The sequence below is a fragment of the Panthera tigris genome, chromosome A2, assembly GCF_018350195.1.
Source record: "Panthera tigris isolate Pti1 chromosome A2, P.tigris_Pti1_mat1.1, whole genome shotgun sequence".
NCBI lineage: Eukaryota > Metazoa > Chordata > Mammalia > Carnivora > Felidae > Panthera > Panthera tigris.
In genome coordinates, this window is record NC_056661.1 from 152,638,371 (window position 1) to 152,782,549 (window position 144,179).

A 144,179-nucleotide genomic window follows, 5' to 3' on the forward strand; every position below is an offset into this window, starting at 1 on the left:
CCCTCTTTGGAAACCACTTATTTTTTTAAGTATGTCACTGAGTCAATCTATTCTTAATTGAAATCTCTTACTACTTGGAGTTTCTATTTTATTTTCAGCCTCAACTATCGTTTAATAACAGGGCAAGCATAGAAAGCCTCCTACCCAGAGTCTAGACTTCTAATAAAGCTTCACGCATAATTTATTTAACCAAATGTTTATACACAGAACCATGACAGTAATGGTTGTTTCCCATATGATCCTGTGCATTTGACCTTCTGGTTCTTATAGATCCTAAACATTTTTCTATTTGTATATTGTATTTGACTTCTTTAATACCAAGCATTTTCTCTTGCCAATGCTAAGGGCATAGTTTTCCACATTTCATTGTTTCTGAACTTGCAGTGTATCTTCTAAGTGATGGATATATTTGATAGGCAGGGTTTCTTCCCCAAAAGCTGTTAACTGAATCTATTTATGAGAATTATTTATTAAATCTATCTATACGTTGTCCTATCATAGAATGTGATGATTTGGATGTAGTTTGTTGCCAAGAGCTCCAGTTAAGTCTTGGCCTTCAAATTAGTATCTGTTCCTATCTTCCTACAATAGCAGCTGCCAGATTTAGTGTCTTCCATCTTGGGAGAAACCTCCGTTATTTCTTGGTAGACTTGTCCAGCTGGGAATATGGTGGCTGTTAAAACTCTTTTCCTTTTTTTTTTTTTTTCCCCCCCTTCTTTAAATAACTATTAGGCTAAATACCCATTTAACAATTTATTTTTGATCTAAAAAACTAATTTATAAATGGAAACAGGAACTGAAGAATTGGAATAAATTGAGCCAACTATTAAGTATCTAATTTGTGCAAGGCAGGCATAATAAGGGAGACAAATGGATAAAACAGTCTGTATGTGTAGCCAGAAGAGCTTTACCTCTTCTGGATCTGCAATTTTTTCAGACACCTCTAAGGAAAAAATATTCTAAGTACTCATTGAAACTATGTGACTCTCTAGCTTAGCAGTTGTGGTTGGGGGAGAGGGGATGTGAATATCTATCTCTTTGAGGAAATGGGGTTTTGGTTAATAATGGAGTTCCTATGCTTTACCCAAAAATGTAGGTTTTGTCCCTGTTCATCAAAAAATTAGTCACCAGACTACTTATGTTTATATAAATTCTCTGTATATTTTTTTCCTTGAAAAATACTGTCTAGGAAATCGTGGAAAGATAAAACGAGAGAAGAGTCATTGCTTTTACCTCCTTGCTTATGTATTAGTACCTAAAAGAAATTCTGTACTATTTATTTGTTGTTGTTTTTGTTCAGCATTGAGTTACAGCTACAGGAACTAGGCCCTGTCATTCGTAGTGGTGTCTACTCCCATCTTGAAGCTTTTGTGCCATGCAATAAAGAAACACTGGTGAAACGTCTAAAGAAGTTACATCTCAACGTCCAGGTAAGAAGAGGATCAATAATATCCGTATCTGGAGTTTTATAACCTATAAAGAGACTAGTTTCTATTTGGGACTTTTGCATATTAGTTTTTTTATACTCTTAATTGTATGTATTGAATAACCATAGGAGGTTATTAAAGGCATAGAGAATCTCTTGAAAAAAATTACTTTTCAACAGTTGAAAAGGCTAGACGAGAATGTTTCCTAAGGCGTAGATTCCTGGACTGGTAAATTAATGTCAGTTCCACAGGTGATACAACTTTGCCCTCAACAAATATCTGACAGATTTATAACTCGGTTTTCTTATTACTGAAATGGATCTGTACAGATTTGTTCATGCCTACGTTACAAAAACTGAGAAAGAATCACAGGGTTACGTGTAAACTTGGAGATTTTTTTGTGTGTAATCATCCATATTTTGCTAGATTCTTCTCCCCTAAAACACCACCAAGTAATTATCTAAGTTTGAATGCTTCCAGGGTCAGAAACTTATTTCATTATATCAGAAAGTTCTTCTGTGCACTGAGACATATCCAGGTGCTTTCCACCCTATTGGTCCTGATTCTGCCTTTGAGTCCATTCATAAACCTAATTATTTGTCACCTTCATGGCTTTCATGTTTTTGAAAGCTTGTATTATGTCCCCTCCTTCACTTCCATATAAGGTGGTTTTCAGTACCTTCACTGCCTGATGATTTTTCCCTTATGATTTATTTGATTATTTATTTTTTAAATATTTATAACTTGCAAGTAATAGGAAATAATGCAGTTTAAGACAAGAAAGGACATTTTTTTTCTATTAATAAAGGTATTTGATGGAATTAAAAGTACATACAAGGGGCACGTGGGTCGCTCAGTCAGTTGAACATCTGACTTCGGCTCAGGCCACGATATCACAGTTCGTGAGTTTGAACCCCACATCGGGCTCTCTGCTGTCAGCACGGAGCCTGCTTTGGATCCTATATCCTCCTCTCTCTTTCCCCCTCCTCTGCTCATGTGCACACGCACTCTCTCTTTCTCTCTCTCTCAAAAACAAAACAAAAGCAAACAAAAAAACAACCAGAAAGGGATGGGAACTGATAATTTGGATTAGCTCTTGTTTTTCTCTCCCTGTGTCTTATTTTTATCCTTTTATGTGCATCTGAAAATAAGATTACTTCATTCTCAAGGTTTTATATTATAGAAAGGCCACACACAGAGACTGACTCAACCCTCTCATCCCAATCCAAGTTTTTGGATCAGGAAATCTGATTATACTATGTTGGGTCAACCTAAACTTTTCTGGCCAGAGGTTGGGAGTCACACAGCACAACATGGCTAGCCAAGGGCCTCCATAGCTGGTGGGGGAATGAACATGGTGCCCAGGGCCACTAGTGTTAAGAGCTGATTGGCATAGAATTCTTTATTGTAGGTATTATACTTCTGTTAATAAAATAACTCTTTTGAATTCAGAAACTTTAAGTTCTTCCTCAACGTAAAGCGGAGTAATCAACAAATGAAATTTACTCGAGGTCACAGATTTTGTGTGACCTGGCTCCTTTTTTTTTTGCCTGGCTCCTTCAGACATTGACTGCTAGAGCTCACTGCCATACATTCAGGTGACAGACATGGGTACCAGTAAAAAAAGGAATTAGAGGCAGGAGAACAACTTTTCATACATTATAAAATATTTTCTAAGGGGCATTTCAGATTTGATGTTTGAAGTTATTTAATATTGCTGTTCTTCCTGTGGAAGAAGACATCTATCTTAACCTTTGATTTTCTTCATGTGGTTTTATCATGTATACTTTATTTATTTATTTATTTTAATGTTAATTTTTTGAGAGAGAGAGACAGAGCATGAGCGGGGAAGGGGCAGAGAGAGAGGGAGACACAGAATCGGAAGCAGGCTCAAGGCTCCGAGCTGTCGGCGCAGAGCCCGATGCGGAGCTTGAACCCACTGTCTGTGAGATCATGACCTGAGCTGAAGTTGGACACTCACCTGACTGAGTCACCCAGGCTCCCCGTCATGTATACTTTTAATCCGTAAATACTATATTATTTGATTTTGCATGTTTTTGAGCTCCGTATGAATGGAGTCATCCTGTCTCCATACTTTTCCTCTGCAGCTTGCTTTTTTACACTGAACATTATGTACCTCAGATTTAGCTATGTCTTTACCTGTGGAGGACTCCAGTTGTACTGCTCTACAGTGTGTACACCGCTCCATTCTGTTAATACATCCCAGTTATTGTGTCTGTTTTACTGCTGATGGATAGGTGGGTTGTTCCCAGGCAGATAGTCGCAGCTACAGAATTAGGAAGTGATCACCTAGGAACCCTGATACCGGACGTTCACATTTCTTTTGATAGGATTTTGTAGCAGGCACTGTAATGTGTGCAGTAATGTTTGTTAACTGGTATGCATGAAAACAGTAAGAGTCTTCCAGTTCCCTCTTTCTCTCTGACCTTGATCGTGTAACTTTGCTTGCAGCGTAAGTCACAATTGGTAACAATAAACGAAAGAACAGGATGCCAACATCCAGTCGGTTGTCACCCAAACCAAATTATGTGTTCTAGTGTTGCAAAGCAGTATCTCCTCTCATGGTACCCCATCAAAATGGGGATCAACCGGTAGTAGTCTGCATAGTGTAGATTTTGTTCTTTACTTAATTTTTTATGACATTTGAAGTGTCCATATAATTTCTTGGCCAAACGTGGGGCATTTTTAAGAATGTAAAGGAATACGTTATGTGTCAACTCTACTCGAATAAAACATTTTTTTAAAAGAAACAAGTGTAAGGAACACTATTAATTATGCTGGGGTAATTACCAGGCACAAACTAGGATTCTCGTTGGCTGCCTGGGAAGTATGGTCATTCTAATTTTATATCCAGTGTGCCTCCTGAAGACTGAGTGTTGTAGAAGAAATGTCCATATTTAAATATGCTTACATTTTAAATCTATAATTATTGTCTTTTGAGAATCTGCTTGCAAAATAATTTTTTGTAAATGTATTTAAAAAAACTTGTAGTATTTTTTTTTCCCCTCAGGATGATCGTTTAAGAGAACCTCTGCAAAAACTGAAACTGGCTGTTAGCAATGTCATGCCTGAACAGCTATTTAAATACCAGGAGGACTGCCAAGCTCGCAGTCAAGCTAAGTGTGCCAAGTATGTACCTCTTCTGTTTGGACTGGCTTTTGCATTTGAGAAATATTTTTAGCTCTTAGGGATTGGTCTTATGTGGACTTTATCACCAAATAGAAATCCACATATGCCACTGAAACAGTATAATTGAATATTTTCTAAATGACACAACACTTCCCATTCAGTTGCTTTGATGTCAAAAGCAAAAGTTCTGTTGATTTAGTGGATGGGTGTGATGAAAGCAAGAGCTGGCACTGGTCAGGTATTTCCCATGTCACCCAATTTAACTGGCTGAAGTCAGTATTTTCTGAACTCAAAGATAAGTAATCATGCCCTTAAATGACACAGCTTGAAGACCTAATTTACCAAACTACTTTATGATGCTCTTCAAAATATTATGTATAAAGGTAGATTATTTACTCTGCCTTTTGAGTTAACATTCAGTTAAGCAATTTAACAGGTGTCTCTGGAGCATATCATAGGCACTGTTGGGTTAGAACTTGGCTTCATAAAATCTTTTTCATTTTTAGGTTGCAGACAGACGAAGAACGAGAGAAAAATGGATCCGAGGAAGATGATGATGAGAAACCGGGGAAGCGTGTCATAGGACCAAGAAAGAAATTCCACTGGAATGACACCATCAGGTAAAATTTAACCAAAGCCTTCACTTTTAACCAAATGGACAATGCGGAACTAAGGTTTCTAATAAGAAGAATATATAGTAAATGGAAGAGTAGATTGGCAGCAACCAAAAATTGGTGTGTAGGAAAAATTTATTCAAGAGAAGTTTGATTTGGTCCTGGTATCTTTAGAGTGCTCTCACTTTTATTTTCATACGCTACTTTCTATAAACTAATCTTCTAATTATTAAGTCAGTCATATTGGCTTCAGAAGGTGAAGTACTCTGTGTACATCTGTAATCAGTCATCTTTTTTGACCAATATTTCTGTACCCCAAATAGAGGGTTTGGTTGCAGGACTATCCCTTTCAGTCTTTGGTGCCTAGATGAAAGGTATCAAAGGAAATTGTTTCATATTGGGGATTTGGCTGTAGTGCAATGAGTGATGTGTGTTAGAAATTATTTATCTTCATGTCATCTGAATTCTTGAGATAATATTCTTTATTATTGCTGTCAGATTTATGTGCTTAAAAAAAATCTGTTTCAAACTTACTTTTCCACAATTTTGCAGTCAGATTTATATATAAATATATATTTTTAATCTGTTTAGAACTTTGTTATGTAACCTTGTTGAGATCAAATTGGGATGCTATGAGTTAGAGCCAAATAAAAGCCAGTCCGCTGAGGATTATCTTAAATCCTTTATGGAGACAGAGGTGAAACCATTGTGGCCTAAGGGCTGGATGCAGGCAAGGTAAGAAATATGACATCCTAGATTTCATTTTACTTTCTTATTGTTGCTGTGTTTAAAGATACATGTATAGAGACAGATATGTGACATTCATTTTGTTAAGAACCTAGTGTGTTTAGCGTTCTCTATAGTCCTCTCAGATGATCTCTGCTTTGAAAACTTCAGGCACTGAAAAGACAAAATGGTTAGTCACAGGGACGTAGAGATACAGAGATACACATAAAGGTGACTTTTTTGCCAACCACTTTCTCTTTTTTTGCACCTGACTTTGCTAATAGAGAAAATGGGTGGAGAGGTAGATGGCTATAAACTTTGGGAGGGGACTTCACATAGGTATCATGAAGATAAGCCTAGAGCTGAATACAAAATTGAGAGTGTAGAAATAGAGACACACAACCTTGGGTTCTGTTGTCAATAGTCAATGTAGAGTGGTGTCTCAAAAATGCATAGTCGTCCAATTTAAACCATAAAGCGTTAAGAATGTTAAGATAGGCAGCTGTCGCAACCAGTTAAATCAACAGAAAACATCTTTTGATCTGTTAAAAGATTTAAATAGATAAATCTTCTGTAAAACTCCCTGTAAGACAGATTACTGAATTTCCATTTGATAAATAAGCAAGTAATAGACTGTTGAAAACCATGTGAGTAAAATGAGAAAGTGGTTATCATTATCTGTTACACAAAAATAATTGTGTCCTTTTAACTTTTGCAGAATGCTTTTTAAGGAAAGTCGGAGTGTACATAATCATCTTACTTCTGCTCCGTGAGTAAAACAGACTCCATAGTTCTTCATTTGTTTTTACTCACATTATGTGCTTTAGTAAACAAAAGTACTATTTATTAAATGCTAGGCAACATAGTACTTAAATGTACATTTAGACGATCTCCATTTTACTACTGCCTTTTTTTCAAAAAGAATCATTTTTCTGTTGACCTGAGACCACGTTTATCTGTTTAATAGTTCTCAGGCTAGTCTCTAAACACCTGAATCTATGCTGGCCTGAGATCTGGCGGCTAGGAGCCGTGTAGACAGGAAGCCTCTGATGGTTTCCTTTGTTCCTGGGCCTTCTTCCCTCCAGTTATTTTGTGTCTTTTTTCTTTCCCTCTTAATGATGATCAGCATAGCTAACCTGTAGCTTTGTGCCTTCGAAGACAGTTTCTTACACATACCTACCCTGCCTTGCCTTGCAGAGTGCTTCATTCTACAAAATTAATCTATTTTTCATGCCCTTCCCTTCTGTTCAAAACTGGGTATTTCCCTAGTGGTATGATTACTAAAGAAAAGTCTCTGATCCTAGTAGGCAGTAGTAAAAAGCTGGGTTTTTTGTGGTTATATTTTTGGGTGAATACTGGTTGACTCAACAAGAATTTTATATTTACCTACAACTTAGGGCTATTTCTCTGCACCATAGAAGTGTAATAGTAAGAGTTAATAAAATATACAATTAGCAAGTCACTGAGAATTTACAGACCACTGTAATTCAATATTCTAAGAGGTCTGGTTAACAACCGGGTAACATTACAAAGCTCCCCATCTCCTTGTGTACAATTATAATGGAATTTTTTACAACTCTTAGGAAGGACACTTTGTTAGTATACTATCAGAGTTATGTTGGGTTGATTGTGGTTTTTGGTTCTTGCTATTCTTGTTTATGGAGTATAAATTTGGGATAAGTTTGGTTTCATACACATAGGTTTACTTTGTTACTGGTGGTTTAATTATCCTGGGGTGGGGGGTATATATATATGTGTGTGTATGTATTGGTGTCAATAATATTTCTGGCCTTTAATTTCCCTATAGTTCTAAAATCACAAATGTGTTACAATTCAGGTATAAATAATTCATCCCTTTAAATCTAAAGCATATATTTACATAGACCCTCTCTTCAGTTTTTTAGGTGGCTTTATTATTATGACTAACTTGTGTTTTGTTTTGTCTTGTTTTGCTTTGTATCAGAAAGTACAAATCTATGGGATGCATGGGCCTGATATCTTTTGCCCCAATGGTCTTTATCAAAAAAACTTGGAAAATTACTGTCGCCTTAATGAAGTTGTAGATTGTCAGTTTTAATCAAGATATTGGTTAATTTAATGGATGACATTTCAATTTAGTGAAGTAGAAATACTCAGTGTGAGGTATTTTAGCTTGTTAACCCTTTAGTTATTCAACAGACATTTGGGTACTTTCTCCTCTTATGGAACACATGAGATTTTTGTCTTCAAACTTTTTCACACTGGTTCCCAAAGTTTCCAGGGTTGCATGGTATTTTACTTGCCTTTTGTCCTCATGTCATTTTGACATTTTTTATTTGAATTCTCATATTAAAATAATTTTCTTTAAAAGAATTTTATTTTTTTAAATAATACCTTATTTACAAGTTCTTGGCATTGGTTCTTCTCAAATTATGGTTTAATTTGAGCTTGAGGTTTCTTGAAGATCTGTTTTCTTATAAATAATTATTAATTCTTACCAGTTCTTTGAAGTGGGTCTTCTCAGGCAGCTTTGTTACCCTATCTTCAGTTATTTTTTTAATTTTATTTTGATTATTTACATTTAATTTTTAAAACCTTTTATCATCTACTGTTCATATTTTGCTAATGGTTCAGCCTTTCTTCCAGTTAATTGAAATTGGAGGAAATGTTACTGTATATTCATATATAAACTGAGTGTGTGTGTGTGTGTGTGTGTGTGTGTGTGTGTGTGTGTATACACATATATAAATACACACATATGTATAGTTCCTTCATAGAATTTTCCAAATAGCATAAGAAATTATTTACCCATGTAATGGCAAGATTAGAATTTCATAATGAGTGACCTAATTGCTACTGAAATGACCTCCTTTTTAATCTGTTGTCTTAGGGCAAAGAAAAAGGTGATTCCTGCACCTAAACCCAAAGTGAAGGTAAGTATTGAACCAAATCTTTAATTGGTCATAATTGAGGAATGTTGAAATACATTCATAAGATGAAAAGGATATATGGTATTTATCATAGATTAATAGGTAGTGTACTCTTAAGAAGAGTGTTTTTAAACTTTGTAAAAATCCTAGAACCCCTGTATTTCCAAGAATAGATGACTGTGTGGTAGTGGGAAATTTGCACACATTAATTAAATTGTAAGATTTAACCTCATACAAGTTAGAAACACTATAAAATATAACAAATATCCTGTAAAAGCACAGCTGAGATTGCAGATGTATAAGAGAAATCCCAAGGGCCCAACGCAAAGAAGCTACCAGCGTGTTAATATGACTTTGAAACTTTGGTTGCCTGTAGGGGTACTTGCTGATTTTCATCTAACACTTTATGATTTATTTTCAAATTTCTTCTCAGAGCACAGGAGATAGGGTTTTCTTGGGCTTATATAGATTGAGAATTAGACTCAAACTCTGCATGAACCCGGACCTTCAAAGGGTAACACCTTTGGTAAAAGAAAGAACTAGAAAAATTCACTCGCCAGCAGAAAGTAAGAAACTTGTGTGTCTTGGCCTGAGTCCTAGATTAGGGGAAGGAAGTCCTCCCTGAGAATTTAAGGAGTTCAGGAGTTTAATTTATACTACCTGCAAGATCTGGGAAATCCTCAAACTTTGAAAATAAAGGAATTAGTATTAACCCAAGGCAATTGGCAAATCAAATTTTCCTTGAAATAGTGCAGTCTCATAGCAGGCTTCAAAGGCTTGCCACATATATACTGTGTCAAACATGAGCTTACAGTCTGAAAATACAGATTACACAAGGAAATGAATTACTATGAGTGAGAGTCAGCAGAAACATCTGACAGAATTAGATCCCTGAGAGGGCCAAGTGACGGACTTACTGGGTTTCGAACATAAAGGAATTTAACTTGTTTAATATTCAAAGAAGGAGAAGACAGGATAAAAAATATCACAACAGACAAAGCAGTTGAAAAAGAACCAGGTATAATCTCTAGGAGTGAAAACTGTAATCATTTGAAAAGTAAAATTATAGAGAAATCCCACACGCTTTATTTAGCTTTTGGACTTTCCCTATAGACTTCATCTCTTTGAATAGATGAGTTTCTTTGCTTATGAGGTATGGCCAGAAGGCCATCCTTCTCTGTGGCCTTCTTAACTTTTAATATTAGAGGCTTTGTAAGTACGAATAGTCTTCTTTTTCTTACATACCTCATTTGTCTTCTAATCTAAATAATGGTGACCCAGTATTCCATCACATCTGTTGAGTTCATGCTTTGTTTTGACACATTATTTTTAAACTCCTAATGCCCTTCATAAAGTGTTTGTTAAATTTTACATCTATTCAAACATATGACTAATTTATCAGAATTCTGATGTTGACAAGGATGGTATAGGGAATTCCCTGTTTTTGCTTGTTTGTGTCTTTGTGATTAAATTATTTTTTCCTTTTCCCCAAATGGAAAAACTATATTGCCGATTTGTGTTTCTCCTACCCTTCCACCCCTCAAATACCTGTTTTAATTACAAAGGTAATACAAGGAAATGCATTAGAAAATGCAGGGGTGCCTGGCTGGCTTAGTTGGTGAAGCATGTGACTCTTGATCTCAAGGTTGTGAGTTCAAGCCCCACATTGGGCATGAAGCCTACTTTAAAAAAAAAAAAAAGAAAGAAAATGCTAACAATACAGAAAAATAAGAAGGCAAAAAGTATAAGTATCCAGGAAAAAAAAAGCTCCTACTTTCTGGTACAAACCCACTCTCCCTTCCCTCTGTCCAAACACCTGTTCATTTATTCATATGACTTAACATTTTATAAATGGGATAGTTTGCTTTTTTGACTCAAGTGTATACCCTGAACAATTATCTCTGCCACTATAAATTTACACAGTACTCTGCTGGGTGGATTTAATGTTATTTTTATAAAGAAAAAATTAATTTGGGGGCACCTGGCTGGCTCAGAAGAGCATGCAACTCTTGATCTCAGGGCTACGTGTTCAAGCTCCACATTGGCCCTAGAGCTTACTTTCAAAATAAATAAATAGGGGCACCTGGGTGGCTCAATTAAGCCTCTGACTCTTTAATTTTGGCTCAGGTCATGATCTCATGGCTCATGAGATCAAGCCCCACTTAGGATTCTCTCTTCCTCTTCTCCTCTCCCAGCGGTGTGTGCACTCTATCTCTCTCTCACATGTGCATGGTCTCAAAATAAATAAAAACTTAAAAGATAAATCAGTAAAAATAAAGCCAGTTTATTCATTAAAAAATAAAAAGTTACTTCAAAAAGCAGTTTTATATTGGTAACACTACCAATATTATTCTGATACATTCTCCCATCATCAGTTTCTATACTTTTTTATAAAATGAAATTTTCACTAACCACAATTAGAGGGATGGCATGTCACAGCAGACATGTTTTATGTGCATTACCCCTTCATATCTTAACAATTTTGACCTTAATGCAGTTATACTACAGAATTCTGAGAGGCAGTGGGGTTTTCAATCAGGGCTTTGGAGTAGCAGCTTAGAAAAATTGCTGAAGAAGTTAGAGTTTAAAGCATTTTTAACAGCTGATTTACTGTAATACAGTAGAAGGTGATAGTAGAGACACTTCCTCTCCATTCTTTCCCCACTGTGGTTAAGGTAAGTGTTGTGGTGATATAAATTGATACACAATTTAAGACTTTGGGTTTAGGTTTATTTGGGTTTGTTTTTAAGAAACCAATCAAAGAAACTTTGAAATGATTTTTATGTAATAGTTTTATTTCTTCTTAATTTTAAAAATGACATGAGTCAGATACTTTATATTTCTCTTTTAAGGGAAACAGTTACTTTTTCATTCTTTTGCTTTTTGAATATTTTAAGCTGTGCTTTATGGGGTGCTTGGGTGGCTCAGACGGTTAAGTGATGAAGTGTCTGACTCTTGATTTCGGCTCGGTCATGATCTCACGGTTCGTGAGGTTGAGCCCCAAGTCGAACTCCGCGCTATTAGCACGGAGCCTGCTTTGGATTCTCTCTCTCCCTCTCTCTCTGCCCTTCCCCTGTATGCGCGTGCTCTCTCTCTCTCTCTCAAAATAAATATATAAACTTAAAAAAGAATAAACTGTGCTCTAATTCTCTTTTCTCTTACTTGAATTTTAAGAAGGTTAATTTTTTGAAGAAACAGACAATATTCTCTTAGGTATTCAGAATTTTAATTCCTAATAACCCTGTTTTCTTAGTATATGGGCTTGCTCATAGTACACATTTAGTAAATATATGTTGAATACATTACAAACGATTTCTACCATGATAAATAGAAGACATAATTTCATATGCTCGGACGAATCCCAGTTTGATGGACTACTTTCTCTACGTATGGCTGTGGGTGGCTCTAGCACAGGGCGTACAGAGGGCAGAAATACAAGGAAGCAGAAAGCAAGGGTCAGTATCCTAGCAAACCATTCTATAGAAGAAGGGTGGAGTCTTAGGATAAATGCAGAATTTCTTCTAGGTGCAAGGAGAATAAAAAGAGAATAGCCTCTGAACAGATGGATTTGGAATAGCACGTGAAGATCTGATGTAGGTGGTCGGGTGAACGGGGTTTCACCAATATTGTAACTAGTATGTGAACGTTCCTTTGGCTTGGTTTTAATTTTAAGTCTTCTCAGAAGAGCTTACTGAGGTATGGCAGCTGTTTGCAATGTATCAGATGCTTTGGCTTATGAGCACAGTTCAGTCAGGAGCTCTGTCCTCAGAAACGTTTTGGTTTTTACAGTCTATAAAGATTTCCAGTGGAATTTGAATCATCGTGAGAATTTCTTAGTCCTTTAAAAACTGATACTTAATAATTCATTTAATTTTTTCCACTATAATGCTGTTTATGGTAGGAGTGTAGTCCAAAAAAGGACCAGAAAACTCCTGCATCCTTGGTGGCTTCAGTTGGTGGTCCTTCAACGAGCTCTAGCACATCTGCCGTGGCCTCTACCAGTTCTAGCTCTACACCAGCCCAGGAGACCATCTGCCTTGATGACTCACTAGACGAAGACCTTTCTTTCCATCCACCTGCACTGGATCTTGTTTCTGAAGCTTTAGCTGTTATCAACAATGGGAACAAGGGCCCTCCGGCTGGCTCAAGGATAAGCGTGCCAACTGCAAAGCCTCGTCCAGGACTGAGAGAAGAAAAGTTAGCAAGTATCATGAGTAAGCTGCCATTGGCTGCTCCTAAAAAACTAGATTCTTCTCAGACTGCACATTCATCAAGTCTTATTGCTGGTCACACAGGGCCGGTACCAAAGAAACCCCAGGATTTAGCTCATACTGGCATCTCTTCAGGCCTTATTGCTGGTTCTTCAATTCAGAACCCTAAAGTTTCCTTGGAACCTTTGCCAGCCAGGCTGCTTCAACAAGGACTACAGAGGTCGAGTCAGATTCATGCTTCTTCCTCTTCACAGACCCATGTTTCCTCTTCTTCCCAAGCCCAAGTTGCTGCCTCCTCTCACGCTCTGGGAACATCAGAGGCCCAAGACGCTTCTTCGTTAACACAAGTAACAAAGGTGCACCAGCATTCAGCTGTCCAACAAAACTATGTGTCTCCATTACAAGCAACCATTAGTAAATCACAGACCAACCCAGTGGTGAAATTAAGTAATAATCCCCAACTTTCCTGTTCATCCCCGCTTATTAAGACTTCGGATAAGCCACTTATGTACCGCCTTCCCTTATCTACTCCCTCACCCGGAAATGGTTCTCAAGGGTCCCACCCCCTGGTTTCTAGGACAGTACCTAGCACCACTACCTCCAGTAACTATTTAGCCAAGGCTATGGTGTCACAGATGTCCACGCAGGGTTTCAAATCTCCCTTCTCAATGGCTGCATCCCCCAAACTTGCCGCATCTCCAAAACCTGCCACATCTCCTAAACCCTTGCCCTCACCTAAGCCTTCTGCCTCACCCAAGCCCTCTGTGTCCACTAAGCCTTCAGTATCAACTAAACTTATTTCTAAATCCAACCCAACTCCCAAGCCTCCTGTACCCCCAAGCTCTTCCAGTCCAAATGCACTAGTAGCCCAGAGCAGCCACTCCAGCAGTAACAACCCAGTCCATAAACAGCCCAGTGGAATAAACCTCAGCAGACAGTCTCCCACCTTGAATTTGCTGCCCTCCAGTCGTACTTCGGGCCTTCCATCCACAAAAAATCTTCAGGCCCCTTCAAAGCTAACAAATTCCTCACCCACTGGAACTGTTGGGAAGAATAGCTTGAGTGGAATTGCAGTGAATGTACCTGCCAGCAGAGGTAGCAACCTTAACTCAAGCGGAGCCAATAGGACTAGTCTCTCTGGGGGAACAGGAAGTGGAACACAGGGTGCTACTAAACCGTTGTCTACTCCACATAGACCATCCTCTGCCTCAGGGTCTTCAGTGGTAACCGCCAGTGTGCAGGTATGTATGTTCTGTGTGTTCGCGTGATAAAACGTAAGCTCGTTTGATTGTTCTCTTCAGTCAGTTTAATAACCATATACATACAGAAGTTGTTTGTAATAGTTTCTTACAGCTTATGGCCAAGGCATGTTCCTGATGTTGACATCACAGTAATGGGGATACTTGGTGGATGAGGTTTCTGTTGGGATGTGGATTCCCCCCTCCCCCCCACCCCCCCTCCTCCCGCAAAGTAGCACATACATACTTTCACAGTTGTTGAAAAACACATAGAATGAATATTTAAAACTGTATGTTGTCAAAGTCCAGAACAAAGCCGTAACTTAGGAGTTTAATATACTCTCACTTGTCTCCTTTCTCCCCTGTTCTAGTTCCTCCTCTCCTGCTAACTTTGATTTTTTTATTTAGACAGATTTATACATTTGTCAGGGTCTTTTCCTTTAACCATTTGTCTTTTCAAGTAAAATTTTTATTTTGCTTTAAACTTACAGTTATTCATACATAATTCTCTCTGTCAAATTACTGTCAATAACCCTTTTATATACCAGTTTCCCCTTTTGTGAGTTTTTACTTTACATTTATCTTGCAGTTAGCAGAGTGCCTCACTCAAGAAAGGAGTCTTTTCAAGAAGGCTAACATAAAACCTAGTTTCCCTTAGCTCTAGCGTACCTGATAATTTCTGTGCCATCACGCTTGAGTATGTATAGACTTCTTGGGTCACTGTCTCCCTCTTAGTGTTATAAATACTGTTCCACTGACCTTTGCTTAGTATTTAGGATTATGGAGAAGTCAGAGGCCATTCTGATTTTTTGTTCCCTTATGTGTGTTTACTCTGCCTAAATGCTAGTAAGATTTTGTCTTTTTACTTGAAATTCAGGTATTCTCGGATTATGACTAGATTTATGTATAAGGTTTTGTTAACTGTACCTAAAACATGGTGACCTCTTTCAGTCTTATACCTGGTGGCTTTTTCAGCTCAGGAATATTTTGTTCTATGCGTTTCATTGTCTTTTCTGATCCATTTGGCCTAGGTTTTGTGAGAACTCTTTATCACTCATATATTTCATCTCTCTCCTTTCCATATCATCTTCTCTGTCATTGTTTTCGTCTTGCTGCCACTCCTTGTATTCTGAGACTTTGTCAGATTTGTCCTTCATGTGACCAGTTTGATTTCTTTAATATTCTTTCTCCCTGTTCCCTGTCCCCAGAAGTAATACATATTCACTGTAGGCAAATTCAGAAAAAAGAAAAATCACCATCCTCCCACCGCTGTTTATATTTTCTGGGTACTGTTTGAGATTCTTGTCAAGAAAATGGGTTTTACATAATCTGTTTCATAACAAGCTTTTAAAAAATACATAACATTTTATGATGTGTTCTTCAGTTCTTAAATGTTTTTTGAAAACAAGACTTTTATTGATTTGTAGAATTCTGTTGTCTAAAAAAGTACTGCTTCCTGTTTATGTGGAATAGGAACATCTAATGAAAGAATGTTTACCTTAGTGTTTGTAAATATTTCTGCTATTCAGTACAAGTTAGCATCGGTATGCATAAACAAATGAAACCCAGATCATCACTCTGCCATCGCTGTAGGCCTAGGAATGAATTCATTGTAGAATTCTAATGAAAATAAAATTCAGTTAACTGATACTTCATTAGTTGAAATCTTGGACTCTCTGATGTTTTATCTATTAATTTTATTTTTATCAGAAATAAACTAGCAAACACTGATTAGGGATGGCATGTTAAAATTCAAGTTATAAACTAAGGTCTGAAGAGTTAGTTCACATTCTTATTACTTTTTGATGTTAATCTTTAATTTGAGTAAAGGAGAGATTTATAACAGAAATACCAGTTCCCTGCCAAATGGGTCCTCCTTCCTAGTGTCAGTTACTTTTAATTCCCCTAGGTTTTTGTGTGTTTTTAAGTATGAAAAATGGATGAAGACAATTTATTCATTTTAGTATTAACTTTTAACTTCTTGTCATGATAAGGCTTTTAGCTCGCTTTATACCTTTGCCATTCTCCTGAAAGAGTAAAATTACAGCCTTTGACCATGTAAACTATTGTCTCTGTTGAGCCTACTCATAAACTATGGTTTCATTTGCTTTCTTATTACAAGTTTTTGGCTTTTTTTCTGAAGTTAAAAATTCGCTTTTTCCCCCCTTCACTTAGGAATTTAAAGCTAAATCTTTCTCCATTCTTTGTCATCTCCAGTGTCTATCAGTTCTCTTTCCCACCCCCACCCCCATCCTTCTTGTATTTGATCATTTATCCCGAGAGAAGCTAGATACTTGGCATAACAGTTGGTTTGTCATCAGGGAACCTATATGGCAGAATTTGTGTTTCCAAAAAAGAACTGCTTCCTTCTGGTTTTCTTCCTTTCTGAAATGACTTTATGATGTGAAGGCCTTAGCGTTCCTGCCTTCAGACTGACCCTTTTTGTTCTGTCTTACTGGTTTGACTGAAGAAAAGGTCAATAATTGAATAAGGTTGTTGGTAAGTTGGAGAGAACCGATGGCTTTTTGTTTTTAATGTAGCCTCTCATTGAAACCTGGCGGCCTCTAGATAACCTGTTTCTCTAGCGCTCTGATACTAAAAAGAGATTCCCTATCCGTGCTTGCAAAACATTCAGTTCCTGTCTGAAAGACATCTCCAGCTATCTGTTCGTTTGCAGAGTGAAAAGGACAGGTCCTGAGTTTAACAGAAGTTAAAATCTTTCTGGGTTCAGATTATCACCGCTACCTTCTTTCTATTTAATAACTTTCTGCTCAAGTCTTTCCTCTTCTTTCTTACCTTTCAGCCTGTCGATTTTCTATGAATTCTGTCTTTGCCACTTTATAATTCCCAAAATAATTCATTCCTTAAGCAAATGTTTATGAGATGTTTAATATGTGCCAGGCACTCTTCTAGGTGCTGGGGAAATAGAGTGAACATCATACTCAAGATTTCTCTTCTCATGGAACATATATTCCAGGTAGAGAGAGAAACAAAACACAAATTTTTAAAAAATATTTTAAGTGTAATGAAAAATTAAAACAATAATATGATAAAGTGTGATTGCTGCTAACATAGATAAGGGATTTGGGAAAAGCCTCTTTCAGGAGGCAACATTTGAGTGGGGAATTGAATAAGCAGGCCAGTCATTTGGAGATAGGGGGGAATGAACAGTCCAAACTAGAGTGAAGACACTGAGATAGGAAAGAGCCTGACATGTAGGCATGCACGTCTAGACTAGGGAGAGATGGAGAGGTGATGAGATCTGAGATCAAGCAGAACCATGTGATGGAGGACCTTGTAGGCCACGATGAGAACTTGGGGTGTTAATGTGTTCAGTGGGAAGCTTTTAGAGGGTCTTCAACAGGGGAGTGGTATGGTTTGATTTATATTCCAAAAGATTACACTGGGTGTCGTGGAGAATGGGGGTGGGGGGGGGCACTGGTGCACTCACCAAAATAAAACATGTGGTTAAAAAATTTTATATATATATATATATATATATAATTCCCACCACGGGAAGAGCAAGGTTTTCTTTTATATTTTCTCCTGGAAATAAAATGTAGAGGTCACGGAAGTATTTTTGATTATGGAGTATCATCCTGAACTTTGCCTATTTACATTTGCCTGTTTTATGTTGACAACTTCTCCTATATGCTTCCGAATCATAACGATAGGATACCCAACTTTTGAAAGGTCTCCATCTCATAAGAGAGAGAAATTTATAAATGCCATGTAACATTCAGATAATCTGATGTTTCATTTTAATTTTAGAAACAAAAGTGGATATCAAAGTTTTTTGAAAGCACAAAATGTTAGTTATGGCATGGTATCATTTTCAATTGCTCAGTTACTTAATTTTGGAAGTTGCTCTAATTTACACTTTCCAGCTATTTTAATACTTCAGTTAGCCTCCTCTAGAAAAGCTTGAGTTCTCCTTATTAGCAGTATCTAATGTTCCTTACTACGGGGTTTACTTGGGGCAAACGGTATTGGAGCGTGTGCACCATATTATGCTGGGATTACAATAGAATTATGATTGAAAAAGAACTCTTATTCTTAAATTGATGCAGGATCCCTTCAATCCAAATTGCTTCCAAGCGTTATTTCTAACTTAGTAATTCTTTCAAATTGTATCTGTTTTGTATATCATGGTTGGCTCAGTAAGGGAAAGACCTGAAAATAAGAAAAATAGCCAAGTCCAAGCAAAAGTGATGGAGATTTGTACTTAAGTGTTGGAGGAACTGGTGGTTTAAAAAAAAAGTTTTTTTTAAGAAAATGAATGAGTATGTTGACAATGAATTCATCTTGTCTTGCTATTTTATGATGCCTAAAAACTAAGGTTTCAAGCCTGAGTGTTAAGAAAGAATGAGACTATTAATGATAGCCGTTGACAAATAGGGCGGGGTTGCATGATTGCAGGAGCTGATGAGTTCAGTTGTGGTTGATGAGTGTTCCATATCCAAGTGACATTCCTCACTGAGCTTTTAGACTTACAAGATTGAAACTGTGACGAAGTCAGAACTATGGATGTAAATTTGAGAGCTAACAAAGAAGAGAAGGGAAGGCTGTTGGAGAAAGAGTTGTAGAACTAGAATTGAAGCCTTCTTGAGGATATCCTTCATTTTTTGTTTAGCACTGGCATGGAACATTTGGTGTATCAATATATGTTATTGGCATATAAGTATGGGGAGATCATTTACATGGATTTTTCATGGATTAATTAAAAAATAGATCAGCCCCTTTATTAATTAGTAATGTTTACTGCAAGAGTAGTTAACACAGAGATAGACCTGATAATAGTTGACATTGATTACTGACTAAAAAATATTCAAAGAATTCAGTTTTGTTGACTAAATTTAGAACCGTAAAATTTTTGGCCAGGGAAACTTAGAATCGGTAAAGATAAGACTACAAAAGAAAATTCACAGTTGCAGAAACTATAATAATATCTGATACTGAAAAAATTTTACTGTAATTTTTGTTAATAAGTACATATAGAAAAGAAAGTCAAAATGGGGACAGATTATTGCTGAATAGAAAATTGTTCAAAGAATTAAATTAGCTTAATGAAGTATATTTAAGTAATTTCTCAGTGAAAGCTAATTACTGCTTGCATATTTCAGATTTAAATGTGTTTTTCATAAACATGGCATCAAAGCCCAGGCAGAGGAGTATTAAAACACCTTTTTACCTTAAGGAGTCTTAAGTTGAGAAAAGTAGTGAAAATGGAAACCAGCTTTCAGGGGTTAAGGAGAAACTAAATAATATGGAAATGGAGGGTATCATTTAGTAAATTTGATAACAAAAGGAGTACAAATAAGTCAGGTTTTTTCTAGGGGTTGAGGAAGAGCCAGGGATAGCTGTTGTTATAAACAAAACTGAACAAAAACAAAAAAACAAAAACATGAGGACTCTGTATGTGACAAAGCAGAGGAAACATGGGGAAAGGTGTAATACTAGATATTTGTACCAGAAAGTTCTGCATAGGTGGGATTCATGGCATGGTCAGATGGTTAGTCTTGGAGAAGAGACAGGTAAGGCTAATGATGAGGAAGAACATCTGGGATGGCCTCATTTCTTTAAGGCTTTATGATGAAAGCAGAGGGTATTGCATTAGGGGCTCTGAGAGAATGCTAGTCTGGAACAATAACCATGGGGATTGTGTCAGGAAGGTGGTAAAACAATGAAATTACATTCTGAAATTACATTATGATCATTTTCAAAGATCATATTGAAATTAAATGAAATTAATGGCTAGTGAGTGGCTCAGATCTAGGGTTTAGAAGCAAAAGTAGAAGTCTGAGGTGAGAAAGACGTGTTAATATAGACATTAAAATAAGTCAAGGAGTCTAAACTGGTGATGAAGAGCTGAGTAGAGAATTAGTTCCAAAACCAATATGGTAGCTCTTAGAAATACACTTTTCACCTCGGTCTTTATTTTCTGTCTCATGAAGTTTCTGTTAGAGTAGAGTTAGGACACAGTCTTGCGCCCATGAGGATATTAAATACAATAAATCAATTCAGGTTAAAGATTTGATTTCTTATGTATTTTGACCCCTGGTTTCTGCAGTCCACAGCAGGAGCATCATTATTGGCTAATGCCTCACCTCTGACTCTCATGACATCACCTTTGTCTGTAACAAATCAAAATGTGACTCCTTTTGGGATGCTGGGTGGCCTTGTTCCAGTGACCATGCCCTTCCAGTTTCCCTTGGAGCTACTTGGCTTTGGAACGGACACAGCTGGAGTGACAACCACCTCGGGATCTACCTCAGCCGCTTTCCACCATAGCCTAACTCAGAGTAAGTGGGGCTCTTTTAGTTACTTGCCTACCTAGTTTGACAGAACGGGAAAACTCATGAATTTATACTGATTGAGAGTAGTCCATTTGGAGTTAGTGAAGATTACAGAATTTTCTTTAAGAAATGCAGTTTAATTTCATTTATATAGAATAAATCAAATTGGTGGATTCAGAATTTATTTACAGTCCTTAAATGAACCATCTATACCACATTGCTATCTTAATGAAATTTATAATAAGAGGCAGTCAAATTTGCTGGGTTATTTGCATATACGTATTTATATATGTACATTTTTTCAATGTATGTACTCTAAGGAGGACTTTGAAATCAGGGGCTGTGCTTAACATTATATAAATTAAACTATTTCCATTTTTTATCTAAGAGCAATTAAGTGTTAGATTGAAGAAGATCACTGACAGTTCTGTTTTTCTCTCAGATTTACTAAAGGGTTTACAGCCAGGAGCTCAGCATGCAGCAACACTTTCCCACTCACCTCTGCCTACACATTTACAGCAAACATTCAATGGTAAGAAAGCCACCTATTTTTTTCATCTCATAATATTTATATAGATTTATAGATTGGATTAAACATCTCTGGAAACTAAATGGGATGACAAAAGTTGGAAAAAACAGATTTTCACATGACTGAATCCTCATTAGCAACAAACTCCTTGTAAGGAGAGGAAATAGGTAAAGAGACCTTTTGTTACATGTGGAGAAAAAAAAAAATTTTTTGAGAGCAGAATAGCACGAGTGGAAGAGGGGCAGAGAGAGGGGAACAGAGAGAATCTTAAGCAAGGTCCACACCCAGCACGGTGCCCAGCATGGGGCTTGATCTCAGGAACGTGAGATCATGACCTGAGCCGAAACCAAGAGTAGGACATTGAACCTACCGAGCCACCCATACGCCCCTGAAGAAAACATTTTGAAGGTATTTGTTATATTGAAACGATAACGAAGAAGAGGATTCGTAAAACAGTGTACAAAAGTCATGTCCAGTAGTTGCAATAGTTCACATTTTGAAGGTTTACTAAGTGCCAGTTAGTCTTGTGACTACTGACGTGTATTAGCTAATTTAATCCTTACAACACCTGTGAGTGTGCTGATAACAATCCCCATTGTTATAGATCAGGAAACTGAATTAGAGATAAGCAACTTGCCCAAGATGATACAGTAGTAAGTGATCTGAGATACAAATCTGGGAAGTCTGACTTGGTACCTTTTCTGCCTTTTAGCAGTAATTCAGTTAATACCCTCCAAACTGTATGCGTTACACACTTGCAGCCCAGCTAGATCACTCTGAAATTAGATAGTGGACATTGGACATAACATATTGACCTCTAGGTTATTGCTTTCAACAGCAGTCGACCTCAGTAGACTGCTGATACTATTCTTGAAGGCCATTTTCAGGATCTTTTGAACAGAAATAAGTGTTCAACTGGCCTCTTAACTTTGCAGGTGGACTGGGATCTCACTATTCTTTTTGGCCACTGCATTTAAAATGATCTTTGAAGGGGCACCTGGGTGGTTCAGTCAGTTAAGCATCCGACTTCAGCTCAGGTCGTGATCTCACAGTTTGTGAGTTTGAGCCCTGTGTTGGGCTGTCTGCTGTCAGCACAGAGCCTGCTTCAGATCCTCTCTCCCCATCTCTTTCTGCCCCTTCCCTGCTCATTTTCTCTGTCCCTCTCTTTCTTCCTCTCTCTCTCTCAATAAAGAAATAAATAAATAAACTTAAAAAAATAAATAAAATGATCTTTGAGGGACACCTGCATGGCTCAGTTGGTTAAGTGTCTAGCTCTTGGTTTCAGCTCAGGTCATGATCTCATGCTTCATAAGATCAAGCTCCTTGAGAGAATGAATATAACTTCTCTATATTCATTTTATATATAATACAAACTTTTTCTGTAAAGGCCTCAACAGTAAATATCTTCAGCTTTGCAGGCCATATAGTCTCTATCACAACTACTCAACTCTGCCATTCTATTGCGAAAACAGCCATAGATAAATATGTAGCATGAGTGTGGCTGGGTTCCTATACAACTTTTTAAAGTAGTGGTGGGCCACATTTGGCCCTTGGGCCAAACCTTGGTCTAGACAATCTCACAGTCCAGTTAATATGAGTATTTTATTTTGTAGTTTCCCAAAGCTGCTTTGAGCACAATCCTTCCTTGCCATTTTATGAATTTAATCATACCTTAGGTCACATCATTCTCCCTGCAAACACTAGTACATAAGATCTCATTATGAATGGAAAAACCAATTCCTTAGATGTTGTCACCAAAGTTATTTTAATAGTGTCCTATTTATACAGCTTTTGAAACAATCATCCTCTCTCATTGATACAACAGAGGCAATTTCTTCAATAGAGGCAGTTTTTTGTTTTATGTTTTACCAGAGTAATTTAGATACCATGTGAATGAACCTAGCAGTGTGACACATGGTCTCCTCCAGCCTTGAGGTTGATCTTGTAATACGGCAATTTGTTCCTTTTCACCTGTGTGTCTCTGCCATTCATGCCTCCCCCTGCCTTTTTCTCTCAGGCTTAGGAGTGGGAGGCTTCATTGTCCTTGCTAAGGCAGTACCTTGTTAAACTTTCTCTATATTTTGTTGGCTCTTAAGGTCACTGGGTTCTAGTCTTGCCCATTTTAAATAGAGTAATCAACTAACTAAAATTTAAGAAATAAGTCAGCATATAAATAAATACATACAATAATCAACATTTTCCCAGTTAAAAGCTAAAAACCATATGTAAGGAGCACCTGGGTGGCTCAGTCGGTTGAGCGTCCGACTTTGACTCCGGTCATGATCTCATGGTCTTGAGTTCGAGCCCCGCGTCAGGTTCTGTGCTGACAGCTCAGAGCCTACAGCCTGCTTCGGATTCTGTATCTCCCTCTCTCTCTGCCCTTCCCCTGCTCACGCGCTCTCTCTCTCTCCCTCTCTCTCTGAAAAATAAATGAACATTAAAAGAAAAAAAAAAAAACACACACATGTAAAACTAGAAACCGTTGTTCCCAGTTAGCAGACTTTCCTATCACTTACAACTTTTGCCAGGTTAGGACCAAAACAAAGACTCAGCTGGAATTTTCACTACCAGTGTATCCCATTTATTTACATAAATAATCGAGAATTAATTATCAAATGCTATGTCATGGCAAGGAATTTAATTTCACTTGCAAGAAAATGAAATTGACTTTGTCTTCTAAAGGGATCAAAAGATGTGGTAGGTTCCTTGAAGGTGGGGATTATGTCTTTTTTATGTTCCTTTGTGATCCTCATAGCATTTGACACAGTGGGTTCTGAGATGGATAATAATAGTATTTCAACTGAAAACCAATCGAACCACAGCCATTTGACTTAAGAGGATCTTTTTTGTTGAGTTCTCTTATGTTTCTCAACCTCTGTAATGCCATACATAGCATGTAAATTATTAAAGGTTATCTTTTTTAGCAGTGTCATTTCACGTGGAAATTAAACGTTAATTGTTCTCATTGCTCTGTTTGCTTTTAATATGTATTTTTATAACACACCGACACAGCCCAATTAAACATCTCTTTTCTCAGATGGAGGCCAAAGTAAAGGGGACACTAAATTACCACGGAAATCTCAGTGACTTCCCAGCGAGCAATGGAGATGAGACACTCAGCTGGCTGATGGAATCTACCTGATGGGAAAGTACTCATGTGGTCATAGGGCTGCTGTTCTGTCGATGTTTACATTCTCTCGTCCCAAGCACTGTGGTGAGGAGGAAAAAAGAAAAGAGAACATTACTTGAGTCAAGCCAGGTGCAGGAGGAAGAAATGCTTTCGTGCAAAGTTAGTGACCTGTGGTCTCCTCTAAAGAAAGACAAAGTGACCATATTAACTGACTTGAAAGAGACTCAGTTGTCAAACCCACAGAAGTACAAATTTGATTTTTTTCCCCGGGGGAGAAAGAAGGAATCTGAGGATTTGGGTAAACTCCATCCATCCTGGGGGTTGGATCTGAACACTTGTAGACATAATCGCATAATAAAAGGCAGTCTATCTGGAATTAGGCCAGTTTGTCAGGAGTAACAATCATGTTTATCTGAGTGGACTATGCAGCAAATTTGCCACACAGCAAAATTAACGACCCTGTGTTTGGTCCAGACAGTAGCTGAGGAAATCCTGTACTCTCACAAGTCCTGAACAAACTTGAATCTTCTCCAGTGTGTAGCAACCCCCCATGTAAATCAGTGGACTAAAGATGTTTCAGGAAAGTTATTTTAGCACAGTGATACATATTATTAAATCATCAAGATTTTTAAAAGTGAAGAAATTGAGCCTGTTGCTCTTAACAGACAAACTTAGATGTCCCCTTTTTGTAAAAGGGTCAATTTCATCTTCCATTCAGAAGCAGGTACTTAACTCTCCTTCAGGTGATTTGTGCATCTGGTATTGACTGGTTAATTCTTACTTCCATTCTTGATGTTAAAATGTGACTCTTCAGAAATGGGGATCTTTGACGTAGGGCTGCGACTTCGGTGCTCCTAGCCCCTGCAGGCCCAACACCCTGAACTGTAAACTTCCCCAGCCGCACCTCGGTTCACAACTTCTCCTGGTCTTGTAGCTAGTGGTACTTCAGGTGATTCTTAATTGTTGATAGAGACAGGCGTGAGTGTGTACTACACATGCCTCTTCGTTGGTCATTCAAATGGCATATATCTATTTTTGGAATTTTTAAGATAGTATTTTAAAGGGAGGAATTACATTAGGATCATTATGTGTATAAGGGATTATTTTTTATAACAATCACAGTGTATTTTTACTCCCTGTATCCAGTGTAGTGAAATTGATTTGGAGCATTTGGGATCTTCAAGCTTTATTAATATTTACTGAGAATATTGATATGTGAGTAAAGCTGCAGATAACGGGATAACAAAACTGCTCAGTTCTTAAAGCTTTCTTATGCAAATACATACTCAACAAAGGATGTTAAGGGAGAAATTTATGGTTCTTTTTGAATATATTGGATTTGATTTTTTTTTTTCCCTCACCTTTGGTCTTGTCTCCTTTTCTCCCTATTTAGGCTTCTGAATGTTTTCAAACTATACCCATGATTGGTGTAAGCTTGATCCATTTATAACAATAGACTAACCTAAAAAACAGCATGAAATTGATAGTAGCAAGATTTGCATCTTTTTTCATTACAAGTCACCCTATACCCTTACATTTCTTCAAATAAGTGTATTAACCTGGCCCTTTTTTCCTTTTACAAGCACAAGTCCCAAATAGCCTATAGGACTGTGAATAAATTACCACAGATCTGTTCAGATCTGTATACCTATATTTTGACTTCAAAGTCACATTGGCTTGCTTCATAGCAACAAGTTAATAAGTAACTGAAAGCTTTAGTTCCAAGAACTTTTTACAGTAAGGGGAAAGGATTATTTCAAAGGAATCACTGATATAATTACTTGCCCCTAAGAATTTAGTTTACCAGTAAAACATAAGAATGTTGTATCAACCCCAGTTGGAAGGATATTGGGATGTTGCAGCGAGGCTTGACTTGAATCGAATATGTTTAATTAAAGGTTGTTTGGTTTTTTAAATTAGGGAAGCTTACCCACTTCTTGAGTTATTCGAGTGTAGTATACCTGTTGCTTTTATCTAATTTGGAAAAAGAAGTCTTTGCTAATACTCTATGGGAGTTTTCCTTTGGGAAGCAATAGCCTTTGTTTTACTTCCCACACCAGGAGAGAAGTCACAGTGCATACTAATCTCTCTTCCTGCTGATAATTGTGTATGTGTTCATCTGTGTGCATATGAAGATTTATTTATATATAAATTCATTACTAATGTAAGTCAGGGAATAATTTCGGTTTCTTAAATCCATCAGTTCTGAATCATGCTACGTGAAGATCCCTGACAATTCTTGGTTGTCATTAGAGAAGAACAGGATTATCAATTCTTCACCCAAGTATTATTTTATAACTAACCATTAAAATTATCTGAAGGCTCTTGGCTCTGAAAAGTCCATATATATGGAGATGATATTCTATTCTCTTCACTCTTGATTCCTTGAGGACTGCTACCTGGTCCCCCCCCTCAGCCCCCCACCACATTTTCACTAACTTTCGTCCATTTCAATCAAGACGACCCTTTTATGTTGTACAAATGAAACAAACATCTTTATATTTCTTAATAGATAAGTATGACCAGAGAGCTCCTAGATGTAAATACAGAACTGTTTCTTTTCTAGATCATAACATTGAAAATGGTGTCCATACTTTATGGGTGCCTGTCTTTACAGTTTTTCTTACTAAATACAACCATATAAATTGGTTATTTTTTAGCACAGAGACTTGTGACTCATACTGTATTTTTGCACTTAAAAGTCAAATCGTGTTATTTTTTAAAACGGTGAGTAATTGGAAAGGATATAGAGCAATGTGTATTTCTGAAGAGCATTAGCAACATCCCAATGCAAAAATAATCAGCACACTTAATTATGTCCCAGTCAGCGGGATTCTTGATTCAGGAAAATTAAGCTGTTTTGTTTTCAACTGTCGTGTATTTTAAATTGCCTTCACTGATGTATAAGCTGTTACTGTACATACAAGTTAATCCTCAGTATTCACAAGCAATAACGGTCAGCAGAGTTGTCTTCAGAGATAGCAGTGCTGAGCCTCAGTTGGAGACTGTTTGGGAGCAAAGTGTCAAGCTCATTCAGAGCCTCCAAAGTCAATGCAAGCAATAATTCCACTATAACTCAATTCTAATTCTTTCTCACATGCTTCTCAAATCCAAGTGTAAAAGAAATCATGGTTTTAAAACAGCCTGAAGAAAAACGTTTTGGGAAAAGAAGTGAAGTTAATCTGAAGTCACAAAATCCCGATATTCTGAGGAAATCAGAGGATTGTGTTAGTACATTCTGTCATGCCTGCCACCCCTTTGATGGATGTTGTTACCCCAAATTACATTTTTTTCATATCCTAGAAGTTGAATAGGGTGTATTGCATCACCGAGGTAGGAGGAAGAACCGGGCACATACATGTTTGGATACTGTGGGTTTGACACCTGTTTGAAAACAACGTATTGGGAAAGATTTTTAACCCAGGATCCCCAACCACCCACCCCACCCCACCCCACCCCACCCCCTCCAAAGCAGATCTAAATTGTTTACTACCCAGGGTTGGAAAGGGCAGACACGTCTAGTCTGTTCCGGTTGCCCTTACCACTCCCCTTTCCACCTCTACTTGGTTCAAGACGTTTTCTGAAATGGAAATTCTGCTGTTAATCAAACTGCCATTGATTGTGAGAACTCTATGTCCCTTGGGATCATCTCTTAGAACTCCAGTTATCTATCATATTTGCTGCTACATTTGTAACATGAACTTTGCCTGTATTGGTCGATTTTAATCTAATTTACAGTTCTTCATTTCTAGGAGGTTTTGTCATATAACTTGACCCATGTATAGAGTTAGGATACTTTATTTTAGGAGTGTACCGTAAAAGCACACTGGTTGGTCCCTGTATTCTTTTTATTATCACTTAGGTTTTGAATTTATGTTTGCCTTTTTGGTTCGTTGATGTTTTGTTTTGCTTTGTTTTAAATTAGAAATAGAAGAGTGAGAAAAATCTATAATCAGGCCAAACTTGAGAACTTTCCCTTGTGCTTCAGCACTATAGTTTCTGCTGACCATATGTTCTCAAAAGGGGCACTTTTACTTTCTCTTGTGCATGTATGATTGTTTTGTTATGTTTTTTGCTTTTGTAATAAGCAGAAGAAAAATGCAGTAGTAGGTAAATGATTACAAACATGTTCTGCAATTTTATTTTATAAAATTTAAGGGGAAAAGTTTAACTCTCTGTAAATCATTTCTTAGCTCTGGTAAAATGCTTATTCCTCTAAAACACGCTCAATTCAGGCCTTTGTCTTCGTTAAGTGCCTTTTTTTTCTTTCTTTTTCCCCCTCTTGAAAGTGTTCTCAGATATCCTAAAGTACAGGCTAATAAGTCAGGGGATTCAGGAGGAAGAATCTCATACTTGCCAACATCATGTCATGCTGTAATATTATTCTTCCTTTTTTTGTTTTATAAGTATAAGGATATATGTATAAGATACATACATACATATATATGTATACATATGTAATATACATATCCATATATATACATATATATACATATACATATATATACATATACATATGTGTGTGTGTGTGTGTGTGTGTGTGTGTGTGTGTGTGTGTGTGTATAACTAGTAGCTGCTGTACCATCGCATCCTTTCCAAACACACTCCTTTCAGTGTTTGCAAAACTTCTGGCTTGTTTATTCCATTGTTTTAGTCAATTCAAATGGGTAGATTGGGAAACTGTCTTTATACAAGATGCTATCTTCCCCCTTTGAGTATCTGTTTGTAGAAGTTAACAAAAATACCTAAATATAATAAGTCACTTATTTCAAGTAAAATAAATTTAGTGGACTCATTGACCATCCTGGATGTAACCCACTGCTCTGTGCCCTTCAAACTTGGCATGAGTACTATTGGAGAAAGCATTGGAGTAACAGTCTTTTGTGGGTCAAGTTGATAAGGAGCACTTATCAAGTTATGGCAGGCAAGACTAAAGACATGGGCAGCTAGAGTCAGAAGCTCGGTGTTGTATCTGAATAAGTTTTGAACAAAGATGGCAACTTTGTCAACATTAAACGTGCATCAGATTTTTCTCTGGGAAATTATTTTTGAAGAATTCATGTAGCTGCATATCTGTGAAAAGGTTGATAAACTCAGAAAGACTTCAGATACTCCTGTAAACACTCATATAACCTATAGCATTCTTGAGAGATCTTCAGTTTTCTTTTTATTTGCCAGATAATTACATCTGGCTTACTCTGATTTTATGGTTATTTAGATTTCTCCCTTGAACAAACTGGCCTAATTTTCGGTATCTAAGATTCATCTGTTTCTTGTTAAAAACAGGTATGATACATTAAGGGAGACTAAGTTGAACCAATCCTCAAAGCCCAGTACAAATATATCTAATAAGTGCCCCCTTTTAAAGACATTTTAATTGGGAAGAGGAGACGGGTGGCGAACAAGAAAGCAGCGGCTCCTGGTAGCGCTACCTGAGAGCACAGCGCTTATCTGGCAGCCTCAGTTCGGGCGAGTCATTCTTGAATTACTATATTTAACGGGGAATATCATTTAACCTTCGTGCCTCAGACTACCCATTCGAAAATTGGGTATAATAATATTCACCTACCTCCCAGGGATATCAGAGACTTTACTATTTCAAAAATACTTTGAGTTTTTCTAAATGTCCTATAGATTTAAAAAGTATCACCATCTTCCCGCAGAGGCTAAAAAAATGTGTCCCCATGATGGGTATAAAAAGCACCATATGATTTTTAAGTTTAAAGAAGAATCACTGGAATTCTAATTCAGATGCATATTATTTAAACATATTTGTGGTGGGATGAAAATGGTTAGTTTCAGGTTAACAAGTGGGGAGGGGGAATAACACTAAGTTGCTTAATTGTAAGTAGATTTTCTTTTTTAGCCTTTTATGGTGTTAATACATGTGTGATTTTTGCCAAGGCCGTGGAGCTGCAGCTAGGTAAAGGTTGGGTGATTGGCTACTGAAGTTGATAAATGATCCTGAAAGTTTTTTCCGTCTCACTTTTCCATCTTCTCAGTCTGCTTTCCTTAGAGCACTTGTTTGGTGATGGAAAGCTAAGCTTTTAGCTTCTAAGCAGGAATGGACAACTCCTCATTCTTGTAAATCAGAGACTGTGTACTATTCATGTCACTACTGGCTTCTCTGGCTTTGCCCTGAAGGAGCAGGCGCTACACGCCGTCAGCTGGGTGTACCGTTAGCCCGGCCACCTCTGTGTAATTCAGGCTCCTTCCACCCACAACGGAGGCGGAGTCATCTGCCACTCAGGTTACAGAAGAATGGGGAGAGGGGAGGCAGGATTCACTTCTTAGCTGGGACACGGGTGGGAAGGGTGGGGGTAGAAGGAAACCGGTTTTTGCTCATCTCTAAGGAAGAAACGAAGATCATTTTATCCCACTTTCCATCCTGGCATATTAAGTAGTGATGCTTACAATTTTCCTTTATCGTTTCAAACAACAGCAACAGCGGGAAAAAATGGATGCTGCATTTTTAGTTAGGGCTAAATGCTAAGCAACAATTATTAGAGAGTGTGTGCAGAATTAAATTACAGCACAGATTCAGGGTCAGGAAAGAGAATGTAGACCGTAAGGAAGAAATTATCCAGCTCAAGTGAGTCAAGAGAAAGCACCATGCCCAAGCAGACCGAGCATCTGGGTTAATTCCCACAACTGGCCAAGGCCCATTTAATATCTAGTGATAGGATGTTTTTCCTTACAAATCACTTTTTGGTTGTTTACTGCTTTTTCCAGATAAGGCCTTAGTTAGTAACCTCTAAATATCAGCTATGCAGATAAACGTACTCTTTATTTTCCACATTTCCCTCTTTTTCCATGCTTCAGATAATAGATGTTAAATGACTTCTACCCAAAGAAATAAGGCATAAGGGTTTTGTTGAATGTGTGTTTGTTCCTCTAGGGAAAATTAACAGAAGCATAACACAGAGATATTTTGTGTGTTCCTCTATCCTAAAATGTGAACTTTATATTCAAAAACTTAAGTACAGATCCTTTTACTGGTGCAAAACTGTAGTTAGAATCATGGAGTGTCTTTGGGTTGTTAAGATAAAATAGTCCCAGTGTTCAGTTATGAGAACGTTTTAGATTCTGTGGCACAGTGTTCAGGTTTATAGAGCTGAACAGTTGGTCAGACTCTAATTAAAAATAGCTTTGAATGTTTAATGTTGAATTCCTTCTTTCCTCATTCTTCTTACCTCTAGTTTGAGCTCTTAAGTTAACCATTTCATCAGCTAGTTGCTACACTAGAATATCACTTGCATGTTGTCAAGAGTCTGGGGCAGAAAGGTTAGACTTTCACCTCCTTTTCTCACTCACCTGGCCCATCTTTCCTGTGTCTCCACTGAATTCAGAAGGGAAGACTACGGTACAGGCATCGTCCAGGAGACTGTTTATATCCTAGCACAGACTCAGACAGGAACTCAGAGGAGTTTAATGAGACTGTCTTTGAACAACTTGACAGTAAATGACATTTTTCTCAGATACTCCCAAAGTACTGTTTGCTTGAAAGTAGCTATTTGTGACCTTTATTTAATTTCCTCATACTGTAATTCTTGAACTTCTCAGTCTTTCTTACCTATTTCTATTTAGAATAGGTTAGCAGTTTTCTGAACTGTTTCCCAAACAGGTCAAGAATACTTCCAGAAATCTCAGTAGTATAGTTAAGGGGGTCTGTATTTCCAGGATTTGGAATCATCACTGGTGACTGGAATTTTTTTTTCTCTTCTCCCTTGTATTAAAAACTAGATTACTCTCCTGCTACACAGTGTGGTAGCTGTAATTCATGGCCTCCTCTTGATACTTTTCAAGGCTATTCAAAAAAGATGCAGACTTTTATCAAGGGCTCTTATTTCTCCTAATACTCTTCCTTGCTTATTTTCATACCACCCCTGGAATAAACCTACTTTTGCAAAGGCCTGAGTCACACAGGCCATATAAATTCTTGCCAGTTTTAATGTTCCTCAGAAGACTCTGCCCATTATTTTCTCCCATTTTGCTAAGAATAATATAATTCTATTTTACCTTAAATCTAGTTTTAAAATATTTTGTAATAGAGCACTAATGGAAACCTAATTGAAATACAAAAAAGATAACTATTCCTCAAGATAACTTGGAAATACTTTTGTTTTTGAAGTTAACAGCTCCACCTACCCCCAAGCACATTTCAGAGTCAGCAGTGACGAAGACCAGCCATTTGGCATCTTTTTCTGTGTGACAACCTGCCTTTAATTTGTCAGATCTTACCTACCTTGTATTTTCTGTCCTCGCAACCATAAACTTTTCTCATTTTTGGCTGTCGTGTGCTGTTTGCAGGGTTGACGTGCCCTGTGGCAGCACATAGGATTTTTCTTTCCCAAACCTGCAAATTTACCAAGGATGACCCCGGTTTGGGCAAGGGGCATTAAAAGACAAAGAAGTTATTCTCAGCTGATAAAAGTATTGCTGTTTTTATATAGTGAGTTTAGAAAATTGGCCAAAGATGGCCAACTTTTTAAATCCTGGCTATGCCTACATAATTAATTACATATCCCGTCTGAGACCTTCTGATAAGTAAGGGGCCCTTCCACCAGTAGAGGCAGGTTTGCAACCTACAGATAATTTCCTCTGGCCAGCCATAGAAAAGATTCAAACTTTGTACTGTCCTTTTGTTGGCTGTCGTTGAAAAATTATATTATAGAAAGTATCAAAAATATCAAACTGTTCTTAAGAAGAGTATATAATGTGGGGCTTGCCTTTGTGTTTTGCTCACTAAACGTTGTCAAGCTTAAAAGAAAAGGAAATGAAATCTCTGGCTGGTGAAAATTTTGTGCCCCAAACAATACGTTAATCAAAGTCTACCAAGGTAACTAAGTGATGGGTGTTTTCTCTCTTTCATTACAAGCAAGAAAGTTTATTTGCAGTTGTAAAATTATAGCGGAACTGCAGACCTATTTGCTATAACTGGAAATAAAGATTCTGATTTTTAGTCTGGGTAAGCACATATTTCCAACACTTGTGGTATGCATTTTGATAAGGGAGAGACTTTTGTTTGGTAACAGAAGGAAAAAACAGGACTTATTTATACAGTGAACGTTCACTCTGTAGAGGAACTTCCCTCCAGGTACACATCTTCCTCTTACCTTAGCCGCCTCCGCACTTGGTAGAGATGCCAACATGTTTCACAACCGATCTTGAAGGAAGGAGCCTAAAGAATTGCTGCTCCTCTGGGTGAAAGGCACTGATTACTGTATCGCGTTTGTTTGTAGGGAGGTGCGTTTTTGCTCACTTGAAGGGATATACTGTATTTTAAATAAGTGTGTGACTTAATATTTGGGGATTTTTTTTTTCCTCCTTTAAAACTGGACCTGAACACAGCTTTGAGTTGATATTTGTAATAATCTCAGGACCTGAAAGATTGTAGCATTTAGTGTGTCTTAAAAATTATGTACTGTACCAGCCATGGATTTTTGTAAATATACCTGTCTCCCTTTTTTGTATTATTTTAGTAAAAAAAATAATAAATTTAAATAAAAGGGGGTGGTGATGACATGTGAATGGGTGTGGGTATGTATGTGTGTGTGTTTGTATAAGGCTCTTTTGAGACGAACTGGTGCTTGTTTAATTTCCGGCTCTGAGGAGAGCAGGAATATGGCCAAACTGCTGCTACCGACCCTGCACTGAGCCCAGGTGTTTCCATTTTGTCTTTCCCAGTGCTTGATTGGACGCGGGCCACCAGGAAATGACTCAGAAGCTAAACTCTTCTTCCCACTGCCACCTTGCCTTTGCATTCTCGGTTCTGCACACCCTTTGAACTTCCGTGGCAAAGCTTTCCAAACTCTGGGTGGCTTGTCGGTCTGTAGTTTTCAGAGAGCTCTTGTCACTATTTTCTAAGAAGAAAGAAGGACAGGTAAATTTCGTAACCAAAAAATGATCACACATTTCAGAAAACCCTGATGAATTCTGGACATGTGAGAGGGCTTAAACATTCCTAAATGTGGATCTGTGAATTGAGAAAATCAGCCCCGTGGATATACGCCTTCAGTGCAGGGAAAAAAAATTTTTTTTTGTTTTTTTTTTTTTTTTTTTGTTGCAACAGCCTTGCTCATATTCCAGGTATAGTTAGCAAATCCCTGTTTTAACGCAGGAGCCTTATTTGATTCCGTGTAGATGTTTCCTGTCTATCCTTTGTGACAGGACCTTTTACATGAGTGTTTTTTCTTTTTGTATGTGTTATGTGTTGTATTAAATAAAGAGGAATGTACATATTACTCTTGTGTCTGTTGTATTATTGGGCTAACTTGGATTTTAATACCTCATTCTTTTAGTAGTGGTTGAGTATATGTTGTCTGTATTGTACTGTGCTGAGCGCTATCGGATACAGAAGTAAAGGGCAGGGGCCCCACCTTCAGGGTATTGACAAACACTTTGCAGTCTCATGACAAGTTAAAAGGTAACAATTCGAAATTCGTCACAAGGGTGTGGTCCATTGCTGCCTGACATGTGAGTTCAGAACAGGGAAGAAATTGGACTGTAGCGATCTGGGAAGATTTTGTCAATTGGATGGCACTGAGCTGGGTCTCAGGATACTGGGATTTGGCTAGGAAGAAGGAAAGGGGAATGTCCCGAGCAGAGTCAGGAAATAGACGAGGCTGGTGTGAGGTGTATACTGGGATTGGTAGAAGCCAGACTGTGGAAGTCCTGGAATGTAGGCTTGCTAGGTTCTTCCTCCGGGTTATAGGGTGTGTGTGTGTGTGTGTGTGTGTGTGTGTGTGTGTGTGTGACAGAAAGCAAGGAATACTACTACTAGGGTCAAAGTTTGAAATGTAGATATGGGAATTCGGCAGAACTGATCATCTTTGGGGTGTCTGGCTGGCTCAGTTGCTGGTAGAATGTGCAACTTGATCTCAGGGTCATGGGCTCAAGGCTCATGTTGGGAATAGAGATTACTTTAAAAAAAAAAAAAAAAAAAAAAAGACCCCCAAACAAGAAGTGATCACCTTTTCAATCCTTACTTGTAGAAGACCTCTGGAGAAAATATTATTAAGATAAAGAGTAGAAAAAGAATTCAATCTTAGAACTCTGGTGAAAGAGTGGGGAAAAGATGACATAGAAAGCAACATGTGAGAGAAATTGAACAGTTTGTCATTTTTAAGCGAATATGTATATATGCATAGAAAATACAGAAAAGACATATACCCCAAAGTATAGAGTGATTATATGAGTGTTTTTTTCCTTTTACTTATGCATATTTTTGGTGCGTTATCATTAAGAGGAAGAATTTTTAAAAGGGATGGTCCTCATGCATGGGGGAGAGCGTAGGCTGCAAATGCCCTCACTAAAAAACAATATTTAAAGACAGATACGCCAAAGCAGATTCTTGGTAGTAATAGCCCCTAAAGGTATCTATCGTTATTCAACTACATTCACCTATGTTGTCACCATCTTGTATATTAACATATTTAAAGGTGTTATCGTAAGCAAGATATTTTTAAATCTGTAATTTCCCCGAGTTTCTTTGACCATGGAATTTTTTCCGTGTAACTCCAATTAACATTAGGCATGTAAAGCACTTATCACGGTGACGCGTAGTAAGTACTAGGTAAATGTTAGCTTTTATCATCAGTCAACCTAGTTCTGTTTTATTATTATTTCTGTAGTTTGGAAAAGTTTCTAAGAAGATACTTGGCCCAAGGAGTTAAGGATTTCAGAATAACCTTTAGAGAGCCAACAAGTAATCCAGAAATGCTCCCAGCCTTCCAGAGTTGAACGAGGGCCAGGTGTCCAGAAGGGGTTCTTCAAAGGAGTATAGTGGAATATATGCAGCTGGAAGCACTTCTGACACTGTCCGTGGAGGCAAGAAATTGTCTCAGGCCTGAGCTCTGCCACAGGAGAGTGGTTGGTTAGGAAACGGGTGCATGGAACAGTTCCTAGTGATGGAGTTCAAAGGCAAAGTGAACCAATTGGTGCTGGAGTTAGTTACTTTGCTTTTATAAGTTTATTCAAAGGGAGAAAAGGATGGTACAAGGATTTCTGTACAGTGGTAAACGATTGAAACAGCCTAATGCCATGTTAGGATTTGGTTCAGTAAACAAAAATAATACTAAGTAAAAAAAATTTTTTAATAAGAAATGACCAAGATATCCAGGCATTAAGAAAGAGCAGACATAAATATAAATGCACACTGGCGCAGAAAAATAGAAAAACCAACACTCCCAAGTCCAGAGGCGTGGTGTGAGTGCTTGTTCTGTATCCTTTTACTTAAATGTATTTTCAACAAACGTGGATGATGTGAGAAAGGGCTTTTGTTGGTTTGTTTTTAAGAAACAGGTGGGCTTGGTGGAAGACAGAAAAATGGGAAAGAGGCTCTTCCCTGTCTCATCACTGGGAAAAGGGAAAAGACCTTATTTCTTCTACTCAGATCCTGCTAGAGCCCCAAATTGGCTCTGTTTTGGAGGGAAGGCACAATGAACTGCTTGATTTAAAATCAAAATTTTCTTTGGAAAAGATTATCCTTGTACTTGGTTAAAAAAAAAAAAAAAGTACCAAGTACATGGGCATACAGAGTGCAAAGCGTGTCTTTCCTGGCTATAGTCCCTGTTTTCTTTGCTCAGAGCAACCACTGCTACGAATTTCTCCAGCTCTAAGTATAAATATGTACCTGACTCTTTAACATAAATTCAGCATACACACTTTGGTGCACAGTACCTAGCATTTTTTCCAGTTGTCTCAGAGATCATTCCACATCAGTACATAGGGGTCTGTTCTGTTCTTTTTGACAGTTCACAGTCTTCCATACTTACGGTATCATCACGGTTTATTGTATTTATTTTTATTGATGAGCACTTAGATTACTATCACAAGGCAAACTGTAACATCCCGTGTATGTACATCACACGGAAGTTCGTTTTGGCGTGGGTAGTAATGACCTAACACCCTAGATTTCAAAGTCAGGGTCTGGAATCTCTGACGTTGCTTCTCATCCAAGTAAAGCTTTGAGAAATGCCTGGGAAAATCAATCCTTGTTTAAAGGAATTTGGAAAATTGGAAATAAAAGCAGAAGACGTGACTCTGGGTACACCAAGGGTGGAGTCACACGCGAGGGAGATCATGAGTTTCTTCAAAGGACAGCCCCCTCTGATGTGTCATGCGTGTCCTTGCCTCAAAAACGATGGCCCTTCCTCGTCAGTGTGTGCCTTGACATGGCTTGTTTTTTTCTGTCTGTATATTTACCTCTTCTGTGCCCTGTGTCTGTCCCTTTACCATTTCCCCACTATCTTTTTTCTAGTAGGTGGCATAGCATGAAGGAAAACAGGCTGACATTAGATGGGTTCACGAGTCCCCGCTCTGAAGCTGTGACACTAATTTAGACAAGATGCTTACCTTTTAGCCTGTTAACTTATTTCTACAGTGATGATAGCAACGATGGGGTGTGTGGTTGAATTAAGAGACTGGATATGGAAAGCACCTAGCATCGTGCCTAGCACATAAGAGCTAATTAATGGTGGCTACATTATTCTCTCTCTCTCTTCTGCCTTTTTTCTTCTTAAATTCATACTTCCTCTTGCTCTCCTAACTTCCCAAACTATAGAGGTGAAACCATAGTGGTTTTTTTTTTTTTAATCTTTCTTAAAAAAAAAAAAAAAAGCTTACAGTACAGGAGTGGATAAATATCAGAATTCTTTCATTGCAGATGTCAAACCCCTGGCTTAAAAAGTAACCAAAGTAAAGTCTGTTAAACACAACAGTAAAGAGAATCTTTTGGTTCGTAGAACTGAGTAGTGTAGAGGTGAGCCTCGAGTAGGGGAAGCTTTATCCAGTGATTCGGTGTCCTCACCGTCTAGCCGTGTCTCTGCCCTGGCATTCGAAGTGCCAAGATTTCACAGATAGCCCTCTGACAGCCTCAGCCTCTCCCTTCGTGGCCAAGTGGCCGCTGCACTTCCAAACTCCGTGTGTGTGTCGTGTGTCAGTTTCTTTTTGCCTTATGATACCTCATGTGCAAAGCAGTGCGTTAATCACGTGCCTCCAATCATAGTACGTGGTTCACCATCACGCAGTACAGCAACTCATTCCCTCATTTTATTATACATTCAGCTCCTCCTTCCTTCCTTAGTCCCCAGCGCCCTGTGTCTCATAGGTGCCCTCTTGATATGTGCCCCTTGTTATGCATGTTCACGTCTAAAATAGTGCTATTTAGTGCGTGTACAAATTTCATTTGTACGAACGGTCTGGGCCTATAAATCTTGCTCTTTCCTACTTTTCTCACTTTTCTTAAATTTGTCCATGTTGCTATGTGTACATCCTGTGTGTTGCTGCTTATCACCGTGTAGTATTCCATACTATGTATCCACCACGTTCTAGATACCCGTTTCTCTGGAGGTGGATACCTAGGTTGCCTCTAATCCCCTGTTATTGCAAGAAAGGCTATAGGCCGTCTTCTGCCGATTGCCTGTTCATCTCCGCTTATTATTCGATCGCGTTGTATCCTTTTGTTATAGATAATACTCTCTTACCAGTTGTAGGTGTGCTTGATATTTTAGTCTGAAACCCCCCTTTCAACTTTGTGGAGGACATCCTGAATTGAACAGAAAATGTTAACTTTTAATAGTCAAATTGATCTATTTGTCTACATGTATGTTGAGGCGCTTGTTAGGAGATATGTCCCTATCCCTGTGCCACAAATATATCTTCCTGCTCTTTCTTCTATTAACTTTATAGTTTTAAATTTTCTCCGTAAAGGTATTGTTCGTGTATTGATTTCTAGGTACTTTATAGTTGTCGCTTTTATGGGTGGTATATTCTTCTCCATTCGATACTCTCATGGTTTTTGTGGGTAACGAGGAACGCTGTTGATTTCTGAAAGTTGAGTTTGTGTCCAGCAACTTTGCTGAACTCTCCTATTCCAGTAACTCATCTGATTATTTTATTAGCTTTTCAATGAAGATGATCATATCATCTACAAAAAATGACAGGGCGCCTGGCTGGTTCACTTGAAGAGCATGCGACTCTTGATCTTGGGGTTGTGAATTCAAGCCCATGTCGGGTGTCGAAATTACTGAAATCAATACATAACCTTTTCAAAATGACAGTTTAATCTCCCTTCCCAATTCTTTCACTTTCGTCTTATCTTAGAGCATTAGACTGGTCCTTTAATACTATTTAAACAGTAGTGGTGAAAGTGACATCTTTGTTCCTTGTCTCAATTTTCTCAAGTGTGCTGTTTATTCTAGGTTGTTGGTATATAGATTTTAAGAAGTTAAGAAAGTTCTATTCCTAATTTTCTGGGAATGCTGATCATAAGTGTGAACTGGATTATAGCAAGTACATTCCCCCTAACCCTGATACATGGTCAGCACTTCCAGAAAATTTCTGAGAAATGTATTCATAATTTTTTCATTCTTATAATCTTCATTTTCTTTGTTTTCCTCTTGCATTCTGTTTCATTTATACACATCTTCTCCCTTGTCCTCCTTCAGTCTTGCCAGTTTTCTTCAGTCTTACTAATTTTTCAAGGAATCATGAATTTTATTGGGTGCACATATGTTCGTTATGGTGATATCTCTTTAATCTATTTTTTCCACCAATATAGAATGTCCCTCATTTTTCTTTATGATGTGTTTTGCCCTGATATCGCAGTTATCTATATTCTGAATAATATCCCATTGTATGAATATATCACATTTTTAATTTATCCATTTATCAGTTGATAGACACGTAGGCTGTTTGTACATTTTGGATATTGCGAATAATGCTGCTATGAACATTTAGGTACCATACTCCCCCACCCCACCCCTGATCCAAGTGGCACACATTCCGAGACCCCCAGGGGATGCCTGAAACCGTGGATACTACTGAACCCTCTAGATCCTATGTGTTTTCCTATGCATACGTACCGATGATAACGTTTAATTTGTAAATTAGGCACAGTAAGAGATTGTCAATAATAACTAAAAATAGAACAATTATAACAATATACTGTAATAAAAGTTATGTGAAGATGCTCTCTCTCAAAATATCTTATTGCCCAGCCCTCACCCTTCTTGTGGTGACGGGAGATGACCAAATGCCTGCATGATGAGATGAAGTGAGGTGAATGACGTAGGCAGTGTAGCATAGCATTCGACTACCCCTCACCTTCTGACTCTGTGTCCGAAGGCAGATCATCTGCTTCCAGCCCATGGTTGACCGTGGGTGACTGAAATTGCAGATAAGGGGGACCACTGGACAGGTTTTTGTGTGGATGGATGTTTTCACTTCTCTCAGGTGTGTACCTAAGAGGCCATATGGTAACTCTGCGTAACTTTTTGAGCAACCACAAAACTGTTTCCCACAGTAGCTGAAACATTTTGCACCCTACTAGCAATATGTGAGAGCTTAAATTACTCTGCATCCTTGCCAGCACTTGATATTTTCCGTTTGTTTGATGATAGCCATCCTGGTAGGTATGAAGTGGTACCTCATTCTTTTGATTTGCATCTCCCTAATGACTCACGGTGTTGAGTATCTTTTCATGTGCTTATTAAGTGGTTAGTATATTAGTATAATTAATAGTATGTAGCTTAGTACATTAAGTATAAAAGTACTTTTTCGAGGCGAGTTCCCAAAGAGACCGTGTGCTGTAAACTCTCTGAGGCCTTGCGTGTCTGAACATATTATCTTTGCATTCTCACATTTCAATAAGAGTTTAGCTGGATATAATATTCCAGGTTATTTTCCTTCATCACTTAGAAAACATAACTTGATTGCGTTTTGTCTCCAGTGTTTGTTAGAAACATCGATGTCAATCTAATTCTTACTTTTTTGTGGACTAGCTGCTCCTTCTCTCTAGCTTTTAGAATTTCATTTTTGTCTTTAATGGTCTTAAATTTCACTAGAACATGTCAAAGTTTTAGTTTTTCCATATTTACCCTGTGTGGTGCACCATGAGATCATTGTATTGGAATCTTTTTTATGTTTAATTTTTGAAAGTTCTGGGGCGCCTGGGTGGCTCAGTCGGTTGAGTGACCGACTCTTGATTTCAGCTCAGGTCGTGATCTCATGGTTTGAGTTTGAGCCCTACATCGGGCTCTGTGCTGACAGTGTGGAGCCTGCTTGGGATTCTCTCTCTCTCCCCCCCACTGTCTCTGTTCCTCCCCCACTTGTGATCTGTGCTCTCTCTCTCTCTCAAAATAAATAGACTTTAAAAATTTTTTTAAGAAGTTCTTAGGATTTCTGTAAATATTCCCTTTCCTAAATCTATTTCCTCTCTTCCTGGGACACATATCATACATATAGTTACATCATATCACCATCATCATCATCATCATCATCATCATCTCTCTAATGTTCTCTCATATTTTCCATCTCCTTCCAGTACCTTCTGAGAAAATTCCTTGAGCTGATCTGGATCATTATTCATTTTCCAGCTATGTAGTCATTCTTGTTTTTATCCAATCTTTTGGCTTTATTCACCTATCACGTATTTCATACCCACTATTTCCATTTGGTTCTTATAGCTGCTTGTTTGTTATTATTGTTCTCCTATCTTAGTAAGGCTCTTTCCCGTGCTTCTTTTAAGTTCTTGTTTTGTCTTGTTCCATTCTGGCTTGTCTAGCACGATTCGTCCCAGTTATCGTCTCTTTTGTTGTGACTCTACTCCTCAAATATCTGATGATTTTCACTTGGGAGCTTGTTTTGTCCTGGGCTTATAAACAGCTTTTTTAGCTGGTGATGTACACACCAAGGGGAGAGGCCAAGGACCCTAGCATGTGCTTTTAAGAAGTGGGTTGGGAGCCTCAGGAGCATTTCCCAGAGCAAAGTCCCAGGTACCAGAGTCAGATTTTGACCCACTGTGGGTCCAGTCACATGGGTCATTATTTTCTGCAAACTTGCTCACGGTGGCTTATTTCTGTATATTTGGTGATTTTTTAGTATCTATCCCTGCACTTTATAACTTCAGCTATGGGCATTCTTCGAGGCCTAGATTTTTATAAAGTATGTTCCTCTAAAGGGCATTTGAGTTTGCTTCTTCCCAGCTCCTAGGAACATTACCAAGCCAGGACCACTTCAAACTAAATGTTAGCTTAGGGATTTCAGGGCCTCAGAGATAGGATGAATTTCAGCCACAAATGCATGTGAATGGTTATTGCTAGTAGTTAGGAACTTTAGAAGAAGGCTCTCCACCCTGCTACCCTACCCTGAGCTGAGATTAAAACAGAAGGGTCTCAGGGCTCCTGGCTGGCTCAGTCAGTAGAGCATGCTACTCTCTGACTTAGGGTTGTGAGTTTGAGTCCCACATTGGATGTAGAGATTATTTAAACAATAAAATCTTACACACACACACACACACACACACGCAGAAAAGTCTCTTCTTGGTGAAGTCAGGGATATTTTTTTCATTCCCACCAATGAGGCCAATGTTAGGGGTTCCATCATTCTGTAAGACTTTTTGATCTGACTCCCACCATGCTAGTCTGAGGCTTTTTTTCCCTTCTGACTGTCTACAGTAAATTGAAATCCCGACTGTAGGCCACCAGGGATCAACAGATAGATATCTTCAGGGCAAATCAGTGCTCATTTTCCTATTCCTCCTCCTTCCTCACCTCTGGCTACTCTGGCTCCCTTGGCTGTCAGCTCTGTCATGCTCTGAAAAAGTGTTTTTATGTGTTTGTTCAAATTTCACTCAGTGCTTAAGGCGTTTTATATTGAGAGATTTCTCTGCACGTCTAATCTTTCATAATGTCAAAAACAAAAGTCCTGTATGTATTTTGTGTAAGCTCATTATCTCTCTATGTAAATATATAATATGCAAACATTAGTATTGAATATGAAATTATAATATATATGCTACTTAGTATTTAATTCTATATGAACTGTACATTCACATAAGCTAATTATCTCTCTATGTAAATATATAGTATGCAAACATTAATATTGAATATGAAATTATAATATATAGGCTACTTAGTACTTAATTCTATATGAACTGTACATTCACAGTCCATTTCATAAGTCAGACTCTTGCAGATCACCTACAGCGCATCAGGTGTCCTGATGTAAGAACAGGAGTTCCATAAGGAGGAGGGGTTGACAGTGGTGACTTCATTTACTAAAACGGGACTCTTTCTGTGTCAGTTTCACCAGAAACCCCAAAGGCTGAGAACAAAACCATAGGCGCCAATCTGTCCACATTCTAAAGGGAGGAGGAGCCAGATCACCTATGCACCCACCCTAAGAGGTTGTGAAATGGACCCCGGGAAGCACTAGCTCAATACTGGGAAGGATTAGCTCGGCACCCACCTCAGGCTATGGAAGAGAATGTGAGAGGATTTCTTTGGAAGTAGCTGTCTGTATGCTGGACGTTTCCCCTTCTCCCCAAGCAGGGGAGGGTGGGGGGTGCTCCCTCTTTGCTTCATGCCAAATGAGGGGGCGCTTCAAGAGGACCACCTGGGGAGTTTGGTACAGCTTGCGGAGTTTCAGGGACAAAGGGACTGGTGTCTGACTTCTTCCCAAAGTCTGAAGACAAACTGTCGGTGGCTAGGTCCTTGAGAAGACAGAAGAGGAGAGAAGACTGCGCTCCAAATGGCTTGCACGCCCCAAGTTCCTGGGTTCCCGAAGGCTTGCTGTGCTTCTTGAGAGAGGGAGGCAGGTTTGGCCATTTCAAGAAGGAGTCCAGCCAAAGGGAACACCTGGAGGGAGGAGATGACATCAGTGGCAGGGAGGCTGCTGGAGACCGAGGGGCTGGGGCAGGCACCCTAAGGAACTAGAGACGGCATGGCCCACAGGGGGACGACAGGTGCGAGATCCCCAGTGATGGACGGAGACTCGAGAACCCGTGAGGAAGCGCCTGTGGGACAAGCAGCCATGGCTTCTCCTACTCCCAGGGGACACCGGCGCCAGCTTACAACTCAGCCACTCACGTGAGACTTACCCCTTCTCCTTCCCCTGCGGCCACACGAGAGCAGGCCCGCAACAGCCACGAGTGGGAAGAGGTCCTGTGTGAGAAATCAAAATGACGCTGACCGTGACCCCCGTTCTCCCTCAGATTTCCGGGCCGGGGAAGGGAAGAAGTTTTAAAATTAACTGACATTTGAAGTTTTGATCGATCACTCGATGAGACCTGTTGATAGCCAGAACAAGAGACTATTTCTGAAATGATGATGATGACAACTCTTCGGCCTGTTTGTTACTTTGCAGAGACTGGGAAAGCTGTAAATTTCATCCAGGCTCACGGGAGACCAAACCATGACCTCAGGTTTGTCCGGGCATTCACGAGAAAGCAAAGTTACTTTCTTTTTATACAAGTCTGGCTTGTTCCAGGAACAGGTTGCCTTTGAAGAGGTGACCAGCCGATCGGGGGATGGAGAGGTTGGCCAGGTCCTCCAGCCCTCGCGGCTCATTTTCCAGCTGACGGCAGTCTCACCTTGTCAGTGAGGAGTCTTATTGGGTAAAGTCTGGGGTTTTAATGTTTTACAGACTGGACTTTTATTTTTTTTTTTCCAAACCAAAGAAAAACCGCCAATTGTCCTGTTTTTCTCTTGGAAGAGCTGCGTGAACTGCCGCCGATCTCATGCTGGAAAGGAAGCCTTCGGCCAGGAGGTCCGCAAGCAGCAGGGGTTGAGAGGGATACATCGAGGCTCTCTCTGCCTGCATCTACGGGTCAGCTCGCCTGTTAACAGCCACATTTGCTCCTGAGTATTATAATGTACTGAGCTGATATGCTACAGGATGTCATCAGTTAGGTTAATTTGATGAAAAGTGATACCTTTACATGGAAGAAACTATTACGTAATGCAGAGTAGTCATGAAAATCCCGTACACCACAAAGAGACCGAGTGATTCGCTTGCTGCAAAGTATCTACCAGAGTGGCCAAACTTAAAAATGGCTATTTTTCGTTTACAGAAGTGTTTCTCAATTGCTCTCCTTTTCTGTGACGACAGGAGGCTATCAGGAGTGTGCTGCCCGTGAGGTCTGCAGTCTGTTTTTGACAGCCCGCACTCATTCCCATATCCCTCTGTGTCATGCTCTCTCTGTGTCACAGGGACTGGACTTATGGGAACTACATCTCCCAAACTCCTTTGCCTTCCAGGTTCTGGATGTCATTTCTTTCTGCCAGGGTATTCATGTGAGATTTTTGTAGGTGGGAGGAGAAAGTGGTGTTATTTTTTTTCTCTGGCAGCACCTTGCAAAGTGGGTAGGTCCCGGGAGACCCGAAGCTCCGCCCCAGCCTCTAGGTGACCTGTCAGCCGGCGCGTCAGTACTCGGCTCGGCTCTGATGAGCAAAGGGGGCGCCCTGCATTCTTCTGCCCTGGGTGACGGCAGCGACCTTCTAGTGACTGCTTAGAACTGCTGAACATTAGTGGCAACTTCCCCAAACTCCGGCAGTCCTTCCCATAGTGCCGCAAGCATCCCAGTGCCCTGCACTCAGTTCCTGTTTGCTTGAACAGCCTGCAGTGGGTTCTCTCTTGGTGACTGACCCCTGATGGTCACAGCGCCTACCTAGCTGATATTGTGAAAGAAACGAACATGCCTAGTGGGTCTCGTTGAGTTAAAAGTAAGTTTTTAAAGTGATGAACGAGGCCCTGGCTGCCTCTTTAAAAGAAATTCATGCTATGAAGAGAGAAATTTAAGAATCGATCTTGAGAAATATTTATCACTATGTGATTCTGTGGCCCCAAATAATGTGTTAAACCAACATTTTCAAAATATTGAAACGTATTGAATTGCATTGTTTTCAATAAAGGAAACAATAATCTTTCTTTACTGAGAGAAGTTAGGACTTTTTTTACTGTTAATAAATAAAACAAAAATATTTTCCAAATATTGTATATTTCATTTTTTAAAAGCATCCTTTTAATTCTGTTTTGTGCATAGTTTTAATGTACGTGCTACATTCATGCAGTAGTGCATGTGTATGGTTTAAAAGTAAATACAAAGACTTACGGGGGAGGCACAAGATTTTTACCACTATGGATACACCATCAAAAAAGTTTAGAGGGGTTGCCTGGCTGGCTCAGTCAGTAGAGCATGCGACTCTTGATCTCACAGTCGTGAGTTCAAGCCCCATGTTGGGTATAGGGTTTACTTACTTACATAAATGAATGAATGAATGAATAAATAATAAAGTACTATCATTAAAAAATTAGAAATCAGTGCTTGGGACACACATCTAAAGTATCACAACTGATGGAAGCCAGCAGCTACACATATATATTCTCTCAGATATACCCTCTTTCATTGGTCCTGGCTCTTTCCCACCAATAATTTCCCCGGATTCCCGTGTGGCTGACTGGCTTGGCTACCCAGCTACAGTTGCAAAGTTAAGACTGAACGCTCTGGGTCTGTTCCCACAGTTTCACTGGCCACAGAAAACATCCTAGAATCCCTTCCTCCTTCACAGAGCTTGAAGGACCAGAATGGTATCCTCACAATGGTTGGGGAATGGAGGTTGGGTCTGTACTTAAAAGCATGGGCACTAGGGTGCCTGTGTGGCCCAGGTGGTTAAGTGGCTGACTCTTGATTTCACCTCAGGTCCCCATCTTGGGGTCATGAGTTCAAGCCCCATGTTGGGCTCCATGCTTAGCATGGAGCCGACTTTAAAAAAAGTATGGGCACTGTCCCACCCCAACACGTGCACACACACAAGCTGACTATGCTTACACCATTTGTGTTTCTGCTCAAATGTCACCAAGTCAGTCAAGACATCCCTGAACACATTATAAAGCAGCAGGTCCCAATCCTCTGCCCCAGTTTTACTTTTCTCCATAGCACTCATCACCATTTGGTAAGTTTTGCTTTACCGGATTATTGTCTGTCTTCCCCTTTCTAGAACGGAAACTTCACTGAGTATCAAAGCTTTACCTACTCCGCTTGCTTTTGCTTCCTCAGCATTTGGAAGAGTGACTGACTCATGGCAGATGCTCACTAAAAATTCAAAGAATGATAAAATACTCGCTTTTCCCAGCCACCCTTGACCAAAACAGGGGGACATGACCCAGGCCATGCTCATCAGAAGTACTCACCCCAGAACGGGACTCTTAGCAAAATACTTCATCCATTCCGGCACAAGTGAGAGCAGAGAAACCAGCCAAAACCAGTGTCCCGGAGCAGCGGCTTTGGTGCTGGCACCCAGTCCCTGTCCATGGTCATTGTGTCTGCATTGTGAAGCTGTGGCAATTATGCCTGCTGGTGTTTTCACTGGATCAGATCTGGGGCAGGATAGTGGGTGAGGTTTCTGAGCCTGGTCTCTGGCCTTACTAGGAAATTCTGAAAATTATCCAGCATCTTTTTTTGTTTGTTTGTTTATTTATTGCTGAGACAGAGACAGAGCATGAGAGGGGGAGCGGCAGAGAGAGAGAGAGGGAGACACAAAATCAGAAGCAGGTTCCGGGCTCTGAGCTCTCAGCACAGAGCCCGACGCAGGGCTCAAACTCGCAAACCGTGAGATCATGACCTGAGCCGAAGTCGGTCACTCAACCGACTGAGCCACCCAGGCGCCCCACCCAGCATCTTTTTAATAAAAATCCTTTTTCTGCTGTAACTTTAAAAATGATTTAATATGCTTTGGAGTCAGATTGCCCGAGGCCGAATACCGGTTTTCCACAGACCAGTTAATAATGTTGACTAACCCATGGAGCTATTCTGAGATTATTCCCACATTTCTAAGTGGGAAAAATCAGTACTACCTCATAGGATTGTGGCGAAGGTCAAATGGGACATTGCCCGCGAAGTCCTCCGGGACGCAGTTCATACATTCGCAACCCTAAGCTGTGTAAGGCCAACGGAAGTGTTCTGTTTGGTAATTTATTGTTTTTAACTTGATTGCTAACGTTGAAGAGTCAGGGCACTGCATAAAAATGCTGGATTTACAACTATTGAAAAATCAGAAGCTCTGGCAACACTGGGTCCACGTGCCGACTTCACACCAATGAGACGGAGCTGAAAGCGTCCAGCTCCTTTGCGGGAAGTAGCCGCCCACCCGGCCTGATTTATTCTTGTGTTACCTGCCTGGTCTCTGCTGTAGGGTTTCGGGGTTGTAGCCCTGTAACTAGGAATAGAAAGATTTTCTAAAGCTGCAAAACTGAGAAATTTGGCTAAATCGGCTCTACAAACTTTTCCAGACTGATTCGGTGTTTTGTTGCTGCACAGTAATCCCAAAACTTGGTGGAATTATTCCCACACAACAGCCATCTTATCATCTTCCATGATTCTTCGGGTTGACTGGGTTTAGCAGGGCAAATCTCTGCTTCAGCTGACACTGGCAGAAACTGTGGACATCTGGACATTCGAGATGGTTTATTCACATAGTCGGCAATCGGTGCTATCAGACCGATAGCAGAGCTCACCTGGGTCTATCCCAGTACCCCTCCTTGTGCCATGGGGTTTTCATAGCACGGTAGCTAGACAAGAAGCAGGAAGTGAAAGTTGCCGGTTTTAAGACCTGGTGTTCTACAGAAGTTCCAGAATGTCACTTCTGCTACATTCTATTGGTCCAAGGTAGTCACAAAGCCAGCTCAGATTCAAGAGAGGGAAGGGTACATGGGACAGGAAATAAGCTTCACCTCTTGATGTAGGGAGCAACATATGTATAAAAAGAGAAGACTGCTGGAGGGCCATCTTTGGAGACTAATGGCTACATATACATATACATAAACATTTCATGAGTATTCACCCTTTCCTAGTGTAAGAATGGCCTAGAGAAGAAGAGTCTCTTGGCCATGCAGTAAAAAGGAATTCACAATTAGTTATTGCCCGTATCACAACATATCAAGTTATTGAAGACCTACTTCCAAAACATTCTCCCAATTCCTCAGAGCTGGTTTAAACTTGCTACATTTTAGAAAGCTGGTTAAACAAATTTATATTGGTAAATAACAAAAATTCAGCCGAGTAAATTTGAAAGATCTAATCAACTTAGGAATCAGGCAGCATCCCCTCTAGCAAGTATAGGGGAGTTCCAAAGGGCTGCAGAAAAGGAAAGGTTTTTAAAGGTAGAGAGTTTGGTGCTGGCAAAGGAAATTATTAGCTAAGAATCCATTGTTTTAGGCAAGGTTGCCCTCCTAAGGGGAACGGATGGGGTCTATCAGTAAATGTCTCAATGCTGACCAGGAAATTTCTGCATTGACTGGCTATAGGTTCCATTTGGAGGGGGGGGGGGGGAGGGGCTAGGTGTTAATTCTTGGTTTACTGACTTGCGGGCTTAACTAAACGACACCATTTTTGGCCTGTGGTTTTTCTCTTTAACAATGTTCAGAGAAGAATAACTGATAGCATTCTCCCCAGCCCCTACTGCAGATGAGATGTGCCTTTTATTTTTATTTATTTATTTATTTATTTATTTAAATGAAATTTATTGTCAAATTGGTTTCCATACAACACCCAGTGCTCATCCCAAAAAATGCCCTCTTCAATACCCATCACCCACCCTCCCCTCTCTCCCATCCCCCATCAGATGTGCCTTTTAAAATCAGATACTTGTGAATTATAGGTTGATAAATATTTTATGAATGCCACAGGGAGAAATTAATTCACTCATATGAAGTCATTCTAGTCTGGTTTCCTCTAAGGTCGATTCTGGAGGTGTCAGGATTCCAGCCAGAGTATGAACCTTAAAGTTACCTTAAAGTTGGCCACTGTTCTCCAGACAGGGACCTAGGAGGAGGGACCTATTAAGAGTGGGAAGTTGGAGTCTGCGCGGTTGCATACTGATTCACGGGAAAGATAATGCAACGGAGACACAGGTAATCCACACGTAAAAGGAAAGATTAACATGTCATCTAGAGAATCTAGAGGAATGCAGAGGTGAAATAAATCATTTTCGCTTAACCATACTGACCACAAAGGCCGAAAGCAGTGTCTGACCTAGACTTCTCAAGGAAACTGGAAGCCCGAAAGGTAAATATTAATACAAATGGCTAAACTTCAGGCGGAGAAAATAAGACAAAGGGAGGCGAGGAAGACAGAGAAGTTGAGATACCTGGCGCAGAAAGAGTGTGAGGAAACGACTAGTGAGAGATGACAGTTACGATACAGGCAAGTCTCCGGGGCAATGGAGAGCCACTGCGACATTTTAAGGAATTAAAATCTTAATTTTAAGGAATTAAGAGGAATTTAAGAGGAATTAAGGTTGCTGATAACTCAAGAAACCCAAGTTATACAATTAGAAACAGAATCAGAAAAAGAACTACTAATTATTTCTAATTAACTAATTCCTAGCGAATTAAATAATAAATTCCCGCTGTCCTACATTTATCTCTGACGGGGCAATTCAGAAGGTAAGCTACACATTCACAACTCGCCAATGCCTCTGCGGAAACGGCCTCACCCCTACAACCGGAAACAGAAAGTGACCGCTGCGGACGCCACCTAACGGCGTGTTGGAGCCAAGCTAAGTGGGAAAGCCGCACCACCGGAAGGGGCCGGCTGTTTCCGGTAAAAATCCGACTCAGCCGCAACTCAGAGGGCGAGTCTCCGAGATTCGGCCAATGTGCCCCGAGCGCTCGGCTCCGCGACATCGTATGCCCGCTTTTGCGCAGGCGCGGGGTTACCGGGCAGGCAAACGCGTACGCAAAACCGTGCGCGCGCCCGTCCTCCGTCCGGCGCATCGGTGCTGATTCGAGGGTAAAGCCTTTGGAGCTGGAACGCGGACTCTTGTTCTCTGAACTACAACTCCCAGCATGCCTCACAACTCATAGTGGTACTAGGTGTGGTTTCTCAGGATAGGTTAAAAGGAGACCTAAGTGACGATGACGTACCAAAGAGGAAAAAAAATTGAATACGTTGCTGCAGCGCCTCGCTCACAGAAGCCCCAGTGGCCTAATGGATAAGGCATTGGCCTCCTAAGCCAGGGATTGTGGGTTCGAGTCCCATCTGGGGTGGTGAGACTTTTGCCTTGAAAAGGATTTTTGCTATTCTTAAAGAACTATACCGAAATATGCTAACTTAATTTTACCTTTTAAAATGGGAAGTATACGTGTCGTTTTCCTAAGTGTTGGGCTACTGCTTGAGAGAATAAGCATATTCCATTTCCTTCTTCTGAGCCACCACAGTGCCGTAAGATTTCTGGAAAGTCAGTGCTCTGAATTCTGATATCCCCTCTGGGTATCTTTCGTGTTGTATTTCAAATCAACATCCATTCCCACCAGGCCCACTTATTCTCGAGACTCCGCGGTCAGTTAATGACGTCTTACATGACGCGGTCACCAAAGACCCTCCTTTCCCCTAGCCCGGCCTTTCTCGGTGTTTCTTAAGGACCTGCGAGTCAGTTACACTCGGCTTTCGTTTGCTTCTGTCTTAACTCCTTGAGGGCGCCTCTCGGCGTTTGATTAGTAAAGCTGTGCGGAGAAGGGAAGTGAGACATTCCACTACTCGGCGATCGAAGGGGGGACCCGGCAGTGTGGGTCCGACCGTACCATTAAGCAGCTGGGCGGGGGTGAGGGAGTTAGAGGGGCGTAGGGCGCCATTGGGCACCACGCTCCGAGGACATGAAAATGGCGGCCTTAGGGTCGCCGGCACGCACTTTACGAGGCCTTCTACGGGAGTTGCGCTACATGAACGCGGCCACTGGCCGACCCTATCGCGACACTGCAGCCTATAGGTACCTCGTGAAGGCTTTCCGTGCGCATCGGGTACGGAAGCCCGTGTCCGGGTGCTCCAGCGGCCGTTCCCTGAGGAAGGAAGGGGGAAGGGGGGGAGATCTAGCTGGGGGGTAGGGAGCGTCTGGCCTCAGCCCCTGCGTTTCTGAAACCGGCCCTCCCACCCAGCCCTGGTTCTGGCCAAGCTTACCCAGGCCCTAGTCCTTGGTCTATGGCCTAAGCCCGGGGACTAACCAAGGAGCGGGGATTTCATTGGCTGGTCTTTTGCAGGTGCAGAGGACAAAGTCAGAGCCATGGGAAGTGGAGGGGATGGGGCGGGGGTTGGTAAAGGAGAGATGCACTTGATGGAGAGTGTAGGGTCACTAGCTGCAGCATCTATCAACCACTCTCCTCATCCTTCCCATGGTAGTTATTCTAAAAACCATTTTTTGAGGCGGAAAGTAACTGTAATAAGATGAGGAATATTAAGAATTTGGCGGGAACCGTGTTTCACTTATGTTGTATTTCATTCCCCATTTAAAGGAAATGGTGCCTGTGGAGCTGAACTAGAGATCTGTAATGACATTGCGCTATCACAACATTAATGTGATATCTGACCAGATATATTTTTTCCTTCTGTAGCAGATAAATATGAACATATGGGAAGCCATCCTTGGGAAATTCCTTTGTGAACTCCACACTCCATATTCCCGTTAGGCAAGATCGGGTGGAAGATGTTTTATTTTTCAAATGGGGCAACTGAGGCTCAGGGACCCCGTGCAAGGACTTGTATAGAACTAGAAGCTAGGTTCCCAAATAATCGGTCTTCCATTTAATAGCTGTCTTTAGAGTTACGGATTGGGCTTTGAAGGAAGTTGCAAGCTATCTCCAAAATGGTACGTTGGAGAGTCATCTTGGGCTTTAGGGTAGGAAACTGTCTTTTGAGCAATGTGGGAAAAAGGAGAACCAGGATCCTGTTGAATCTTTAAGCTATGGAAGTTAGAATGCATTATGTTGGAACTAAAATTCAAACATTTTTATCTTTTTATCAAGATATATATATATATATATATCAAGAGATATATATATCAAGAGATATATATATATCAAGAGATATATATATATCAAGAGATATATATATCAAGAGATATATATATATATCAAGAGATATATATATATATCAAGAGATATATATATATATCAAGAGATATATATATATATCAAGAGATATATATATATCTCAAGAGATATATATATATCAAGAGATATATATATATCAAGAGATATATATATATATATCAAGAGATATATATATATATCAAGAGATATATATATATCAAGAGATATATACATATAAAATTTTATCAAGTAAGCTCTATACCCAACGTGGGGCTAAAATTCAAAAACTTTTTAAAGGCCACAGTGTTAGGGACTTCTAGGAACTTGGCTAAAATGATGAATCAGATGCACACGGGTCCTGTCTTTTAAGAAGTTTACGAAGAACCCTACAACAAAGCACTTGGAATAAGAAAGTGCTAAGAGCATAAACAGGAGGTCCTTGTATAAAGAAGGATTTCAGGAGGAAATTAAGCAGGATTTCAGGAGGAAACTAAGCAGGGACCTGATGTGTGAATTGGAGTTTGCAAGCAAATGGGGGTTGGGGAAGATGAGGTCCAGGTTGAGAAGCTGCACAACTGAAAAGCCCAGAGGTGAGAACAGACATTTGACACTGGTTGAGGCTTAAGGTGTGGTAGGTGAAGTAGAAGTTGTGGTAGGCAGGAACTTATTAAACTTCATTGTAAATGTAATGGAAGGTCATTCTAAGATTTTTAAGATGACATGATTATAGCTGTACCACCTTATGGGGGCATTATTGCTCTTAAGAGAGGCTCTCAAATTTTGTGTAAATTCATGTTACAAGTTTCAGAAACACAGCAAGGATATGGGGAATGGTTTGTTTCCTGCTGGCTCAGAGCTAGCTCAATAACCATCTATGCCCATTTTCTTAACTGAAGGGGTTCAGTTAGGGAGGAACCTCTGCCTTCCCCTTAGAGAAAAAAAAAATTTTTTTTTCATTTGATTTCATTTGGTCTCTTGTGATTCATATACTGTTTATATATTGCTGACCCTTCTGTCCTGACTCATGATTCAGGCTTAGCTGAATCATGGCCTACACTAACAGAATTCTTGTTTCCAATCTATCAGTTTTGGTGTTTATTATAGAAATGGATGTTAACCTTTTTTAAAAGTTTGACATTGGTGTTAGTCATTCACAAATTTTTACTTATAAAAAGTTAACTGATTAAAGCAGATAGTTCTTTTTTTGAGCAGCTTATGAGTGTTATTTTCACATATGTGATCTGCAGATCTTTTTTTGTATGTGTGATGTGCAGATCTTAAACCACACTTTCTAGTTTTCAGATTCCAACTCTACATATTCAAGTAAAGAAAGGTCAAAGGGGTTGACATAGGCATTGGTACACAGAGGTTAATATACATTTAGAGAAACACGGGGCTCCTTAAGTATTTTAAGCTATGTACACATCTCTGTCTCACCTTTTCTTCCTTTTCTCACAACTTCAGAACGCAAAGTTAGTCAAATAAAGGACAGTGTACTAAATCTGGGAATTAATTGTGATGAAGAAAAAACAAGTTTGGAATTATTGGCGACTTGTGAATGGATATCATTTCTAGCTACTTAACAGTTATCAGAATATGGGTTTTTCAGATGGATAAGTAAATTATAATGAATAGATGCATATTAATTTTATATATAAAGGCTTCATTTTGTTACGTTGAGGACAAAGCTATTATTTTTCAGACAAAATGGTTTTACTTTTCATTGAAATGATAATCATATACCACCTTGACCAAAGTCAGAAATATAAAAATCAGACTCATTTGTTTGAAGGGGAGAAAGTTCTATACACCTTAGGCGACATTAATGATTATAGTTTCCTATCTCTGCCAGTAACCAACTATTGAGCCCCTCTGGGCTTTAGTTTCCTCATTTGTAAAACAAGAGTGTTGAAATGACTTTTTCAGTTATTAAAATATGAGGACACTCAATGAAACTCCTCTGTGAAACTCCTTGTAAACTTCCTCTTCAGTTAATTAGAGGTCAGGTTCCCTAATCAACAATTAGAGTGTCTCTACATATGTAATTAGTATACACATACGCATGTTTATATTTCCTCTGTGCAGTTTACTTCCATTCTAGAGAATGCTTATTAGATCTCTCTGGCTCTGTATCTGTAGCTGGGCTGTTTAATAAAGTATGTGACCTTGCTGCTTCTCCAGGTTACCAGTGAGAAGTTGTGCAGAGCCCAACATGAGCTTCATTTCCAAGCTGCCACCTATCTCTGCCTCCTACGCAGCATTCGAGAACATGTGACCCTTCATCAGGAATTTCATGGCAAGGGTGAGCGCTCAGTGGAGGAGTCTGCTGGCTTGGTGGGTCTCAAGTTGCCCCAGCAACCTGGAGGGAAGGGCTGGGAGCCATGAGAATGGAGAGATTCCTTGGATGCTGCCTTCATACAAGAACTTAATCATTTCTATGTATTTATCATTAAATTTGTTTCTAAGTGTAGGGTTTTTCTCTGTAATTTTGTCAACTGAGTGTTTCTTAGGTTTTATTCTTACTCAGTGAATTTACTGAACTTCTTACATTAGGCTGATTGATGCTCTTCATTTTTTAAAAACTTTATTATTTTTATTTTTAAAGTATACAAACCTATTGTGTTAAGTAATTCAAATGGTATAGAATATAAAATAAAAGCCTCCTTTTCTTTTCCCTTGTCCCTCCCCTCTCCCATCCCTGTTAACTGGTGAGAAATGTTGCTAACAGTTTGGTGTGTGTCTTTCCAGCTATTTCCTGTCCTTATACAAGCATACAGTTATATTTATGCATGCCCGCACACGCGCACACACACGCATACTTTAGTACAAAACACAAAAATATGATGTGTTTTAAGTTCCTGACAGGAAACAGGTGGCATACTCAATTAAATAGGGTTGCTGAGGAGAGTTAATGAAGGGGTAGATAAAGATGCGCTGCTCCTAGAGGCTAGCAACATAGGCTGAGTTGACCCTTAGGTGTAGGAATATGACCACCACTCAACTGCAGGCTGCAGAGAGGAAGTCCAGGGAGAGGGAGATGGAATGAGCATAGTGACTTATGCCTTCTAATCTGTCAAATTGTTACTTATCTTGAATTCTCTATCAGGGTAAAGGGCTCCCAACCACACACTTGGCTGACCGAGTAAACTACTTGGGCTTCATTCAGTATTCCCGACTCTTCTTAGTCTCCATATCTAGTCAATCAGCAGTTTTTGCTTCTGCAATGGCTCTGACATCCCACCACCACCCCCCCCCCCCGGCCGCCCCCGTCTCTTCATTGCCTCTCTTCTTGTTCAAGCACTAACAGTCTTTTGCCTGAACTACTAAACTAGTCTCCTAAATGGTCTTTTTGCTTCTAACATTCTTGAATAGAAATTACTCTTTCTGTGAACTACCAGTGGTTATCTGTGACCACTTTGTGGCCTAGGTTGGTTTCTTGTAGGCACGTCTTACAGCTTCTTTTTCCCTAGACTCAAGCTCCTGAAGAGTAAGGGCCAGTCTCATGCATCTTTGTAGGCTCCAAATCACCATCCATGGTGACTTACATGTAGCGTTATTCCATATTCTGAATACATAGCTCAGGACTACTCGCTAGGAGTACAATCTGAACAGAACTATTCATAAAGCATTCCAAACACCATCTCTTCTAAGAGATCAATATAAAAACAATAGTATTAAGAGGTCAAACAAGCATTTATTCAATTAACAGATCAAAAAACTGGAAAAATTTAACACACTTTGTTTCCCATTTTATTTCATGAGCATGAGTGTATTATTATTTTAATGTTCATTTTTGAGATAGAAAGTATGAGTGGGGGAGGGGCAGAGAGAGAGAGAGGGAGGGAGAGAATCTGCAGCAGGCTCCATGCTGTTAGCCCAGTGTCCGGTGCAGGGCTTAAACCCACAAACTGCAAGATCATGACCAGAGCTGAAGTCAGAGTCTCAACTACTGAGCCGCCCAGGCACACCAGGTATGAGTATATTATCTGAAGATGTCTTACTTTTATAAAATAAAGAAAGCAAAAGGACTAGGGTATGTTGATGTTTTGATTTCCTTTGTTGTTACGGTATCATATATACAATAAAGTTTGGGGTGCCTGGGTGGCTCAGTTGAGCATCCGACTTTGGCCCAGGTCATGATATCACAGCTATTGAGTTCGAGCCCCACGTCAGGCTCTCTGCTGACAGCTCAGAGCCTGGAGTCTGCTTTGGATTCTGTGTCTCCCTCTTTCTCTGCCCCTCTCCTGCTTGTGTTCTCTCTAAATAAATAAACATTAAAGTTATAAAAAAAAATAAAGTTTGAGGCAGAATTGCCTAACCAGGGTAAGATATTTATTATGGGTTTGAAGTGATAGAGACCTAGGTTTTAACCCACTTTTGTAATTCACCAGCTGTGTTATCTTGGGCAGATTAGTTGACCTGAGTTTGTTCCCTCTTTTGTAAAATGGGAATGCCAACAAGGTGGTTGTATGTAATAAATACATAAAATACTTGCACAGTAAATAAGGAGTACTTGACAAAAAGAAAATCTTACTATTTTAATCATTTTACTATACTTTCCTTCTTTTGTCATGAACCCTTCTCTAAACCCCATTGCCACCTATCTTCTGGATTATAGACAGGGTTTTTTTTTACTTTGATTCACTCAGGCAAATCTTTTTTAAATAGATTTTTAAGATTTTATTTTTAAGTATTCTCCATGTCCAACATGGGACTCAAACTCACAACCCTGAGATCAAGAGCCGCACGTTCTTCTGACTGAGCCAGCCAGGTGCCCCTGCTCAGGCCATTTCTATCCATGTATGTTCAAACCTGTACCTTTTACTAATGGTCTTACCAAAAAGAATTAGTTGAACTCAGTTTTAGAAATAGAAGGAAATGATTTTGGACCACAAGCTATTCAACTTTCTATCTTGGGAGTTCCAAGAACTGAGGTTTTTGCACTGTGTTAATTTGCTGCTCTAGTGTATGATGTGCTACATGCTTTGTCACATTCCTTTACTTTGCTGTCTCTTTTACCCTCGCTCCTTTATTTTCAACTGCTTCCTCTCACTGAATTATATAGTAGCATTTAAATATGCTCCAGGCTCTTTCATCTAAAAACATACTCGGGGCGCCTGGGCGGCGCAGTTGGTTAAGCGTCCGACTTCAGCCAGGTCACGATCTCGCGGTCCGTGAGTTCGAGCCCCGCGTCGGGCTCTGGGCTGATGGCTCGGAGCCTGGAGCCTGTTTCCGATTCTGTGTCTCCCTCTCTCTCTGCCCCTCCCCCGTTCATGCTCTGTCTCTCTCTGTCCCAAAAATAAATAAAAACGTTGAAAAAAAAAAAATTAAAAAAAAAAAAAAAAAAAAACATACTCAACCTCTTACACAAATGCCTTTTCAGTTACTACCTCTTCATTTAAAATATGAAATAAGCTGTATTGAAGTATAATATAATAAATATACCCATTTTAAGTGTGCAGGCCAATGAATAATGACAAGTGAATACATCTGTGTAAGAACCACCCCATGAAATTTAAAGAACCTTTCTGTAACCCCCAAAAGTTGCCCTGTGCCCCTCTGAAGTCAATCCAGTTCCCTTTCCCCACACCTCCCAGGCAACCACTGACTTGCTTGCTGTCAGCAGAAATTAGTTTGGCCTGCTCAGGGATTTAATCCAAATGCAGTCATACAGTATACACTCTTTTGAGTAGCATACTGATTTTGAGGTTAATAATCCATGTTGCATGTGTCCATTTTCTGCATTTTTCACTGCCCAATTATCCTCAATCCACTGTAGTCTGGTTTCTGCCCCTCTACCAGAACTGCCTTGCAAGCTTACAAATGACCTTCAGGTCACTAAACTCAGTGGATCATTCCTTATCTTGTTTGATCTCTAGGGAGCATATTTTTTCTTAAGTAAACTCTCAACATGGGTCATGAATTCATGACCCTGAGAAGATGATTCCCATGTTCTACTGAGCCAGCCATGTGCCCCTCTAGGAAGCACTTGACACTATTCACCATTATTTTCTCATGGCTTCGAGGACCTCACATTCTTGTTTTCTTCTCTTGCTCTAGCCATTTGTCTTCAGTTTCGTCTTCTGCATATCCCTTATATATGTTGATGTTCCTCAGGTTCAAATCTAGGTTGTTACCTCAAACTTGGTATGTTTTCCCTGGCTTCAATTATCATCAACAGGCTAACTCCAGCCAAGCCCTGCTGTAAACCTGTATGTCCAGCTGCTTCACAGACAACACTACTTAGATGATTCAAAGGCATCTTAAATTCAATGCATTCAAAATAGAACTTCATCATCTTCCCCTATAAATCTCTCTGCCACTGCCACTTGTGCCAGTTGCTCAAGCCAGAAAATGGGAGTCATTCTTGATTGCTTCTGCTCCTTCATACCCTCAGTTAAATCACCACTGAGTTAGATTCTACCTCCTAAGAATCTCTTGAATCTCTAATACTCTAGGTCCAGGCTTCGTACCTCTTGCATCTCTTTCCAGAACCACTTTTGTCCCTTATAAATGTAGCACATAAAGACACATATTTGGCTTCAGGGCATTTGCCAGTTTTGTAGTAACAGCTTCAGTATTAAAACTGAGCTGTAGTTTTGGTGGGTTTGTAGGGTTAGGGATGCAAAAGGCAAAGTCTAGGGCCCTTCAAGGTAGGCACTCTAAAAATCCACATCTACTTGCATCTAGAATCCTCAAGTTCACCCTAAAGGATGAACTGTAAGCAAAAAGTCCTTGCCAGGTTTTCAGCCCAGATTTTTGTCATTTTGGTGGTCAAGAGGAATTGAGACCTTGAACTTGTATTATGGTGGTCCTTGACCGGTAAGGTCTTCAGTGACCGACAGAGAAAAATAAAAATCTTCTCTGGAGGAAGATATTAGATCTTAGGCAAGGGGCCCCTGGGTGGCTCAGTCGGTTAAGTGTCCGACTTCGGCTCGGGTCAGGATCTCACAGTCTGTGAGTTCGAGCCCTGCGTCAGGCTCTGTGCTGACAGCTCAGAGCCTGGAGCCTGCTTAGGATTCTGTGTCTCCCTGTCTCTCTGACCCTCCCCTGTTCATGCTCTGTCTCAAGAAAATAAACATTAAAAATTTTTTTTTTTTTAGATCTTACTTAGGCTTATACTATTCCCATACATATTTTTTCAGATACGTGTTCAGCACATAAAGATAACCAGACACACAAGAAAACAAGACTCCAAAAGTGAAAAACAGCAGAAATAATAGACAACAGAAACAAAACTACAAAAAACTTCAGATAATTAGATTTAGTAAACTCAGATTACAAAACAATTATGTTCACTAAGTTCAAAGAATAGCCAGGCTTGAAAATTTTATCAAAGAACCAGAAACTATTTAAAAAAAAAAAAAAGACACAGAAGACTTGAGAAAGAACTCAATAAAAACTATAGAACTGAAAAAAATAATTCAATTTATGGATTTAGCAGCAGGCTAGATTCAGCTGAAAGGAGACTAGTGAACTATAAAATTTGTCAGAAAACAAAAGTACCAGAAGGCAGCTTGTCAAGACAAGGTAGAAAATGCAGAGTAAAGAAATCTAGACGATACAGTGAAAATTGTCTAATGAACACTTATTTGGAGGTCTACAAATTGATGAGTGAGAAACAGTATTTAAGAACAGCTAAACACTTCTTGGAATTGACAAAAGACAAGTTTACAGATTCTAAAAGCTCAATGAATCCTAAAAGCAGAAAAAAAAACCAAAACATATATATATATAAATCTCCACACCCAGAGACATTATAGTAAAATTGCAGAAAACCAAGAGCAAAAAGAACAAAATTTTAAAGCAGCCAACTATCTGCAAAGGAGTAAGAGGCTGAAAACTGACTTCATAGGAGCAAAGTTAAGCAGGAAGATGGTGTGCACATGTTGAAGAAACTTCAAACCTAGAATTCTATACCCAATAAAAATACCCATCTAGAATTAAGAAAAGCAAAAGAGCAAGCTTTTAAGGTAAAAAATGGGACAGTTCCCCACTAGCAGACCAACACAAAAGCAAACTCTGAAGAGGTTAGGCAAACTCCAGTAAAATGCTAGATAGTAAATATTTCAGTCTTGCTGGCCATACAGTATGTTCTCTGTCACAACTACTCAAACAATGCTGTCGTAGTGCAACAGCAACCATAGACAATAGTAAATGAATGAGCCTGGCAGCATTCCAATGAACTATTCAGAAAAATGGGCAGTGGGCTGGATTTGGCCTGTGGGCTGTAGATTGCTGACTCCTGTCCTAAAGTTTAAACTTCAGACAAAAGGGAAATGATTCCAGATGGAAAGGCAGAGATTCCAGAAGGAATGAAGAAAAAAGAAAGTGCTAAATAGATGAGCATTACGTGAAGTTTAGCTTCAAAAAACACAGAACTAAAACACATATGATAACGGGCATAAGACTTCAGGAGAGGTTAAAAGGAGTCTTCTTTGTGTTATCTGGAGGAAGTGAAAAGGTATTAAGAATGCCTATTTTAACTTTTAGGGTAACTACTAAAAGAATAAAAATAAAATGAAACTTCCAAATTACTAGAATGGATGATTAGAAAGCAGGCAAGAAAGGAGAGAAAATTAAATAGATGAGACAAATAGGCAAAATAGAAGAGCTTTAAGACCAAACGAGTAATTACACAAATATAAATGAATAATTGCTTCAATGAAAAGAAATAAATATGATTATTAAATTAAAAAAAGCCAACTATATGATGTTTATGATACATTTAAAATGTAAACAACCACTGAATGCTGGGACACTGGATAGTTCCTCCAGTTGTGTCTCAGGTCCTCATCTTGTAATATAAAGAAGTTGAACTGTAAAAAAATAATAATAATAAATAAATAAATAAATTAAAAAAACGTAAGCAACCAGAAAAGTAGAAGGTAAAAACTAAATTCTCATTAACACATAGATATTTCAACATGTTAGTTTACTTCCCTCCTAAGTTTTTCAGATTATAGATATAGATATAGATATAGATATAGATATATATATATATATATATATGCCTCCCACTAAGACATGATAATTTGTACACTTTTATTGCGAATTGTGTTCAGTGATATTCTTAGTATTTGGAGTTGCTGGAATTTTGAATTCTTTGAATAATTGGAGGGAAACTATTTTGTCAGTTACAAAAGACAGCATAATTTAGAATTTTTTATTGGCCCAATATAGATTCAAAGTGATATTGGGCCTAGGGCTACTATTTTATGTTTTTTACTAATCTTGCGAATAAATTATAAGTTCCAGGCTGATGCATATAAATTTTTAATGAAAAAATTTTAGTTATTTCTTTCCCAAGTATCTAGGAAGTACCTAGGTCTCGTTTTAAAGAATTAGATTTTACAAAAAAAGTTAAAATGCCAGGCTAAGTATTTTCTGCTAGCTCATTTAACCCTCACAACAATGCTGTATGTATTTATATCCACAAACATGAGATTACGAAATAAACTGCTGAAGTTAGCAATTAGTCGACTAAGATTTTGAATCCAAGGTGATGGCAAGCTATGAACGCACAGGCTTTCTTTCCCGTTGGCAATGCTGCTGATACACTGAAAAGGCCTAATTCTTCAAATTTACCTCTTAAGCAGGAAAAAAAAGAAATTCTCTTAAAAAAAAAAAAGATCACCTCCTTTCCTTTCTGAAGATACTGCTCAATTTTTATAGTTCCAAATTTAGACTAACAGCTTCCTGTTATAAATGATGATAATCTGAATGGGTTAGATCATCTGTTTCCTAGTGTATTAAGTTCAGGTGTTATTTCATGAAGGGAAACTACCCAGACGTCAGTTCTCCAGGGCTCCTTTTATAGAAGGTCAAGGCAGCAGTGGGGAAAAGGTTGAGTGTACGAGATTCTGGGCGGGCCCCTGAAAGCGAGTTAATCGGTCAGTGAATAGTCGTTAGAAACACGCCTGCATTAACTATTAAGATTGCTAACCTCAGTAGAACCGATCCGCATGGTCTCCACTTACTTTCGACTCGGGGTAACCCTCTGGCACATTTGCTAATTTGAGTCCGGTTCGCCAGCACAGCGTGCCGCGCGGCCCTAGCCCACTTGCAGAAGGGTGCGTGCAGTTTGGCGCCTCGGGCGGATCTAGCTCGAGGGTCGTTTGATAAGCACTCTCGCGAGATCTGGGGGAAAGGGGCGGGCAGAGCCCGCGTGCACGCGCCCGAAAGCCGTTAGGGCGGAACCTCTCCCGGGCGGGGCGGGTGGAGCAAATACAGTTGGACGCCAGTTGGTGGAGCCCCCGCGGGAAACAACTAAGCGCGAGGAGCGTGCGCGCTCACGTCCCGGCGACGGTGGCGGCGAGCGGCGTCAGAGCTTGAAGGGGGGGCTGACGGCTTCTGGCGGGTGGCGGTGTTGGAGGCGAGAGCTTGCTTAGCCCGTAACGCTTCTGTCCCAGGACCAGACGGAGAGTGAGGGAACGAGGGTTGCTTTCGGGGGCTGCTGCTTTCCACTTACGCATCGTCGTGAGGAGCGCAGCCCGGACTCTCCTGCTACAAGCCCTCCAGCTCCCTTTCCACACGCCTCGAGGCGGCGGCGGCGGCAACTGAGACAGCGTCTCACCTTCCCCCACCCCTTCCCCTGTCCCCCCCGCCCGAAAGGGCCCGGTCTGCGCCCCACCCCCGCCCGCCCGCCCGCTTGCTACGCCGCCGCCATGTCGGCGCAGGCCCAGATGCGCGCGATGCTGGACCAGTTGATGGGCACCTCCCGGGACGGTAAGTGTCTGCCAGTGCCCTGGGGGTGGGGGAGGGGAAGGGAAAGCGAGGGGAAGGGGCTCCGCGGGCGTACCTGGGCTTGCGTGTGTGGCTGAGTAAGGGGCTCCCAGATTGGTAACACGAGGTCCCGGCTCCCGTCCCATCCAATCAGGGTTGGGCAGGCGGGCTTGGGGGGCGGTGACCGAGCGGATTGGCGGGAACTGCTGCCAATGGGGTCAGACGGGGCCTGGAGGCAGAAAGGAGAGTTTGAGATTCAATGTTGACTTGTCTGGGATGGGGGAGCCCACGTCTCTGTTGGCGTAGTGGGGCATCCCGTCTTGTGGCTGATGAGGTACCGGTGGACCGCTAAAGCCTCCGCCCCTGAGCTAATTCCTTCACCCAGAGCTTTGGGATCGTCCCTCGCCGCCGCCCTCCCGAGCATCCAGAGACAACTGGCCGCCCCCTCCCCCAACCCCCCCGCCCCTTACCTGGGTCCGGAGAAAACCTTCACAGTGATTCCAGCCCCAGAAGTGCACTCTCGATCCCCACAGAAACAACCATTCTTATGGAAAAAATCTGACCCAAACCATGGTTTCTTGAAGTGGGTGTGTTTGGCCCCATTTTGTGAAAAGAAAAAATGTTATGGCCTGTTTTTTCCGAGAGACCTCCATCTTGTTAGAGAATTTAATAGAAGCTTTGTTCAGTAAATATTGACAAATCTTGCATGTGCCCCAAATAGAGCCATTTTGAAAATGTGGTGCCCAGTGAAATAGAATTGAGGGAAACAATCCTTTTAAGCACTTAGGTTAGAGTTTGTGTAGAAAATCACTAATTGCTGGATATCTTGTCATAAAGAATTTCTAATAAAAAGATGAAATGCTGTTGCTTTTTTGGTGATGATAATAACAGTGTATTCTCAAATTGAGCTCAAATCCATGCTATTTAGGAGGAAAGATCTAGTTTAGTACTTTCTCTTATAACAGCAAAACACTTGCTCATTTTTATATGTTGCTTGTTTAGGTAGATTGTTTCTTAGCCATTAAAGAAATGCTTTTTTCTTGAAAAGTTATTTAAATTGCTTGACGTAAGAGAAAAGGCACACTTATATTTTTAACAGTTGCTCTTCTGATTTTCTTGAGTACTTTGCAGCAAAATATGTGAGTAGATTAAAAAATATGTTCTGAATTCATATACTTTTCGCAATGCGTATTGAGTGGCTTTTCAGTGTTCACATTTGAATTTTAATAGAAACCCACATTGGGAACTTGTCTTCATAGGACATATAAACAAATAGGTGGAGGTGGCAGACCTATTTGTGGTTGTGTAGAGAGGAGGGGAAGATTGGGAAGGAAATGAATTTTGTGTAGTAAACCCTTGAAAGTTAACATTAATTAAAAATGCCCCTGGAGAGACTGTTAACCTGTTCATTTTCCACTTTAGATAAGAATGGCTATTTTATAACTGCAGCATGTCTTGACATTGCTCCTTTTCCATAATGAAGACGGTATTGGGAAGAGACCTAATTCAGGATTTTAGTTGATAGAGTAACTGATTTTTGTAATAGCAATTCGGAAATCATTTAAGATTTTACATGAAACTTTTAATCCTAGATGGATACCATTTTTGTTACCTTCTGCATGGATTGAATTTTCTAATTTTACTGGGAGGGTAGTTGGAGCAAAGTAACTGTTAATCAGTTGCCTGATAAATTTCCAAACTAGGTAGCCAATCTAGCATTGCAAAGCTACATAAAAAATACCTTTCTTTCTATTCCTGTGTGTGTAGACAGCAGAAACATGGGTTTCTTAAAATCCATTCTGCTTTGTATACAAATTTACATTTTTATGTGTCTGTTACTGGATTTTTTTTGCCTCCAGACTAAGAGGATTTACCAATGAACTCATGTAAACAAGTCCACGATATTATTTAGCTGAAATGACTGGATTTTCACTGCTGTGTTGGGCCAGAAGTAAGAAACCTACTACTTTCAAGGAAAAGAATTGAATGTTTTTTTAGATATCCAGATTAATTCTTTTATGTATACAAGATAAGAATCAGAACATTCTTTTCCTTCTTACTAGATAATGAGTTTACATATTTCATCTTATGATTCAGGACCTTTAAATAATTAGGATTGTTCTTTTTTAGCATACAGTCAACTTCAAGTTATCCAGGGGTAGGGGGACATGGATACGTTTCTGAATAACACCATATAATTTGAAACCACATAATGGAAAGCTTTGTATTGGACAAAGGAACAGCTTACAGGGAATGCTGTTGGGTGTCTTTGGCACTAAGAGGTGGAAATGGGGATCCAAGAGGTGGGAGAGAGATGGAAAAGGTAGGTAGGGGAAGGTATTTAAGGCAGCTTTGTCTCTCTCTCTCTCTTTCTCTCTCTCTCTCTCTTTTTAAATCACCCCAGAGACTATAAGACAACTACAGTCTTCTGGGATAGTGGGACTCAAAGTTGCAATAATGCCCCTCAACCCCTAGTGTCCTGTCTCAGGGAATCTGAAGTGGCACAAGAGGCCTAGGGCGCTGGGAAAACCTTTCCCTCTCACCTCCCCATCTCCTCCACCAATAAAAATATTTCTTCCTTCTTCCCCTCCCCCCAAATCAGTGTTTAATTCTTTTTAAAACTCATTGGAGATGTAAATGTATTAAAAGTAGACCTTACTCTGAGTTACTTAAATCAGTTAATCATTTAGATTACCTAAACTTCATTGAAATTCTTAGAAATAGGAATTTTAGTGTCAGGGAAATGGAGAGGTAATTTTGGAACACTGGGCACTCCCAGGAAGGTCAGTCCTGGGTGAGTGGTGGAAGTGGGGGGCTTTGGACAACCAGAGGGCAGCATGATGGTGCTGGGAGGCTGGGCAGGGGGATGACCAGGAGGTGGGAGAGGAATGCATAAGGGTGGTGGGAGGGCCAAAGACAAACTTTGCCTTCTTTGCAATTTTGCCTAGGGCCCTGGTGGTGGCAACCGCCTGTGTGCCACTGAAAATCGTGCCGATGCCTGGCATACTGCATAAATGGAAGCAGGGTACCGCGTGAGTTGAAACATTGGTCACACTATATAAAGTTTGTATATGTGAATCAGTGTAACTCATACCCATGTAACTGGGGGTCTGACTGTATTTGGATTTTTCTGATAAGGCATCATGGGCTAAGGAAAAGAGCCCTGGGCTGAGACTCAGGAGACCTGGTTTCTAGCCCCAGCTGTACCTCTAATTATAACCTTGGGTAAGTCGCTTAACCTTTTTTGCCTCAAGTTAAATCAGTAATTTGTTAAATGGGAAACCAAACAATTTCCTATGTTACACTCAGAAAGTATTGAAAAATAAGTATATTGTAAGCTTTTTAGAAGAGAGGAACCATAAGTAGATATAAATTAGTATATTATTTTATCTGAAGTTTGAGATACATTAAACTTTATAAATACTTTTCTGTTTCAGTTGTTAGCGTTAATAGAAGGGAGAGGGATAATTTATTTTCCCTGAACGTAGTCCATTTGAAAGTAGGGAGGAGTAGCAAAGGAAAATTCGAGCAGCAGTTTGAGAACTCTTTGTGACAGTTGGAGGAATTCTTGTGTCCTTTCACAGACTGTAGTCATTTCTTCGGAGTTAGGTTAATTGCAGGGATGTCCCTTAGCTAAAGCCCTATTGCCAACACATACAATTTGGTTATAAGTCTCTGCTCCCGACCCCAAAAAGGCCTGGCAAGGTGCAAGGGATAGGAATTAAACAAAATTGAGGATATGAATTTAGATTACATCCTAAACTAGGGAATTTACAGTAAGCAGTTTTGAGGACTCTGTACATTTTAATTACTTAACAACCTTTAAATAGAGATCATCTCTGAAAGGTTAAAACAGGCCAGGAATGGCATCACCCCTCTCCCCACCCCCACATCCCCTACCCCAAACAACCAGTAGACTAATAGAATATAGAATATGGAATAGCATTTTATAGCATCGTTAGTTGCCCATTATGTCTAGGAAATGTTGAGGGCAAGTTAAAGCTCTCAGATAATTTTACCTGTTTTTCAGGGTAATCTTTCTAACCATACAATGATGTACTTCCTCAGTTAATAGAGTACATTTCATCATAATTTAATATTTCTGCTCATCAGTTATATTATACAATAGTTTTCTGGAATCTAAAATTAAAAGGATACTACTCATCCTAGGAGATAGCCAGGAAAATGGAGTTCAGAAAATAATTTACTTGTTCCTAATGTAAGTTTAATGGTACGTAAGTGTTGAACCTGTGGGACAGTATGACATTGCTGCCTTTCTGCGAAATGAATAATTGAATCCAAGATTGAAGTAGTGTTTTCTTCAGTGGATTTTCTTCATAAAATCATCTTTACTGTAATCTGTGTTCCTTGACTTGTCATCAACATTGAGAGCATTTTTTTTAATTTTTCTCATTAGCATAATGAACCATATTTATTTCTTGGTCAGTTGTAAGCCATTCTTCTATTCTACTTGGATTGTTCATTTTAAGTGAAGGAGGCATAGCCTTTGATGTACAAGCACACATTTTAAAAAATAATGGGGTGTATCTTACTCCAGAGCTTGTAAGTTCTCTTAACGTAAGAAATTTTAGCAAAAAACAAAGGCTAAACAGTAGTTAAACATAAGCCTAGTAAGAGTTTTAGTAAATATTTGACTTCCATCAGAGGTCCAGGCATATCAAAACATTGAAAGCTCTGCTAACATCCATATAGTAAATCTGTTGTAAACAAACTTTAACTCATTTTGAACTCTGAATATTTCTGTCTGCAAGACGGTCCAGAAAATAAGAATAGTATCATTTCATATAATCTTGTATTGTCCTTGGGTTGTCTGTAGCTGTTTAGCTGTCTTCAGGGAAGCCTATGCAAGAGAGCCTATGCTCTCTTTTACTTAGGTAAATAAGTTGGAACCAAAGAAAAATCATTTTGTCTATCACTGCATAAGCTCTGTAAGCAGTAAGTAAATGATTTGGTTTGGATAAGATGTCCTACAAGGAGAAATGGTGAGCTGCATGTTCAAGATAGGTAGCAGGAACTCAAGGGCAAATTGAAGTCCTGGATCATGGTCATTCAGTGAGTCAGATAGTGTTCATTACCAGGTGATTTCATACCTTAAAGCTTGAAGTTGCTGAGTTCAGGCAAGTGGTGGGGTTACAAAGATAGATGGCTTTGAACTGAAGGTCACTAAGTGTAGGCAAAACTGTGATAAATGAGGCAGATGCTCCTCAAGAATGAAATTCTAGAAATGAAATAGGTTGAATCCTAAGAGCCTAGGGCTGTTATGTTAGTATAATCTATCAGAAAGTATAAGTGATTGTACTTGTCCACCTTAATCATTCTTAATAAGAAGTCGACTAAGAAGGTGAAGAAAGTTGGAACATTTTGCTGGAGAAAGAATGAGGGAGTGAGAGAGGGTACATTTCTGATGGGACTCTTACAAATTCAGCACCTACAGAAAAGTCATTCTGTTGCTTTTGATTTAAATTCTCATACACTAGTAGCTGCTAGGGTAGAAATTGGAAGGCAAGGCCAAAATACATCAGTTAATCAATTTTTGTAAGGTTACTGAGGTAATAGAGAAAAGTAGTTTGTAAACACGGAATAAATGTCATATTTTGCTGTTTAACATGGACTAGAGAAAGGAGTCTTCAGAATTTTTTTCTAAAAAAAACTCTCACTAGATATTGATCCATATGTTCTAATTTAGTTGTGAACCATGTGCAGTGATGTTTGACCTGTGTGATTCAACATGAAAAGAATTTAACAAGCTGCCTTTGCTGAGTGTTTTGTCATGTCTCCTGAATGCATGGTAAATTGTTTTGTTTTATCTTCTTGAGACCTCAGTTTTCTCTTTCAGAGTTAAACTTTCCAAAGTTTTGCCCTTCAGTTAGATAGGTTGGATACTTATTGGATAGTATCTTCATTATACTTAATTGCTCACTGCTTCTTTATTCTGTCCTATTAGATTACACAGTAGACCATTTTCAGTTATGTTTTAGGTCAGGATTGGCACTGTGGCCCACTTGGCTTTTTGTAAATAAAGTTTTATAGGAGCACAGCCATGCCTATTTGTGTACATACTGTCTATGGCCGTTTTGCCTTAAAACAGAGTTGAGTAGCAAGAGACATATGGCTGCAAGCTTAAAATGTTTGCTATCTGGCCCTGTAAGAAAAAGCTTATTGGTCACTATTCTAGATGAGTGATTCTCCAAGTGTGATCCCTAGACCAGCAACTTTAGTAATACCTGGGAACTTGTTAGAAATGCAGATTCTTGGGTCCACCCCAGGTCAACTGACTCCAGAAAGTCTGGGGATTGGGAGCAGAAATGTGTGATTTAAGAAGCCTTCTACATGACCCTGATGCACATTAAAGTTTGGGAAACCCTGTTCTCTAGGTAAATGTTTCCTGAATATTAGTCACACTACCACGTCGACTATTTTTTACTCTGTTTTCTGTTTTTTAATATTTTATTTCAACTCACTTTCTAAAATTTAATTTTAAAATGAAAATTTATGTCAGCAGAAAAATACAGTGAGAACAACATGGTATTTTAAGAGGTAACTTAGACTCACAAAAAAAAAAGAGAGATAACCTAGACTGTGTTGTCACTTTGTGCTAAACATTAGAACTTGTTAGGTGTTAAGCACTAGATGGACTTCGTGTACTTTTAAACTTAATCATGATAAAGAATCACCACTAAATGAGTAGTGCTTAAAATGTTGGTGAAATCCTGTTGGTAAAATCATACAACACCTAAAATCATCTTTTGTACAAATCTCATACTCTGGAATGAAAATTGTAGTTCATATGAACGAAAAAGCTGCTTGAACTGTACGTACCCAAGACCGGAAGTAGAAATAACTGACCAGAAGAAATATATACCTGTGAGATGGAGCGTTCTAGGAGTCCCTAGAGAGGTTCATCTAGACTTCTAGGGTGACATTACCTCATTTGGCTTTAATTCTCACCTCTCCAATAGTGTTTTGGTCTACAGTGACTAGTGGTTTTGCAGGATTTCACCAACCTGTGGGAATGTGAAAAGGTGCCTGGATGTGGGAAAAGTTGCTTATCAAAGATAACCCCTGGACTAGAAACTGGGGCGGGGTGGGGGGGAATGGCTGTGGTTTTACATTGTGGACAGGAGAGCAGCGGGACATGCTTGTTAAGAAAATAGTGGATTCATCTCAGGTTCTAGAAACCATGCGTTCGTAATTTGAGAAATTCCCATGTTATTTAATTTGCCTCTTAGTATTTAGAGGGATACTTCCCCTAGGCATGGTGTTCTGTATACTTATTGGCTGATGTGCTTTAGGGTATAGTAATTGTTGATAAGAATAGAATCTTTCTTTCCTGAATATCTCCAAGTTGCTGAGTTGATTTAGCTTTTCCTTTCCTTAGAGATTATCGACATATTTGTTTTCTCATCTTTTGTCTCTGCAGTAAAGAGTGATACAAGACTAACCTTAGAGGGACTGAAAGTCTAGTAGGGAATGAAGATTTACTCATGAGCAGTTACGTTTAATTTTAAGTGATGAGTTCTGTGATGCTGATTATAGGGGCCTAATTTTGCAAATACTGTTTAAAAATACAAAAGACTTTCAAACACCTATAGGAGTAAACAGATGTTATTTTGTATGTTTTCTTCAAATTAAAAAAAAAAAAAACAACAAAGCATTACAAATGAAGTTCCTTCTCTTCGCTTCAGAGTCACAGTCCTTTCCCCAGAGGCAATCCTTGTGAATTTAGCATGTATCCAATGTGACACAGTATTTCTCCTGTGTCGTTTCAGTAGTTAGAAGGCTCAGTCTCCTTCATGGTAATCTCTGTTTTTCATTTTAACTTCCTTTATCATTGAGATGTTTGTCACTTCTGTCCTTTGATATTCTCATTTCTTTTCCTTTTTTATTTCTTCATTATTTTTTGATTTGGGGAGGCTCCTACTTAGCTTTTCATAGCTATAGCCAACCAGTGAGAACTTGTCTTTTTGGTAAATTAGCCAATCACTTTTTCTTTGGTTCTTTTCAGCTATTTCTTCATAGCCAGAGATAGCTTTCGTTACTTCTAATTTTGTGTATAGAAAGTTGTGGATGATAGAAGGCACCAGATACCCAGAGTACAAGTGTTACTGTATCAGAATTGCAGCTCTGCAAGTAAGTATCAAAATACAAAATTTAGCAGGCTGCAACCTTTTAATGACTAATTTTCCTTTATGACATGTATCACAATAACAAATTCTGTATAATCTAGAACTTAATTTTTAGGTAACAATTTATTAATAAGGCTTTTCTGATGTGTTTCTTAAGTCTAAAAGGAGAAATCTATTGACAGATTTCGTGAAGTATGTATTCCACCACTACCCCTGCCAGTGGCCAAGACTCTGCTTGTGTAATGAGAGAAGATATAGTTGTGGCAAGGGGTGGAATAGAGCCTTTGGAATGTAGCTACTTGAGTATTTCTGTTCTCACATTTCCATCACCATTCTGTTAGCTCTTAAATATCATGCAAGCTTTTTCACCTAATACAAAGGTTATTTCCCTGTCTCATTCTTTATAATTTGTTACAGGGATTTTTATAGACAAGTAGGCTGGTAGATTTAAAAAGTTATTTTAGCATTATTGATCTTTGATCATACTTGGTAAGAACAAACTTGTTCTAGAAATTTATTCTACAATGGGCATTGCATTTTTTAAATGTTGGGGTTGTCTTGGGGCTTCTGGTGGGGGTAACAGTAGTACCTATTTGTAATTATAAACCTATAGGATCATATGCAAAGATTCGGAGGGATAGCCTTTCTTTACCATATAGTACCCTTACTTTTGCATTTTCTGGGGTAAAGGAAATTTTCTCCTATTCACTCAGTATGATTTTATAAGTTCTGTTACATAGAAGTGACTTGATATTACATTTGGGAGGGAGAATACCATAATTGGTTTTTCCCACTGCCACCTTCGGCTGAGTACATTTTCTTTCCTTATGTAGTAAATATATTCTTGAAAAGTTTGACGTCTATCAAGTCACATTAACTGTTTTCAAAGCATCTGTAATCATAATATGCTAAGACATGGTAGTGAGTCCTTTTAGAAAACAAATTCTATACTTTGAAGTATGTAAACATGCGGTGAATTAAACTGAGTGTATTTATTAACAATTACATGGAGTAATAGATTTTTTAAAAGAATAATTACAAAAGAGTTCTTACAGATGAGTTTTAAGGCTGAATTCTAAAGGAACAGCAAAGGTAGGTGGGAGAAGTTAGTAGTTGATGAGAAACTTCAAGGAGGGTGTAAAAGTAAATCGGTTCTTCAGTGTAGTAGGCACTGTGCAGCAGTAATCACCTGCTTTTACCTCTGAACACAAGGGTTTACTGAGGCCGGGCAAGTTTCTCCCTGCCCTAGACTAGAAATTGGCTATGGGTCTTTATATAGTTTCCTTGTTACTATATGGACTCAGTAGCTAATACAAGAAATGGTGGTAAGAAGGTGAAGCATTTCTCTGTGTTTGATGGTTTGAGGGCACAGGGAAATGAGAAGCTTTAAGCGTTTGGTTAGATGCCTGTCTTTCTTGCTCTGCTTTCCTCTCACTGAAGGGGTATGCATTTTATTTCAGGGGGAATGTGCCTACTCTGTCCTAAGCCATTGGTGACACTTGGCCCATAATAAGTGTACCTGCGGGGAGGGCTTTTCTTTTTCTGGCCCCATTTATAAGCCAGGGGTTGCTTCCATTTGCTTTGTGTGCTGTTGAGTTTTATTCTCTCTGGTTTCCCTAAGCTAAGCTCTAAGCTAATTCTATACAAAAGAAATATTAATTAGTTGTTTTTATAAGTTGCTTGCCATTAATGCCTGATAATATGCAGTAAAATAAGGATTCTGCATACCATTATATATGTCAAATATTACAGACTTTAAGGTTCTTTTAATTACAATACTAAACTCAGTTCACTTTTGCTTAGCCTTCACAGTTGTTGATCACATAGCATGGTCATCCACTCACAGCTTAAAAAAATACAGGGAGCATCGGAGAGAATGGGTAAAGTAAAATTTTGATGTTTTTAAAATAGCACCTAAATCTATGAAAGTTTATTTGATTTATTGTTTGTATGGGAGGGAGAGGGTGGGTGGTACTGGAGGGAGGGTGGGGGGTGGGCATTGGTAAAATAGCATGCACCATGTAAAACGATGTCAGATACGATATAGGCTGGTTTTCATTGTTACTAGTACCATTTAGGTCTTAAGTCTGTTTCAGAAAAGGTAGGACCATAAAATAGTGGTGTTGGCATTTTGCAGTGGGCTTATTTTCCCCTCCCCACAGATTGGAGGGGATTTTGAGAATAGCAATATTTGAGTACAGTTTGGACAGGAGCCTTCTTTTTAGAGCGGCCTATTGGCATTCCCCAAGTGAAACTGCTTCACTGCCATGTTAGGCCCTGTTAACTTGCTGAAAAACTTTTGAGAGGAATATTAGGCATTCCAGTTTTTATTGTACCCCTGCAATCAGGTATTCCCAAATACAAATTACAATTTGTGAAGCTCATGAAGGGGTTGAATCAAAGAGAGAGGTAAAATAAGTTGTTACTCTGAAGTTAGTTGCTTGGTAGGAAATATTGACAGAAATTTTGATGCTTGCATTCAGATGAAAGGCACTTTGCCCAGCAAAGTTCTCAGTCAAGTTTCTTATTCTACAAACTTGGCATTGTAGGTATGTACAAAGCCTAATTAATGTAGAGGTTATAGGGCAGAGCAACCTCCATACTTTTATGGTTAGGACATTGTGTTGCTATTAAATCACTTGATCTAATCTTTGCCCCATAATTTTTAAACTTTTTTTTTTTTTTACTCTGTTTATATACTAAAAATCTGGATTGAAGAAAAAAATGAAAAAAATTAAGAAATCAGATATTACCCACACAATATTCTGACCCCAACTTTGCTCTTCCCTTACATTGAAGTCATTTGCCAAAGTAAAATAAGACTTGCCGTGTTTACCATTTCCTAAGCCTTTCTGCCTCTATAAACTTTGTCAAAGATAATACTCCAGTTTGGAATGTTCTTCTTCTTTCCTGTGGTTTAAGTCCTATCTTTTCTTTAAAATTGGGCTTCTACTTTTTGCATGAAGCCTTTTTTCTAACCTCTCCATCCTTGGTGGCCATTCTATAGCGTCTCAGAAGTATTGAAGTACTACTGTTAATGAAACCCATTTGGCACTCGGGTCATGCTACCTTTATTACTTTGTTAAATGTCCTATTTCTCTCTCAGAATCATGGACTCCTTGAGGGTAGAGAGCTTCTAATTATATGCCTATTTGTAGCCCCATTGACTAGCCCAGAGGAGATACTTTCACTAATAGGTTTGATTCTGTGATTTGGATCCAATGTTAGTGTAAGAAGGTAATTGTTTTTTCATAACTCAGGTAATTTCTATATGAATATAGGCCCAGAAGACCCAAAGATAAAGTATATTGAATTCATATAGTAATTCTTTGTACTCAAAGATTTGATTCATAATTGTTTTTTATTAATTGTAGTCTCCCTCCCACCCCCACCCCCCCACCCCCCCCCCATGGGCACTGTTTTACCTAGTTTCTTTTGAAAAACATGGTTTGGGCCAGATACCTTGACAGAAACCAAAATTACCAGTATTTTTATTTTAAAAATTCTTTGTTGATTTAGCCAAATTATACTTCGATGGTATATGCCCAAATAAATTAATGAAATACTGCTTGGTAGTGTAAACAAATTATTTTAAAATGTTAACCTTAAGACTCTTAAGTAAAGCTTTAAAAATACAAATAAACAGATACTTAGTTGCTAGTCCCTCAGGATATTTCTGTATCTTAAATTATTAGGGGTTTTATTATTTCATTGTCTTAAAGGTTTCTGTAATGCATAGGCTGATATTTGATAGCTGTATTTATTGTGTTTGCAGTTATCAAATGTTTTTAGAGCAAGCATTTTGAGGCACTGAGAAGTTACTTTAAAACACTTTTTGGCATTTATAGAAGTAGATTCTTTTTGTAAAAACTCATCAGAGATAGTCTTTGCTAAATTCATATTTGGAATTGTTTATATTTCACCTGATAGCTGTGTCTTCAGGGCACATATATCTTAATATTAGATTTAATGTTGTGATTTCTGAAGCAAAAACAGTCGCCCTACTTCACAAATGTTTGATTAGTAAGATTCCTGAGAACCTTGATTTTATTCTAAAGCCTGGTTTATGATAATCTTGAGCCATTAGTTTGGCATAGCATTGAAACAGTACTCTTGTTACATACTAAAAAGCTTAGATATTGTAGCAGGGAGAGTCCTAGATATGAAAGGTTTTTTTTTTTCCTACTTAAAACCTACATGATCTTTAAGTTTCTTAATATAATTTGGGTAGAGATTTTAAATAAGACAGTTTTTCTTACATGCCAGTAAGCAAAAAATGTCTAGTATATAGCATTGCCTTTCTGGTGCGAGCTTAACTTATTCTAATGTGAACTTAGGCCCTCCCCAAAGTCTAAAATGAGGTAAAATTTTTTAAAAACCATTTTTTAAAAACCCCAGTTGGCCCACAGAGCATTTCCTAGAGTTCCAGCATTGGACTTTTTCCTGTGGTCAATCATATTCTTTTGTAGGGTTACACTTGTTAAGTCAATATTTTGAAAAATAAAACACCCTGATTTTGTTCACTTTTGTTTTCATATACAAGAATCTTTACAGTCAACATGTACTTCTAGATGCTGTATTGAAATTGCTGGCAGAGTCTATTCTATACAAACTGAACAATCTGGCCCCTTGTTTTATTTGTAAAGGTTCAATGTATCTATGCCTGCCTACTTCAATCTGCAAGGGAGTGTCAGAAAGGCCCCGCATTCGCCGAGCCGTGAGTTATCACTAACTTTTCAGATGTGTTAATGAATGTGGAACAAAAGCAGTTGTGTTTAAAAGGAAAAAAGGACCATCAAAATAACCTTTATTATAGTAGCAGGCGTGAACACTAAATGATTTATTCCAAATTGTGGTGTCAAAAATAACCTACTTTAACTAGAGACTAGCCTCTAGAAAACCTATTGTTGAACTGCTCTGAAGCTATCATTTTAGCTATAAATTATTTTTCTTAAATATAATAAACCCTGATTGCAAATTAGAGTGTTAAGTCTTTTTAACGGAGTTAAAACAATTTGAACAAAATCTTACCCCACCTGAAAATGACATATTTAGTTGACTGCATTAAGCTCTTCAAAAAAGACCATGTGAAAGGGGTAAAGGCTTAACCTTTTTGTTGCTCACATGTAAAAAACAAATTAAATAATTGGATCACTTCCTAGATGAGTTTTTGGAGTGCCCCAGGCATCACATGAAGTACAGAGGTTTCTATAATCTCTTTTGGTACCAACAGTTCTCGCTTCAGTAATTCATCAGTAGGTTTTCATTCATCAATGATGGTATCAATTTAAGGCTAAAATAAAACACATTTCTTAGGGTTGATCATTCTACATAGAGGAAACATCCTTAAGAGTTTTTCCCCCCCCAAAGAGATTCTAAGCAAAAAAATTGTAACTAACATCTATATTTTGTTATTAGAGCTAGTTACCTTTATTTTTCTTAGACTCTTTAAAATTTGAGTTAGATAGGCCTATTTGATTAGCAGGTTGGATGCTTCTGTTGCTTAGGAGGTATATTGTGTTATATGAAGACAATAAATTTAAATGTACCCAGTTTGGCCATATATAGCACAGACCACCTAAAACGTGAAGGTATGGTACCTTTGGAGGCATTAAAGTTAACGTTTCATTTAGGCAATGTGCCTTTGTTTGACTGGTGTGTAAGTCCTTCTTCCAGGTTTGTACACTCTTAAACACGCTATTCTACCCTCTCTAACTCATCCCAGCAGCAAATGGGAGACACTTCAGCTGGAACAAAATAGTGGAAGAAATGGCGTCTGGGGTTCAGTGGGGATTCGCAGTGTGTATGCAATGTTTGCAAGATTACTTTTTATGTTTTTCAATTAATGTAAATAATTACAAAATAAATCTATGCTTAGCGTCAAGTAGGGAACATTGTATACCAGTAGAAACTCTCCTAGTGGGTCTGCTGCAAGTCGCTTAACCTCTTGGGGCCTCAATTTCCTCATCTGCAGTTTGAAGGAGTTGGACTCCATAATCTTTAAAGTCCATTCCTGCTCTGTATCCTATGCTTTTCTGAAGTACTCTGTTAACAATGCATTGCTTTCCCACTTTGACTATTTGAATTATATTTGCAGTACACATACTGCAGCTGCATGTCTAAAATAGTTTTTTCATGGGATATTATATAAAAAAACTAATCCCTCTTGAGCTGATTTATAAATATATGTGTGTATAGCCACACAGAAAAAGCTAGTGATAGTAGGGCTCTCAGAAAGTAAGTATTTTCCAGTTGTCTAACCTTGAATGTTATTAACTTTCCTATATTACAGGAGATACTACTCGCCAACGAATCAAATTCAGTGATGACCGAGTGTGCAAGAGTCACCTTCTCAACTGTTGCCCCCATGATGTCCTCTCTGGAACTGTACGTATTTATTAAATCTATTGTTTGATTATTGGTATCCTTCGAAAATGAACTACTTGATAAAGACTTAATTCCTTGTCAAGTTATTATGTGGTGATTTTTTAAAACACTGTTAGAGGAGGTATTTGCATCCCTTATATTGTTTGAGTTTCCCATCTGCAAAAATGGGATTTCTCCCAAAAGTAGTTTCTGTGCTTTATCATTTTTTCCTTCTTCAGAGCAGTTTTTGGAAAAGCCTTATTTGGAATATAGAGGCAATTACTGCACTATAGTTGCACTTTTGGTTCCAAAATAATATAAATGATTTTTAAAGTAGTTTTTTTTTTTTACCGTTGGGCAGAGTAGACTTTTATCCAAAGCATTATATATTAAGATTTGTGCACGTTATATTGTGGAAATCATAGTGGAGAAAACATATTAGTAAATACTTAAATTCACAGAGCTTAATTTGCTAGTAATGTTGTCACTTAAATTCATTTCATATTGCTGACTTCTAATGTAAAAGCTCGTTTAATTTAGATGCTATATCTAGTCGTGTTGGTTGACCTTGGAGTATCATCATTTTTTTATTTTTCATCATTTTAATTTGAAAGATAAACCACATGATGATGGACCTGTTTAAATGGAACAAAGGATCTGATTTCCTGACTTGATGTGGTTGAAATGGTTACTCACTGTAAGAGCTTCCCTTCTCTGGGTAGCTGTGATGGCAGCTAAACATTTAGTTGGCTTTATTTCTCATTTGCCTGAAATGATGAAAAGCTTTCTGATTTCCATTTTCAGAAGTGATGAGTTCCTGTAGTTAAATTAGTCTAAATGAATGGTTTCTTCTTAATAGGAAGAATTAAATACCTCTAACAGATAGATACCAAGGCATATGCAGTAGGAAACACTTTTGTCTTATTCCAGTAGGAAAGACTGTGGAAACTGTATTATGTTAAAAGGAAAAAGGGAGCCTACATTTAAAAACATGTAATACTTGAATTTTTTTTTTTTTTAAGAATAACATAAGGTAAGAAATTAGATTCTGAGCATTTGAATTAGAACTATGACAGATAAGTTAGCCCTTGTATCTACTGGGTAATGTATTTTCTACTGTGATATAAAACATTTGAAATGTGAAAAATCGACAATTATCTGTAGTATCCTTTGATTCTTCTTATTTACTATTGTAGTAAATTTAACAAAGTCATTTTATTTAATGGCTAAGTTAATCACTTCAAATAGATTTTGAGAACGGGATTAATTACCAAAATGACAAATTTAGTTTTATTTTTTTTTAAGACTTAAAACCAGCCATAGCAAGACTTGGACACAGTGTTATATTCTTCAGATATGGCATTATTAGTAAGAATCACAGTTGTGCTTTACATTTTATAATGTACATAGGCAATTACGCTCATTTCTTAAAACTATTTTGTGAGGTAAATGATTCACAGTTAGCCTTAATGTTCGTAGGTGAGTTGCTCAAAATCACATAGTTCTGTTGATTTAAAGTAAAACTGGGACCAAAACTGAATTTTATTCAGCATGTTTTCTACTCTAGGGAGTACTTAATTTTTCATTATGTTAAATAAAAAAAGATGAATGGTTGGTCTTGGACTTTCCTTCTTGTAAAGTTCTTGTCTGGTAGATTTATAAGATGCACATTTTCTCAAATGTTAACATCTCTGAAATGCACGTTAAAAAATTTTTTTTTAATGTTTATTTTCATTTTTGAGAGAGAGACAGTGCAAGCAGGGGAGGGGCAGAGAGAGAGAGAGGGAGACACAGAATTCAAAGCAGACTCCAGGCTCTGTGCTATCAGTACAGAGCCTGACACGGGGCTCAAACCCATGAACCCTGAGATCATGACCTGAGCCGAAGTTGGACGCTTAACCAACTGAGCAACTCAGGTGCTCCAGAAATACACATTTTAAATTGATGATAGAAAAAGTATGAATTGGTTACTTTTTCTTATGGTACAGAATTGAATGCTGAGGCTTAAAATTGATGGTGCTTGGATTATATTAAAAACAGTTAACAAAAGCCCTTCTACATGTACTTGTCAGGGAAACTGTGGATGAAAATAGCTCATTTTGTCAGTGTAATAGGCAAGAGATTGTCGTATGTAAGAATGAGATTAAGTAGTTGTGAACCTCTTTGAGAAGTTAATTAGAACTTTATAGATTCGCTATAGGACTTTGTGAGAATCCAGGGTTATAGAGTGTTCTCCTTGAGAACTCAAAACTATCCATAGTGTGACTTTCTCATGACCCTTATTAGGAAAAAGAGCTATTTATAACAGTTCATCCTGTGTACAGATGGTTTGTAATTACAGAGTTATGACTTCTTTAGCAACCAATCTCTGTAGAACAACTCCTTTTCTGGCATAGTCTAACTATTCATACATTGTTAGCCTGTTTTCATTTGCCTTTACATTGAAATGCCTGCTTCTCTTTTGTTGTTGTTGTTTTAACAAATTAGATGAAAAGAACTGGATTGTAACAATTTTATAATGCTTTTTCTTTGTTGCATAACTAAAGTTTACCCTTTGCTCAGATTTGTCACTTCCAACAGAATATGACTCACTAATACTCTAGATTATTTAGCAGAATACACAGAAATGTATTCTCTCTCATTTTTGGAGATGGAGAGTGGGATTTCTAAAAACGTACTCACAGCTATTAGTATGGAATATTTTTGGAATTTAGTTTGGTGAAAATGCTCTGTAATATTTTACCTTTCAGTAGTCTGATACTCTGGTATAACTAGTTCATAAACTAATAAGAGGAGGTCAGGTGTACAACAGAGAGGCAAATAATTGTGTATATGTTTATTTGGCTTATGATTTTTAAAGAAGTGTGACTGTTTCTTTATAACTGAGGAAGCTGCTTTATTTTAAAGGCTTGGGTTATTTTCATATTCCTCTATAATAGTGTCTTGTTTTAGTCTCATTCATCGCCTTCTTTAGACACGCTTGGTTTCTTCCTGTTCTAGTCACTATGCAAACAGTAGGCAGCATCTGCTTTCAGGTCAGGCAAAACAAAAACCTAAACAAAATTGTCCTTTTTTCTCCTAAATACATTATTTCTGGTACATACCTTCCCTGAAGAAAAATAAGTATAATGAAGTGCTCAAAAACATATCTTTCAGTCTGGTTCCTTGTGATCTAGGAAAAAGATGTGTAGTAGTAATAATTTATAGAAGCATTAAATCTAAAGCAGAGGTGGTAACAGAAGCTTGAAATTAAGATCTACAGAGATGAAAATGTGCACTCTCATGATGTGCCTGTCCTAAAATCAGAAATGGCCACTACTAATTTTATTATAGCCATCATAGTACAGTTGTAGGATTGACAGGCGTCATGATTATAGTAGAAGGTCGTTATTTCATAGATGGGAAAAATTAAGGCTCAGAGAAGCTGTGCTTGTCAGATGTCTGACAGAATTATAGAAATACACAGGAATCTTAAGAGTTATTTAAATCTCCTTTAAAAAAAAATGTTTCTGTTAATTTTTTAGATAGCACATTTACTTAAGGCAGTGACTTGTAGATGCTTCTGAAATGTCCTTGGAGGCATTTCATGCACTAAGAACATGGGGACAGGCCAGTCTTTACTGTTTCAACTAGAATTTTACACATTTTAAGTATAGAGCTTTTCCATGAAAGTTTGTTTAAGTAAAGAGATTCTACTGCTGAGAAATAGAATTTAAAGTTTAAAATTGAGAAATATTAAGGGACAGGGATAAAGTAAAAATTTTCTCTGTGCTTTTTGAAGTGATTAGGTAGGATTATTAGTTTCAAAAATTCTGAGTTGATTTTATAGTGCCCCAATAGGTTCTGAGATCATGACGTGAGTCGAAGTCAGGAGTTGGACGCTTAACCGCCTGAGCCACCCAGGCGCCCCTATCTAAAGTGTAGTTTTTACTAATTGAAACTCCTTTATTGTTTCTCTAAACTATTCTGTTTAAGGGCTGGTCTAAAATCAGTTACTTGGATACATACAAACCTGAACTTTAAAACTGCTGCAGTCTTGGTAGTACCTCTGTAAGAGACCCATGAAAGTATGGAGAAGAAGAATAGGTGGTAAGAAAGAAAAACCACAAAATTTTCTCAACCAGCCACTAGAATGTAAGTTTCACAGTAAGAACAGGGATGTTTTGTTGAGCGCGGTGTCCCCAGCATCTAGAACACTGTCCCTCCGTTGTGTTGAATGAATGATTGATTTACCCAAAGTAGAACACTAAATAAATCTGTTACAGAACTAACTTGAGTTTCAAGAATTAATGATTGTTAGTGGGAAATGTGTTATCTTGCAACTTCTGAGGAGCTGGGCAGTATCTTGGGTTCTTTGAGCTGCTGCTTAGAATATGACAGCAGTAGTTTCACATGCAGATGTGAAAAATTGGTTTGTAGATAAGCAAATCAACAAATGGTTTGTTTAGGGCTGCTTTGGTATTTTTTTTTTTTTAATTTTTTTTAACGTTTATTTATTTTTGAGACAGAGAGAGACAGAGCATGAACAGGGGAGGGGCAGAGAGAGAAGGAGACATAGAATCTGAAACAGGCCCCAGGCTCTGAGCTGTCAGCACAGAGCCCGACGCGGGGCTCGAACTCACGGACCGGACCGTGAGATCATGACCTGAGCCGAAGTCAGATGCTTAACCGACCAAGCCACCCAGGCGCCCCTGGTATTTTTTTTTAATTTCTTTTTTTAATGTTTATTTTTGAGAGAGAGAGTGCATGTGGGGACAGGGGCGGGGGGGGGGGGGGGGACACACAGAATCTGAAGCAGGCTCCAGGCTCTGAGCTGTCAGCACAGAGCCCGACGTGGGACCCAAACCCACAAACTGAGATCATGACCTGAGCCGAAGTCAGACGCCTAACCCACGGCCACTCAGGTGCCCCTGCTTTGGTATTTTTTTAAACAATTGTTTTTAACATTAGCCCACATTACTGACTTGATTTTTTTTTTTTTTTAATTTACATAACATTTCTAGAGCCTTCCCACTTTGTGAAAATTCTGGTTTTTGCAACCTAGGTTTTACCAGTTTTGGCTTTTGAAGTATATTATATATAATGTCTTCATATCAAGCAGGTTTGCTGTTTGTATTTTCTTCTCAGTCTGTTAAAAAAAAGTATGCATTTCTTTTTTCTCATAGTATTATAAAAATATGCATTCCTTTAACAAGCACTTGCAGAAACTGCCTAAACCAAAAACACCTTTGGTGTCCAGGAAGTCAGAGGCACGTTAAAAGCTTCCCACTGAGTAATTAAAACTTTAAAAACCAAGCCCTCAATATTGTTTATAGCTTTATTGGCAAAGTAGCACATGAATATCCTAAACTATTCAACTTGGGGTACATATAACCTTGGGAAGTAACCTTTTTTTTTCATACTGAATAATATTGCAGTCATTCATTCTGTATACTTAAAATAATACACTTGAGGCTTGTGGGAGTGATTTTTTTAAAAATTTTTTTTAACAGGTTTTATTTATTTTTACGAGACAGAGCATGAGCAGGAGATGGGCAGAGAGAGGGAGACACAGAATCTGAAGCAGGCTCCAGGTTCTGAGCTATCAGCACAGAGCCCAATGTGGGGCTCGAACTCACAAACCATGAGATCATGACCTGAGCTGAGGTCAGATACTTAACTGACTGAGCCACCCAGGCACCCCTGAAGTGATTTTTTTTTTTTTAAAGGTGATCCAGAGACCATGTATTCTAGAATCTTGTTATAGTTTTAGTATGACTTTAGTTGAGGTTGCTCAGCAAATTTGTTACTTAGATTAATGGCTAAATACAAATACAGGGACACCTGGGTGGCTCAGTTGGTTGAGCGTCTGACTTTGGCTCAGGTCATGATCTTGCAGTCTGCGAGTTCTAGCCCCGTATCAGGCTCTGTGCTGACAGCTCAGAGCCTGGAGCCTGCTTCAGATTCTGTGTCTCCCTCTCTCTGCCCCTTCCCCACTCATATGCGCACGCACGCGCGTTCTCTCTCTCTCTCTCTCTCTCTCTCTCTCTCTCTCTCTCAAAAATAAATAAACATTAAAAAAAATTAAAAAAAATACAAATACACAGTTGACTGCTGACCAGCACAGGTCTAAGGGTGCTGAGCCCTGCACAGGCATAAATCCCTGTGTAACTTTTGACTTCCCCAAAACTGAACTGATACCCTGTTATTGACTGGAAACCTTACCAATAACATTAACAGTCCATTGGCAATATTTTGCATGTATTGTATATATGTATTATATACTGTATTCTTACAGTCAACCAGAAAAAATATTAATAAAGTCATGAAGATATATTTACAGTATGGTACTATAAAAAAATCTACGTATAAGTGGATCCATAGCAGTTCATTAAAAAAAATTTTTTTAATGTTTATTTTTGAAGAGAGAGACATTTTGTGAGCAGGGGAGGGACAGAATCCGAAGCAGGCTTCAGCCTCTGAGCTGTCAGCTTGAACAGTTGTGGGGCTTGAACCCACAAACCGTGAGATCATGACCTGAGCCAAGGTCAGCGCTCAATCGACTGAGCCACCCAGGCGCCCTTTTTTTAACTTCTATAATAGAAAATTTCAACTATAAATAAAAATGTGTAATGAATTTCATGTACCTACCCATACAGCAACTTCAATAAATCTTTTACCACATAGCTGCCTTATTTATAATCACTTATGTCCTTTGGTTTGTTTTTTTGAAGCAAACTTTAAATCTTGGACTTAACCTGATAGGATGAGTCTTGAAACAGTATAAAGTAGTAAAGATCAATTTTTTGGGGGGCGCCTAGGTGGCTCAGTTAAGCGTCAGACTTTGGCTCAGGTCATGATCTCACAGTTTGTGGGTTCAAGCCCTGTGTTGGGCTCTGTGCTGACAGCTCAAAACCTGGAGCCTGCTATGGATTCTGTGTCTCCCTCCTCTGGCCCTCCCTCACTCATGCTCTCTCTGTCTCTCTCTCAAAATAAATAAACATAAATTTTTTTTAAGCAGATTGTTTTTCATAGTTTGGTACATGATTAAGATATTTCAGTGTCACATTTACTTTTCTGTACAATGATTCTCAATAAATGCTTATTACCTGAGAACCTCAAATCATCCTCCAGGTATTCCTTGAATTCTTCAGATCTGTTTTAGAGATAGATACAGTTTTGTAAACTGTGTTTTAACAAGTCTGAGGAAACTAGTGTGTCTCTGAAGCTATTTAATGAAAAAGAGAGGATGGAGTTATAAATGCATCATTTGGAGGATGAAGACAGTGAACACAGAATGGAACAAGCCCATAATAATAAATGAAAACTTGAAACACATATTTGTTGTACGGGGATTAAACTACAAACATCAAGCAAACTCACAGATTCTCTCACTGGAAATACTTTTTTTTTTTAGTTTATTTTGAGAGAGAGCCCATGCACATGCGAGGAAGGGGCAGAGAGAGGGAGAGAGAATGGCAAGCGGGCTCCGTGCTGTCAGCATGAAACCCAACATGCGTCTTGATTTCACTGAGCTGTGTGATCATGACCTGAGCCCAAATCATGCGTTGGACGCTTAACTAACTGAGCCACCCAGGTGCCCCTGGAAATATTTTTTAAATTGATGAATTCTACCTTGATGTGCAAAGACAGATGTCTTAAGAAAAATCCTTTTTAGTTTGACGATTCTCATTAAGGGAACTTGTAAAAGCATTTTTGTTTGTTTTTTGACCTGTATAGAGTTAAATATCTTGAATGTATTTTGTCCCATAGACATAACTGGTCTACAGGATCAAAAAATATAGGCATAAATATTAATTTATTTGGATAATTTTATTTGTAAAATTTCCAAATTTAGGTTTTTCTGTTTTTTCCCTTTTATGATATTTATTACAGTGTTTGGAGTAATGGCATTTAAGTAATATTGAAATTAAGAGGAGGAAGAAACAGAAAAAAGTGAGCAAGAGATACTAGGCTAGTGAGGGCTGAATGGAGAAGGTAAAGGATTTACAGTAAAGATTAACAAAAAAATTTTCTCCAAAAGGTGATTTATTTTCTTCATCTCTTTGGGAGTGGTACTGATTGCTGTGAACAACATTCATTCATTCGCCTAACAAGTACTTATTGAGGACATACTATGTGCGGTGTTGGGGATACAGAAGTGAACATGGGTTTCTCCTTTACTGGTAGGAGCTTGCATTCTGATGTTGGAGACACACACTAAGTGAAAAGAAATAATGTGATTTCAGGTAGTGATTTAAGTTGCCAGAGGAAAAAACGCATGGTTAGGTAATTTAGACAGTCTGAGACAGTGGTCCAGAAGCTACTCAGGGTGGTTAGAGAAAACTTTTTTGATGAAATGACATTTAAAGAGATCTAAATGTTAAGAAATTTAAGCCAGTCATTTCTAAGTGGAAATAAACTTAGCATATGTTGCTTCCCCACAGAAACTTTGGGTGTTTCCCTGTTATATATATGGCCCCCAATGTAAAATCCTTAGACCAATCAATCTACCTCTTCCTTGAATGGATAAATCAGTTTGGTCCTCTCTTTTTCCCAGACTGATTTAAAAAAAAAATTTTTTTTTAACATTTATTTTTGAGAGAGAGAGCGAGACAGAGTGTGACGGGGGAGGGGCAGAGAGAGAGGGGGAGACAGAATCCGAAGCAGGCTCTTGGCTCTGAGCTGTCAGCACAGAGCCCAATGCAGGGCTTGAAGTCACAAACTGTGATCATGACCTGAGCCAACGTCAGATGCTCAACCAATTAAGCCACCCACGTGCCCCATTTACCAGACTGATTTATTCATTGTTGTCTGTTTTCCTTCCCCAGTATGCTTCTTATTTTTGCATCTCTTTCTTTTCCTGGGATAACTTTTCTCCTTTACACATTTGAATCCTGCTTGGCTTAGTACGTGTGATTGCCTAAGCCTGTAGCTGTTTAGCCTCTGACCCCTTCATATAGCACCTGCTCTCCATACTGCTGAATAGGCACTTGTTAGTTCATCTTGTTTATATATGTGTTCTCTCTCTGTCTTGTCTCCGACGGTATAGTCTTTGTAAAGCAAGGATTTTTGTCTTAATGTTACCTAGATATCTTTGCATATGTTGGTTTGAAATGGATAAGAAAGTATTCTCTGCTATGTTCATCAAAAAACATCATCAAGGGGCTTCTGGGTGGCTCGGTTAAACGGCTAACTCTTGATTTGGGCTTAGGTCATGATCTCACAGTTTGTGATTTGAGTGCTGTGTTCAAGTTCATTGTGCTGAAAGTGCAGAGCCTACTTGGGGTTCAGTCTCCTCTCTGCCCCTTCCCCGCGGGCACACGCAGATTCTCTCTCTCAAAAAAAAATTAAATAAATAAATCCAGCAACCACCAATATTAAAAGCTAGAAGAGGAGCTTTATTTTTCTTTATCCACTCAGGGAAAAATGGACTTGGAAGTGGAACATACGAGTGGGAACAGGTAGTTACTAAATGGGAAGTGGTAAAAAGCAGGAACTACTCTGCATGCACAGTGTGCCCCTTCCCTGTTCACCCAATAGTCATGTTGGACTTGTTAGTTTGAATGCCAGGATTGGAATTAGGAAAGAAGAAGCTTAATTTATTTATGTGTTTATTTATTTTAAATCTTTACTTTTGAGAGAGAGAGTGTGAGCAGGGGAGGGGCAGAGAGAGAGGCAGACACAGAATCTGAAGCAGTCTCCAGGCTCTGAGCTATCAGCACAGACCTGACGCAGGGCTTGAACCCACGAACTGGGAAATCATGACCTGAGTCGAAGTCTGAGGCTTAACTGGCTGAGTCACCCAGGCGCCCTACTTAATTTTTATTTTTTAAGATAATATGGCATAACTTAAACTCATACCCAAGTTTTGTTCTTTCAAGGGTTTGCCATATTAGACGACTTTCTCTTGTTCTTGAGCTGGGGCTTAACTCAAACATTGAACATGTATGGAAGAGAGATTTTACAAATGTGAAGAGAGAAAGTGAAGGTGCAAGAAGAATCAAAATGTAGGCAATTTGTTTTAGAAAATAGCATTGGCATTGGAAGGTATATGGAAGGGTTCAAATGGCCACAGGTTTGTATTTCCTGTGCTCTCTGTCCTGCTGTCATGTCACTGTTTCACTTGTTCTCTAGCTGGTGTGTATTCTTTTTAGCACTTTACCATTGTTGCTATCTATTCTTTGATTCCTTGCTATTTTTCTACTGTGAATTATTTATCATATTTCTATGTCTTTCACTCTTGAGACTCTTAAAATAGTGTAAGACAACATCATAAAAAGACAAGTGGGAAGAATTATTATTTTAAACACTAAGCAGTATAAATAAATGAATGAATTAAAACCAGGTTAAATAACAGTGAAACTATTGCTCTAATGAACACAGGTTTTTGGAAAGTTAAATAAAAATTACCAAGCAGTGGGGGAGAAAATTACCAACCAGTGGGGTTTGTTTTTAAATTTTAAGTATGATAATAGAAATTTATACTGTTCTTCCCAAGCATTCTTCCTCACCTTCCTTAAATTTTCCTGTGGCAGTATACTATTATCTTGCAGGTGGTACTGTTCTTTAGAAATAGTTTTCAGAGTTTTGTTAATAAATTGACTTAGGGAGGTCAGATGTGGGGTTTCTATATAATTTTTTAAAGAGGGTCTCCTAGAAGAATACTTGAGATGTAATTCTAAGGAGAAATATGTCAATCTGTCTGTTTGGAAAACTTAATTGGATAAAGAAAGCCTTTAGTATCATATCTATCCCATACTGGACACTGCTACTTAGGTATCCTATTGTATCACATTACACATGTCCAGACAAACGTTTTCCATCACAGACCAGCTCTCCCAATTTATTTAGTTTCTTTCTTTTGGTGGCGTCATTGTTTGCTCATGTTTGAAATACTTGAAGCCTTGGTAAGATTCCTGACTTTCTCCTCTCCACACTTCATTTCCAGTTAGTTAATTGATTAGGTGGTAGTTCCATTTAATTAGTTGTTTGAGAATCATTGTGTTATTGAAAGAATATTGAGTGATATTAAGGACTGGACTTAAATTTTTACTCCTGCTAAGCTTATAATCTTAGCCTTATGATCTTAAGATTTCTCTGAGCCTTGATTTCCATTTTTATAGGAAGGTAGTCGTGCAATAGATTTCAGAGCTCCTTCCCATCTTTAAAATGGTTTTGCTCCTCTTTAGCCCCTTATTTTACCTCCATTACCTGCCTTCTCTTTTCTTTTCTGCTTTGATACTAAGGATTTATTTCTGGCTTATATTAGCCTTTCCCACCCTTGATCTCTTTCTTCTGGTCAGTCCATCTAGTAGTGTGGTGTTAATGCTTTTAAAATACAGATTTTATCACGTCATATTTCTGTCCAAGTAGTCAAGCATTCCTGTTTGCCTAATAGAGCAAATTCCACATGTTGATTTGTATTCAGAATTTCCCATGATCTAGTCAGAGTTCGTAATTGGATTGATAAAGCAATCCTGAAGTGTTTGAGAAAAGACAAGTTTGGACAGACTTAGGGAATTTGCCAGTGTTAAATGGATACTGACATGTAAAGGGAGGTCTTGTGTGTTGCTGAGTACCCATTGTATCTTATTTTGTTAATTACTTAGACAATATACTCTTCGAGTATAAGTGAAAACATAAAATATGAATATTTACTATTAGATGTCATCCCCCATCCAAACCTAAACCTTTTTCACTCTCTTTTCTGTACATTTACAAGTATGTGTGAGTGTGTTTTAACAAATGGCATTATATTGTTTGATTTTTTTCTTTTTTAACTTGGAGAAGTTTCAAATTACTGGTCTATGTTTTATTTATTTAAAATTTTTTTTTAATGTTTTTATTTATTTTTGAGACAGAGAGCATGAACAGGGGAGGGGCGGAGAGAGAGGGAGACCCAGAATCTGAAGCAGGCTCCAGGTTCTGAGCTGTCAGCACAGAGCCCGACGCAGGGCTCAAACTCACGGACCGTGAGATCATGACCTGAGCCGAAGTCGGACACTCAACCAACTGAGCCACCCAGGCGCCCAGTGGTCTATATTTTTAAAATATGTCTCTATATTTCATAATATGGCTGTTTCCTAAAGTATTTATTCAGTGATTATTAATATGTTAATAGTTTTTGGTTTTGGTGCACAGTGTGGCAATGAAATCTTTGTACTTCTTTGTGTATCTTTGCAACTGTTGCTTTAGTTTGATGTCTAGAGAGTGTAAATTCCTTGATAGAAGGAATGATATACTGTTTTATAATTCCCCTTAGGATCTAGCTCATGGGCCTGAGCAAATGTACTAAATACAACAAAGCAAGAATATTGCAATTCTTGAAGTACTGTGCCTAGTTTCTATCACAGATTTATTCATTAACCTATTACTGCCGTTCATTTACACCTGGCAGCACACTAAAATGTATATAATATAATATAATATATACATATAACTATAATACCATGTTTGTTGATTTTGATGTATAATTTCCACATGCCTCTGTTCCTATTATGTAGATTTTTTTGGTCCAAAATTAAAGTGACTTCATTGATTTTTTTTTTTTTCTGACTTTAAGAATAATACTAGTTCATTGCATTTAATTCAGCCAATATCAAACAGCAGTGCTTCCATGAATTTACAAAAATGGCATTTTTATTGCATTTTTCTTTGCCATCTCTTTACTCCACTTAGTATCAAGATCATCATTTCTCTTGGCTATATAATGTATTATATGGCTGTTCCATAATTCAGTTAATCAAACTTCTGTTCCTAGGCTCTTAAAATGTTTCTAATTTTTTACATCAAAAACATCATTGTTAAACTTCTGTCTGTTTAACCTCTGTGTACTTATTTCATTGTTTTTCCAAGTTCTTAGAATTCCTTATGTTAAATCGTCAAGTTTATTTAGTAGTCATGGGTTTTGTAAAACCTGGTCTTTTATGTAGGAAGGGAAAAATAAGAGAAGCCATTTTCCTCATGAAGCTTAAAGTCCACTTAAGGAGATAACCTTCATTTTTGGAATTTCAAAACAACACTTAAAAAAGCACTTAACAGGGGTGCCTGGATGGCTCAGTCAGTTAAACATCTGACTTCGGCTTAGGTCATGATCTTGTGGTTCGTGAGTAGTGAGTATAAGCCTCGCATTGGGCTCTGTGCTGACAGCTCAGAGCCTGGAGCCTGCTTCCGATTCCGTGTCTCCCTTTCTCTCTGCCTCTCCCCACTGCGCGCATTCTCTATCTCAAAAATAAATGAACATTAAAGAATATATGTATACATTAAAAAAAAACAACAAAGCACTTAACAGAATCAAGTTTGTTAAACAGTGAAAGGTAGTACAAAGTGTTGAGAGGTTGTAAGAGAAGTTGCCAGAATCATATATAGTTATTTGGTCAAGACTTCATGGAGGACATAGATTTAAGATGTAGGAGACAAAATGCAGAACTGAATTTATTCAATTAAAAGTTTAAGTATTTTGGGGTACCTGAGTGGCGTAGTTGAGTGTCCGACTTTTGATTTCTCCTCAAGTCATGATATCAAAGTTGTGGGATTGAGCCCCGCATCAGTCTCTGCTGAGTGTGGAGCCTGTTTAGGATTTGCTCTCTTTTCCCCCTTCCCTCTCCACCACTCATGTGCTCTTTCTCTAAAATAAAAAAAATTAAAAAGCATTTTTCCCATTTACAATCTGAAAATTTAGATGCCTTTTAATTAAAACACCAAGAATAATAAACTTGTGGGAAGAATTTAATTATGAAGTAAATTACTTGTTAAATTTAAAACTCAAATCTCTTCCTATGGCTTTCATCACAAATAGAGCCATTATAACTTAAAATAAATAACCAAACATTTTATTTTGTTCACTTTGAAGCTTAATTATGTCAGAAGAGAAGCAGGGGCAAATATCTGTGCACTTCGTGTTCAGAGTACTCTTGAACCATCAGTGAAGAAGTCAGGATTGATTTGGCTTTTATTTATCTTGCCCTTTTTTTTTAATGTTTTATTCTTGAGAGAGAGACACAGAGACAGAGAGAGACAGAGCATGAGTGGGGGAGGGGTAGAGACAGAGAGGGAGACACAGAATCTGAAGTAGGCTCTAGGCTCTGAGCTGTTAGCCCAGAGCCCCATTCGGGGCTTGAACTTGGGAACGGTGAGATCATGGCCTGAGCCAAAGTTGGATGATTAACCGACTGAGCCACCCAGGCGCCCTGGGATTGATTTGGCTTTTGAGGATTGGTTCATAGGTGGTCATAGTGTGGTTCTACCATGGTTCCCTTTGTAGTGGCTTTTTAATTTGATGACTGGTGTCCTGGAGAGCATTAACATGGGCATACTTGTCCCTCACTCTCTTTTACAGTAGCAAGTACTTGTGTTTATTTTGGCTTGCTTGTTTTTCATTTTAAATACTCTGTGCATGCATGTACATGCTCAGTGATGATGATCTGGACAGGAAGACAGATGACTAGTATCTAGAATTCTGAAAATTCTGCCTATACCTACTGTCCTGCTAGATCCCTGAGGGATAAGCACTGAGGCCATATACATACATACATACAGATAAATAAACAAACAAACAGCTACCGCATTTCCTAATGTTTTGGCCCCCAAATCTGCTGTTGTAAGCAAGCCTAGTTGTAGGGCTCATGGTCGAGGATAGCATCAAGCCCAGGTGGTCTACTTCCTGGAGGACAGGAAGAGCTTTAACTACTTATACTTAGAAAGGAAAGGAGTCTCAGCCAAGTTGTTAATCCATGGACAGGCAAAGACCTTCCCCTTGAGAGCTCAGACCCGGAGCTTTTGTCCTGGGTTGCATCTTTTTTTAAAAAAAATTTTTTTGGGGGGCGCCTGGGTGGCTCAGTCGGTTAAGCGTCCGACTTCGGCTCAGGTCACGATCTCATGGTCCGTGAGTTTGAGCCCCGTGTCGGGCTCTGTGCTGACGGCTCAGAGCCTGGAGCCTATTTCAGATTCTGTGTTTCCCTGTTTCTCTGACCCTCCCCCGTTCATGCTCTGTCTCTCTCTGTCTCAAAAATAAATAAACATTAAAAAAAAAAATTTTTTTTTTGACGTTTATTTACTTATAAGAGAGCCATGAGCTGGGAAGGGGATGCGGGGGGGGGGGGGGGGTCACAGATTCCGAAGCAGGCTCCAGGCTCCGAGCTGTCAGCACAGAGCCTGACGCGGGGCTCAAACCCATGAAGCATGAGATCATGACCTGAACCAAAGTCGGCCGCCTAACTAAGTCACCCAGGTGCCCCCTCCCTTTTTTTAAATGTTTGTTTATTTTTGAGAGACAGAATGCAAGTGGGGGAGGGGCAGAGAGCAGGAGACACAGAATCCAAAGCAGGCTCCAGGCTCCAAGGTAACAGCAGAGAACCCAGTGCCAGGCTTCAACTCATGAACCATGAGATCATGACCTGATGTTGAAGTTGTATGCTTAATTGACCAGGAGGAGCCCCACGTCCTGGGTTGCATCTTGACCACCCTTGCTTGTTAAGCTCAGGGCTCCCTGTGCCAAATGTTGTTCTTTGTCCTCTTTTACCAGTTTGATTCATTCAAAAGATATTAAACATTCCTATATACCAGGCACAGGTACATAGTATATAAAACAGATAAAAAAAAATCCTTGTCTTTGTGAAGCTCACATTCTAGTAAGGTATTAAAAAATTTCCCCCTTCCACAAATCCTCCTCCAAGGCATCCAACTCTCCTCCTCTTACCAAAATTCCACCCTGACTACAGTGGTATAATTGTGTCCTTTTTGTGTTCATTTTGTCTTGATCCACATAGTTGGGGTTTTTCCTTTTGTTGGTTATATGATGTAAATTTAAAGATAAGAGTGGGGGAATTCCTGCCAATGTTTAGTATGGGTGGGTAACAGATGTTTAAGTAAAACACAGTGAGACAAGATTTATACACTACTTTTAGATCTTTGTGAGAACAGATTGGAAATATAGTTAAGCAGAGGATAAAGATAGGAAGATAACTAGAGGAAAGGCAGTGTAGATAACTGCTTTGAGTATCTACAGTATGTAGAGGTTGTAGGGAGTGATAGTTACCTAGAAATATTAAAAGGTAAGTTAGTACTGATTTAATTGGAACTGGCATGGTTTTAGACTAGAAATCAGTTTAACCAGATTTATTCCAGTAAGTACCTGGAATAAAGCCATCTTTCTAGGCCTTAATTCTTTGTCTGGAGAATGGGAGTAAAACTAGATCAGTGAGTGGTTCCCAACACTGTACATTAAAAACACCGGAGAGGCAAAAAAAAAAAAAAAAAAAAAAAAAGGAAAAAAAACACCGGAGAGGCTTTTATAATTCTCTCTTTGGACGGTGGGGCTTGGACCTGTTTTCAGATTCTTGCATCTGTATTACCCTGGGTCTAGGTTAAGAACCGCTGCATTGGATCATTGGCATTTCCAATGTGACATCATAACATTTTAGGAAGTAAGTATAGCATCCCATTAACCACTATAGCTATAGAAATACACATATAAAAGGAGTTGTTGGAGTGATTAATGTTAAGATATCGATTAAGCAACACACTGGTGTAGCAAAGATGGTAACAACCTTTTGCAGTTAACTTCTTTCATTTCTGTCTTACTTTCCTACAATTTTAAGAGTGTTAAACTTTTTTCTGTAGGTTTTTAAAAATGCCACTTGATAAGCAGCTTTGAATTTCCACACATCAACAAGTTTCAGTTGGCTGTTTATTGTCATTAGAAGACTTCTTAGCTAACCCATAGACTTATGAATGAGAGTAACGAGTGGAGCTTGGAAAAATCTCAGCATCCTCGGCAGTGCAGTGATCCGTGCTAGTCTTCAAGTGTGATAAGGACTTTTATTATACTAGTGAATATTCCTTATTATTTCTCAAAGGATCACTTTGAAGATATTGTCTGTATTTTCCCATTCTTTTATGTAATTAAAAATTGAGGTAATAGTTTTACAGAGGAACTTGTTATTTTCGTCATAAAGTCTCACTTGGAAAGAGGAAGCTACCTGATAGTACCTGATATTCTTTTCCTCAGTATCCTAGATAATTGGTTGTCTAAACCATATTCGAATCTTTCCATTATCGGGGAACTCACTAACTCTTGAGGAAGATTTTTCTTTTTAATGTTTGAGAGAGAGAGAGTACGTGCATGAGCAGGAGAGGGGCAGAGAGAGAGAGAGAGAGAGAAATCCCAAGTAGGCTCCGTGCTCCATCCATCACTTGAACCAAAATCAAGAGTGAGATGCTTAACCAACTGAGCCACCCAGGTGCCTCTTGAGGAAGAGAGGGAGGATTCCAGGCCGGCTCTGTGCTGTCAGCTTGGAGCCCTTCAAGGGCCTGGAACCCACAAACCATGAGATTATGACTTGAGCTGAAATCAGGAAGTCAGACACTTAACAGACTGAGCCACTCAGGCACCCTGACCAGTATGTTTTTAAATTTGTCTTAATTTTCTGTTCATAGCTAATTATTTGTAAATTTGTCTTCTTAGATATGACTATAGGACTTCATATTTATTTTAAATTTTATCTGGTCTATTCTTTTGAATATTACTTTTCTTAAGTTTATTTTTAATTTTTTATTAATGTTTTTGAGAGAGAGAGCACGCGAGCAGGGGAGGGGCAGAGAGAGAAACACATAATTCACAGCAGGCTCCAGGCTCTGAGCTGTCTGCACAGAGCCAGACATTGGGCTCTAACAGACCGCAAGAGAGCGAGCAGGCACGCAAGCGAGCAGGGGAGGGGGAGAGAGAGAATCCCGAGCAGTCTCCATGCTGTCAACAATAGAGCCTGATATGGAGCTCAGACCCACAAACTGAGATCATGACCTGAGCCAAAACCAGGAGTCAGATACTTAACCAATTGAGCCACCCCGGCGCCCCTACATATGCTTGTTAATAGGGTTAGGTACTGATTCTTTGTGAACTTCTGTTGAGTCTTAATAAATTTCTTTTTACTAGTTCACCTACAGTCTTGTCTGAAATCCAGATTGAGTTTACTGGTCTCATGTTTTGAGGACTCCATCTTTATTTGAAAATCAGAATGTTCTTCAAAGAATACTGACTATAATTCGGCAGTCTGATTTACATATTCTTTTAGTTTGATTTTAAATTAATGTTATCTTTTCTGTGTTAATGGGCTGCTAGAAGCTTGTTTTAGATTCTGGCTGTTTTCCTTGTTCGTGTGTTCTTAGGTACAAAAGTGATCACTCCTTCCATCTGCTGGTAGTCAGAATTGACGTTATTTTTTTCTGGCACCAAGTTTTATACTTGTCTATGAAATTTCGTAATTTGGAAGTCCGTAAATAAAGAAGCACCTGTTAGAGTTAATATGTAATTTGAAGAGAATTGTGATTGTTAATGAATTTTTGCAAAATGTGTTTGCTCTTTCAATAATGTCTTTTTTTTCCCCTAGAGAATGGATCTTGGAGAGTGTCTCAAAGTCCATGACCTGGCTTTAAGAGCAGATTATGAAATTGCATCCAAAGAACAAGATTTTTTCTTTGAACTTGATGTATGTGATTTTTGCTTTAATGGGTTAGATTATTTTTTGCAGTAAAACATTTTGAATATGGATTAATATCTCTACAGGCAAAGTCTCTTAGCGAATTATCTTTTTAGTTATATGAAGGACAGTACTAAATTAAGATGCTTTGTTGACTAGCAACATTTTTTTTAAGACTTTTTATTTTATTTTTTTTTTTAAACTTTATTATTTTGGAAGAGAGACAGCACAGGTAGGGGAGGGACAGAGAGAGAAAGGGAGAGAGAGAATCCCAAGCAGGCTCTGTGCTGCTAGTGCAGGCCCGACGTGGGGCTCAAACTCACAAAACCATGAGATAATGACCTGAGCTGAAACCAAGAGTCAGATGCTTAAATGAAAGAGCCACCCAGATGTCCCAATGAGCAACATTTTTAAAAAATATAAGGTTAAACTGGGTATTTTAAGAAAATGTGTAAAACTCATTTCAATGCATATATTCTTTTGAAAAGTATCTTCCCAGTAAATCCATAATGATTACAGAAACATCAGTTTAAGCACATGAAAACCAACACATTTTTGACGTATATGAGGCCCTTTAATAATCTATAGAATTTTTATATTTGTTTTTTGTGTCTGTAAATACGTTTATATAGAAAGAGAGAGGGAGGATATTAAATGCAATGTGGATTTTTTTAAGTTTACTTATTTTGAAGGAGAAAGGGGCAGAGACAAGGAGAGAGAATCCCAAGCAGGCTCCATGCAGTCAGCATGGAGCCCGACACTGGGACTTAATCTCACTAACCAGAGATCATGTCCTGAGCCAAAATCAGGGGCTTTACCTTTCCTGGGAATTATTTATGTTTATTCCTTGCCAGTTTGATAGATGATGAGTAGTATTTTTATTATTGAATCTGCTTTTGTTACTTTTTTACCTTTATTTTAGCATTTAAAAAATACAGTTTTTAGTAAAGATATTTCTTAAGAAATATCTAATTGTCTTTTAATTAAACTTTGCAGGCTATGGATCATCTGCAGTCATTCATTGCAGATTGTGATCGAAGAACAGAAGTGGCCAAGAAAAGATTAGCAGAAACTCAAGAAGAGATTAGTGCTGAAGTGGCCGCAAAGGTAAGAATGCCAATAATTTCATTAGTACAAAGTATAGTTTCGTCTCACTAATTTTAGCTTTTTATTTTGAAATTACTTGCACAGATTACAGAGACATATATAGGGAATTCTCTGAACTCTTCCTCTAGCCTCCCCTTATATGTTTACATCTTATACAACTGTAGTACACCATGAAAGCCAAGATACTCATACCACTCCAATCACAACATTTTATTCAGATTTTACCAGTTATGTGTGCACTTGTGTGTGTGTGTGTGTGTGTGTGTATGTATGTATGTATGTGTGTATAGCTCTGTGCAGTTTTATCACATGTGTAAGTAACTTGGGTAACTACCATCATAATTATGTTACTTCCCTGTAACATCAACCTTGAGACTCCCTCATATTACCTCTTTGTAACCATACCTGTTCCTCCTTTTCCCCTGTCTTCTGGAGACCTCCATCTCAATAATTGTTATTTTACTGAATATTATATAAATGGAATCATGTATCCTTTTGAGAATGGTTCTTTTCACTCAGCACAGCTTCCTTGATTCATACAAGTTGTTGCGTGTATCAGTAGTTTATTCCTTTTTTTTTCTGAGTAGTATTCTATGGTATGGATATATTACAGTTCAACCACACATTGAAAGATGTTTGGGTTGTTTCCATTTACTGGGTTAACACCAATCAAACGGCAATAAGCATTTCATTTCTCTGGGATAAATGCCCAAGAATGCAATTTCTGGGTCATATGGTAAGTCCATTTTTAGTGCAACTCTTGATCTTGGGGTCATGAGTTCAAGCCCCACATTGAGTGTAGAGATTACACAAATAAATAAACTTTAAAAGTGCAAATAAGAAAAATGTAGAAAGAAAAGTACAGTAAATCCCAGTGGATTTGTAGTCATCAGTTTTTTGCTCATTTCATTATTTTAAAAGCAAATTCAGTATGTCACATGATACCACCTCTAAAACATAACCATAAAATCATATCCATAAAGCTATAAAGCTAGCAATAATTTTTTAATATTCCCTAATAACTAGAATGTGTTAATTTTTCCTATATAGAGTTGGTTTGTTCTAATGAGAATCGAAAAGAATTCCCTGTATTACAGTTTGATTTGATGACTTACTACTTAGTAACATTTTGTGCCATTCAAGATAGTTGGTACGTTTTATGAAAATGTAGAATGGAGGCAGAGTTACCCAGATAGTTTGGATGACAGCATTAAATCCACTTCTCAAGAAATGTATGTACAAAGGGAAATGGATTCTCCTCGTTGAGGAAAGGTCTTTTGTTTTAAGTAATCTCTGCACCCAACTTGGGGCTCAAATTCATGACCTTGAGATCAAGCGTTGCATGCTCTGCTGACTAAGCCAGCCAGGCACCCTGAGAACTTCTGAAAATTCTCTAAAGATGGGATCCTAAAGTGCAAGGATCTGATATCTCATGGTTGAAAAACACCCATCAGTGCTATCTTGGTTTATATGGCCTTGTATTGATTATTGATCACCACAAAAATGCTGCTTAACAAATTACCTCAAAACTCAGTGACTTGAAACAGTAGCATTTAGCCTTTGAGTCTTCAGTCAATGATTCAGGCTGGGGGTGCCTGGGTGGTTCAGTCAGTTAAGCATCTGACTCTTGATTTCTGTTCACATCATGATTCATGAGATCGAGCCCCGCGTTGAGCTTTCCACTGATAGCATGGAGCCTGCTTGGGATTCTGTCTCTCCCTCTCTCTCTGCTCCTCCCTGCTCACACTCTTTCTTCCTCTCAAAATAAATAAATTTTGAAAAAGTGATTTAGGCTGAACTTGACTGGGAGGATCTTCATATCTCAGCTATAGGCTTACTCACATGTCTTACAGTCGTCCAGAGGGTACTGAACCCAGAAGGCTAGCCTGGCCATGTTCTCATGGTAGTGGTAGAGGTGTAAAAAAAAAGTCATAGCTCTGTCATACAAGTGCTTTTCATGCCTTTCCTTCTGTCATGTTTGCTACTGTCCCGTTAGCTAAAGCCAGTTATGAGGCCAAATTCAGAATTAGAATGTGTATGATATTACTAGTTGTATAACAAAGAAATGGATACAAGGAAAGGTAAAGAGTTTGGGGCATAATCCAATTATTCTATGATGGATATTGAAAGAAAAATACCACTTTTGTTAAAGAGGTAAGAAAATGATAACAGCATTGAGAATTTCTTTGAGGGATGAATATTTTGGATTGAAAGACATTTGAGAAGTAAAGATTATTGGCACACTAGTTTGTTGGGACTGGATGTCCACATCAAATTAAAATCTTAGCTAATATAATTGGCCACGTAGCCTGAATACTTAACTTTGTGGCCAAAATAAAGATGGTGTATGTATCATATACCATTAAAACAGTAGGAATGAACTAACTACACTCTCAGGATGATGGTGAGGAGGAGGAGGACAGAATCCCAAGGCAGGAATTAATCCCAGTGAAAAAACATTCGCTAAGGCTAAGGGAGAAGGAGTGCTGTGGTCGTATGGTGACAAATCAGTAATGTGCTGTGTAGTGTATGTGCAACGCACATTTTCTCATTTCTGACAACTTTGTGAGATACTAGTATTCCTGCTTCTCAGATGAGGAAGTTGATTCAGGTTAAGTAATATGGTCAAAATTACACATCTGGTAATTGGTTGGGCAATAAGCTAAAACTGTTGGGACTCTAAAGTCATATCTTTGACTTAAAGCATGTGCACCAGTTCATTCCTGTAACTCCTTTTTTTTTTTTGAGTCTATGCTGTTTCTTGGGCATTGGAAATACAAAGATGGGAAATATAAATAGCTATTTTAAAAGTGGTGTGATAATGTGTATAAAAGTAGGTGTTACAAAAGATACAAAGATGGTACACAGGCGGCTTTGGCTCTCTCTGCTTAGGATTAAGTAGGGTGCAATGTGTTGATTGATCAAGAATGCTTCATGGAGGGGTACCTGGGTGGCTCAGTTGGTTAAGCGACCGACTCTTGATTTCAGCTCAGGTCATTCATGATCTTACGGTTCATGATTTGGAGCCCCACATCGGGCTCTGCGCTGACAGTGTGGAGCCTTCTTCGGGTTCTCTCCCTCCCTCTCTTTCTGCCCCTCCCCGGTTGCGTTTTCTCTGTCTCTTAAAATAAATAAATAAATAGACATAAACAAGAAATAAAAAGGAGTGCTTCACAGAATAATTGGATCTTGTTGAGTGAATAGACATACGTGAATTCAGGCAAGGGGAGATAAGGGATGATATCCCAGGAAGAGGGATGACATCCCTCTGCAGTCACAGAGGTAGAAATTGAGAGTAAATTTGAGAATCTGGGTGTAACTACTATATTGTGTTGTGAAGTGGGGGAACAGCAAGAGATGCTTTGGAAAGGTACATAGGGCCAGATTGTGTGAAAAAAGGTATTTTATACTTGGAATATACTGCCAAAGCAGAGGTTGGGAAGTAATAGTTTTGAGATTATTTGTATTCCTGACCTCACTGTAGTGAGGGCAAGCAGGCTCAAAACATCCTCATATCCCACCTGTTCATGTATTATATGCTCAGAAAGCATTATTTGTACTCCTCTTGCTTTGGAGAACTTGTCTTTTCTGAGCATTTGTGAAATATTTTGAACTTTGATAATTGTGCTTTTTACTCATGATTTTCTTTTCTGTTTCTTTCTAGGCAGAACGTGTTCATGAATTAAATGAAGAAATTGGTAAGTTGTTGGCCAAGGTGGAACAACTAGGAGCTGAGGGAAATGTGGAAGAATCCCAAAAAGTAATGGATGAAGTAGAGAAAGCACGGGCAAAGAAAAGAGAAGCAGAGGTAATGAAATTCTTTATAGAATTATCTAGAGCCTTACTGTCTGTACTTAACATATATTTAATTGGAAATTACTGAAAAGTTAAAGCCAATTAAAAATTATTTTAATTAGCTGGTATCATACTAATGGATTATGTATCAAAAGTTGTGGGTTTGTTTTACTTTAGAGCCGTTGACCTGTTGAAATTTGTAACTAGTAAATGAAATGAACTAAACTAGGTAGTCATACAGAACAGTCACACACACATAACACACAGAGTGCGTAAATGTCATAGTGATACCTTCCCCTCCCCCAGCTTAACACCATGGCAACCATTGCATTTCTTCTCTTCCTACCTCAGTACAAATATAGTACTTTGGCAGCCTCCTCTTATGCTTTCTTCACAGCACAGGTCAAAATCTAATGTCTAAAGACAAAGTTCTATTTTGTTTTGCCCACCTGATGTTTTTTAGAAAACTGGATACCTTCAGATGAGGTTGTATTCTCCCATTTTACCATAGTGTCCATTGCTCTTAACTGTATCACACCATGGTTTAATTTTTTCTTATTCTGTCCTCTTTTAGATAACTGATTTTAGCCCATTTACTGCTGTAAATTTTCTTCTACACACGATTGTAGCTGTATCCCACAGATTCATATGTTGTATTTTTATTTTTATTCAATGCAAATATTTGCTAATATTGCTTGTGATTTCTTCCTTGATCTATGGGTTATACAGGAGTGTGTTTTTATATATTTGTTTTTTCTAAATATTTTTCTTTTCTCATTTTAATTTAGTTCTCTTGGAGTCAGGGAACATTGGTGTGATTTTAGGTCTCTTAGATATGTCAGTACTTGTTTTGTGCCCTGAATTTAGTCTTGGTAAATGTTCCATCTGCATTTTAAAAGAATGATATTCTCCCTTGTTAAATGAAGTGTTCTGTAAATGTCAATTGAGTCAGGATGGTTGATTAATTGTTCAAATCTTTACACATCCTATTGATTTTCTGTTTATTTACTGAGAGGAATATTCAAGTCTCTACCTCTAATTGTGGATTTATCTATGCTTTTCAGTTTTGTCAGTTTTTGCTTCATGTATTTTGAAACTATTATTAGGCTAATACACCTTTAGGTTTGTTGTGTCTTTTTGAATAATTGAGCCCTTTATTATTTTGAACTGTCCTAGTAATTAGTCTTTTGCTTTCAAATCTTGATCTGATATTAATAAGGTCTTTTTAGCTTTTTTTAGATGTTAAAGTTGTATACTGTAAACTCCAGAGAAACCACTGGAGGGGAAAAAAGTATAACTAATAGTAGAAATAAAATGGAGTCCTAAATAATACTTAATCCAAAAGAAGGCAGGAGGAAAGGAACAAACAACAGATTGGACATAGAGAAAATAAATAGCATGGTGGTGTACCGATAATTATGTTAAATGTAACCCAGTGTACCAATAATTACATTAAATGTAAATGGTCTAAATATTCCAACTAAAAGGCAAAGATTGTGAGACTGGATTTTTTTTTTTTTAAAAGCAAGAGCTAGCTATAATAAATCTACTCTAGGGGCAGTAGGTGGCTCAGTTACACGTCTGAGTTTGTCTCAAGGTCATGATCTCACGGCTTCTGAGTTCAGGTCCCACTTTGGGTTCTCTGCTGACAGCTCAGAGCCTGGAGCCTGCTTCAGATTCTGTCTCCCTCTCTCTCTGCCCCTCCCCTGCTCGCACTCTCTCAAAAATAAATAAACTTAAAAAAAAAAAAAAAACTAAAGTGTTTATTTTGAGAGAGAGAATGCATATGAGCAGGGGTGGGGCAAAGAGGGAGAGAGAAAATCCCAAGCAGGGTCTGTGCTGTCAGCACAAAGCCCAGCGTGGGGCTTGGTCTCATGAAGCATGAGATCATGACCTGCACCAAATGCACCAAAATCAAGAGTCAGACGCTTCACTGACTGAGCCACCTAGTCTCCCCTGGAATCTACTTTAAATATAAATATATATTAAAGGTAATAGGATGGAAAAGAATATGCTGTGTAACCTTCTTAGTATTTTTAAAGTCTTAATATTGAGGATTTCTTTATTATTTTTTTTAACTTAGATTTTATATTTTTATTACCTGTTTTTTTTTAAATAGAATTGATTATCAAGTTAGGTAACATACAGTGTATACAGTGTGCTCTTGGCTTTGGGAGTAGATTCCCATGATTTATCACTTACAAACAACACCCAGTGCTCAGCCCCAACAAGTGCCCTCCTCAATGCCCATCACCTATTTTCCCCTCTCCTCCGCACCCCCCCCAACCCTCTGTTCTCAAGAGTCTCTTATGGTTTGCCTCCCTCTCTGTTTGAAACTGTTTTTTCCCCTTCCCTTCCCCCATGGTCTTCTGTTAAGTTTCTCAAATTAGCATTTCTTGAAATGTAATTAATACCAATCCAGAAAATAAACACTGAATTTTTATATTTTAAATGTTTATTTTGAGAGGGAGTACACGCACGAGCAAAAGAGCAGAAAGAGAGGGAGAGAGAAAATCCCAAGCAGACTTCTCATTGCTAGCACAGAACCAGATGTAGGGCTTGATCTCACGAACCATGAGATCATGACCTGAGCCAAAATCAAGAGTCAGATGCTTAACTGACTGGGCCACCCAGTTGCCCCAATTTTTAAATGCAGAGTATTTTATAGCTCATTTCCCCCAAAGACTCTGGTAGCAAACATAGTGATGTTATTACTTGCATGTTTTGTTTTCATGAAATTTCATGCATATGTATTTGAAGATTTTCTAGTATCACACAGTGGCTTAACGTCTTTAATCTGTCATATTTTGTCTGCATTTGATTTTTACTAAGGACAGTACTTTAAAAAATGTGCTTGCCCATTTTAGATTGTGTTCAACTGCACATAAAAGAAAACTTACAGTGGGTTAACCAAAAAAGGATTTTGTTGTTCTCCTTTAGTAAATACTCGTGGTTAGGGAGTCTAGGCTGATATGGCAGCTCCATGATTCCATCTAGTACACAAGTTACTTACACACCTTTATGTTCAGCCGTATTTATTATATGGATTCATCTTTATGTTTATCATTTTTTGGCGGTAATATGGCCACTATGCCTAAAGCCTTTCTTCTGCATAACTAGAAAGAGGAATAATAAGGCACAAAAATTGAGTTGACTTGCCTCTGTGTATCATGTGTTTGTGTTTATCTTTTTTAAAAACTTTTATTTTGAAATATTTCCAGAGATACAAAAGAAATAGTGTAAGGAATGCCCCTATATCCTTCACGTGGACTCCAAATATTAACATTTTTACCACATTTCCTTTTTTTCCTCCTATTGTATGTGTATTGTATGTGTATTGTATGTGTAATGTTTGACATTAAGTTATAGATGTGAAGCCTCTTTATCCCCAAATACTCCAATGTGTATTTACTAAAAACAAGGATATTTTATTACATAAATGCAGTATAGTGATTTGAATCAGAAATTAAGATTAATACAATACTATTAATGGGAAGACTTTATTCAGATTCTTCTGAATTGTCCCAATAATGTTCTCTTTTATTAAATTTTTTTTCTTTGGGACCCCTAGGTGTCTTAGTCTGTTAAGTGTCTGACTCCTGATTCTGGCTCAGGTCATGATCTCACGGTTTGTGGGTTCCTGCCCTGCATTGGGCTCTGTGCTGATGGTGCGGATCTTGCTTGGATTCTCTCTTTCTCTGTCTCTCTCTCTCTCTCTCTCTCTCTCTCTCTCAAAATCAGTGAATAAACATAAAATTTTTTTTTCTTTGTTTAAGGTCCAGTTAAAGATCATATGCTGCATTTATTTGTTCATGTTCCTCTAGGCCTCTTTAATGTGGAACTTTAGTCTTTGGCATGATCTTCACAGTTTTGAAAAGTACAGGCTAATTATTTTGTAAAATGTGTTTTTCAGTTTGGGTTTGTCTGATTTTCTTCTTGGTTAGAATTTTGACAGGAGTACCATTTAAGTAATGTTACATGCATCAGAAGGCACATGCTAGTGATTTGTGGAACTTTAATCTTTGGCATGATCTTCACAGTTTTGAAAAGTACAGGCTAATTATTTTGTAAAATGTTTTTCAGTTTGGGTTTGTCTGATTTTCTTCTTGGTTAGAATTTTGACAGGAGTACCATTTAAGTAATGTTACATGCATCAGAAGGCACATGCTAGTAATTTGTCCCATTTCTGGTGATATTGCCTCTTTTTCGACTGTGAAGTTACAGTGCTTTCCTTTTTGTAATAAGTGTCTTGGTATTGACACTTTTTTCTTTTTTTTAATGTTTATTTTTGAGAGAGAGACAGCATGCAAACAGGGAAGGGGAAGAGAGAGAGGGAGACACAGAATCTGAAGCCAGCTCCAGGCTCAGAGCCTGATACAGGGCTCAAACTCAAATGGTGAGATCATGACCTGAGCTGAAGTTGGATGCTTAACCAACTGATCCACCCAGGCGTCCCTTGGTATTGACATTTTTGAAACTGTAAATATTGTTTCCCATCACTTCTGATCCACAGGTGATAACAGCCATTAGTGATTTTTTTCTCAGCTTACTGACTCCCTTTGAAAGAACTTTTCTATATATTCCCTCCAGCAATGTCCACTTAAATATCTCTAAAGGCAAAGCTGCATGAAGGCTTGGAAATAGAATTTTTTTGTTTTTAAGTTTTTTTAATTTATTTTGAGAGAGAGTGTGCATGCACATGCTCAAGCAGAGGTGGAGGGCAGAGAGAGGGAGAAAGAGAGAATCCTAAGTAGGCTCCACACCATCATTGCAGAGCCTGATGTGGGGCTCTGTCTCACGAATCAAGAGTTGGACGCTTAACCAACTGAGCCACCTAGGTGCCCCAGGAAATGTAGTGTTTTTTAGGTAGAGAGGTGGCTGTGTCAGACGATAACCAGAATATTTTCAGTAAGGAAAAATGATTGAGTGTAAGACATCTTACTCTTGTTAAGGTACTTCCTCTCATTGCTTATAGAACTATTGCTTTTGGTGGAAAGTTATCATTTGTATGCCCTGTCCACATTTCCAAAGGGAAAAGAAATGACCTGTGGGTAAGAAGGCAGTGGAAGCAGTGGAAGGAAACTGTAATAATACCAAAGACATTCATTCCCTCTCTGCCAGCGTGGGTGACTTTTTTCTTGATCCTTCACTGATGTATATAGTTTTGGGGTTGCTTCGTTTCATTTTTAACAAAAATTGCAGAAAAGAAAACCCAGAACACTGAGAAGGCCTTTCCGAAAGTCATGTTCTATGTCATGGTAGAATTCTTACAGTAGTTCTTGGCAAAATACAGTTTACTTCCATTGGATAGGTCCCGAGGACAGAGGATGAGGGCAATGGAAAACCCATGATTTTCATAACAAAATAGCCATACTTTTGCGTATTCGTCAGAAAACTTTTCTTTATATGTACATAGTGTATTTTGTGTAGTGGTATGACTCAGTGAGGTTTATATGAATATTGTTTTTCTCACTTCTGTTCAGGAAGTTTACAGGAATTCTATGCCGGCTTCCAGTTTCCAACAACAGAAACTTCGAGTCTGTGAAGTCTGCTCTGCCTATTTAGGTCTTCATGATAATGATAGACGACTGGCTGATCATTTTGGGGGTAAACTGCACCTGGGATTTATTGAAATAAGAGAGAAACTTGAAGAATTAAAGGTACATTGGTAAATTAATATCCTTCACTTTATCTAATTTAATCACTCGTTGTTTTGATATGCATTAGTTATCTTTTTGTGTAATATCTTGGCTGAAATTCTGCTAACAATTCATACCAAATAGAGTAGGATTATAAATGGAGATAACAGCTGGTTTAATGGATGATGTCTGAAAAACAGACTTTAAATACTGTCCCCTTATTTTGGGGGATAGTGTTTTGTGTTGGATAGGACATTGAATTAGGAATCTTGCAAACTGAGTTCTGAACTAATTGTTTCATGCAAATTCCCCCCAAATTTTTATTCTATTTTCTATAAAATAAACAGTATAATATTTACTTTAATTTTTTTTAATGTTTATTTTTGAGACAGAGACCGAGTGTGAACAGGGGAGGGGCAGCGAGAAAGGGAGACACAGAATCTGAAACAGGCTTCAGGCTCTGAGCTATCAGCACAGAGCCCGACGCAGGGCTCTAACCCACGAACTGTGAGATCATGACTGAGCCGAAGTCGGACGCTTAACCAACTGAGTCACCCAGGCGCCCCGTTATAATATTTACTTTAAAGGAAGATTGAGAAAATGAGTCTAGTATTTTTTTGAAATATTTTGCAGTTCTTCATAACTAAAGCTTGTAGGACCTCTAGTTTTATTTTATGCTCCTACTCTTGTTTCAGAAAGGAATTAGAATGAAACCTGTCTTTAAAAAAAGGACAGTTATTATCACTTAACATATATATACCACTATTGTGAGAAAGGCAGTACAGTTCCTACTCGTGCTGAATTCTTTTGAGAAGACAGGAAAACAACAAACGGTATTTCTAAAGAGGTTAAAGATCAGAATAAATGGATATAGTCAATTTACTTTTCAACAATCTGATGTGGCTAGTTTTATTTGTTGTTTTTTTCTTTTTTTACATTTATTCAGTTTTGAGAGAGACAAGCATGCGAGTGGGGGAGGGGCAAGAGAGAGAGGGAGACACAGAATCTGAATCAGGCTGCAGGCTCTGAGCTGTCAGCACAGAATCTGATGCAGGGCTTGAACTCACAAGCTGTGAGACCATGACCTGAGCCAAAGTCAGACAGTTAACTGACTGAGCCACTCAGGTGCCCCTGATGCAGCTATTTTTTTAAAAATTTTGGCACTGTAGCATTTTGTTATGAGTAGGAGACTGGCTCAAAGGTGGCAATCACTGGATAGTGACTTTTATTACTGAAATTAACCCAAGATCTATAGTTTCACATTTAAAATAATGTGGAGTCAGAAACACTTAGGGACGTCTCTGTATTTGTAATTAACAGTGAGCTCTTCTAAGTATTCTGAGTAACTGGGATGATTTTGGGTAAGTTTTTTTAAATGACTAAGTTTCACTATTTCACATGGTTACTGGGGTCTAAGTTAAAACTCAAAAATAGTACTGTTTGGGAATCTTTGCAGATACAGAGCTAGCAACAGGACTGTTTAGCTTTTTACTGGTACTTTTTGAAGCAGTAGAATTGAGGTGGTAATTGGAAGTGACAGAAGACATTTTTATTTTGGAAATCATAGAGAATGGGAGCTTATAGTGATTTATAGTGCTTAATGTTCTTTAAAAAATACAAAATAGGTGTACCTCGCTGGCTCAGTTGGCATGGCATATTCCTCTTGATCTCAGGGTCGTGGGTGTAGAGATTACTGGAAAAAAAAAACTTGAAATAAACAAAGTAATGCTTGAAAATATTCAAAGGAGAAAAGTCTTGTAGAAATGATTTTGAAATATTAAGTCATGAAGAAACATGAAATTTTACAAATGTTCCCCAGAAGGGGGGAAGAAACATTTTGGAAACTAGACTTGCATAATGATTTTACCCAGTAAAACTTTTAATTGAACTGTTATTAAACAGATTTTGATGTTACCTGTGCTATATTGGGAACCACATGTCATAGAGTGTAGGATAATTCTTATTAAGAATAGACTCAGTAACTAATGCTTCTCATTTTTTATTATTTGAATTGTCATTGTCTTTTAAGAGAGTTGTAGCTGAGAAACAGGAGAAAAGAAATCAGGAACGCCTGAAACGAAGAGAAGAAAGAGAGAGAGAAGAAAGGGAGAAGCTGAGGAGGTATGGAGTGATGAACTGAATAGTCCAACTATCTGATGTTGAATGTCCCTGGCTCTAAAAAGAGATGTGATTAATACAGGATTTTCGGTGTTACTAAATCTGCATGTGGGAAATTTCTGTTTACTCTTAAAAGTATTACTATGTGAAACAGTGTTTATAAAAATGTTAACTTACAGCCATTTAAATCAGGGTGATTTCCTTCAACGTGTATGGAAGAGTGAGTAAAGAGTCACATCCTTATTTTTTGTAAGATTTACTACAAAGCTCTTTCTAGCCCTCTGGTTTTCATAATGGCTGCGTTTGTACCAGATTGGTATAAAACTATTTTTATTTTTGTGATCTGCTTTATTCTTAGTTTGGGTTTTGTTTGTTTCATTGATTATCTTACATTGTGCTTTGATTCTATATTTCTTCAGTTCTAGGAGCTATAAACTTTTAAGATTGTATTAATTTAATAATAGCTAAATGTATGCAATTTTTATATTGGTATTCATTAGTTGATAAAGTCATATTCTTCATGTTTAGTAAACATTTAAACATTAATGTTCTGAGCCACTTTTACCCATTGGCAGCAAATTGTGTGGCATCATGGTGGGAACCTTCTTTGAACTCACGTACATAACTTCTTTAACAATTTCAGGATGGACAGATAATGCCACAAAAGAATTATGTGTAGTTCTCATTTATAGTGTTTCCTTCATTGTATTACACATCCCTGAAAGTTAAATACTTTCCAGCAGATTTTGTGCCTAATTAAAACCCTTTATGATATGTGACTTGGTCATGGCAGCTTCCCCCAGGCTTTGAGCATGTTTTACCGTAGTCTCTTTCAAGATGTTTAAACTGACTTTGTGTTACATGACTTGTAGCAGGTAAAATTTTTGCACTGCAGTGAAGAAATGAAACAAAACTACACTTCCCTTTTTAAGGGGAGTGCTGTCGTATATCCATTGATATATATGTTCTTCATTTACTATAAATTTTACCTCATAGCTCTATCACTGTTCTCTTTTGTGTACACTGATTTTCTGTGGGAATATTGCTTAACTTGATAAGACTGTATAAATGGCATTAGAAATCTCATTTTAAAATTCTGAATATAGTGCCCCTAATTTATATAATTCAACTGAAATGATAGTTGGATGAGAACAAAAATTCTTTGCCATGACTACATTTTCACATCTGTGGCTGACAGGAAAGTGTACCACATCTTACTCCTTTGTTGCCAGCTGGCAAATTTCTTTTAATATCGATGGTAAAATGTGACGCTATTTCAGAAATGTGTTTGAAGTTTTCTTTTTTTTAACCTGTGAACTTGAGGAAGTATCAGAACTAAGAATGAAAGATGAAGAAATTACAAGCAAGTACGGAGTTATACAAGATGGGATTCCAGCTATGGTATTGAAAAGGATAATGATAAAAACTACTGTTGCTTACTGAGTGCCTGTTATGTACCAGGCCTGTGCTACGAATTGGCCTATATTCGTTCATTTAATCCTTACAATTGCCTGTGAAATTTACATTGCTGTGCTGCTTTTGCAAATGGCAAACAAAGCTGAGGGAAGATATATATTATCTGTCTGGGTCACAGATAGTGATGCAGCTGAGTTAAAACTTAAATCAGGATGAGTCCAAAGCTCATCCTTCAGTTGTGCTGTATCTTCCCCACAAGACACCCATGGTTTCCTAGTAACCACAGTACTAGCCATTACTATTTATCGAGTGTTAATTATATGCCAAGAAATGTGAAGAGTGCTTTAATAAGGGTATCATGTGTCATGTTAAGAAAGATATTGTAAGATTGAGTTGGGTGTTGTAGCGATTACACTATGAGGTTATAGTTCAAAAGTGAATATATCTCAGATAATAGAAATTTTACCCTGTTCCCACAGGGAAAGAACAGATGACAGAGATATAAATAACGAATTTTTTCCAGGTTGGGAAGTATTTCCTGGGGAATTAGTGAATGGTTATTTATTGTGGTTTTTACTCCTAGGATCATGTTTTTTTCTTTTTTTTGTAATTAAAAAAAAAATTTTTTTTTTAATGTTTATTTTTGAGAGAGACAAAGCATGGGTCGGGGAGGGGCAGAGAGAGGAAGACACAGAATCCGAAGCAGACTCCAGGCTCTGAGCTGTCAGCACAGATCCTGACATAGGGCTTGAATCACAAACCATGAGATCATGACCTCAGCTGAAGTTGGATGCTTCACTGACTAAGCCACTGAGGTGCCCCTCCTAGGAGTGTATTCTCTTAGAGAGCTAGGTATCCTAGATAGGGGATCTCATATGCCAAGGTGGGGAAGTCTGTACGGTTTGTGGTGTATTTTGGAAAAATTTGCACACGTTCATATGTGCTTCATATTTATAGAATGAAAAGATTAGAAATCAGGGGGTGCCTTGGGGGCTCCTTCGGTTGAGCATCTGACTTTCGGTTTTGTTTGACTCAGGTCATGATCTCTCGATTTATGGGATCAAGCCCCGCATCAGGCTCTGCACTGACATTATGGAGCCTGCTTGGGATTCTCCCATCTCTTCATCTGTCTCTGCCCCTCCTGCACTCTCTTTCCCTCAAAATAAATACACATTTAAAAAGATTAGAAATCAGGAAGAATGTAATTTTAACAGTGCATTGTACTTTTTCTTAGTCTTTTTTAATAAAAATAGATACTCTTTTTCCAGGTCTCGATCACACAGCAAGAATCCCAAAAGGTAAGTTTTACACAAAATGTACATAAGTATTGAAGTTGGGTTTTTTCCAGATGTTGTTTTCATAGATTAAATATTTTTTAAAAATGAATGAGAATTAATAGAGTAGTACTCTTAATTTCTTTTGTAGTTCAAGTATGGGCATTTTGTTTTAAGATGAAACTGGTCAGAAGGTACTCATGAACTACAGCCTGATTTTATCGGAGTAATATATACAGTGCCCTGGAGTTAAAGGGAAAACTAAAAACATTGGGGCGCCTGGCTGACTCAGTTGGTAGAACATGCAACTATTGATCTCAGGGTTGTAAGTTCAAGACCCACGTTGGGCATAGAGCCTATTGGACAACAAAAAAAGGGAAAGCTAAAAATATTTTAGAATATTTAAAATCTTTAGAAGTGCAGGCTAAATATGCGACAGTGTATTTTTAAAATAATTTTCGTGGTGCATGTAAGAAACAGATCAAAGTAAGGAGGGAGGGTGTAGGGTGTACCTGTTGAAAATATAAGCAGGTTGAATAGTGAATGCCTTTTTGAAAGAGGGATCCATAGCGAGATATTGAAGGGAAACTGAAATGTTTATTAGTTTATACCCTGGTCTTCACTTTATATGTTTATTACTTATAACTTTGTACCGAGATCACAAAAAACTTCAGAGGGGCACTTACATCTTTAAAGAGGACAAGAGAACACTTTCTTTTTAAAGCTTTGACATTAATATTTGACGTCTTTTTGAAGACATTCTTTAAAAGTTTTAGTAGTTGGTAATTTTTTTCTGAGAAAGCTGGGGAAGCATGGTGTATGTTGTCATTTTTTAAATTTTTTGTGTGCAATTTTCATTCCTATCCTTGAGTCGTTCTTGTGAGTCCATCCCCACTTAGAATGCCCTTTGTCATTCTTTGTCAAATCTTACAATTTTTCTTGTTCAGATAACTACTTTCTGAAACCTTTGGAGTACTCTTAACTCTAAAGTTAATTATTTCTCAAGAACTTTCTCCTGTGTACTAGAGCATTTGCTGTTATGAAAGAAAAACCTGCATTTCTTTTAGATGCCCCATAGTACTTTTTAGGATCTTTCAGTTGATGTGTTTCTGCTCCAAACACTAAAAAACTAATAAAAAGGACCAGTTGTGTCAGCCAGTTTATATTGTTGTTTCTGAAATCTAGGATGAATAAATAGAAACATTAAATGTTGATAGTGTTCTTGTTTACCGGTTGATTAATGCAAATCAGTCCCTTTGTTGAAAAGATATTTAAACTGTTAGTACATAGAAAGTCTTCAGATATTGAGGCCAGAACGTTAATTTCTACCATTGTACTCCAAGGCACTTTTCTATACTTGGCCAATCCCCTTCTCTACCTCAATCTGTTTTTCATACGTCAATCAGAATATGCCCTTTAAAAAGTGAAATAAATTACGTCAGCCAAAAGGTATTCCATTTCACTTAATGAGAAGTGGAAATCCTTGCCATAGCTTTTAAGTAATCGATCTGAGATTGGGGTAAGTAGGTACCAGTTTATGTCTTGTGTCAGCATATTTATTAATAGCTCGCCCTTGCTTTTTATATAATTAACCATTGAAAGCATCCTAGTTTGAATGATACGGTACTTGGTCATTCTGCCCTTAAAACCCTGAATTATTCCCCTTGCTGAATTCATTCCAGCCAAACAGATCTTTTAGTCCTTCAATATGCTGAACTTTCTCCTACCTCCGAGCTTTTGCCCCTGTGTTCCCTCTACCTGAAGCAACCTTCTTTGAGATGGCGGATTACCTTATTTTGTCTTTGCTTAAATGCTATTTTACCAGAAAAGCCTTTCCTGCCTATTCTGTAAAAAGATTACAATCTTATTTCTCTGTCCATCTTTACCTTTTTAATATAACCTTTTTTTTACTAGCCGACTTACAGTATTTACTGCTTACATATCGTGTGGAATAGAACCTCCATGAGGTTAAGGACTTTGCTTTATTTACTGCTCAGTCTTCCTAGTACTTAGTGCAAGATGCACCCAGTAAATACTTTTTAAATGAATGACTAATTATCTAGAATTTTGTAAAAGAGGAATGAATTTATGCATTGAAAGACATAAATTCATTATAGCTCAAAATGAGTGACTAAATCCCATTTAATTAAACTTGCATTGAATGAATTTTATGTTCTTTTCCCTATGCTGCTTGTCAGAGAGATTTTATTCAGTTGTGGAAATATTCGTTCAACTGTAGTTGATGCTGGGTTCACTCTATATGCCTTCTTTTGAATATAAATGTTGACATAAGCTGAATGCTTTTAAACTTGATTTAATAAAATAATCACTTGAAAATGAGCTCAGTTTGTAAATTGTATCACCTGAATAATATGCTTTTGAATTTATTAAATTATGAGAAAACATTACATTTTTAAAGTGACTTGAACAATTTTTTAACCGCTTTATTAAGGTATAATTTGCATGCCGTAGGTTCAGCCATTTTAAGTGTATAAGTCCATTAGTTACAGTTATGCAATGTCAATGTCAAGTTTAGATCATTGCTATCACTCTAAAAAGGGACAGTTAGAACAAAGTTTCATATCTTTCTTCCTGCTTGCTTTCCGTCACTTACCACACACACGTTGTGAGTTTTGTGACCCAGTGGAGGCTTCAGAAGTGTTTTTCCTTCTAGCTACTTCAAAACGTTTTTCCTTGACTATAGTCCTGTGTACTCACACTTTTTTTTTTTTATGATTAAAGTTCTCTAAAATGATTTATACATGTTTTTTTCCTTCCCAAGCTAAGTACTGCTTACAAGAGAACAGCCTTACTGTGTTGATTACACTGTGACTAGGCATATTGTGGACATTAAAACTTATTTTGATGGTCATAAGATACAACCTTTTAAATTCAGAGTTACATTATCCTAAACACTGATCTCTTATGCCTCTCCTCCCTTTTTTATTCATGTCCATCAGATACATACTTTAGAAACAAAGTATACCAAAAAAATTTTAGGAATTTATTTAAATGAACTACAAATCTCTAATCATTTAGATAGTACAATCCCTGGCATATAGTAGTGTTATACATTTAATTTTTATGATATTCTTGATATAAATTTATACGATATTTATTGACCTTTAAGAACTAATATTTCATTTTGAAATTGCAGTATGTAGTTATTTAACATACCAGCATTTTACTTTGGTGTAGATTTAGCTGACTTGAAACAGAACTAGCATCAAGCTTACTGAGCGATTGTTTCTCTTTAAAGAAGAGGCTTTAGCAAATGAGAAGTGCATTGCTGAGAAAGCTAAAAACTAAAGCAAATGGGTTTTGTAGGTCCAGGTCCAGAGAGCATCGCAGACACCGGTCTCGCTCCATGTCACGGGAACGGAAGAGGAGAACTCGCTCCAAATCTCGGGAGAAACGCCATCGCCACAGATCCCGCTCTAGCAGCCGAAGCCGCAGCCGTAGCCACCAGCGAAGTGGGCACAGTTCTAGAGACAGGAGCAGAGAGCGATCCAGGAGGAGGTACTGAGGTGTCCATAAGAGGATATGGAACTACCTTTATTAAAGGTTTACACTTGGAATACTATTGGTTTGAGACTTGCATCTGGTAACATGTACACATTTGTGTGTGAGTTTGTAACATTTTTTCCCCTGATTATATGGGTAGTTAAATAATACACTTAGGAGCCAGAGTAAAGAAATTGGAACCGGTGTGGGCAGAGGTTATTGCTTTTTCTCTGCTTAGTGTGTCTTGGGGAAAAAAAAGTACTTTGTGGACAATTTTAGGTACCAGTACCAATTTTTTCAGTATGTATTGGCGCATTAGGGGCTTTAAGAAGTCCTTTCATTTAAAGAGTTTATCTTTGTTTGACTTCTGTTTTCCAAACTTCTTTTGAGCTGGTGCACTTTTTCAGAGCAGACACATTCTGGTATATTGTTTAATCTGCACTCTAGGTATGTGTTGCTATATACAGTTCGCTTGGTGGGGCAGACTTAGACTCTTAAGGAGGGTAGACTTTCTTGGCATGGAAATTTAAAGGTTGCAAGGATGTGGTGTGTTTAAGGACCTGAAACTATATTCAGGATAGAGGATTAGTATGTGGTGGTGGAGCCTTAAGTACACACGGGCTACATCGACCAAGCTCCCAAAACTTCTCAGGTCACAAGATGGTCTTTAAAAGCCAGGTCATTTCTATGGCACATAACCCATGCTTAAAATTGCTTTTTTCATGAGAACTCTTAACTATGTGTGTGATAAATCTTTTTTGAGTGCCTAGCACCTACTAGTCTTAAATTTTCTATCAATTACTCTGCATAAAGCCCATGAGAGAATCCACATAAAGGTGGTAAAAATTTTTTTGTTTGGGTGTGGGGTGGATGGGAGGGAGGGAAGCCTTTGTTTGAAATCACAAGCAGAGTTAATAGGTTAATACGATTTCACTAAATATTTTCTTATATTCTTACCTTGTTCCAAGTAGGTCTCTCCCCCCACCCCCAGCTTCATTGAGTTAGAATCGACAAAATTATAAGATATTTAAGGTGAACATTGTGATTAGATATAGATATATAGATATATAGATATATCTATATATCTATATCTATATATATAGACACACATTATAAAAGGGGTCCCACCATGGGTTAATTAACCTATCCTTCACCTCAGCTGTTTTTCCCTTTTTTTTTTTTTCTCCAGTGAAAAGATTTAAGTTCTCTTATTAGGACATTAAGTAGTTCTTCAGTTAACTTTTAATCAGTAAGAGTCGTATACTTGCTTCTATACTAGGCCTACTAAAAAAAGAAGTGTAACAGTTGAGCAATTTTTTCAAGTTAGAACACAAGACTAACATCTTTGACAATAAACAGACTGATCTCATACTTAACATATAAAGTGCTAAAGTATACATCAAAATAATACAGGAGTTTAGATGAGGGAAATACCAGAGAAGTAAAAAAATGGGTTCAGATAGTAGGTAAAACCAGGTAGGAGAAAGATCTTCCGGATGGATTATCATAGACACTTGCAGAGAATGAGGAGGGACTTTATAAGGGACATAGTTCCTAAAGTGATTTGCTTGCTGGCCATTCATCTCATACTCTTAAAACTGTAGACCCACAGTGCAGTGCCCAATAAATGCATTAAAAAAAGGAATCACCCTACTGGTTGTTGGAAGGTCTAGAGAGTTTGTCTTGTGAACCTGCCCACCTGTCATTGTTTCTGGTATCTGTGAACTCTGATGTCTGTTGGTGGTGGGGATGGAAGGGAGGGGCATGTCTCCTCCCCTGGGATTGTGTTATCCTAGTCCTGAATGGTTCCTGCATTTATGAAGTTGTATAGGACATTTTTCCACTATCCTACATGCCACCCCTGGTGTTTTCAGCATGTTCATAAACAGGTTTATTTTTGTAAAACTATTAAAAGTTTTTGCTTTTCTCAAGAGCACTTCTAATCTTGACAACTTATTCTCTTTCAAAGCAGCATTGTGTTTTTACCAAAAATTAGCAGCCAATTGCTATTCAAACCTACATGTTAGTACATAAAACGTCAAGTTACTGCTATATATTTCAGTTTAAATTTCAAGGTAAAAGTCCTAATTCAAAGTCTTAATGATTTGCTGTTTCCCCACCCCAACTGTGAAATACTGGTCTGAATTCTGTTAGTGACATTTCCCTGGCAACAGTTACCTTAATAAATGAGGACTTGGCTTGCATTTTTCTACATCCTGGTCTTTTCAAACACGTGGTGCAGACTTCACAGTCAGATTAGTTGGGTTCGGTGGCTGTGGCCAAATAATCTAATTATCCTGTCATCTCCCATCTTTTAAGTACTTGGGTTATTAGTATTGGTAATTTGAATGAATTGCTGAGTGTAAATAAAATGCTTATGGAAGGGACATTGTAATCTCTCACAAGATCCTAGTTGATGCTCATCTCGTGGTTATTTTCCAGTTATTACTGACCTTTGAGACTTACCTGCCGTTGTATCTAATGCTTAGGCATCTTCTCTCCATGTTACATTCTTAGATTCTGGAGAGGAACAGTGTAACCAGACATGCACTGTGATTTTTTTTTTTCCTACATCTTTTAAAAATTAAGCTTATTCTAACGTTAAGTAGAATGCTCAAAGTTGACATTTTAATCTTTCAACCTTTTTTGGTTCAGTCCTTTTTTTTTTTTCCTGCATTAGAAGCTCAAAGTATTAGCTAACCCATGTTCACACTTAGAATCTGAAGCCTGGTTAAGAGAGATGATTATGTAAAAGTACCATGTCACTTGTAAAGAACCAAATATATGTAATATATAGTATTAATTCATTCTAGAGATTGAAAGTATAGATTTCATATTCTGATCCCATCATATCCTTTGGTTTTCCTTCTGATTGAATCTCTGATAAGAGTTTGTTATCACTTACCTTTCTCATTGAAATTGGGTATGGGAATGGAGAGATGGTGTAAAGAAGCCATTATGGTTAATCAAGATGTAGTGTGATCATCTTTCTGTCTTCCATTCTTATTTTTTTCTGTTGGTTGAATGAGCTCACTCAGGAGGAGTAAAGATTTTAAAAATAATAAATGGTTATCTGAAGCCATATCATTAATTGAGTACTTCCTTATCTAAGTTGAGTGTTGGCAAACTATTGCCTGCAGGCCAAATCTGGCCCCGTAGCCGGTTTTTGAATAGCCAGTGAGCTGTGGGTGGTTTTTAAATTGTTGAAGGGTTGATAAAAAGAAAAGGAAGAAGAATATCTACCTAAAATATTTACTCTCTGGCCCAACAGCAAAGAAAATAAGATTTGCTGACCTCAGTTGTAAGTCTTAAATTTCCATCCAGTTTGGAACCTGTATTCTGTCTATAGGCTTTTTAAAAATCGGTTTAACACTTTCCTTTTTAAAGATACTGTCTATGTACTATTTTCATATTAAATACATTTGCCATGAATTAGAAACATTTTATGATTGCCTCTGAAATAATGAGAATATCCTAGAAGTCATTATTTTAGCTTACGGTTTTTGACCCTTACCTACTTGTTTTCACCCATCTCCCTTGTCACCTTGGGTAGTGCTCTTTTCAGCTCGAAAACTGGCTCCTCTGTCTTTCTTGGATGTAGTCTGTATATCTTCAGCTATCAGTACCTTAATATTTATCCGATTCTTTGGATATTGGGTTTCCCAACACATTTTGCTCCTCAAATTAATATTTTTCAGATCCTCAAAAGAAAGATTCAGAGACCAAGACTTAGCATCACGTGACAGAGACAGGAATTCAAGAGACAGATCACCTCGTGACAGAGACCGAAAAGATAAGAAGCGGTCCTATGAGAGCGCTAATGGCAGATCAGAAGACAGGAGGAGCTCTGAAGAGCGCGAAGCAGGGGAGATATAATTAGCTGTGTACATATCCTCAATCCTTAAGCTTCCTATGGAGTTACATACTATTGTTTAGTTTACAGCTATTGGGGGTTACAGTGAGCAGTTCCAGACTCCGATCCAAATAGGCTTAGATGCACAGTATCTAACTCGATCTGAACTGAACTTGTTTTCCCTGATGAAGCCTAAAACTACATCCATAGTTTCTGGTGAACCTGTAATGCGATTCTGAAAGTACAGTTTTATATAATAAGATGCCGATATCTTTATTCTTTCTAGTAGGAGTGATAGTGAACGAATTGTGTTGCTTGCCTTGGGAATTTTTGAACATTTGTAAAATGCTGTCTTCCTTTCTAGTCCACAAACAACAGCTTTCAGAATTTTTCTTTTTAGTTCTTCTTCCTCTGACTTTTGTATCCCCTAATACCTCCACCCTCTAATTATAGGAGAAAGGGGGAGCAGGGAAGCAATATGACTTCTGTTCTAAGGTTCTGTTCCCATTATTATGAGCTGATTACAGAGCATTTATACTGGAAAGTGTGCTGGAGAAATTTCAATACCCGGAGTTTTTGTTTTGTTTTACAGTGCCTATTTAGAGTTGGAAGTTGAACAGCCTGTTGCATCACATACTTTGCTTTTTTATTGAAATTTTGAAATCCAACATGTCTTGATTTTTCTGTTCTATTGAATTGCTATGTTCAGGATGTTTTGAAAGGGGGGGTGGGACAGGGACTCTTTCATAAGCACTTGTTTTATTTTGTGTGTGTGTGTGTGTGGAGTATAAAGGCTACAACCTTATTGTAAAAAATAATAAAATGAAACAATCACCACCACCATCATTAAACTGTAACTTGTCTAGTAAATTGTCACTAGAACTATTTGATGTGGGCATTTCTTCTGTTCTATCATCATTAGTGCCTTACTGTGCAAGGCACCAAAGGAAATAAACACATACTTGCCAAGATGAACTGTTGCTCTGCCTGGTCCAGCCCGGGCCCCTGCTGACTGTATTCCAGCTGTTTTAGGGCTGTCTGCAACAAATGCTATAGAGAGGGACTAGACCTGCAAAAGAAATTGGGTTTTTCTGGTTTTGTTTTTTTCATTCAGCCAACCAAAATAAAAACATGGTGTAATCAATGTAATGAGCATAACAATTTCTGCACTGAAGAGCTATGTACCTACCAGTGATTTTAAACAGTAGTGGGCAGGTGTCACTTGTGATTCTAGAAAATCAAGGAACAAAAATACTTCAGTGAAGTTAGTGTCTGTGTTACAGTTAACAAACATCACCTTCCAATAACTGTCTTCGGTCCCATAAGTGTGTGGGCCATAGAGGGGAAGGGAACCTAATTTTAAGTGGCAAATTTGCATCTAAAAGGGACACTCACCAGGTTTACCAGGCTGTGCATCTTTACCTGAAAGTTTTCTACCATATTTGGTTCCATGTATTCCAGTTTATTCAGAGTTTAACTATCTGAGACCCATCTTCCATCAGTGGCCCATTCTCTTTTATTCTCGATTTCTGAGAAACTGTTTTGTATCTACTTTGTTCCTAGTGGTCTGCTCTATTCTCAATCCTTACAAGTACTGTGGATTTAATACCACAGTTGATCTGTAATAAGATCAAACAGGTTAAGCTGGTAGGTGCAAGAAGATTGTGACCAAACTCCCAACAAAACATTGGAAAATAGGTTTTACTTACCAGTGTTTGTGTAGCTAGAATTTACTACCTGCTGTCTAGTTGTATACCTGCTGTATAATTATTAGTTGTTAATACAGTTGTCATTTGTAGGCAATACAGGCTACACAACCATCAACAGGTCAGTGGTAGTCCATAAAGAATATCCTCATCCTCATGGTGGGTCACTTCAGTTGCAGGATTCTCTAAATGATCAATCCCATTTAAAAAATCCTTTTTAGAACAATTCTGTTGCTTAGGTACTTCTAGCATTTGGACTTTAAGAAATGTAGATTTTTTTTTTTTTTTAATCCCAGTCATCACCCTTAAGCCAGGGTGGCCACTCTGAATTAGAATAACCATAAATCTCTGTATCTTTCAGAAAACGGTTTGCTCCATACTGAAAAGGACTTAAGACCGATAAAGCAAACCTGTCTTTACTATTTATACAGTTTTATTCAGGGCAGCTTACAGACAAGAGGCAATTGGGTGGGTGCATGGATGATCCAGGTTACTGTGCAGATGTCCTCCACCCCTAGTTCTAAGCCATATGACTCACAGCTGCACAGACCTTAATCCCCACATTTTTTAAAACAAGGAACATGATGGTAAGGTCACAGTGTTATCCTAAGTGGCACCACCTGGTGGTGGTAGATGGCAGCAGAATACTAGGACCCTGGGCTTGCCTCGTCCCACAATACAAGTAGGTAACTAGCAAGTCATCTTAAATACCCCCAGAAATCGACTTTGAGAGTGGCAAAAGAAACACCACAGCTAAAGGTAAGGAAGGTACCAAATCGAAGGTAGGAGGCACAGAGATCTAGTTTGGGGAGAAATGGATCCTGGCTGCTGTGGAGAGGAGCACTAGGGGAACACAGAAGGAGAACATTTCCTCATAGCCATTGGTTTGGAAAGTGAGAAGGGATTAATTTCTTGAGTTGTTGCACTGCTTTGGCGTTTAAAGCCTGAAGTTTTTGAGTGTTAGCAGGTTGGGCTCCTGGGGAGACCAGTCCATAGGCATCAGGGCTGCCCTTGGAGAAGGTAGGCAAACAATCTGGGGACATAGAGCTTGGAAACAGCAGAGCGCCAGTGGAACCCAGTGGGGAGATTATTTGCTCTTCTCAGTGTGCCCAAAGGCAGTGTTCACAGAGACGCCTCTCCCATAACGAAGGAACTGGCTGGTGCTGTTACCCTCCCATGCCCCTCAGCATACACACAAGAGCCACCTGCAGGAACCAGTGAAGTATAGTCACTGGCTACCTAACTTGCTCACAGCCCTACCCCCCCTTATGCTCCAATAGAACTGCTCCTCCCAGGCTTGCTTCACTCCTAGGCTGGTGGGCCCCCTTATCCAGAAGACCAGCACAAAGCCCTGCCCCTGCATGTCTCCCAACTACAGTTTTGCAGGGCCTCAGTTTCACTGGAGGTGGTAACAGGTTTCATCTCACAAGCCGACCAAAATACACAACTGAAACTGACCAGCTAGAACATTCAGGCCAGGGACCAAACACTGCTCACAGGAGGCAAGGAGAGCTGCTGCAGATGACAGGCCTGAAGGACAGAGCAGCCAGAACAGCAGCAGAACACTTAAAGCACCTATGGGAGACACACCCTGAAACACCAGTCCCTGGACACCACATGACCTCTTCGTAACGCCAATACTTTCAGCAGCCAGAGACCTAACTGGCTAACCCACAGAAGCAGGCAGTGACTTAGACAAAATGAGCAAATTTATCCCAAATGAACAAGTTAAGGCTATGGCCAGAGATTTAAGCCACATAGATAAAAGTAATATACGTGTTCAAGAATTGGAAGCAATGATCATTCGGATACTGGGCTTGAGAAAAGCATGAAAGATCAGTGAGACCCTTATGACAGAGATAAAAATTTAAAAAGAACATGAGGGTAATAAAGGAGATTACAAACATGCTTGATGCAGTCAACAGCAGGCTGAAACAATCAGCAACAAGTTAATGACTTAGACTAATGGAAAGTAATCAAGCTGAACAAAAGAGGAAAAAATTCTGCCAAACAAGAACAGACTTAAGGAATTAAGTGACTCCAAACAAAATAGCATTTGTATTACAGGAGTCCCAGAAGGGGCAGAGAGAGAGCGAGAAAAGGGGGCAAAAAATTTCTCTCAAGAAGTTGTAGCTGAAAACTTCCCTAATCTGAGGAAGTAAAAAGACCTCTAGATCCAGGAGTCATAGAGAACTCCCATTTAAAAAAAAAAAAAAAAAAATCAAAAGCAAGCCAACACTAAGACATACTGTAATTAAATTTTCAACATATAGTGATAAAATATCTTAAAAGCAGCAAGACAAAAGACTCTTACTTATATGGGAAAACCCTTCGGGCTGTCAGATTTTTTCATCAGAAACTGCAAGCCAGAAGGGACTGGCATGGTATATTCCAAATAGTGGTAAAAATCTGCAGCCAACAATGCTCTATCCAGCAAGGCTAACATTGAAAGTAAGAGAAAGAATTTCACAGACAAAAACTAACATTCATGACCACTAAACCACGGTTGCAAGAAATACTAAAGGGGACTCTGCATAGAAAAGACACAAAGTGACAGTATGAAGGTAGGAAATATAAATCCAGTAAAAATGATTTTCAATTAAAAAAAAAAAAAAGTCAGGACCCTGGGTGGCTCAATTGGTTGAACATCTGACTTGATTTCAGCTCAGGTCATGATTTCAGTTTGTGGGATCAAGCCCCGTGTCAGGCTCCACACTGACAGCACAGAGCCTGCTTGGGATTCTGTCTGCCCTTCCCTCCACTTGTGCTCTTGCTCTCAAAATAAATAAAAATAGGGGTGCCTGTGTGGCTCAGTCAGTTGAGCATCCAGTTCTTGATTTTGTCTCAGGTCATGAGCCCACTGCACCAATGGTGTGGAGTCTGCTAGGCTCGCTCTCTCTCTCTGACCCTCCCACACGTGCTCTCTCTCAAAATAAATAAACTTTAATAATTAGAAATTTTAAAAAACTTTTGAGAAAAATCAGTCGAGGAATTCACAAAACAACAGGATAAAAGGATGCAAAATATGACAGCATATACCTGAACTGTGTGAGGACAGGAGTCAAGAATGGGTCGAACTTAAGCAGCTATCAAGTTAATATAGACTACAATATGCAGAAGGTGTTACATGCAAACCTAATGGTAACCACAAAAACTAATAAAGATGGGAAGAATAAAGAGATAGAAATTGCAGTCACTGAAGAAAACCAGAGACCATGAAATGAAGACGAAGGATCAGAAAAATCCTCTACAACCTGAGAACAAGTTATGAAATGGCAATAAATTTTTACCAATAATTACTTTCAGTGTAAATGGAGTAAATGCTCTATAATCAAAAAAGACATAGGGTGACAGAGTAGATTTAAAAAAAAAGACCCATCTATATGAGCCTACAAGAGACTCAATCTAAAAAATATTTTTAAATGCTCCCAAAAAACAATCCAGTGAAGAAAGGGGCAGAAGACATGAATAGACACTTTTCCAAAGAAGACATCCAGATGGCCAACCGACATGAAAAAATGCTCAACATCACTCATCATCAGGGAAATACAAATCAAAACCACAATACCACCTCACACCTGTCAGAATGGCTAATATTAATAACTCGTGGCAGCAACATGTTGGTGAGGAGGCAGAGAAAGAGGATCTCTTTTGCACTGCTGGTGGGAATGCAAACTGGTACAGCCACACTGGAAAACAGTATGGAGGTTCCTCAAAAAATTAAAAGTAGAACTACCCTATGACCCAACAATTGCACTGTTGGGTATATACCCAGGGGATACAGGTATGCTGTTTCCAAGGGGCACATGCACCCCATTGTTTATACCAGCAGTATCAATAATAGCCAAAGTATGGAAAGAGCCCAAGTGTCCGTCAATGAATGAATGGATAAAGATGTGATACACACACACACACACACACACACAAAATGGAGTATCACTCAGCAATCAAAAAGAATGAAATCTTGCCATTTGCAACTACGTGGATGGAACTAGAGAGTATTATGCTAAGTGAAATTAGAGAATGACAAGTATCATAGGACTTCACTCATGTGACTTTAACACACAGATAGATGAACACAAGGGAAGGTAAGCAAAAATATAAAAACAGGGAGGACAAAACATAAACTCTTAAATATGGAGAACAAACGGTTACTGAAGGGTTGTGGGGGGGGGGGTGAGCTAAATGGGTAAGGGGCATTAAGGAATCTACTCCTGAAATCATTGTTGCACTTTATGCTAACTTGGATGTATATTAAAAAAATAAATTTTTAAATGTTTATCTTTTGAGAGAGAGCACAAGCAGGGGAGGGGCAGAGAGAGAGGGAGACAGAATCTGAAGCAGGCTCCAGGCTCCAAGCATCAGCACAGAGACTGACGTGGGGCTCAAACTCACAAACTGACTGAGCCACCCAGGCACCCAACGTTTTTGTTATTTTTTAATTAAAAAAACATTTTTTTTAAGTAATCACTACCAGCATTTGGTTCAAACAACCCAAGCAAGATCGAGTTTCATGCTTCACTGACTGAGCCAGCCAGGTGCCCCAAGAGACTCTAGAGTTAAAGACACTTGCACATTTCAAAGTGAGGGTGTGGAGAAACATTAATAATTCAAGTGAATACCAAAGGAAAGCTGAAGTAGCAGTACTTACATCAGACAAACTAGACTTTACAAGAAAGACCGTAGAGGCACCTAACTCAGATGGTTGAGTGTCCAACTCTTGATTTCAGCTCAGGCCATGATCTCACAATTCATAAGATTGAGCCTTATGTCAGGCTCCACGTTGTCAGCACATGCCTGTTTGGGATTCATTCTCTCTGTCTCTCCCTCCCTCCCTCAATAAACTTAAAAAGAAAAACAAACAAACAAACAAACAAAAAAAACAATTGTAAATCTTTCTGCACCCAAATGGGAGCACCCAGATACATAAAACAAGAATATAAAAACTAATTGATAACCATACCATGTTAGTAGTTAACACTGCACTTAAATCAATGGACAGATCATCTAAGCAGAAAATCAACAAGGGAACAATGGATTTGAATGACACACTGGACCAGATGGACCTAACAGATATATTTAGAACATTCCATCCTAAAACAGAATACACATTCAAGTGCACATGGAACATTCTCCAGAACAGATAACCTATTAGTCCACAAAACAAGCCTCAACAAATTTAAGATCAAAGTCCTACCATGTACCTTTTTTGACCACCACACTATGAAACTACGAGTCAACCACAAGAAAAAATCTGGTAAGACCACAAACACATGAAGGTTAAATAAATAGCATGCTACTAAACAATGAAATGGGGGTGGCAAAAACAATGAATGGGTCAGCCAGGAAATGGAAGAAAATAAATCTATGGTAACATGAAAATGAAAACAATGGTCTAAAACCTTTGGGATGCAGCACAAGTGGTCCTGAGAGGGAAGTATGTAGAAATCCAGGTCTGCCTCAAGAAGCAAGAAAAATCTCACAATGTAACCTTACACTTAAAGGAGCTAAAAAAAGATCAAAGTTTAAAGCCAGTAGAAGGAAGGAAAGAAGATTAGAGCAGAAATAAATGATAAAGAAATTGGAAAAAAAAAAAAAACCTTAATAAAACCATGAGCTGGTTCTTTGAAAAAATTAATAAAATTGGCCAACCTCTAGCCAGACTTAAGAGAAAGGACCCCAAATAAATATCACAAATGAAAGAGAAGTAACAACCAACACCACAGAAATACAAACAATTTAAAAAGATTATGAAAATTACATGCCAACAAATTGGACAAACTGAAGAAACAGATCAATTCCTATAAATTACCTATAGGTAACCTATAAATTACCAACACTCAAGAGGGAATAGAAAATTTAAACAGATTGATGACCAGTAAAGAAATTCAATCAATAATCAAAAATCTCCCAATAAACAGAAATCCAGGGCCAGATGGCTTTACAGGCAAATTCTACCAAATTAATTTAAAAGAATTAAAGGAATAATTTAAAAGAATACCTATTCTCAAACTACTCCAGCAAAGCAAATAGACAAGGAAGGAAAACTTCCACATTCATTCTATGAGGCCAGCATTATCCTGATCCCAAAGCCAGATAAAGACACAGCTAACAAAAAAACAAAACAACAAAAAAACGAACTACAGGCCGGTATCCCTGATGAACAAGGATACAAAAATCCTCAACAAAATACTAGCAAACTGGAGCCAACAGTGTATTAAAAAAATCATTCACCACAATCAAGTGTGATTTATTCTTGGGTTGTAAGAGTGGTTCCATATTCACAAATCCATCAACGTGATACACTCTATTAATAAAAGATTAAGGACCATACAGTCATTTTGATAGATGCAGAAGCAGCATTTGACAAAGTACAATACCCATTCAGGATAATGGGTACAAAGTAGGTTTAGAGGGGACATAACTCAATGTAATAAAGGCCATATATGAAAAACCCACAGCTAATATCATCCTAAACAGGGAAAAAGCAACAACTTTTTCTCTGCTGTCAGCAACAAGACAGGGATGTCAGCTCACCACTTTTATTCAGCATACTACTGGAAGTCCTAGCCACAGACAACAAAAAGAAAAACATCAAAATCCGTAAGGGAGAAATCAAGCTGTTTGCAGATAATATGATACTATAGGTAGAAAACCTGAAAGACTCCACCCCAAAACTGCTAGGATTTATAAATTCAGTGAAGTCGCAGGACACAAAAATCAGCATAGAGAAATCTGTTGCATTTCTATATACCAATGACGAAGCAGCAGAAAGAGAAACTAAGGAATTAGTCCTGTTTACAGTTGCACCAAAAATAATAAGATAGCTAGGAATAATTCTAACCAAGGAGGTGAAAGACCTGTACTCTGAAAACTAAAACACCGATGAAAGAAATTGACAATGACACAAGGGAAATGGAAAGACATTCCATGCTTGTGGGTTTCAAGAACAAATAGCATTAAAGTGTCTATACTACACAAAGCAATTTACAGATTTAATGCAATTCCTGTCAAGTCGTTTTCACAGAACTAGAACGAGCAATGCGTAAATGTGTATGGAACTATACAAGACCCTGAATAGCCAAAGCAATCTTGAAAACTAAAAGCAAAGCTGGAGGCATCACAATTCCAGACTTCAAGTTATATTACAAAGCTGTAGTAATCACAACAGTATGGTGTTGGCATAAAAATAGATACAGAGATCAATGGATCAGAACAGAAAGCCCAGAAATAAGCCCACCCTTATATGGTCAATTAATCTTCAATAAAGGAGGCAAGAATATGCAACAGGAAAAAGACCATCTCTTCAACAAATTTTGGAAAAACTGGACCTCTTTCTTACAGCACACACAAAAGTAAACTTAAAATGGATCAAACACCTAAATGTGAAATCCTTGAAGAAAACACAAGCAGTAATATCTCTGACATCAGTTGTACCAACTTCTTTCTAGATAGGTCTCCTGAGGCAAAGGCAACCAAAGCCAAAATAAACTATTGGGGCTATATCAAAATTAAAAGCTTTTGCACAGCAAAGAAAACAATCAACCAAACTAAAAGGGAACATACTAAATGGGAAAAGGTATTACAAATGGTATATCCCATAAGGGGTTAGTGTCCAAAATCTATAAAGAATGTATTCAACTCAACACCCAAAATGTTAATAATCCAATTAAAACTGGGCAGAAAACATGAATAGACATTTCTCCAAAGAAGACATCCAGATGGACAGCAAACACATGAAAAGATGCTTAGCATCACTCATCATCAGGGAAATGCAAATCAAAACTACAACAAGCTATCACCTCACACCTGTCAGAATGAGTAAACTCAGAAATCCAAAAAACAAGTGTTGGCAAGAATGTGGACAAAAAGAAACCCTCTTGCATGGCTGGTGAGAATGCATACTGGTGCACTGTGGAAAACGGTACGGAGGTCCCTTACCCTACCATCCAGCAATCACACTACTGGGTATTTAACCAAAGAATACAAACACACTAATTCCAGTGCATGTGGAATGAATACATGCATCTGATGTTTATAAGAACATTATTTACAATGGCCAAATTATGGACACAGCCCAACTGTCCATTGATTGATGGATGGATAAAGAATATGAGATATAGATATAGATATAGATAATAGATACAGATAACAGATATAGATAATAGATATAGATGTAAGACTTAGCCATAAGAATGAAATCTTGCCATTGCCAACAACATGGATGGAGCTAAAAATGATTATGCTAAGAGAAATGAGAGGAACACATACCATATTATTTCACCCATGTGGAATTTAAGAAACAAAACAAAGGGAAGAGAGAGAGGGGCAGACCAAGAAACAGACTTTTAAGGTATAGAGAACAAACTGATGGTTACCAGAGGAGAAGTGGGTGGGGGGATGGGTCACATAGGTGAGGGGGATTAAGGAGGACACCTGTGATGAGCACTGGGTGATATATGGAAGTGTTGAATCACTATATTGTACACCTGAAACCATTATACTGTATGTTAACTGGAATTTAAATAAAAACTTCAAGTGTCACCACCTGTGCACCAGAGGGTAGAACAAGATGGAAGGCCAAAGATGGAGTTGGTGTTGCCAACACTCCTACACTTTACTCCTGACATCTTTATGGCCCATATAACACTTGTGTGCCATTCTTCCTCTATGACCCTGGAGCTAGATATTGGGAAATCCGTTGCAGCCCCAAGCTACAGCAACTATATAAACAGCCAACAGGAGATTCCTAGCCACCTGGTCAAGAGGTCCTTTCCTCACCCAACAGTTGGAGGGATTGTGAACTTTAGCTTACGTAATGGTCCAGGACAGGAAGACATTTCCTGATGCAAGAGGAAGGTACATTAGTGCAAGACTAGGGGCGATAAGACTCATGGTTTTACAGACCATAGACATGGCAAATTTTTCTTGAGCAGTAACGCAGTAGCTGTTTGGTCCTCATGAGCTAATAGCTCTGGCTTTTCAACATTTTTCATTTTTGAGGAATAGGGGCTATGAACAGTCTAGCTACTTGCTGCTGAAAAGGGACGTAGATAGCTTTGACAAATGAAATTGCCTTGCATCTAACTGCAGACATTCCCTAGTACTAAGTTGAATCCCCATCCTTCATGGAGCCATTATTTTGGAACTCTGGTGTAATAGACCTAAGCTCTTATTCTGCATTTTGTAATGAGGTCAGTTAAGTTAGTTCATTGAAACAGTGGTGTCTTTTCAGGAGGCTGTCCTGACAGTGAGCTTTCAAAGTCAAGCCTAGCACATGCAGTCAAGTAGAAAATTAGCCAGATATGCAAGGAAACCAGAATAATTCAGGATCCAGCCTCGTTTTATAGGTAAACAATCATTCAAGGATAATCAGAACTAGAATGTATCTCCCATATGAAAACATATGAAAACAATTTCCATTTTTCCTCTCTAAAAATCACTCTGTCAAAGGTAGCCAAATTAAGAGTCAGTTGTTTGTAAAGCAAATCCAGTTTTAACAAACTTGGCCAAATTATTTACCCAATTGCAGCAAGAATAGTGATTGATTAGGTCCTTTTATATCTGCTTTGCTAGAGCTTCTCATAAGGAATTTCAGATTGAGCCTGCAACAGCTTTTCAAGGCTAAGAGCCAAACCAAATACTTGCCACCAGACTTGCCTACAATACCTGTAGGTTTGGGTTACTTCTTTCACAAGGTCCTCAAGATACCCTGAACTTCTTGAGCCTTCCAGGAAGTGACCCTCCTTACTCACCTGGTAGGGTTCCTGGGAACACTCACAAGCAAGGTACCAGGCCAGTTATTTCCAAGGGGCTTCATAGGCTCCATAAAATCAACCTTAGTGCCTTAATGCTGTCTGGTCGTATCTGAGCCAATGCAGACCTCTCTCAAATAGGACATTGCAGTCAAAGCCTTGACAATATGACCAGTGTTTCCAGTGGGGTCCTGTTACAAGGAGAACAGATTCTTACTGGATTTACTCGGGTAACTTTAATTGATTTCCCATTTTGTCATTGCTGCAAGCCCCAGCCAAACCCTTCTGGATATGAAATTCCCTCAAATTCACAACACATCCAGCATTAAGACCCCTAGGTCCTGTACTTGTTTTACTATCATTTTTCCTTTAAGAAAGCTTCTTATTGGTTAGCAACTCAATCCAGTCCGCTTCCCTTCTTAGCCAAGGCATATAAAGGGTGTTCAAGATTTTTTATTTTTAAGATCTCAACACCCAACGTGAAGCTCAAACCCACTACCCCAAGATCAAGAGTCACATGCTGTACTGACTAAGCCAGCCAGGCATCCCTTAAAGGTCTTGATATCTGGATTAGATGGGAAATAAAAGGTCTCCAGTAACTCAGTAAAAAACCAACAAGCCTGTAATCCCTTTCCCGTTTTAGAGATTGGGAAGGTTTGTTTTTTTATCAGTAACCACCTTTTGTCTTACACAACCAGATGATGCCCAGGAACTTGACTGATTAACCTGGCCCTTGCATCTTGTAGCTATTTCCCTCCCATCTTCAGGACTAAGTACACAGCTGCTTGAGTCGGAGGATAAATCATCACAGGTTAACATCATCTCCATAATGAGAGAGCACCATAGCCTCAGGCAATCGTCCTATTTATTGCTCTCCAGGGACCAGCAGCTGTATTGTATAGGTTCCCATTTGGCGTGACCCACGAGGATAGGTTTTGCAACTCAGCTACACAACCTGAATTCACCTGTTGTAGTTAGATCCAGATCCTGTAGATCTCTATACCCAAAATATACTCCAGAAAAGGGGGGGGGGGGACTATGCACTAGAAAACATCAGGGAGGAAGCCTGCTGATCTGTAGATAGAGACTAGTTGGTCTAACCTTGATAATTTGTCCCTCATGGCCATCAGTAGCCTTTATTTCTCCCCCAAATTTTGAGGGGTTTCCACAGATCAGTGTACATTCAGCCCCATTGTCTGTTGGAGCTAGTACAGTCTGTTAGTGGGACACCAACAAATAGTGAATTCAACCTGGATCCTCTGGTCGCCACCTATTGCAGGAAATAGAGAGCAAAGCACTAGAGGACAACGTTGGCCTAACCCCCCAGTTCTCAGAGGGGCAGTTGGTGACAGTAGGGCAGTGGCTTCAAGGCAATAAGCTACTTTCCCTTAGGTGATGCCTTCAGTAGGTCCAGCAAGTCTGAACTGGGCTGTGTGTATTTTCTCTTGGGGTCCCAGATAATATTAGATCTTGCCACAGTTGTTCATAAGCAACCTTGATGGGCCCCCCTCTCTGCCATTTTGTCGTGGTCAGGGTCCTTTGATTTTCAACCTACTTCCCTTCTGAGGGATCCTTTCAGTTTCACTTATGTCAGTGAACATGAAGCTACTGGAGAAAGGGGCTGATTTACCACAGGGTCCAGGACAGATGCCGAAGTCCTATACCACACCCTTGGGGCTGACTGTAGGCCACAGTTCTTCATACCAGAGCAAAAGAATTCTTCATCTGGGCCTCTCATTTACGCTGCATGTAAATGGCATGTTTCATTCCCAGTTCACGTATAATTTCTTGTAGTCCTTCCATAGAGGCCAGGTTATCTTAATGCTCTAAGTTAACCAGCCAACCAACCGAACTAAGTGCCTGCATTTCTCACCCATGCTTGAGGCACGTAACCTTTGTTGCAGTGACTGAGGCTATTTTTTATATCGCACTTAACCCATTTAACCCACCGCCATCTCTCCCAGTATCCCACAGTTGTAACACCCAAGCTGCCACCCCTTCTCAGCCCTTTTGCTTCCCCGCCACGTCAGGCAGAAAACCTAACAACTCTTGGGGCCGCTTTGAGGCGTCCCCATACTCACGCACTGGTCTGAAACGCTCCAAAGAGCCAAGTCTCCCCCCGCGGCCAGGGCTGGTCAGCTTGGGCTTGAACCCCGGCGTCTGGCTCCTCCCCCCACCCCCCTGTGTTTCCCCCCCTCCTCCAGACAACCCATTCTCCCCCCTCCCGGCATGGACCCCTTACCCAAGCTCGTTTTGTCTTGGGCATCCTGTTGACTACACCGACTGTTAAAAGGTAGAGGAGGGTCACTATCCTCTAGCCTTAGACGGCCTTTTTAAGGAGAAAACCGAAACAGGCCACTCCACTGTCTTCCTCACGGCCACTTACTGACACGGGCGGTGGTCCAGGGCGCCGTGCAGGGATCCTCCACTGCTGCTCTCTGAGCCATATCCCCCGAAGCCACGCAGACCTTAATCCCTAGCTTTTACGGAACGAGAAGCAAGCTGGCCAGGTCCCAGGGTAGTTACCTCGAGTGGTGTCACCTGTGCGCCAGGGGCTCTAACGTGGTCCCACCTGTGTGGCAGAGCGGAGAACAAGGTGGGAGGGCCCAAGGCGGAGTCAGGCTGTCCGCACTCCTACACGACCTTTCTCCCGCACAGTTCTCAGCCCTGTTGTGTTATCTGGGGACCGTAGCAGAGAGAAGTTTAGTCACAGCTGCAAAAACATTTATTTGGTCCTCCAGGGACATCATGCTTCGCGTTTCCTTCATGGGGGCCTGGGTTTTGCTGTAACCAGGCATTTCCCCCAAAGCTGAAACTCAAGGGAAAAAAACCTCCATTTCTAAGTAGACTTGTTTTTATTTTCAAGAAAGACTTGCTCGCTCCTCCGATAACCCTAAAGCTAAGGTGGACTTTTCTTGATCATTTCCAACTTCCTGTTTTTTCCCCTGCCAAGTCTCATTTTAAGAGTCTGCTTTTATAGAAACTATTTAACAGTAGCTTTCTGCATGATCCTATTATCCCATCGAGTCACAGCCAAGCCTGCGACGAGGTGTGAATACTTCTGACAATTAGTGTGATAGTTTGTCATTCCGTGTGGTACCTAGTAAAATGATAGTTTTAGGCAATGGCCCATTTCATAAGCTACTTACTTTTCAAAAGTTACTTTTTCATAAGTTGTTATAAATGTTGGTGACAGTTTTAAAAATCAAAAACTTTTACAGGATTTTCTACATTAAAAATCCAAGTAAGGGGGCGCCTGGGAGCCTCAGTCGGTTAAGTGTCCGACTTCGGCTCAGGTCATGATCTACCAGTTCGTGGGTTCGAGCCCCACATCGGGCTCTGTGCTGACCGCTCAGAGCCTGGAGCCTGCTTCGGATTCTGTGTCTCCCTCTCTCTCTGCCCTCCCCACTTCACGCTCTGCCTCTCTCTCAAAAATAAACATTAAAAAAAATCCAAGTAAATGTTATAGAGTTTAACAAATGTATACATATCCAAGGTGGATACTCAGCTGGAATTTACTGATAAGGACTGTTAAACCAGTCAAATGTGCCCTTCCAACCGGTAATCAGCTGCTGCCCTGGCCTTGAACTCCTCCTTCCCCAATGCCTACCCCCACCCAAGTCCATGCCACATCTCTCAAGGTTGATGTCTGGCATACCGGTCCACTACAACATGCTATACCCTGACTCAAGTATTTTGAAAAACATTCTTGTCTGTTTTTCCCATCTAGAAAAAAAACAAAAACAAAAACAACACAAAGCTGCTTACATCATGATTTTATTACACCTTGACTGTGGAGATTTAAATTTTCCCAGAGTGTAAGTAAGGCAATACAGAATTGCCCCCTGTTTTATTTTCCATTGCTTTTTCTAATTTGGAAAAAAAATTTTTTTCAATAAAAAAATCCCAGCTTCAGGGGAGTTAAGAAAGGGAGGAGAGAGCCGAGGGAACAGGGTTTTCACAGCAGAGGCCCCCCTGGGGGAAACAACCAGACGGGGTCTACCAGTAGGGTGGTGCAGCAGGGCTTGGGGGCGGGGGGTACTGGCACCCACAAAACCCAGGAAGTCAGATGTTCTTGGTGTGCAAGTACTTACGGAGACCAGACCAAACTCATGACCAGTGTAACAGGGGTCAGGCTGAAAGCAAGGCCCTCAGCCTCACAGAACTGGGCTTGCAGTCAAGGGCCCAGCCAGACAAGGCCACATAGGAGGAGACAAAAGCTGGCACCGGCCCCAGAATCTGCTCGAATGCTGTTTTGGAAGAGTGGCCCCCAGGTGCCAAATGTGTGTACCCCCAAATCTGGAAGCTATTGACTGCCTGTAACAGAAGATTAAACTCAAATGGGCTGAAACAGGGGTCTTATTGGCTCACGTGATTGAGTTCCACGTTAACAGCTCCGTCTGTAGGTTTGACACTTGAGCTTTCTATCCACATGACGAGAAAACATTCCAGTTTTGTGTCCCAAAGACCAAGGCATCTTTTCCCAGAAGCCTTTGGAAAACCTCCTCCTATCTCTGGGGCCCAGATCGGGTTGTGTTCCCCTCTGGGAACTAACCAAAGTGAGCAGAATAATGACATCTCCGGCCGGCTTAGGCCTGGGCTCTTGAGCCAAACGTTAGCCGGGGGGCTGGGATTGCGAGGTTGGCAGGATTGACTCAGGTGTATCAAGTGCCTCCCAAACTATCCCGCCCCCCCCCCACTCCCAAACTGGGGTCACTGCCAGACCACACGGGCGCTCCACAGTGGAGGGGGTGGAAGGGTGGAGCCGAAGAGGCAGAGAAAACCCCAACGTTCCCGGTGATTCCTTCGCTTGAACACACGGCGTGGTGTTGGCAGTCAGACCAAGTGCTGGGGCACAGAAGGGACCTTGTTTTCTGCATCCTCTCGTGAGTCTGGTACAGACTCGTGAGTCTGGTACAGCCAGTGTTCACATAAATGTGGAATGAATGGAATGTCTCATTACCAACATGATCAGTGGATCCATAGGTCACTGTATCGTATCACCACACTCACTTTACAGGGTAGGAAACTCAGCCATGCCAAGTGACCAAAGTCACAACAAAGCGGACACCGTTTTGTCGGTGACCCCAAGGCACTTCCCATCCTAACATTAAGACAGGTATGTCCTGGGCTGGGAAAAGCAAGAAGGGACCAAGTAACAGCCCAAGAGGGAACAAAAAAGGCCCAAACAAATGAAGGTGGAATAAAACCTATGTATAGTACAGTATTATTTCTAAAACCCTTTAGTCTCGTTTTACTTTGACACTGACCCTAAAGCTGAGAATAACAGGTGAAAAGCCTGTATGTATCCAAACTGGGATATATGAATTGTTTTAGTCCCCTGAATTTTTTGAGAAGGTTTTGGTACAAATTACTTGAAATCAGTGTTAAAAATCTATCAATTTTTTTTATATATCACTCGATATATATATATATATCCAGTGATAAATCATGAAGTACCCTGTGTTGCAATGTATTCCTGTCAAAAATGTTTATAACCGAATCTCAGCCTAACTCCCACAGTCAACGGGAAACAAGTCAAACCCAGAATATTTGTCACTTTACAAGACAGCTGGCCTTGTCTATTCAAAGAGTCAGTGTTGGGGCATCTGGGTGGCTCAATCAGTTAGACATCTGACTTTTGATCTCAGCTCAGGTCTTGATCTCAGGGTTGTGAGTTCAAACTCCACACTGGCTGTGAAGCTGAAAGAAAGAAAGAAAGAAAGAAAGAAAGAAAGAAAGAAAGAAAGAAAGAAAGGGAGGGAGGGAGGGAGGGAGGGAGGGAAGGAAGGAAGGAAAGAAAGAAAGAAGCCTACTAAAAAAGAAAAAAAAAAAGTTCTAGGTTTAAAGAGATTAAAGGGACCAATAATGGTGCTTAGACCCTAATTGGATCTTTGTTTAAAATACATTTAAAAAGTAATAATAATGAAATAAAATAAAACACATTAGTGGAAGAACCAGAAATATTGGAACATGGATTGAATGTGAACTTAACGTTAATTTTATTAAGTGTAGTAATGGTGGAATTGCAATTACACAAAAAAATATGCTTATTTTTAGCGGATGCATGCCAACATATTTAGGGGTGAAGTGTCAAAGCGTCGAAGTCTACAATTTATTTTTAGATGGTTCAACCAATTTATATACAAACACATACACACACATAAATAGAGAGTAAATGTGGCAAAATGTTAAGTTATCAGATCTAGGGAGAGGGCATACGGGTGTTTATCATATCTTTTTTCCCCAACTCTCCATTTTGAAATATTTCACAAAGTGGAGGGATATCCTAGATTTTCCATTTAGGGGTGCTTGGGTGGCTCAGTTGGTTAAGGGTCTGACTCTTGCTTTTGGCTCAGTCATGATCTCACAGTTTGTAAGACAGAGCCCTGCGTCGGGCTCTGTGCTGACAGCGCGTGCTCTCTCTCGAAATAAATAAATACACTTAGAAAAAAAATCATCACTTTCAAAATGCTCTGTCCTGGCAGGCACGTAGGTCTTTCAGGTAGGGTTTCTCCAAGTATGGTCTCTCACCATCAGTACGAGAACCACAAGAGAAAATACAGGAACGGTCAACGAGCACATGAAAAGAAACTGCATCAGTCGTCAAGAAAATGCAAATGCAATTATAGTGCCATACGCCTGAAACTAATGTAACATCGTGTGTCGACTGTATGTCAATGGGAAAAAAACGCGCAGGGAAACCACGCTGAGATAGCACCACACGCCCACCAGAATGGCTGAACAGAGAAAGGCCGGCAACATCGGTGTCGGTGAAGATACGGAGTGTCAGGACCGCCTGTATTGTGTGGTATGGGGGACTGTAAAATGGTACAGCTACTCGGGAGAACGATGTGGCAGTTTCTTACAATTCAGCATATCCTCGGTTAAACATCCGACTCGATTTCGGCTCAGGTCAGGAGCTCACGGTTCGTGGGTTCGGGCCCCACGTGGGGCTGTGCGCTGGCAGCACGGAGCCTGCTTGGGATTCTCTCTCTGCCTCTCTCCCGCTCACGTGCACGCTCTCTCTTTCTGTCTCTCTCAAAATTAATGGATATTAAAAAAATAAATGAATTCAGCGTATCCTGCCCACACAACCTTCCTCTCAGGTCCCCAGAGGAATGAAAACCTACGTCCAAAGACTCGTATCCCAGTGTTCACGGCAGCTGTATGGACAACGGGCAGACCCTGGAGACAGCCGTGCAGGGTGTCACCAACCCGAGTGCAGATAAACCCTGAGACAGCCCCTCGTGGACACGTGCAGGAACGCAAGTGTTTGAAAGCAACCACGAGAGGACGCGCTACACGCTTCTCTTTTCATATGAATTCCTAGAACCAGCTGGACCTACCTATAGAGACGGAACAGATGTGCCTGGGACTGGAGGTCAGGAAGGATTGGCGGCAAAGGGACACGAGAGAACTTTCTGGGGCCTGTGGAACAAATTCCGCATCTTGTCTGGCAGTGGTCACGTGGGAGCCTGCGTTTGTCCGAAAGCACTCTCGAGACAGGTGCATTTTCTTTCGGGCAAATTCTGTCTCCATAAAGCTGACTTAAAACACATTTACACATCTTTTTTTCCCCCGCTCCGGTGGTGAGATGGGCTCTTTCAGACAGGGTTTCCCAAAATATGATTTCTGGGCTTTGTGCATCAGCCTCACCAGGAAATCTGACCCACTGAGTCAGAATCTCAGGACTGGGCGGGGAGGAGTCACGGGCACCCCAGAGGCTGCCGGAGCCGCCCGTGCCAGAGGCCGGTGTCACGGCTCGGGGGACAAGCCACGTCTGGATTTCATGCAATAGCAGCTGGTGGTGCGTGGTGGGGAAAGCGACTAGAGAAATGACTCGAGAGGAATCCCAGGCCGACCAACCTGCCGCCTAACTTGCCAGCTTTTGTTCTGTACAAAGGGAAAGACAGGCTCTGAAGGCCAGGCTGGAACTTGTGAGAAGGGCCCCTGGCGAAGGAAGGAATTATGGGCTGTGAGAAAGGGGGGTCACGGGGCTCCCTTCCGAAGCCCGCCGCTCTCCAGCCAGGCTGTGCCTCAGAATCTTGGGGACATTTTCAAAAAGTCTAATTCCTCTTTTTTTTTTTTTAATTTATTGAGAGAAAGAGACTGCAGGGGAGGGGCAGAGAGATGGGGAGAGAGAGAATCCCAAGAAGGCTCCACGTGGTCAGCCCAGAGTCTGACGTGGGGCCCGAACCCACGAACCATGAGATCGTGACCCGCTTAACCGACTGAGCCACCCGGGTGCCCCGTCCAACTCCTCTTTTAATCATAGTAGTACATAAATACAGGGTCTTAAAAAAACAAACATGTGAATATGGCTTTAGTAACACTAAAAATCAAAAGAGATTGGTCCCTCTGTGACCTTATTTCTGCTCCTTGGAGACACTGAGAAGCTTTTTACTCTTAAGGGTACAGCTTGATGAATATTTACATGTGTGCCCCCCTGAGCCCGCCTAGACGAAGACCCAGACCGTTTCCAGCACCCTAGAATGTTTGCTAGGTGCCCCTTCTCGGTTCATATTTCCCCAGACAACCACTATTCTGACTTCAGTCACCACTGGTAAGTTTCAAGGCAACCACTCTAAATTATTTTTGTCATGGGGCGCCTGCGTGGCTCAGTCAGTTAAGCGTCAGGCTTCAGCTCAGGTCACCATCTCACGGTTCATGGGTTTGAGCCCCACATCCGGCTCTGTGCTGTCAGCACTGAGCCTGCTTTGGATCCTCTGTCCCCGTCTCTCTCTGCCCGCCTTCCCCGCTGGTTCTGTAAGTGAACGAACTTTAGAAAAATTGTTTTTGTCATTTCTTCTAGCATTTGTTTCCGTATTTCTAAATGATATACTAACACCGCTATTTCTGGGTCTGCCTGCTTTGGGCAGGAACTAGCAGCTTCTTAGGACGCTAGATCCCACGTTCACTCTTCTTGCCCTGCCTCACCAAGGGAAGCTACAACACTTGCCAATTTCCAGGCCCCGCCACCAAACCGCCACGCCCTGGGCACCTGTGCCCCCGCAGCCGCAGGCCCGAGGTAGCTGCGAGCCGGGCCCTCCGCCTTAAGCCGGCCCGACATGCCGGACTCAGGACGTCTGCGGAGAAGGACTTCGTGGTGTGAAAGCGGAACCTGTTACCAGGCTGCGGGGTTCAACTGGAGTTGGAATAAGCAAGCCAAGAGAAACCCCAGTGTTTCTAAGGACCCCCCCACTTTCCGCCGGTCGGCCCATCCGTGCCGTGCAAACCTCTGGTCTGAACGGACCCCTCAAGGCTTCTGACAGGAACCCGAATGCATGGCCTACCTCCAGAGAGGAAGGCCGGTCCGCACGGGACAGTCGCGTCGGATGTTCAGCGCCAAGATGCGACGCAGGTACAGCCTCCTGTCACTTGGAGAGAGGTCTATGCAGGCTGGAGACACTGAACCAGTCCTTCCGGCTCACCCTGTGGCCACTCCCTCGGCCCAAAGGCCCCTCACTGAACCCCAACACAGACCTCTTCAGGCCGGTGTCTCCACAATTCTAATTTCCTTTCTCACTGGGACCCCACTCTCTGTGGCTCGCGTGGCATCTCCGGCCCCGGGCGGGAGAGCTGCACCCTCCCTGCCTCGGGAGCCCCGCCAGCCCTGCGCCCACCCTCGCCAGCCCGGGAGGAAACCCTCTTCCCGCCTCCGGGGCGGGGCGGGGGGTGGGGTGCAGTTCGCATGTCCTGTCCTGCAGACACTGCTGGTGGGTGGTGTGCCCCCAAGTGCCCGGGGATGGCGCTTCCGGCGGCTGCCAAGTCCCCGGGCTCTGCGGGCCTGGGCGAGAACCGACGGGCAGCACCTGTGATCGTGAAGTCCTCCTGGTCCTTAAGACCGAAAGGGTGTGCACGTGTGACCAAACAGGTACAGGGGTAGGATGGGAAATGGCCATTTTAATGAGGGAGAAACCCAGGCTCCAAGATGCTAAGAAGCCATCCCAAGGTCACCAAACAAGTCCGCTTCGGGAGCCGGAGACTAAAATACACTCTGCCCGGGGCCACAGGAAACCTCCTTTCCCTTGGACGTGACCTGCTTGCACCAGAAGTCCAGTCCCGGGTTCGCTCAGGGAGGGCCCCTTGAGCACAGGGCAGGGACACCTGGAAGCCTGGGTCCAGGGGAGCGGCTACCCCAGCCGGCACCCTGGCCTCCACTGAGGGGCCACAGGCCCTGATGTCTCTGGATGGGCAGAACCCAAATCACTTGGTCCCCTTGGCACAGACCCAGGATCTTGGAGAGGCACAGTCCCAAGCCACAATCTTGCCTTCCTCCAGGCCCCCGCACTTGAGATCCTGCTGGTCCTCATCTTCCTCCGGGAGTCTGGGGAGGGTGAGAAGAGGGGCCGGGCTCAGGATGACGGGCTCTGCCGGCCGGTGCGCCTGATGCCAGGGCTGGCGTGGGGACTGCGTGACCACTGCACAGAGCCAGGAGAGTCTGCAAAGGGCTCTGGGGTTGGAATGAGGATGCCCCATAGCTTGAGAGAACCACCCACCGCCTCCGTGCAGTGCCCCTTATCTACCGAACAGGGTGACGCTCCTGCTCGGGTGGGTGCGCTAGGGGGCCCAATAAGGGATGGGGTGACTGGGGCTAAATGAAACCAGGCCCTGAGTGGGGCAGTGGGGGAGGGGTGTCTCCCAAGAGCTGCCCCAGGCTGGTGGTGGAGCAGGGGGCTGAAACTGGGAACGGAAGGAGGATCCAGATCAACAGTGGGGGAGGTGTCAGCGGAAAGGAAGGCCTCGACCCCTCTTCGGTGCCTGCCGTGATGTCATTCTGGTCACACTGGGGACAGAGAGGCCACCCACCCAGGCCCACGGTCACTTACAAATGGGGTGGTAGTGGAGCCCCATCAATCCAGTGCCAGCCCTGGGGGCCTCGCTGGGCCCCCACCCAGGAGTACTTGGTGACTGGGTATCTGCTCAGGAAGTCCTGAAGGAGAAAAGCAGCTGGTCACCCTTCTCCGACACTAGTAAGGCTCCTTCCCGGGAATTCTGCGCCCCACCCTGCCCCACCCCTGCCCCACCTCCTGCAGATTCCCAACTTACTGAGCCAGAGAAGTGACTCGGCTCAACCCGGCTCTCCCAGAACACCAGGAAGTGGAAAGCTGTATTGGATGCTCGAGGGTTGGCAGACACTGTGCTCAGGACTGGGGACCAGAAATGGGGGTGATCCCATCTCCGCTTCACGGGGAGAGAGGATGCGAATGCCAGTCCCCACCCAGCAACGCGAGATGGATAGTGAGCGGCCAGAGAGGCGGGGAGAAAGCTGGGAGACTCCAGAGTACATCCGGGGAGCAAACAGCCTGACTGTGCAGGAGGCGATCACAGGGCTGAGGCGGCCGCAGAGGGGGCCTGGGAGCAGATGGCCAGCAAGAGCGCACCTGTCAGCGAGAGCGTAATGTACCCTGCACCAGTTGGGTGCGATGTCATGACCATTTACAAAAAGAAGACAAGTACGAAGGCCACGGAGCGGTATGAGGAAAGTCAGCAGACAGGGTTACAGTGAATCAGACGTCAATTAGCTGCGCCATGATCACCGTCATGACAAAACACGTACACACACAAACACAGACACGCAAGGAACGATAAAAGCCGGGAGTGCGCTGGAGAGCTATTAGAGACCGTCTTTCTTTTTTTTTTAAAGTATTTGTCCTTGAGGTCATGTTGTTTTTGGCAACAGAGTGAACGAAAACATTGCATTAAAAATTTTTTAACTTGGAAAAAGATGTTTCAGTGCTGTAAGTCCCGGTGTGGGGCAGCGATGCTGGTGCATCTTCCAGAACATACTTCGGTGCCACCTTAACAGGAGCAGTGACATCCTTCCGACCACTTGGGTGAGTGATTGCACTTTGGAGGAAAACTCCAAGAACATAAAGGGGGAGGAAATGAACTTCTCCAAAGATAACACAGTGTTATTTGTAAAGAAAAAATGGAAACCACCCAATTGCTTAGTAATAAGGAAATAACTAGGCACGTTATGGGACATCAACACGATGGAAAATTACAATGCTGGTAACAATGACAAGTACGTAGAAAATGTAATGCCAGAAAATGTAAATATGAAAACACGCAAAGCAAAGAAGAGCAGAAGAGCAAAAATATGGCCTGGGGAAAGCATCATCCGTAGATTAAGTTCCAGAAACTTCTGAGTCACTTATGGTTCCAAAGAATTGCTGTGTATGAGGCCGCCGAAATCCCAGGGCCTCCACGGCCTTCAGCTGGTGCTTCTCCAACTTTGCCACCAATGCGGGAACATGGGGGAATATGACCCTCAGCAGAATTTCCTTGAAATCCCATATTTTCCATCTTAAAAGTGAGCTAAATTATCTGCTAAATTAGCCTTCAAACATCTTTTTTAAAAATTGTGAATAAAATACATACCAAGAAATTTAGCATTTTAACTATTTTTAAGGGTACGAGCTGCTGGCATTATGTCCATTCACACTGTTGTGCAACCACCGTCCATCCCCAGAACCTTCTCATCTTCCTCCATGGAAACTCCAGGCCCATTAAACACCTTCCTATCCCCCCACCTGCTTGAGTAGAGCACCACTCTACTTCCTGCCTTCATACATTTCAGCTTTCATATTCAAATGCTCCAATTAGTTAATCTTCATAATCTTACGATGGAGATTTTTTCATGGTTTTTTTTTCACGTTTCTGTAGTCAACTGTGGCTTCTTCCTCCCTCCACCCCACAAACACAGCCGTTCTTAAACCAATGGCGAGTGAGTCAGCTGACTGATGACACTTAAACTTTCTCCTTCTCCCTAACTGCGAGCAAAATCAGCTCTTGGGGAGGCTGAGACCCGCTGATCCAAGGGCTGTGTGTGTCACTGGCACCTTGGAATGTCCCCGGGTGTGTGTGTCCCAGCTCCTGGAGTCTGGCCTTTGCCAGCTCCCTCTGCCTGCCAACCCTCAGCTGCTCCTCCTCGCCCGGTGCCTCCTGAAGCTTCTGTCCTCGTGGAGAGCTCCACAGTCATCACATTCCAGATTTGAACAGCCCGGGACCCAAATCTTCACCCTTGTCTTCTTGCAAGGAGCTTATCCAGACTTCATGATATGTTTCCTATATACTTATGTTTCAAATAATTGATCTTTAAAAGAATTCTTGGGGTGCCTGGGTGGTGCATTCAGTTGAGTGTCCAACTTCATCTCAGGTCATGATCTCGTGGTCCATGAGTTTGAGCCCCGTGTCGGGCTCTGTGCTGGCAGCTCAGAGCCTGGAGCCGGCTTCGGATTCTGTGTCTCCCTCTCTCTCTGCCCCTCCCCCACTCATGCTCTGTCTCTCTCTGTCTCAGAAATAAACATTAAAAAAAATAATTTAAAAAATTAAAAAAAAATAAATGTTAAAAAAAGTTAAAAGAATTCTTTATCTGAAGCTTGCAATTTGGTGAAGTTCATCTCCCCCTTGGAGGACCCAGCAGCCACAGGGAA

General features: G+C 39.5%; 4 protein-coding genes and 1 non-coding gene across 20 annotated transcripts in view; 4 read left to right on the top strand and 1 right to left on the bottom strand.

Annotated features, from left to right (window-relative positions):
• Window positions 1-34,474, top strand: part of UBN2 (ubinuclein 2) — a 77,590-nt gene extending 43,116 nt beyond the window's left edge. The window contains exons 8-18 of one of the 2 annotated variants that reach the window (XM_042973365.1): window positions 1,301-1,430; window positions 4,459-4,577; window positions 5,084-5,197; window positions 5,783-5,926; window positions 6,636-6,686; window positions 8,787-8,829; window positions 12,728-14,278; window positions 20,346-20,577; window positions 21,014-21,103; window positions 24,138-24,314; window positions 33,918-34,474. In XM_042973365.1, the coding sequence (XP_042829299.1) occupies window positions 1,301-1,430; window positions 4,459-4,577; window positions 5,084-5,197; window positions 5,783-5,926; window positions 6,636-6,686; window positions 8,787-8,829; window positions 12,728-14,278; window positions 20,346-20,577; window positions 21,014-21,103; window positions 24,138-24,187 (2,524 nt within the window). In that variant the 3' untranslated portion in view covers window positions 24,188-24,314; window positions 33,918-34,474. Of the gene's footprint in view, window positions 1-1,300; window positions 1,431-4,458; window positions 4,578-5,083; window positions 5,198-5,782; window positions 5,927-6,635; window positions 6,687-8,786; window positions 8,830-12,727; window positions 14,279-20,345; window positions 20,578-21,013; window positions 21,104-24,137; window positions 25,180-33,917 lie in introns of both variants that reach the window. The other variant, XM_042973360.1, reaches the window with a different exon arrangement.
• Window positions 34,475-50,986: 16,512 nt separating this feature from the next.
• TRNAR-CCU lies at window positions 50,987-51,059 on the top strand. The gene has a single exon. It is a non-coding gene; the product is annotated as a tRNA-Arg (tRNA).
• A 462-nt stretch (window positions 51,060-51,521) lies between these two features.
• FMC1 (formation of mitochondrial complex V assembly factor 1 homolog) lies at window positions 51,522-55,344 on the top strand. The gene is made up of 2 exons (XM_007082631.3): window positions 51,522-51,809; window positions 55,056-55,344. The coding sequence occupies exons 1-2, from the start codon at window positions 51,666-51,668 to the stop codon at window positions 55,257-55,259; spliced, it is 348 nt and encodes a 115-aa protein (XP_007082693.1). The 5' UTR covers window positions 51,522-51,665; the 3' UTR covers window positions 55,260-55,344.
• Window positions 55,345-63,191: 7,847 nt separating this feature from the next.
• Window positions 63,192-120,251, top strand: LOC102970902 (putative RNA-binding protein Luc7-like 2). 15 transcript variants are annotated; one of them, XM_042973407.1, is made up of 13 exons: window positions 63,514-63,602; window positions 66,548-66,631; window positions 76,393-76,463; window positions 77,472-77,545; window positions 78,039-78,133; window positions 96,481-96,579; window positions 97,567-97,677; window positions 101,342-101,485; window positions 106,956-107,132; window positions 109,141-109,232; window positions 111,914-111,943; window positions 115,247-115,438; window positions 119,122-120,251. In XM_042973407.1, exons 2-13 carry the CDS (start codon window positions 66,614-66,616, stop codon window positions 119,297-119,299), a joined length of 1,281 nt encoding a protein of 426 aa, XP_042829341.1. In that variant the 5' UTR covers window positions 63,514-63,602; window positions 66,548-66,613; the 3' UTR covers window positions 119,300-120,251. The 15 variants fall into 15 exon arrangements, with proteins under 15 accessions (XP_042829359.1, XP_042829341.1, XP_042829350.1 ...); XM_042973378.1 differs by lacking the exon at window positions 66,548-66,631 and adding an exon at window positions 73,550-73,626 and having other exon boundaries at window positions 63,527-63,602; XM_042973388.1 differs by lacking the exons at window positions 63,514-63,602; window positions 66,548-66,631 and adding exons at window positions 67,563-69,408; window positions 73,550-73,626.
• A 19,174-nt stretch (window positions 120,252-139,425) lies between these two features.
• KLRG2 (killer cell lectin like receptor G2) overlaps window positions 139,426-144,179 on the bottom strand; it is a 12,976-nt gene continuing 8,222 nt past the window's right edge. The window contains exons 4-5 of the mRNA XM_042973480.1: window positions 141,570-141,673; window positions 139,426-141,067 (exon numbers count right to left, since the gene is read on the bottom strand). Coding sequence (XP_042829414.1) covers window positions 140,947-141,067; window positions 141,570-141,673 — 225 coding nt within the window. The 3' untranslated portion in view covers window positions 139,426-140,946. The remainder of the gene's footprint in view (window positions 141,068-141,569; window positions 141,674-144,179) is intronic.

Coding starts and splice junctions, on each gene's coding strand:
- FMC1 (XM_007082631.3), top strand. CDS start 51,666: ATGAAAATGGCGGCCTTAGGGTCGCCGGCACGCACTTTACGAGGCCTT. Junction 51,810..55,055: donor AGGCTTTCCGTGCGCATCGG/GTACGGAAGCCC, acceptor CTGCTTCTCCAG/GTTACCAGTGAGAAGTTGTG.
- LOC102970902 (XM_042973370.1), top strand. CDS start 73,483: ATGTCAAATATTACAGACTTTAAGGTTCTTTTAATTACAATACTAAAC. Junction 73,627..76,392: donor GGGAGCATCGGAGAGAATGG/GTAAAGTAAAAT, acceptor TTATTTGTAAAG/GTTCAATGTATCTATGCCTG. Junction 97,678..101,341: donor GTGCTGAAGTGGCCGCAAAG/GTAAGAATGCCA, acceptor GTTTCTTTCTAG/GCAGAACGTGTTCATGAATT.